Below are 124,436 nucleotides of genomic sequence, written 5' to 3' on the forward strand. Positions count from 1 at the left end.
ACTCCCAACCCTCCAACCGGCGCAGCAGGATACCATGGTCGATGGTATCAAAAGCCGCTGAGAGGTCTAATAGGACCAGGGCAGAGGAATAACCCCTATCCCTGGCCCTCCAGAGATCATCCACCAGTGCGACCAAAGCTGTCTCCAGATTGTATCCGGCCGGAAGCCGGACTGGAACGGGTCTAGATAGACAGCTTCATCCAGGTACTGGGGTAGCTGACATGCCACCACACTCTCAACAACCTTCACCGTGAAGCGAAGATTGGAGACTGGCCGGTAGTTCCCAAAACAGCTGGGTCCAGGAAGGCTTGAGGAGGGGTCTCACCACTGCCTCTTTCAAGGCTGCGGAAAGACCCCTCCCGCAAAGAAGCATTTGTAATCCCTGAGCCAGCCTCGTCACCTCCTGAGTAGCCAGTACTAACCAGGAGGGACACGGATCCAGTAAACATGTGGTGGCGTTCAGCCTACCCAGCAACCTGTCCATGTCCTCGGGAGTCACAGGATCAAATCATCCCAAACCACCTCAACAAGACGGGCCTCAGAACCCTCGCCTGGATCTACCCAATTTTGATCCAATCCGTCCCGAAGCTGAACGATTTTGTCGTATAGATAACTGTTAAACTCCTCGGCACGCCCTTGTAGGGGGTCCTCCCGCCCCTCCTGTTGAAGGAGAGAGCGGGTCACCCAAAACAGGGCGGCCGGGCGGTTATCTGCCGACGCAATGGGGGAGGAACGAGAACGTCAAGAACCCTCATTGCCACTAGGTAGGTCCTACTGTAGGACCTAACTAGTGTCCGGTCAGCCTCAGAGCGGCTGGATCTTCAGGCACTCTCTAGGCGTCTTCTCCGGCGCTTCATCTCCCTCAGCTCCTCGGAGAACCAAGGAGCTGGTTGAGACCGACGCCGGGTCAGAGGCCGCAAAGGCACGACACGGTCCAAAGCTCCAGCCGCAGCCCGTTCCCAGGCCGCAACTAGCTCTTCAGTCGAGTCGTGGGCCAGGTGCTCGGGGAACGGTCCAAGCTCCGTCAGGAACCTCTCTGGGTCCATCAGGCGCCTGGGACGGAACCAGCGCATTGGTTCCGTCTCCCTGCTGTGGTGGGTAGCGTTCAGAAAGTCTAGTCGAAGGAGAAAATGATCTGACCATGACAAAGGTTCAACAACTAAATCATTTAAAACCAGATCATTAGACCACTGGCCAGAGATAAAAATCAGATCTAGGGTACCTCCCCCGACGTGGGTAGGGCCGTCAATTAACTGAATCAGGTCCATGGCCGTCATGGAAGCCATGAACTCCTGAGCTGCCGAAGATGCTACGCCGGCTGAAATTCAGTGGTGGGAAAAGTAAGGCTTTACACAGAGGGAAGAAAAAGCAAATGTGCAGATACAGAAAAGATGGTATCTGGCTGAATAGTAGTAACTGAGTGGGATCTAGGAGTCCTATTGGACAATTGCTCAAATATGAGCCAGTAGGGTGCTGGACCTGCCAAAAAAGCTAATGCAAGTCTTAGGCAGTAGAGGGATAGAATCAAGGTCACGTGAGACTGATTGAGAGCATAGAACTCTGTGGTCCTACGTAGACATTTCCTCCAAACCTGATAAAGAGCCATTGATGGGCTCTCTCCAAGGATGCTTCCCAAATCATCTGTGCAGCTACCTGACAGACGGTCAATTCAGCAGCCCAGATTAGCTTGATCATCCAAAGATCACAGGACATGCTGGCTTCCCCTTTGGCCTCTGCTGGCCTGTCCTTGCTTCCAGATACTCATCTCTCCCTGGATTTGCAGACTTAAGACTTTCATCGCTTGATCAAGAATTTAGGTCTTGAAGCCTCAGCAGGGCTTTTCCAGCCTGGCTTGAAGGAAGGGAGGAAGGGAGGGAGGGAGGGAGGGAGGGAGGGAGGGAGGAAGAAAACTCTATACTACTAACCAGAGCATACAAAACATTTGCTAGACCTATTCTTGAATACAGCTCACCTGTCTGGAACCCATACCACATCTCTGACATTAATACAATTGAACGCATCCAGAAATATTTTACAAGAAGAGTTCTCTGCTCCTCTGAAAACAACAAAATACCTTATACCACCAGACTTGAAATCCTGGGATTAGAAAACTTAGAACTCCGCCGACTCCGACAAGACCTGTGTTTAACACACAGAATCATCTATTGCAATGTCCTTCCTGTTAAAGACTACTTCAGCTTCAATCGCAATAATACAAGAGCAAACAATAGATTCAAATTTAATGTTAACCGCTTCAATCTTGATTGCAGAAAATATGACTTCTGTAACAGAGTTGTTAATGCTTGGAACTCACTACCTGACTCCATAGTCTCTACTCAAAATCCCAAAATCTTCAACCAAAAACTGTCTACTATTGACCTCACCCCATTCCTAAGAGGACTATAAGGGGCGTGCATAAGAGCACAAAAGTGCCTACCATTCCTGTCCTATTGTTCCCTTTCATTATATCAAATTAATATAGTTGTTGCATACTTTTGCTTATATATATGTTTATATGATGTGTTGTTGTTTTATGTCCATGTTGCGTATACTGTTGTGACAAAATTTAAAAAAAAGGCATCTCTTTGGTTTCAGTCTGCCACCTGGTGGCATTAGGAAGAAACACTTTCTTCTGTAAGGAACTATTCTAGCATTAGTTACTTTTGCTCTCTTAAGGCTGTCCCAAAGGTGCTTTTTCAGGAGGCAACTGGACTTCCTTGTTTTTTTTCTTTTGAAGACATTTCACTTCTCATCCAAGAAGCTTCTTCAGCTCTGATAGGATAGTGGGGAATGGAAGGATTTGTATTCCTTCATAAATCCTTGTATTCCCCATTATCCTGTCAGAGCTGTGAAGAAGCTTCTTGGATGAGAAGCGAAATGTCTTGAAAGAAAAAACAAGGAAGTCCAGTTGCCTCCTGAAAAAGCACCTTTGGGACAACCTGGATGACTGAGAATCTACAGACTCTCTAGGGCTGTGTGACCTGGCATCCTAGCACAATGTTGGAGGGGATCTTAGAAGTCCTGTTCAGTCCCTTAAAATTTATTTTTATTTATTTATTTTTCACATTTATATACCGCCCTATCTCCCTAGGGACTCAAGGCGGTTCACAGGCACATAAAAATACATATAAATACGAACTAAAATAACAAATAAAAAACTTATTCCACATAGCCGAATTGTTAAAAACAATATAAATAATAAAACCCATTTAAAACCAGTGAATTTAAAATCTAATCCAGTCCCGCGCAGATGAATAAGTGTGTTTTAAGCTCGCGACGGAAGGTTCGGAGGTCCGGAAGTTGATGGAGTCCTGGGGGGAGTTCGTTCCAGAGGGCGGGAGCCCCCACAGAGAAGGCCCTTCCCCTGGGCGTCGCCAGACGACACTGCCTAGCTGACGGCACCCTGAGGAGTCCCTCTCTGTGAGAGCGCACGGGTCGGTGAGAGGTATTCGGTAGCAGCAGGCGGTCCCGTAAATAACCCGGCCCTATGCCATGGAGCGCTTTAAAGATTGTTACCAAAACCTTGAAGCGCACCCGGAAGGCCACAGGTAGCCAGTGCAGCCTGCGCAGGATAGGTGTCACGTGGGAGCCACGAGGGGCTCCCTCTATCACCCGCGCAGCCGCGTTCTGGACTAACTGAAGCCTCCGGATGCCCCTCAAGGGGAGCCCCATGTAGAGAGCATTGCAGTAATCCAGACGAGACGTCACGAGGGCATGAGTGACCGTGCATAAGGCATCCTGGTCTAGAAAGGGGCGCAACTGGCGCACCAGGCGAACCTGGTGGAAAGCTCTCCTGGAGACGGCCGTCAAATGATCTTCAAAAGACAGCCGTTCATCCAGGAGGACGCCCAGGTTGCGCACCCTCTCCATCGGGGCCAATGACTCGCCCCCAACAGTCAGCCGTGGACTCAGCTGACTGTACCGGGATGCCGGCATCCACAGCCACTCTGTCTTGGAGGGATTGAGCTTGAGCCTGGAGATGGTCTGGAAAGCGCCAGGGCAAGGAAGTCCTGCCTGTTTCATTGGCTGGCAGGCTTTACTCTCCAGACATCTTTCCCTTCGATGTCTCCAATTCCATTTCCCTGCACTTTCAACCTATTGGCAGTGGAGGGTCCCACCATAAGAAGAGGTGATGGGAGAAGGCCCACTGTGGAGGATAAAGTATATGTTAGTTAAGGAAACTAGCAATGTCTAGCTTAGCTTTAGGGTGAGATGATAGCTGTCTTCCGATACTTGAGGGCCTGTCACAGAGAAGTGGGAATCAATTTATTCTCCCAAGAACCGAGAGGGAAGGCCAAGGAGTGAGAGTTAAAGAGAGATCCAACCTCGATCTAAGGAGAAGTTTCCTGACAGTGGCAACAATTAAACCAGGGGACAGCTTTCCTGCTGGAATTGTGGGTGTTCCATCGCTGGAGGTTTTCAAGAATAGAACGAATGACCATTTGACCAGGATGGTAAAATGTTTCAGGGGATTGGACTAGAAGACCTCAGAGGTTCCTTCCAGCTCCATGACTCTATGTTCTGTGTGGATTCTTCCAAGGGACTCACCTGTCCAAGGTGAGGATGATCTCTTGGAGGCTTCTGGCTCTTCTGCTAGGCCTTTGGGAAAGATTGCAGAGCCTCTGATGCTGGGATTATTTATTAGTTATTGCAATATATTTTCTGCTATTGTTGCATTTTTATTATACACATCTACAGACTACTTGACATCGGAGACCTAACTAGATTCCAAGTAGATGAATAAAATCTCTCTTCTGTGAGTTGAAGATACCCCAGATTAGGCTTGTTTTCCAGATCCCTTACATCTTGGCAGCCTTCCTCTAATTGGGGCCATGTTATTCATCTGCTTTTTAGACGGATGCTTTGAGCTGAACATAGTAGCCAAGGCAGGGAGGGCACCTGCTCACGTCCAGAGGAAAATTACTTCCTGGGGTCTGAATTCAACTTTGGTGATCACACACAAATAACATTTTCCCTTTTAGTATTTGTTCATTTTCCTATGATCTTCGAGATCATCACATATTTATGTCTCTCATTTTTCCACCAGTCGCAACTTCTTCCTTTCTCTATTAAATTCTATCCTGTTCATGTCACCTCAATGCTCAACACTGTTAAGTCTCTCCTTTTCCTCCTAAAGTATGATCTATTTCTCTCCTGGTCTTGAAAATCATCCATCAACTCTCCATCCAAGTCATTAATAAAGATGCCCTGGATCCAGGAGAAAATCATGTTGTGCTCCCCTTATTTTTACATGCATCTTCAACATCTTCATGCATGATGTAGATGAGGGGATAGAAAGGGAACTCACCAACTTTGCAGATGGCACCGAGCTGGGGGGAATTGCCAATACTTTAGAAGATAGGCTCAAGATCCCGGAGGATCTCTACAGACTTGAACGCTGGGTCCCGTGCAACAAAATGAAATTCAGTGGTGAAAAAAAGTGAAGTTTTACACTTAGCAAGAAAAGCCAAATGCACAAGTGTAGAATAGATGGTACTTGGCTCAACAGTAGCAAATGTGAGAGAAATTTAGAAGTCTTAGTGAACAATCACTTAAATATGAGCCAGCAGTGTGCTGTAGTTTCCAAAAAGGCCAATGCAATCTTAGAATGCATCAACTGAGGGTCACTATCAAGATCATGGGAAGTGTTAGTATTGTTTATACTGGCTGGTTAGAATACTGTATCCAGATTTTTTTAAAATTTTTTTAAATTTTCTTTTAATACAAACATTCCATCTTATATTAAACAGTGTGTCATCTGAGTATAAAGTTCTTTGTGTCTTAACAATTAAACTTACCACCATATTCATTTCTTACATTCATTCTTATATTAAAATAAGTACCGTATATACTCGAGTATAAGCCGAGTTTTTCAGCACGTTTTTTGTGCTGAAAAACGTCCCCTCGGCTTATACTCGAGTTCACGCCTTCGGAACCCCGCACAGGAGGGGTACCGAACGGACTCCCATGGGAGGGACGGGAGCGGGCCCACGAGGTCTCGCGATTTGTCGCCAGGCCGCCCCCATTCCCGTGTCTGGTGGGCGGACGGCGCAAACTTGGCGGGCTGTGCATTGGCTGGGAAGCCCTGGTGGTGCAGTGTTCCCGTTCGCCTGGCCTCCGTCCTCCGATCTCCTGCGCTGGGAGGCGGCGAGCCGAGAGCAGGCACCGCGACTTTGGCAAGGAGGAAGGTGGGAGGAAGCGGAGCTGCCGGCTGTGGGGGTTGAGGCGTGCAAGAGGAGTGAGCGTGGAAAGGCCTTTTGTGTGTGTGCGTGTGTGCGCCTGTGTGCCCTAGGGAGGAAGCGGAGCTGCCGGCTGTGGGGGTTGAGGGCGGCAAGAGGCGCCTCCTCCTCTTCCTCCACGCCGCTCCTCTTGCACGCCTCAACCCCACCATCCCCACCCTCTCCGCGTGAAGGTCACCTCCTCTTCCAGGCGGCGGCGGCGCTCCGCTCGGCGAGCGCCACAGCCGGCAGCTCCGCTTCCTCCCACCGTCCCAGTCCAGCCGAACGGTGAAAGCGACATGCCGAGCGCCGCTCCGCTTTCACCGCTCGCTGATTGGGACCGCTTGGCTTGGTCCGCGCGGGCGGGGAGCCGCCAGCCTTCTCGGCTGAGGGAGGAGGTTTCAACGGTGAAAGCGCCGGCCGAGAAGGCTGGCGGCGCCCGCCGCCGCGACCTGTTGTTGCCGGTCCCAATCCAGCCGAACGGTGAAAGCGGAGCGCGCCGGCATGTCGCCACCGCTCGCTGGACTGGGACCGTGGGAGGAAGCGGAGCTGCCGGCTGTGGCGCCCGCCGAGCCGAGCCGGAGCCGCCGCCGCCGCCGCCTGGAAGAGGAGGAGGTGACCTTCACGCTGGAGAGGGTGGGGATGGTGGGGTTGAGGCGTGCAAGAGGAGCGAGCGTGGAGGAAGAGGAGGAGGCGCCCTCTTGCACGCCTCAACCCCCACACAGCCGGCAGCTCCGCCTCCCTAGGCACACAGGCGCACACACACGCACACACACAAAAGGCCTTTCCACGCCACTCCTCTTGCACGCCTCAACCCCCACAGCCGGCAGCTCCGCTTCCTCCCACCTTCCTCCTTGCCAAAGTCCGCGGTGCCCGGTTGCTCGCTGGCTCGCCGCCGCCTCCCAGCGCAGGAGATCGGAGGACGGAGGCCAGGCGAACGGAACAGCCCACGCCCGAAGAGGGAAAGGGAGCGAGTGGGTGGGTGGCTGGGACGAGACCCCACCACAAACACACACACACACACGCCCGTGAGACGCCTTGCTTGCATGTCACACACACGCACCGCTGGGGAAAAAAAGGATGGATGGATGGATGGAAGTAAGGAAGGAAGGATGGATTGATGGATGGAGGCGACCGCTTTGAAGCGCAACTCTTCTCCGCAACTAAGGGGGTCAATGTTTTCCCAATCCTAGGGTGTGGGAAACAGTCATTCTTTCTTCCCCTAGTCTCTCCCGAGATCGCACTGCAGCGCCCATCATCCCCAGCCGGCAATCTGAGCTCGTGCCATCGATGTGGTCCTTGAACTTCCCCTCCTTGTTTCTAACCCAGCCTAGGATGGCCGGGCGTGGAGTGTGTGGTGGTGGTAAACGGCCAGGAGAAAGCTGCTCTTTTCGAGAGGTCCTCTTGGAAGGCTGCCTTGGAAAGGGAAAGTGAGGGGCAGAGATTTCTCCTCAAAGGTCCCCTTGGAAGGCTGGGTTGGAAAGGAAAGTGGGAGGGGCAGAGATTTCTTCCTCGGTCCTTCTAGAGTCCTTGAGAAACTGATATCATACAAGGTTAATAAATTATACTCCTCCTCCTCATTGATGAGTTTTTCATCCTGAAATTGATTGAAACATTGTACCATCATATGCTGCCATAGTATAGTGTTAACAACATCTGTAAAGATGATATATGAGCATGACACTAAGTTTTTTCTATATTTCCCCCTTTATTGAAAAACTTCCATCATGCTTCTTTCTGAAAACAAAGGTCATTATAATATACCTCATTATATATTTGATTTGATGATATTTCAGTTAATAAATACCATTTAAGGTGTTAAGCTTCTTTTCTTTTTCAGCAGCAAAGTGAATTACAACTTTAAAGAACTTTATTACTTTATATTCATTTATTTTAAGTATAGATTTTAGATTTTTAAACAAATATGTTTAGAGCTTTTATATCTTTCAAGTTATTCAAATTATCCCCTCAGCAGGTATATAATGGCATCCAATTCCAATATCATGTTGGGGCTTTTGAGCAAGGGAGGAGGAACGTGCGCTGGCATTCCGGGATTTCCCTTTGTTTAGAGCTGGGAATCCTCCTTCCCCCTTTTGCACTCCCTCCCTCCCTCCCTCCCTCTCTCTCTCTCTCACACACACACACACACACACACACACAGACTTCTAAAGTCGATTGGCACAATGAAAGGCAAAGACCACAATTGTTTTAAGAAAGAAGCTTTAGCAGGGAGGGGGGATGGGAGGGTGTTTTAAGTTTTGGCAAACAGCCAGGCCAACTGTATTGGAGAAGGTCACACAACTGGCCTTAACATTTTAGCTGCTGTCTTTTTCCTCACACTTGGGTTTAATGATATTAGAGACCCTTATTGCCCTGCCAAAAAAAAAAAAAGGGCCACCCCAACGTCTATGAAAATTAACCTTCTGCCAAGAGACACTGTGCAGGGTATTTTCACTATTGGTGTGCATACAGGCTTAGATTTGTGCTGGGTTCTTAGTGCTTAGAGCACTGACCTTCAGAGGCACCCTGGTCCCTTGGAAGCTAAAGGAGGACTCATTTTCATGCTTGCAGTTGTATTGTCAATTTCTGTGAGACAATGTTGTTGAAGTAACTCACTCACTCATTCATTCATTCATTCATTCCTTGTGTGTCCAATCACACTTAGCCAATAAAAATTCTATTCTATTCTATTCTATTCATTCATTCATTCATTCATTTATTTTGTCAAATACATATTAAATAATTATATAAATATAAGCATGAATTGAATACATAAAAGGAATACAACTAAAGGGAACATTAGGACAGGGACGGTAGGCACGCTGGTGCTCTTATGCACGCCTTACAGACCTCATAGGAATGGGGTGAGGTCAATACTAGATAGTCTTTGGTTAAGGCTTTGGGGATTTTGGGAAGAGACCACAGAGTCAGGTAGCACATTCCAGGCATTAACAACTCTGTTACTGAAGTCACATTTTCTGCAATCTAGATTGGAGAGGTTCACTTTTAAGTTTGAATCTATTGTGTTCTCGTGTATTGTTGTGGTTGAAGCTGAAGTAGTCATTGATAGGAAGTACATTGTAGCAGATAATTTTATGAGCTATGCTCAGGTCATACCAAAGGCGGCGTAGTTCTAAATTTTCTAAAGCTGGGAATCCTTCTTCCCCCTTTTGCACTTTTATTGTTTTTCATTCAAATAAATATTCATGTTATTTTACTTGGCTCTATCTTTATTTTTTACATTGACCAGTAGCTGCCTCATTTCCCACCCTCGGCTTATACTCGAGTCAATAGTTTTTCCCAGTTTTTGTGGTAAAATTAGGTGCCTCGGCTTATATTCGGATCGGCTTATACTCGAGTATATACGGTAATAATAATACTGATAAAATAACATAAACCTAACATTTCTCTTCTTTACTTATCTATTTTTACAATACATTGCTTTCATATTTATTCTCTAACCATTGATAAAATAATTCCCATATATTATAATAATCTAATTCTTCCTTTTCTTGAATTGCAAGTGTTAATCTGTTCGTTTCTGCACATTCTAATATTTTCTTAATCACTTTTTCATCTATAGGGATCTCTTCGCTTTTCCAATTTTGTGCAAATACAATTCTAGCTGCAGTTATTACATGATTAATCAGATATACAGTTTCTTTACTATAAATTTCCGGAATAATTCCGGTTTTAAATCAATATGTTGTTGTGTCATCTTCTCCAGCCACATACGAATTTTTGCCCAGTATCTTTTTGCTTCCCCACATGTCCACCCAGTGGTGGGTTGCTCCTGGTTCTGTCCGGTTCTTTAGAACCAGTAATAAAAGCGGCGGGAGGCTCTGCCCACCTGCCCAGACATCATAATTGATGATCTGCGCATGCGCAGAAGCGCACATGTCAGAGCGAAGCGAGCGTGCGTATGCGCTCCCACTGCGACCTGGTAGTAAAGGTAAATAGAACCCACCCCTGTTTCCACCACATATGATAATTACAACCCTGGTGTCTGTTGGCATTTCCAACATTTAGTTAATTTATCTTTAAACATTTTGGCCAGTCTTTCTGGTGCTAAGTGCCCTCTGTAAAACATCTTATATAAGTTTTCCTTGTATGCAGCTGACAATGTTAATTTGTAATTCCTATCCCATAGTTGCTGCCATTTATCTAGCTTTATCGTGTGACCAAAGTTTTTTGCCCATGCTATTGTTGTTTCTTTGTCTTCTTCTAATTTAATGCTCAATAAGTAACTGTACATTTTTTTTTATTATTCTCTCTTCTATTCCTGTCAATATCTTATCCAATACTGTCAATTCCATATAAAAACCATAAAGTTTAGCATCTTTTGCATATCTAAATTGTATTTATCAATCCATATCCATATCAATCCCCTGCTTTTCCAATTCACATTTCATTTTAAATTCCTCCTTATCTGACAAGATATCTTTGTATCTAACAATATTTCCCATATTAATAATATTTGGATGTATAAGTGCTTCCATTGTCGAAAGCCAGACAATGGCTTTCAAGTAGTGTTGCTCTCTAATTTCCCCCTCTACCAATAACAAAGCATTTCTTTTTTTTTTTTTAATTGTACACTTTTTTTTTTATTCAAAAGGTTTTACAAAAAAATTTTCCCCCCCTTTCCCCCCCTCCCCCCCCCTGACTTCCCGGAACGAGCACAAGGTATAGTTAAAAATAAAACAAACATATGCTAAAAAAATTTCATCCCAACTTAATTGTACCCCTACAATCATCAATTCCTAACTTCCCCCAAAAGCAATCAAAAATAATACATCATAATCATTCAAAAACAGTCTGATAACTCTTAGTCTGATATCTACGTTGAATATAGTCAATCCATTTTTTCCATTCCTTTAAGTATCTTTCTTGCATATTGTCTTTCAAAAAGGCTGATATCTTCGCCATCTCAGCCAAATTGGCAACTTTCAATATCCATTCTTGTATTGTTGGTACTTCTTTTTTCTTCCAATATTGTCCTATTAGTAATCTTGCTGCAGTTATTAGATTTAAAATCAATTTAGACTCAATTACTGTACAATCCGTAATAATTCCCAACAAGAAAAATTGCGGCAGGAACTTTATCTTCTTTTTCAGAACATTTTGTAAAATCCACCAAATTTTTATCCAAAAGGCCTTTATGTCCTTACAAGTCCACCAAATGTGAAAATATGTAGCGTCATCACAATTACATCTCCAACATTTTGCTTGCATTTCTGGATACATACACGCATTTCTTATATAGTGTCTTTGGAAGTAACCATGTATCTTATTTTTCCCATACCATAAAAAGCATGCCAACCTAATTGCAGATCATGTCCCTCCAATGTCAATAACCTCGTACTTTCTCAATACAATCCATTCCTTCATCCAAGTGAGCGCTGCTGCCTGGTAATATAATTCCCAATTCGGTAGTTCAAACCCTCGCCTTAGGTCTTGTAACATTTTTAGATTAATTCTTGCTTTCCCCCGTTGCCATGTATATTTCATTATTAGCTTATTGAGCTCTTCAAAATATTGGTTCTCCAATTTTATTGGGATTGTTTGGAATAAAAACAATACTCTCGGTAATATGTTCATTTTAATTGTATCTATTCTTCCTATTGGGTGGCGCGGTGGCTCAGTGGCTAGGATGCTGAGCTTGTCGATCGAAAGGTCGGCAGTTCAGCGGTTCGAATCCCTAGTGCTGCGTAACGGGGTGAGCTCCCATTACTTGTCCCAGCTTCTGCCAACCTAGCAGTTTCGAAAGCATGTAAAAAATGCAAGTAGAAAAAATAGGGACCATGCCAGCCACGTGACCACGGAGACGTCTTCGGACAGCGCTGGCTCTTCGGCTTTGAAACGGAGATGAGCACCACCCCCTAGAGTTGGGAACGACTAGCACATATGTGCGAGGGGAACCTTTACCTTTACCTATTCTTCCTATTAACAATACTTGCAGTTTTTTCCATCTATCCAAATCTACCTCAGTTTGGTTTTTTAGCTTGTAGTAGGTGTCTTCCTTAATCATTACACATCTTGCTGTTAATTGTATCCCTAAATATTTTACTTTCTTTGTAATCTGGATATCTAATCTGTCAAATCCCTTTTCTGCTTCTCTGTGATATTTTTCACTAAGATTTTCATTTTGCCCTTATTGATTTTCAGTCCTGCCACCTCACCATATTCTTCTATTCTTTTTAATAACTTTGGTCCTGTTTCTTGTGGATCTTCTAAAATAAATATCAAATCATCTGCGAATGTCTGCAATTTATATTCCTTTTTTTTTATTTCCATATCCTTTATCTCCTTATCCTGTCTTATATTTCTGTTTAATACCTCCAGTGTCAATACAAATAACAATAAACATCCCTGTCTTGTACCCTTCATAATATTAACCTTTTCAGTCATTTACCATCACCCTTGCTGATTGCTTATGGTATATTGTCTTAACCATATGAATAAATTTTTCTCCAAGATCCATAATTTTTAGTTGGATCAACATAAATTGCCAGTTCACATTGTCAAAGGCCTTCTCAGCATCAAGGAAAATCAAAACCATTTGTTTCCCTGTATGCGCTTCATAATATTTTACTTATTTTATTTATTTATTTATTCAATTTGTATACTGCCCTTCTCCCTTCTCCAGTGCAGACCACGCAGGAGAGGTGTCACATGGGAGCCTCGAGGTGCTCCCTCTATCACCCACGCAGCTGCATTCTGGACCAGTTGGAGCTTCCGGGTGCCCTTCAAGGGGAGCCCCATGTAGAGAGCATTGCAATAGTCCAGGCGGGATGTGACGAGAGCATGAGTAACTGTGCAGAGGGAAGCCCGGTCTAGAAAAGGACGCAACTGGCATATCAGGCGAACCTGATAAAAAGCTCCCCTGGCGACGGCCGTCATATGATCTTCTAACGACAGCTGTGCATCCAGGAGAATGCCTAGATTGTGAACCTTCTCCGTGGGGGCCAACGACTCGCCCCCAAAAGTCAGCGATGGGAGCAGCTGGCTGTGCCGGGATGCTGACATCCACAGCCACTCGGTCTTGGAAGGATTGAGTTGGAGCCTGTTTCTCTCCATCCAGACCCGTACAGCCTCCAGACACCGGGACATCACTTCGACGGCCTCATTGGGGTGGTTAGGGGTGGAAATATACAGCTGAGTGTCGTCAGCGTATAAATGACATCTCACCCCAAAACCGCGGATGATCTCACCCAGCGGCTTCATATAGATGTTGAACAGAAGGGGCGAGAGAACCAACCCTTGTGGTACCCCACATAGGAGGCACCTCAGGGCCGATCTCTGCCCTCCTGCCAACACCGTCTGCGACCGGTCAGAGAGGTAGGAGGAGAACCACCGGTAAATGGTGCCCCCCACTCCAAGCCCCTCGAGCTGCCGCAGCAGGATACCATGGTCGATGGTATCAAAAGCCGCTGAGAGATCTAATAGGACTAGGACAGAGGAGCAACCGCTGTCCTGGGCCCTCCAGAGATCATCCACCAACGTGACCAAGGCCGTTTCCGTGCTGTAACCAGGCCGGAAGCCGGACTGGAACGGGTCCAGATAGACAGTTTCATCCAGGTACTGGGGGAACTGTCTTGCCACCATACTCTCAACAACCTTCACCACAAAACGAAGGTTGGAGACAGGACGATAATTTGCCAAAACAGCTGGATCCAGGGAAGGCTTCTTGAGGAGGGGCCTCACCACCTTTCAAGGCGGTAGGGAAGACACCCTCCACCAAAGAAGCGTTGACAATTCCCTGGAGCCAGCCTCGTGTAACCTCCTGGGTGGCCACTACCAGCCAGGAGGGACACGGGTCCAATAAACATGTGGTCATGTGGTTGCATTCAGCCTCCCCAGTATCCTGTCCATGTCCTCAGGAGCCACAGTATCGAACTCCTCCCAGGTGGAAACCCCAAGATTAATCTCCTCTACCCCGCCCGATCCTACCCAATCTAAGTCCAGACCTTCCCGAATCTGAGCGATTTTATCGTGCAGATATTGCCCAAACTCCTCAGCACATCCATGCAAGAGATCCTCCGCTGTTCTCTGATAAAGGAGAGAGCAAGTCACCCCAAACAGGGCGGCTGGGCGGTTATCTGCCGATGCAATGAGAGCGGAAAAATACTCCCGTTTTGCCACTCTCATCGCCACTAGATAGGTCTGAATGTGACACCTTACTAGTGTCCAGTCAGATTCGGAACGGCTGGACCTCCAATTACTCTCTAGGTGTCTTTTCTGGCGCTTCATCTCTCTCAGCTCCTCAGAGTACCAAGGAGCTAGTCGAGATCGGCACCGAGGCCGCAAAGGCACGACGCGATCTAGAGCCCCAGCAGCTGCCCTATCCCAGGCGGCGACTAGCTCTCCAGCCGAGCCGTGGGCTGAATCCTCAGGTAATGGCCCAAGCTCCATTTGGAACCTCTCTGGGTCCATCAGGCGCCTGGGATGGAACCAGCGAACCAGCTCTGGCTCCCTGCGGTGGGGGTTGGCGGTTTGAAAGTCGAGTTGAAGGAGTGAATGGTCTGACCATGACAGGGGTTTAATAACTAAGTCCCCTAACTCCAGATCATTCAACCATTGTCCAGAGACAAAAATCAAGTCCAGAGTGTTTCCCCCGATGTGGGTGGGACCATTTACTAACTGGGTCAGGTCCAAGGCCATCATGGAAGCCATGAACTCCTGAGCCGATATGGATGCTCCACCAACCGACGGCAGGTTGAAGTCCCCCATAACCATAAGTCTGGGGGTTTCAACCGCCATCCCGGCGATCACATCCAGCAGCTCGGGCAGGGTTTCTGTCATGTAGCAAGGAGCCAGGTACATGATCAGTAAACCCATCTGCATCCCCAGGCCCCACTTCATAAAGAGGGACTCACTATCTGTGGTACAGTGTCCTCCCTTGGCTCTAAACTCTCGTTAATAATAACCGCCACCCCCTCACCCCTACCCTGGGCCCTCGGCCGATGGAATGTACGGAAACCCGGTGGGCACATTTCTACCAGGGGAGCCCCCCCTTCCGTGCCCAGCCAGGTCTCCGAGATGCCTATCAGGTCTGCACCCCCCTCCTGTATAAGATCGCAAATGAGGGGGGCTTTATTTACCACGGACCTGGCATTGCACAACATCAGTGAAGGCCCAAACTCTGGGGATTCAAGCCACTTGGGGCACGGGAGAAGTCAGGGGGACCGGAGTTATTCCAGTGTGTTCAAGTTTATTCTCATATTGTCTTTAATTTGTCTCTTAGATAAGAATCCATTTTGATCTGTATGTATAAACTCATTTAAGAATCTCTTTAGTCTTTCTGCTCTAATTGAAGTTGAAGTTGAAGTTATATAGTCCGCATTCAACAGAGAGATCGGCCTGTAATTTTTTATCTGTTGCAAGTCTGCGTCTTATATCTTTTGGTATAACAGTAATACACACCTCCATTCACGAAGTCAGTATTTTTGCTTCTATCAGCAGGTCATTGAATACTTCCAACGTCATATTACTTATAATATTTTGAAGTGTTTTATACAATTCTGCTGGTAGCCGATCTGGACCCAGTATTTTGCCATTCTTTTGCCTTTTGATAGCTTCTGTGAGTTCCATCATTGTTATTCTTTCCTCTAATGCCATTTTAAATGCCTCTGGTATTGTAGGTAATTCAGCTTTTTCCAAATATTGTTTTGTTTTTTCTTCTGAGATTGCCTCTTCCTTATATAATTTTTCATAGTAGTCATGGATCATTCCCCTTTTTCCTTCATTTCTATAATGTAAAATCCCATTCTCATCTATTAATTGGTAAATTAGCTTTTTCTCCTGCTTGTTTGGCTCTCTTAATCTTTTGTGCCAAGTCTTCTTTTTCTATTAAGTTTAGTTTATGTTTTTTTAAGTCCATTTGATTTTTGATGTTCTTTTTTTGTGGATCTTTTTGTAGTTCCATCTCTAGATTCTTACGGTATATTCCTTTTCTAATTGTTTTTGAGTTTGTCTTTTCTTTTTATTCCTCTTTCCCACATACGTTATTGCCAGTCCTCTAATATATGCTTTTGCTGTCTCTCATACATTTTGTAATGATGTTTCTTCTTTTCTATTCTCTTTGAAGAAGAAAGCCAGCTCTCTTTCCATATATTGTATAAAGTCTTTTTCTTTTAAAATTGTTTGGTTCATTGTCCATCTTAGCTTCTTTTTTTGTTCTCTCCATGTAATTTTCATCAGATTATGATCTGCCCATGTGCTTGCTTCTATACTTATTTTTTGCATATTAGGTAGTAGCTCAGTTGATATCCACATCATGCCTATTCTAGACCAAGACATATGTCTATTAGAGTAAAATGTGTATTGATTTTGGTTGCATCCCTTGCCAAGCATCTTGCATACCTAATTCTTCCACCATTTTAAAAAAGATTTTTGGAAGTGTCTTCCTAGCTCTTTTATTTCTTTTTTCAGTTTTATAGTCTAATTATGCAGCCACAATTGCATTGAAATCACTGCATCCAGATATGATCATCACAATACAAAGAAGATGTTGAGACTCTGGAAAGAGTTTGAGGGGCTATCACAAAGAAGAGGGGATCAACCTATTCTCCAAAACACCTGCGGGCAGGACAAGAAATAATGGATGGAAACCGGTGGGGGGTTGCTACCAGTTCGCACTGGATTGGGCCTACTGGTAGCGGTGCTGGCGGGAGGCTCCACCCACCTGCCCGGATGCTTCTGTACATGTGCAGAAGTGCCCCAGGTGCACGCACACACAAGCGAACTGGTAGTGACGTGATTTGGAACCTGCCCCTCATGGAAACTTATCAGAGAAAGAGCCAGCCTAGAACTAAGGAGAAATTCTCTGCCAGTGAGAACAATCAATCAATGGAATGGTCTGCTTCCAGAAGTGGTGGGTGTTGCAACATTGGAAGTTTTTAAGAAGAGACTGGACAACTGTTTGTCCAGAACTCTGCTGACTCCGACAGGACCTATGTTTAACACACAGAATCATCTATTGCAATGTCCTTCCTGTTAAAGACTACTTCAGCTTCAATCACAATAATACAAGAGCAAACAATAGATTCAAACTTAATGTTAACCGCTTCAGTCTTGATTGCAGAAAATATGACTTTTGTAACAGAATTGTTAACACTTGGAACACACTATCTGACTCTGTGGTCTCTTCTCAAACTCCCAAAAGCTTTAACCAAAAACTGTCTACCATTGATCTCACCCCATTCCTAAGAGGTCTGTAAGGGGCGTGCATAAGAGCATAAAAGTGCCTACCGTTCCTGTCCTATTGTTTCCTTTCATTATATATACGCTTATATGTTGTATAGTTGTTTCATGCTTATGCTTATATATACTGTTGTGACAAAATAAAATAAAAAAAATGGTATAGGGTCTCCTGGTTGGGGAGAGGGTTAGACTAGAAAACCTCCCTTCCAACTCTGTTAAAAGAACTGTGGCTGAAGTGCTCTAGACCATAGGGGGAATCCCACAATCTAGGAACAGGTGAGCCTCCAACCACTGTTTTAGTGCTAGAGCAACTTCCTTGGATTTGAAGCACAGAGAGAGCTGCATCTTTGGTGCTCAGGTGACAATGGCTGAACTCTGCCTTTCCATTGTATGAAGCCAAAAGGCAACATTGCTGGGGTCCCCAGGCTCCACGTCCTGCTAGAGCTCATCCAGATGCCCTACTTTTCATGGCATGATGATGATGTCCTGGCCACTTCTAGAGGCTCTGAGCTCCTGTCCTCACCTCTGTTTGTTTCCCAACTAGCTGTTGAGAGAGGGTAAAGCCAGTCTAGGGTGTGAATACATGGAAGCAGTGGGCTCTGCATGCCTCTGGTGCAGAGGGAAGCCTTTGGTGATCATCTGGATGTTGCAACTTTTGCAAAACCAGAACTTCCCATGTACAGCTATTTCCTCTTATTTTTTCCAGAGATGAGAGATCCAGTCCCATGGGTCTCCCAAAAGGTTGAGTTGTATTTGCCAGCCTTCTCCCACATCATGCACAAGCATTTGGCTGAGGCACATCTCTTCTTCATGGAGCTGGAAATCATTTTTTTAAAAAAAGCCCTATGAGCAGTGGTGGGATTCAGCTGGTTCACACAGGTTCAGGCGAACTGATAGTTTACTTTTTGAGCAGTTCGGCAAATCGGCTGTTGGAAGAAATCTCCTTCCAACAGCCTTTTGTTTTTCCTACCTTACAGGGTTAATCCTGTCAGGAAGGCAGGAAGGAGGCGTTCTGGTGTGCCTGTGTGTGTTGTTTCTAGCCTGTTTAAGTGTTTTCCGAAACTGCCTCTGGGTTAAGCCTTGCTACATTGTAACAGCAGTTAAAGGTTCTTGGCAGTATGCTCAGACTTTCTATAGTTGGAGCGGCTTCTTTGGAGGTTTTTTCTCCCGCCCCCTTTGCTGGTACTTTTATTCCGGGGCTTGGGAGAGGGAACTGGTTGGATTAACAGCTATTTACATAAGGGTTGGCATAGCCATAGAAGAAATAGCTGACAGGCAAGATGCAAGCTTGGCACTCTGATTTTTTTTACTGCCTTTCTGTGGGCATGTGATTTTTCCTTAAATCTGGATGATTTCCTTAGGATATCTTGTGAGGTGAGTGAGACCAGCTGGTATCTTTAAGTGGTTCAAATGGATCTAAGGATTGCTTCTCCTGAGTGGGAAAGGGTGCTTTGTCAGTTCACTGTGCACAGGAATCTCTTGTCTATGGGAATTCTACAGTCATCCAGGTCATGGTTGTCCCAAAGGTGCTTTTTTCAAGAGGCAAGTATTTATTTATTTATTTATTTATTCATATTTGTATACCGCCCTATCTCCCGAAGGACTCAGGGCGGAAAGTAGACTTTCTTGGTTTCCAGAAAGTGCAGTTGCCTCTTGAAAAAGCACCTTTGGGACAGGAGTCTCTTGCATTGCTTCGGAGTGGCCAAGGCGCATGATTGCTCACTGATCCTCCTTCCAATTTATTTTGGTTTTCTCTCATGATAATAAGACACTAACATGGCACCCCCCTCTCCTAGAAGAATGAAATATTTTGAGAAATATTAAAAAGGAAGAATATATTTCCCTGGTTGAGAAATGGAAAAACAAGTTTTCTTAGAGGGAGAAAGCAGTCCTCACTTTCCTTAATAGCCCACAACAGATGTCAGCATTTAAGAGATAAAGCAATAGATAGCTTTATTCATGGGCAAAAAATCCTTGCAGCAAGATCTGAACAAAGGCAGAATGGGATTAGCCCTCACTCAAGATCCAAAACAGGAGGAAAGACATTAAAACACAATAGGAATTGCCCAACACCCTTTCAGGACACAAGCCTCTTCATTACATTATCTCAGAGAGATGCGGTTCTGCTTCATCATTAAACCATCTTTCTAATCAGACTCCATATTTCCAGTGTCTTTCTCCCAGCTTGGAACTGAATCAGATGGATATTTCTTCCAACAAAGGCTTGAAGTTTATTTAGATATTTGTGGCATGTACTAATTTTATTGTGATCCTGACTAGCTTGGGAGGACAAAGACTTGAACCTGGGTCCCCTATATACTTTGTTAATTTGTCTCTTTAGCTTGTCTTTTTGTAACCCAAGTATGCCCACCCACTTTCTGGAGACTTTAAATGATCTCTCTGCTAAAGGATTTCACTTTATAAGCAAGAGTTGGCTGCTGATAGTTATCAATGCATTTTAACTATTTTAATTCCTCAAGGTGCTTTGTCAGTTCACTGTGCACAGGAATCTCTTGTCTATGGGAATTCTACAGTCATCCAGGTCATGGTTGTCCCAAAGGGGCTTTTTTCAAGAGGCAAGTATTTATTTATTTATTTATTCATATTTGTATACCGCCTATCTCCCGAAGGACTCAGGGCGGAAAGTAGACTTTCTTGGTTTCCAGAAAGTGCAGTTGCCTCTTGAAAAAGCACCTTTGGGGCAGGAGGCTCTTGCATTGCTTGAGTGGCCAAGGCGCATGATTGCTCACTGATCCTCCTTCCAATTTATTTTGGTTTTCTCTCATGATAATAAGACACTAACATGGCACCCCCCTCTCCTAGAAGAATGAAATATTTTGAGAAATATTAAAAAGGAAGAATATATTTCCCTGGATGAGAAATGGAGAAACATGTTTTCTCAGAGGGAGAAAGCAGCCCCCACCTTTCTTAATAGCCCACAGCAGATGTCAGCATTTAAGAGATAAAGAGATAGATAGCTCTATTCATAGGCAAAAATTCCCTGCAGCATGGTCTGAACAAAGGCAGAATGGGATTAGCCCTCACTCAAGATCCAAAACAGGAGGAAAGACATTAAAACACAATAGGAATTGCCCAACACCCTTTCAGGACACAAGCCTCTTCATTACATTATCTCAGAGAGATGCGGTTCTGCTTCATCATTAAACCATCTTTCTAATCAGACTCCATATTTCCAGTGTCTTTCTCCCAGCTTGGAACTGAATCAGATGGATATTTCTTCCAACAAAGGCTTGAAGTTTATTTAGATATTTGTGGCATGTACTAATTTTATTGTGATCCTGACTAGCTTGGGAGGACAAAGACTTGAACCTGGGTCCCCTATATACTTTGTTAATTTGTCTCTTTAGCTTGTCTTTTTGTAACCCAAGTATGCCCACCCACTTTCTGGAGACTTTAAATGATCTCTCTGCTAAAGGATTTCACTTTATAAGCAAGAGTTGGCTGCTGATAGTTATCAATGCATTTTAACTATTTTAATTCCTCAAGGTGCTTTTTTCAAGAGGCAAGTATTTATTTATTTATTTATTTATTCATATTTGTATACCGCCCTATCTCCCGAAGGACTCAGGGCGGAAAGTAGACTTTCTTGGTTTCCAGAAAGTGCAGTTGCCTCTTGAAAAAGCACCTTTGGGACAGGAGTCTCTTGCATTGCTTCGGAGTGGCCAAGGCGCATGATTGCTCACTGATCCTCCTTCCAATTTATTTTGGTTTTCTCTCATGATAATAAGACACTAACATGGCACCCCCCTCTCCTAGAAGAATGAAATATTTTGAGAAATATTAAAAAGGAAGAATATATTTCCCTGGATGAGAAATGGAGAAACATGTTTTCTCAGAGGGAGAAAGCAGCCCCCACCTTTCTTAATAGCCCACAGCAGATGTCAGCATTTAAGAGATAAAGAGATAGATAGCTCTATTCATAGGCAAAAATTCCCTGCAGCATGGTCTGAACAAAGGCAGAATGGGATTAGCCCTCACTCAAGATCCAAAACAGGAGGAAAGACATTAAAACACAATAGGAATTGCCCAACACCCTTTCAGGACACAAGCCTCTTCATTACATTATCTCAGAGAGATGCGGTTCTGCTTCATCATTAAACCATCTTTCTAATCAGACTCCATATTTCCAGTGTCTTTCTCCCAGCTTGGAACTGAATCAGATGGATATTTCTTCCAACAAAGGCTTGAAGTTTATTTAGATATTTGTGGCATGTACTAATTTTATTGTGATCCTGACTAGCTTGGGAGGACAAAGACTTGAACCTGGGTCCCCTATATACTTTGTTAATTTGTCTCTTTAGCTTGTCTTTTTGTAACCCAAGTATGCCCACCCACTTTCTGGAGACTTTAAATGATCTCTCTGCTAAAGGATTTCACTTTATAAGCAAGAGTTGGCTGCTGATAGTTATCAATGCATTTTAACTATTTTAATTCCTCAAGGTGCTTTGGCACCCTGCATGATTTTTAACTCTGGGTTGTAATTATTGCTGATGAAAAGGAAGGTATTCAGACATAATGATTTAGGTTGTCATTGATCTTCAGTGTGTATTCCCCCATTTCTAATCTAATGAATGGTATTTAGGGCAGCTTTTTTCAAGCAAAGAAGCTTTTTGTATTTTTTTACAGGTAATCCTTGACTTTAGTTCATTTAGTGACCATTCAAAGTTACAGTGGCACTGAAAAAAGTGACTTATAACCGTTTTCCACACTTATGACCGTTGTAGCATCCCCATGGACACAAGAGGCTGGGCAAGACAAAGTGCACCTCGACGTAAGTGATATTGAGTTGGCCACACCCACCCAGTCACATGACCACCCAGCCACGCCTACCCAGTCGGTCATTAGGGCAGAGAATTAGTTGTTAATTTATTTGAATCCCACCACTGCCTACAAATGATTGGTGTGGATAGACTTTTAAAAAACTAAGGTGATTTCAGATCCAGGAAAATAGGAGCAGCTCCTCCAAGGACAGGTCTTCTGGAGCTGCTTTCTCCCAGCCCTGGAAGAGAGGAGACACGCGGGGCCTGCAAGCTGCCCAAAGGAAAAGCGGCTCCTGTTCAGAGGTTGCAAGTTCCTGAGAAGCCCTGCAGTTCCACTTAGCTCCCTTCCTTTCCAGCTGCCTGTCCTTGGGTCTGAAATTGCAGGCATCCCGATCCCAGAGCAGACAAGCCAGATTCTCTCAGGGGATCGGAAGGAAAGGCAGAAAGCCTTGGATCTTGTTTCACTCAACTAGATACCTCCAAATCCCAATCCAGACTCTCTTGTTCAGGTGCCATCGTTGGACCACAGGAGGTCCAATCTGGCAAGAGAAAGGACAATCTGGGCTACCTTAAGTTTAATGAGCCGTGGAACACACACACACACACATTATTTGGGGGAAACTCCCAGCTCAGAGGCAGCAAAGTGGCAGGCTTCTTCCCAGTTCCTTCTAGCTACAGTCACCCAGCTGATCTACTCTCGGGGGACGGACGGATGGACAATGGGACTGTCTTCCTGCTGCCATCATAAACTTGTAGCAAATTGATCAAAAGTAATGAAAATGCTGCCAACTTCATCCCACCACACAGTCAGGTGAGAAGATGGTGGCTGGGTTTCCACTATGGTTGATTGGTGGATGATGGTGGCAGGGAAGGGAAAGGCGGGTGGAGAATGTTGTGGCCCTGAAAACAACGTAGAGGTTGTGACATTCTGTGCAGCTGGAAGATGCCAAAATGTGACCAACCATCACCAAACTGTTGGGCAAAACCTGTTCTTTCTTTTTACAGAAAGAATTATGAAGTATCTAGAAGGATTGTAGGGAAAACAACTTCAATAGGCCAGTTCAATAGCAAAAGAAGTGTTGGTAGAGTCTCCTTCATCCCTTGTGTTGAAGCAGAAAGAAGACGTTTGTTCGCTGGGGGTTCTTCACTGATATGTTAAGTATCTATTAAATTAAAATAAAACATGATTTTTATTTATTTGGATTTTTATGCTGAGCAGGCGGTTGGACTGTATGTCCTAAACTGTCACTTTCAATTCTAGGATTCTATTCACTCTGTTCACTGCTAGAAGCTCCCAGGACCCTTAGCTTACCAGTTTTGGATGTCTCCTGGTGTGTTGTGCTAGGAGTGAGCCAATTCTGTGGGTGGCTGAGTATGGAATTCATCAAGGACTTCCCTGCAACCCCCCCCCCACACACACACACTGGAGGATCGGCTTCTGCTCCTGCTGCTGGGGAGGTTGCCAGAAATAGCAGCCAATCACAGGCAGCCTGAAAGAGATCACAGAAGACCTGCTAGGAAGCTGTGCAAAATTATTCCAGCAGCCCTTTGAACTGCTAAACTACTTTTGGGGAGTATCAGCACTTGGGCTGACAAGGTGATGATTTATGCCAAGGAGGAGCTTCTGCCTGCTCTGTTCCAAATGAATAACTGAATTACAGGAAGGCCTTGACTGACAACCACAACTGACCCCAAGCTTTCTATTGTAAAGCAAACTGTTGATAAGTGAGCCATGCCTCACTTTATGTCCTTTTTGCCATGCTTGTTAAGTGAACTACTGCAGTTGTTAAGCAACTGGGAGGCTGCAGCCATCATAAAGACATGCCAGTTGCCAAGCATCCAAATGTGGAGTATGTGACTACAGGGATGTTGCAATAGTTGTATGTGTGAAAAGCAGTCATAAGTCACTTTTTTCCAATGCTGTTGTAAGTTCAAATGGTCACTAAATGAATATTGTAAGTCAAGGACCACCTGTATAAATTGTGGAGCTGGAAGGGCCAAGAGCATCTAGTCCAACATTTTGATTGTGCAAAAAACAAATTAAAGTATCTTCAGGTAATGGCTATCCACCCTCTTCTTAGAAATCTCCAGAGGTCAATAATTCCACCATTGATGCAGTTTTCACTGTCGGGAAGTTTTTCTTGATGTTCAATTGACATCAGGTGAGTTGCAATTTTTCCTCACAGGACCTGCCTCAAGTCCCTATCATCATCTTTGCACTCTTCTCCAAACTCTCTCCAACATGTCAGTCACCTTCTGGGAATGGGGCACCCAGAACTGCACAGGTGTATATTCTCACCAGCGTGGAGTAGGACAGCCAGGAGTTCACCCATCTTGCATACTCCCTCAGAAGGTGTGTAAAGTCCACCTTCCCTTCGGTTTTCAGAGTGCTCCATTGGAAGGAAGCAGCAACTGAAAAATCCTTGATGGATTTGGCCTCTTTAGCCAGGCTTGGCTTTTTCACCTTTGCCTTCCTGATTTCTTTCCTGCATTTCTAGGCTGAAATTTGTATTTTTTAAAAAAATATATTTTTAATAGTAATTTAATAGTGTAAAAATTACAATGCCACAACAACAAAAACCCATTGGTGGTTATAGGATGAGAGAAGAGTCTACATAGTGTGGTGGGGCTGATTAAAGTGAACCAAAAATAATGAAAACAAAAGGGAAAAACTAGTTAATAAAAAGAAAATTTCTTATTCTTTTTGTGTCCTAACAATGTAGAATTAATTCAGTCTTTAAGCATTTTATTCTGTCCAGACCATATGGAAACGTATTGCCTTCCCTTCTCATTTTTACAACAGAAAGACATTTTGTAAAACAGGTGACAGGCTCGGCTGTTCCTGATCGCCTTCCTTTTCCTGTTTCCCTTCCGGCTCCTTCACCAGCTGCTCCGTCCACAGCAGCTTTTTCACAGGGTTAGGGTTAGGGTTCCCGGCTGGAAAGTGGTGTCCTCTGTAAAGTTTTCAAGGAGGCCCAGCAGGCTCGAGGCTTTTGCCCTGTAGGATTTTTCTGTCTCTTTGCTATTTCTTTTAGCTATTTAAAATTGGCCTTTCAATTTATGAAAATATTTAATTGAACTTGTTTGTTTTTAACCAAGAGTTTTGTTAAAATTAAGAATTATAAGAATGTATATATATTCTCTTGCACCAAAGTTCCCACCTTTTTAATATGGATGGATCTTGACAGACTTGAACACTGGGCCCTATCTAACAAAATGAAATTCAATGTAGATAAAAGTGAAGTCCTACACTTAAGGCAAGAAAAGCTAAAATTATACATATAGACTGGGTGAAACCAGACTTAATGGCAGTGACTGTCAGAGGGATCTTGGCGTCTTAGTGGACAACCAGCTAAATATGAGCCAGCAGTGTGCAGCAGCAGCCAAAAAAGCCAATGCAATCCTAAATTGCATTAACAAAGAGATACAATCAAGATCAAGTAAGGTACTAATACCACTCTTTAAAGCCTTAGTAAGACCACACCTAGAATACTGCGTCCAATTTTGGTATTTGTCAGAGTTTCTTGCAAAATTCAATTCCAGAAGCACACACATTCATTAACTTCTTTATATTCATAATAACACATGAAGTGTATTTACAATACCAACAATGGTTCTTCAGCTCAGATCAGCAGACATGTTCACGCACAGAGTACAGGAGAGAGACCAGTTAGTTTCATTTCATAGTCGGTGGGGATAGCATCCACATCAGCTCGGGAGTTCATGGCTTCCATGACGGCCTTGAACCTGACCCAATTAGTGAACGACCCCACTCACATCGGGGGGAACACTCTGGATTTGATTTTTGTCTCTGGACAGTGGTTGATTGATCTGGAATTAGGGGAGTTAGTTATCAAACCCTTGTCATGGTCAGATCATTCGCTCCTTCAACTAGACTTTCGAACCGCTGACCCCCACCGCAAGGAGACAGAACCGACTCGCTGGTTCCGTCCCAGGCGCCTGATGGACCCTGAAGGGTTCCAGACGGAGCTTGGGCTATTCCCTGAGGATTTAGCCCACGACTCGGCTGAAGCTCTGGTCGCCGCCTGGGATCGGGTGGCGGCTGGCGCCTAGACCGAGTCGTGCCTTTGCGGCCTCTGACCCGGTGCCGATCTCGTTTAGCCCTTGGTACTCCGAGGGGCTGAGGGAAATGAAGCGCGGAAAAGACGCCTAGAGAGTATCTGGAGGGTCAGCCGCTCCGAATCTGACCGGACACTAGTTAGGTCTCAAATTCAGACCTATCTAGTGGCGATGAGGCTGGCAAAATGGGAGTATTTTTCCAACCTCATTGCATCAGCAGATAACCGCCCAGCCGCCCTGTTTAGGGTGACCCGCCGCTCCTCCATCAGGGAGCGGTAGAGGATCCCTTAAAGGGTCGAGCTGAGGAATTTGGACAATATCTGTTTGATAAAATCGCTCAAATTCGGGAAGGGTTGGACACAGACTGGGTGGATCCAGACGGGGTGGAGGAGGCAAGTCTTGATGTTATTATCTGGGATGAGTTTGATCCTGTGACTCCTGAGGACATGGACAGGTTAATGGGGAGATTGAATGCGACCACATGTTTATTGGACCCGTGTCCCTCCTGGTTGTTTTGGCCACCCGGGAGGTGACACGAGGCTGGCTCCAGAAAATTGTGAACGCTTCTTTGATGGAGGGTGTTTTCCCTGCCGCCTTGAAAGAGGCGGTGGTGAGGCCCCTCCTCAAGAAGCCTTCCCTTGACCCAGCTAGTTTAGCAAATTATCGTCCGGTCTCCAACCTTCGCTTTGTGGCAAAGGTTGTCGAGAGTGTGGTTGCACGACAGTTGCCCCAGTACCTGGATGAAACTGTCTATCTTGATCCATTCCAGTCTGGTTTCCGGCCTGGTCACAGCACGGAAACAGCCTTGGTCACGCTAGTTGATGATCTCTTGAGGGCTCGGGACAGAGGTTGTTCCTCTGTCTTGGTCCTATTAGATCTCTCAGCGGCTTTTGATACCTTCGATCATGGTATCCCGCTGCGCCGACTCGAGGGATTTGGAGTGAGGGGCACTGTTCATCGGTGGTTCTCCTCCTACCTCTCCAACCGGTCGCAGACGGGTGTTGATGGGGGGACAGAGATCGACCCCAAGGCGCCTCTTATGTGGGGTGCCGCAAGGGTCGGTTCTCTCGTCTCTTCTGTTCAACATCTATATGAAGCCGCTCGGTGAGATCATCCGTGGTCTTGGGGTGAGTTGTCATCTATACGCTGATGATACTCAGCTCTATATTTCCACCCTAACCACCCCAACGAGGCTGTTGAAATGATGTCCCAGTGCCTGGAGGCCGTGCGGGTTTGGATGGGGAGGAACAGACTCAGACTTAATCCCACCAAGACCGAGTGGCTGTGGATGCGGCGGCCCGGTACAGTCAACTAATTCCATCACTGACCATTGGGGGCGAACTATTGGCCCCCACGGAAAGGGCTCGTAATCTGGGCGTCCTCCTGGATGCACGGCTGTCTTTTGAAGATCATATGATAGCCGTCACCAGGGGAGCTTTTCATCAGGTTCGCCTGATACGCCAGTTACGCCCCTTTCTGGATCGGGCTGCCTTATGCACGGTTGCTCATGCCCTGGTTACATCCCGCCTGGACTACTGTAATGCTCTCTACATGGGGCTCCCCTTGAAGGGTACCCGGAGACTCCAACTGGTCCAGAATGCGGCTGCGCGGGTGATAGAGGGAGCACCTTTTGGCTCCCATGTAACACCCCTCCTGCGTAATCTGCACTGGCTCCCAGTGGTCTTCCGGGTTCACTTCAAGGTACTTGTTATCACCTTTAAAACGCTCCATGGCCTAGGACCGGGATATTTACGGGACCGCCTACTGCCACCATTAGCCTCTCACCGACCAGTGCGCTCTCACAGAGAGGGCCTCCTCCGGATACCGTCAGCTAAACAATGTCGGTTGGCGACCTCTAGGGGGAGGGCCTTCTCTGTGGGGCCTACCTCTGGAACGAGCTTCCTCTGGGGCTTCGTCAACTCCCGATCTCAAGTCCTTCCGCCGTGAGCTGAAGACGCTGCTGTTTCGAAGAGCAGGACTAGCTTGAACGTAGTTTTAAACTTGGGATTTTAAAAAAAAGGGTTTAAATGAGGTTTTAAATTTGTATTTAAAAGTTAGAGCATCAATTGAATTTAACTGTCTATTCTTTTAGCTTTTTATGTATTATATGTTTTTCTGTTGTTTTTGACTGTGAACCGCCCTGAGTCCTTCGGGAGATGGGCGGTATACAAATATAATAAATAATAATAATAATAATTTTCTCTGCACAGACTCAGAAGCTGCAGACTAAGACACGCTCTGGCTCCAGTCAGTCTCAGCTCCCAATTGGCTGACTTAGTTGCTATGCCTGTTCATTGGCTGACCTTGTTACCATGTCTTCCCAGTCATGAATATTCTGACATTCCTCCCTTCATGACTGGAGTAGACATAAAATCAAATTACCTTAATATTCTTCAGATACCTGTATTTGAAGACCCACATTCACATTTCCCTTCAAATATCTGAGAACCCTTTTTCTGTGATACATCCTTTGCAATGAAACAAAGATCAACCACAAATGTTAATAGTTGACAATCCCCACTTTGTAACTTTCCAGTGTATATGCAACCATCAGCCTTGCAACTCTTGAACCCAAGACCCTTCAATGCAGTATCTAGACAGATATTCGAATTCCTGTCTGGCTGCTTCAGCCCATAAATGGCCTTGTTCAATTTTAGGTAATGGCAACACTTCCTTATAGTTCCCTGGTTCATCCCATACATTACATACTTTAACTTTACTAGCAGAATACCTGTCAGGTGGAATCCTCTTGTTCCATCGCTCTGACCTGCGTAGCAATGACTGCTCCTGTGCTTCAACCCTCTGTTGCTTCATATCTTTTTCAGCTTCTCCTCCCTGAATGCTGATACCATCACTAAGTGAGTTACCATTACTAAGTGAGTTACTGTCACTAAGTGGATCACCGTCATTAAGTGGATCGTTCCAAAAAATTGCATCAGTTTGGTTCCAATTTTGCTCTGCAAAGTTTGCAGACCTTGAAATGACTATTCTTTTGCTCCCATCATTAAAGTGATAGCTTTTTGAGCCTGGCTCATAGCCCATAAACCTGAGCTTTCTAGCCTTTGGTTGTCCCTTTCTTCTAACTGCTTTTGGAATATGCACCCACTTCCAAAAACTCTTAAATGTGCCAGAGATGGTTTTCTCCCATATAGCACTGCATATGGGGTATCATTAATGGATGAACTCCACAGCCTATTAATTAAATAATTAGTAGTCAACATGGCTTCACCCCAATATAACTTGCTCAGACCAGAATCCTCCAGCAGTGAGTCCTTCATGGTTTGTGAGACTCCATTTCGCCTCTTAACAACACCATTCTCAGCTGCTGTGTCCATCTGTGTTTTATACCTAACTGTCCCAACCATTGCTGAAAACTTGCTGGCATGAATTCTGAACCTCTGTCAGTTTGCAGCTGACATACCTGCTGTTTATATCTCCTTTCCACAAAGCTTACCCATTGCTTAAATTTCTGTAGCACCTCTATTTTACTCTTTAGTAAATAGCAGAACCCAAACCTGCTGTAGTCATCTACAATGACCAGCACATACTTTGCTCCTCCCAAACTGGCTTGCATTGGCCCAAACAAATCTGTATGTACTAGCTCTAGAGCTCTTGTTGTCTGTCTTGTGCTACTCTTGCTTACTGGGAATGCTTTGGATTTTGATGATTTGTATACTGCACAATCCAAATATGCCTTATATCCCTTTAAAGTTAATCCTTCTGCAAACTCTTGCATTCATTGCAAAACTCTATAGCTAGCATGGCCAAGCTTCTTGTGCAAGAGATGAACACATGAGTCGTGTGGTGCCTCATTTCCAAATGTTTGTGCACAATAAACCTTTTGTCCTTGCAACACATAAAGATTATCCTCTTTTATGCCCTGTGCACATACATTCCCATTTCTCTTTATGAGAAACCTCCCATCTCAAATCCTTGCTTCTCTAAACTAGAGACACTCAGCAAATTATGCTCCATTTCAGGCACACATATCATTAAACCTTGTTTCCAAATATGGAATTTGCACACAGCCCCTTCCAATGACCTTAGCCTTCTGGCCATTTGCCAAGGTTACTGCATTTCCAGTAGCTGAATCCAACCTGTAAAACAATTTAACAATCGTTTGAGTTGCCCCACTGTCAATCAACCATTTGTCTTTGCTATTGCAACAACTAACTTTTGTAACAGTAATTGTCCATCTTGCAATTTTCCTTGCAAACAGTTCCTGTCTTGCAAATAATTTCTTCCTTGCAAACAGCTTTTTCTTTGCAAACAATCTTTCTTTAAATGTGTTCTTTCACCACAAATGAAACACATCCCTTATTGCTGTTCTTTCTGCTTGCAAAGTCTTGGCTGGGTGTAATCTGATATTTTCTGCTGCTACTTATCTCTTTGGAGACATCCAGTCTGTGGAATTTTCCATTTTTCTCTCTCTGCTCCTTGGGCTTCCACCTCAGGAATTCTTCCTTGTGGCTCTTTCTATAATGATGTTTCTGCTTCTCAGCAATCAAACAAGCTTTTAAAGCCTCCAAACACAATTCCTGCTCTGGTTTGCACTCAAACACTGCAGAAACAATGTCTCAAATTTCATCCAGACTGTTTAACACTAGCAGCACCTTCTGGGACTCAGGAAACTGCATTCCACACTATTCTAATTCCACAAACAAAGTTTGCATTTGTACAAAATGCTGTTCCACAGATTCTCCTGGTTGCAAACTGGCTCTGTATAATTTTCTTGATAATTGAACTATATTGCATGCTGACACACTCAGATGCACACTTTTTAATTTCAGCCAGACCTCCTTTGCAGTCTTTAAATCAGCTACATAGAGAAATTGTTCCTCTAAACTCAGGATGAGATAAGCCATTGCTTTATCATGCTGCCTCTGATCTGCAGCAGTAAAAGCCTATAATGGATTTACAGCAATATTCCACAGCTCCTTAGCCTTCAGGAAACATTACATCTTTGCAACCAAAATAATATAGTTCTTCTGTCCCAAACGAGGTTCATCTACAACTATGATATGTCTTGCAGTTGCTGGAGGCAAACCAAACTAAGGTTAGACATTGGGAGGCAAGATATGTGAATATGTCCAGGGGATAAAAAAGAAGAAATTGGTCCATCTAGGTGCTCAGTTCTACCCACTGGGCCCCAGGTGCAGGAAGACAGGCCCTGCAGCTAAGAGAAAAAGGAAAAGAGACTTCCCCTGGGAAGACAAACTCTTGCACGCTTGGCCTCTCCTCCCACAGTTGTTCAGTGGCAACAATACATGCCAATATATGTGGCATGTATTGTGCAGGACTAGCAATGGAACTGCAGTGTAGCACACCTCAAGGTCAGATGACAGGAACTATCCATCAGCAGAAGCCGTTTGACAGTTTGGCAGAAGGATGGAAAGAGGGAAGACCAACCATCAGCAACCCTGCAAATGCAGATCATGCACTCAGCCAGGGGTGGACTAAATTGATGCCCCAGATTACTCTATCCAGAAGTCCAAAGTAGCACCTTTCAGAATCTCCTTCATCTGCTCCAACAATCTGCCATCCCCTGTCTGGTCTCTAAATTTTGGCCCAGAAAAGAATTGTGGGCAGGAAGCGTCTTGGTGTGACACAATAGGAAGTCTCTTATTCAGGGAGAAATGGAGTCTCTTAGTGCCAAAACACCTTTATGGTGCAGTTTACTGGGCTCCATAAAGGTGGTCTGTGCAAAGATAAAATAAGGCTTCTACTTTGATTGTGGTTTGCACAATGGACTTCATCATCCTGTTAGCCATACTTATCAAGGAGAAACCTCTTACCACAAGCGCTGATGCTAGCCTGCCCTCACTCCTAGCAAGGCCCCTTTTGAACTATTGACATGAGGGATGTACAGATTTCTTCCATCTCTGAATAGAATTAATCTTCATGTTTCAATATATATAAAACAGGTCCATCAACTTGTCTTAATTAGAAAAGCTACAGAATACACAGGAACTGCATAGACGCATACTGGAAGTTGGCATTAGCAGCAAATCATATTGGGAGAATATTTATAGCAGTTTTGCATATACAAGAGAAAATCAAGCTGCTTTCCTCCCAAAATCATATTCTCTTGGTAAGTTTAAATATAACATCTCTAGTCCAGAGCCTGCTATGCAGCACTTTTGAAAGGAAGAGAAGGACCCCCCTCTTTCCTCATGCAGCAAACACAGGATAATTAGACTGAAAGAAATGACAGCTGGAATCAAAATTGAGGCCAAATCACTAACAATTTGCCATATGGACAACCCCACCGTTAGCAGAAATTAAAGAAGAACTAGAATCATTCATTTGGCAAGTGGACTATTTAGGCAAAGGTAATGTTAACTGGCTGAACATATTGACAGGTGATGGCAAAAGGTGAGGAGTCAAGAATGAAGAGAAGTAAGATTGGTCTTAAAGAGAAAGGCAATGACGGTTTCAACCAGAACAATGATTAGAATAAAGGAGACTTGATTCAACTCAGGTTCCTCAGCCAGCTGATGCTGGCTGAACTCAGTTCTACCCACTGGGCCCCAGGTGCAGGAAGACAGGCCCTGCAGCTAAGAGAAAAAGGAAAAGAGACTTCCCCTGGGAAGACAAACTCTTGCACGCTTGGCCTCTCCTCCCACAGTTGTTCAGTGGCAACAATACATGCCAATATATGTGGCATGTATTGTGCAGGACTAGCAATGGAACTGCAGTGTAGCACACCTCAAGGTCAGATGACAGGAACTATCCATCAGCAGAAGCCGTTTGACAGTTGGCAGAAGGATGGAAAGAGGGAAGACCAACCATCAGCAACCCTGCAAATGCAGATCGTGCACTCAGCCAGGGGTGGACTAAATTGATGCCCCAGATTACTCTATCCAGAAGTCCAAAGTAGCACCTTTCAGAATCTCCTTCATCTGCTCCAACAATCTGCCATCCCCTGTCTGGTCTCTAAATTTTGGCCCAGAAAAGAATTGTGGGCAGGAAGCGTCTTGGTGTGACACAATAGGAAGTCTCTTATTCAGGGAGAAATGGAGTCTCTTAGTGCCAAAACACCTTTATGGTGCAGTTTACTGGGCTCCATAAAGGTGGTCTGTGCAAAGATAAAATAAGGCTTCTACTTTGATTGTGGTTTGCACAATGGACTTCATCATCCTGTTAGCCATACTTATGAAGGAGAAACCTCTTACCACAAGCGCTGATGCTAGCCTGCCCTCACTCCTAGCAAGGCCCCTTTTGAACTATTGACATGAGGAATGTACAGACACCATTTCCATCTCTGAATAGAATTAATCTTCATGTTTCAATATATATAAAACAGGTCCATCAACTTGTCTTAATTAGAAAAGCTACAGAATACACAGGAACTGCATAGACGCATACTGGAAGTTGGCATTAGCAGCAAATCATATTGGGAGAATATTTATAGCAGTTTTGCATATACAAGAGAAAATCAAGCTGCTTTCCTCCCAAAATCATATTCTCTTGGTAAGTTTAAATATAACATCTCTAGTCCAGAGCCTGCTATGCAGCACTTTTGAAAGGAAGAGCAACGAAGGAAAGGGGGCGAGAGGAAAGCACCCCTCTTTCCTACGTCAAAATGTGCAGCAAACACATTCAAAGGATAATTAGACTGAAAGAAATGACAGCTGGAATCAAAATTGGAGGCCAAATCACTAACAATTTGCCATATGGAGACAACCCCACTTCGTTAGCAGAAATTAAAGAAGAACTAGAATCATTCATTGGAAAATGGCAAGTGGACTATTTAGGCAAAGGTAATGTTAACTCTGGCCTGGCCCATGAACATATTGACAGGTGATGGCAAAAGGTGAGGAGTCAAGAATGAAGGTGGGTAGAGAAGTAAGAAGATTGGTCTTAAAGAGAAAGGCAATGACAGGCTCCGTCCTGAAGAAGGTTTCAACCAGAACAATGATTAGAATAGCTTAAACCAGGGGTCTCCAATCTTGGTCCCTTTAAGACTTGTGGACTTCAACTCCAGAGTTCCTCAGCCAGCTTTGCTGGCTGAGGGACTCTGGGAGTTGAAGTCCACAAGTCTTAAAGGGACCAAGGTTGGAGACCCCTGGCTTAAACCACAGTCCATCCAGTGAAAACTATGGCTCTGAAAAGTGGAGGCTGAGAGGAAAATGTTAGAAAGAAGACAGAAGCATCAGGCCTAGGAAGTGCTGAGTCATGGAGCCACACCCCACAAGATATAAAACCTGCGAGGGCTGCTATGCCTCTTCGTAGCAGGCAAATCAACTGCTTAACTAGAGCTGAAGTACTGTTTGTTCCTGGGTGACTCATCGGCATCAAGGGAGATAACAGAGTTACTTGGCAGACACTCGCTAGTTTGCTGCCAGAGCTGATAGTGCTGGCTAATTAAGCCATCGCTCGGATGGAGGCGAGGCGGGACAGAACAATAACCTTCCTCCAAAAGTTGAATATAGTGATTCAGGATTATGATCAGTTTTTATAATAAATATAGTTTTATATAGACAGCTACACTGGGGAAGTCCCTGGGTGCCTGAAATTAGTTTCTCAAAGAATTTGACTCAATCAGCCAGTCATAAGCCTGGTAGAGGCTCGGCTGGCCCAGAAGCAATGTTTGGGCAGCAACCTCATGGCTTTTTGAGCTGCTCTGGCTGCCGGTGGGATTCAAGGGGCTGCTTATCTCCCATAAAGCCAGCCAGGCTGTTGCAGGACTGCCTCTCCCATCAGTTCTGCTCTGCCCCCCAGAGCTCGTGGGAGGGCACACTGTGGGTCTCCTCTAGCAAACAATGTCCTTTGTTGCCATGCTTCCTCTATGCCTGCCCCATGAACCATTTGTGTGACCCCATTAAAGCACCAAGGCCTGGCTGTTCCACTGGTATTCAGGCCAAGGGCTTAGCAGAACCTTGCTGACTAAATGTTGCTTTTCCAGGTTGGGACTACTGTTTTAACAATACTGGAGTATTTAATAGGGTTGGAGTATGAAATTGTTGGTTCTTCAATCCACCAAGTCACTGGTGGCTCAACAGGCTAATGCAGTCTGTTATTAACAGCAGCTGCCTGCATTTACTGCAGGTTCAAGTCCCACCAGGCCCAAGGTTGACTCAGCCTTCCATCCTTTATAATAATAATAATAATAATAATAATAATAATAATAATAATAAGTTGACTTTGTATATAGTATACAAATGGATGAAGACTATTGCTTGACATGAAAGATTATAATTCTTTAGATTAGAAGGGCGGGATATAAATGCAAAAAAAACCAAAAACCTGTTATGGGACTGGCAGCCATAGAAAGATGTTTGTGCAGTGCAGGGCACATGGCTGCAGAGGCAAAGAAGCTCCTCTAATAGACAGACATTGCCTGAACACGGCAATATTCTTTGGGGTTGGTGGTCTGGCGTACAGTTCATTTGCTCCTCGGCTACCTATTTCACATAGTTATTTCTAGGACAGAGGACAAGGGAGAGAATTCTGGACTCTCCTAATCAGGTTTTCGGATTTATTCATGATATATGTATTCAACCTTTTTCTGTTTTAAGTATTATTTATTTTTGTTTAATGAAGTGGAAAACATTAGCTAAAAAAGTGATTGGCCGCCCTGACAGATAGATTAAAGTTTTGTTCTGTAATCATTAGCTGATATTTTTTATCATATTGTTTATTCATTTGCTTATCCGATTGTTCATATTTATCACTGTATACTATATACAATATTTATTTATGTATTTTCAGGAAATCCATTTATTTATTTATATAGTATTTTTCCAGAGTTCAATTTTTTTAATCGTTTTCTGTACCATGGTTTACTAAATATTCAATTTTAGAAAGATTATCAGGAGTTCTTCTCTGATTAACTATGAGAATTAGGAGGAAAGAAACTTTTTTTTTCTTTTTAATGTTATTTCATACTGTAAGCCTGGAATAGCAGAGTGAGAAAACCTGAAAGCATCTGATCAGTCCTGGCTCTTTTCCTTGCCAGGGGGTTTGAGAGATCTGTTGGGTCCAGAGAAATCCTTTCTTTTCCAGGCCTTCTGTGTCCTTCCAGTCCTCCTGCTAACATGCTTCCAGTCCCAGCAATCTTCCTGGTTTCTAGACAATTCCTGGATGTTACCATGGTGATTCATGACCTAATTAAAGTCACTGGAGTGGTACCCACATTTTCCCATCAAATTCACACCATCTCTCCAACATTCTTCCAGCCTATTTAAAGAAGTCACAATCTGGGTCAGTGGTAAGAAATGGGAGGCATTTACTATCATCCGCCTGCGTGCGCGCACGCACACACAATCCTTTTTAAATAGACCAAGGGCTATGAGATCACAACTCAGTTTGATGTTCATTTATCTTGCTTAGATAGTTTACTATCAAGAAATCAACATCAAGTGGAATCCCATGCGCCCCCCCGCCCTCCATTTTCGATCTGGCTGCCTTACCATTCCCAAAAGTGCCCTCATAATCTCTGAGGTATTTTGAGATAATTCCTCTCTGTGCAGCTCAACAGTACAAAGATGCATAAAACAGGGATACATTGTCTGTGTTGCCTTGTTAAAACCATGTTAAGGTATAGAGCTACCTCCATGAAATTTGAATAGTTTATTTAATGGTGCATAGGAGTTTTCTAGTCATTGGCCATTATTCTCCATGCAGAATAGAAATAAAGGATTGTGTTGTGTGTAGGATAATGTACCATAGAGATGAGCAGATCTGGCAATTTTGTTAAGATGTTTAATTTAATAGCTGGAACAGTTAAAGTGGATAATGGGCCAGAAACACAGCATGGCAGTTGATCGATTGGAGAGTGCAGACTCCTGCATGAGGCAATCTAAATTATGATTGGATGCTGGGTGTAAAGAGGGAGTTTCCCTTTCCCCCCCCCTTTTTTTTCTTCTTCTGTGTGTGCTCTGAATGCTGTTCTGTGATTTACCTGATGATTTACCTCATGATGTAGCAATGTGTCTAATGTAAATAGAGATGTTAAATATATTTATTTATATAAAACTAAAAGTTCGTGTCAGTGTCTCTGACTTCATTTGGGCACCTCCTGTGCAATTTCCTGACAATTTTTCGTGTAGCTCTGCTGAGCTGATGCGCCCCTTCCTCGGTGCCTAGAAGGATAGGCTGCCTCAAGAGATGGCAGACTCTTTTTTGCTGGAGGTGTTTCAAATGAATCTAGATCAAAGCTGGCTGAGGGACTCTGGGAGTTGAAGTCCACAAGCCTTAAAGGGACCAAGGTTGGAGACCCCTGAGCTAGATGGCCCTTTCTCGGGGTTAACAATATGGTGGATTCCTGCACTGGGTAGAGAGGTAAGACGAGATGGTCTTCAAGGTCCCATCCAATACTTACATTCTGTGTTTTATTTTTTAAAAAATCACCTAATCCCAACACTTGGATGGTCAGAAAGCATCTGTTGTGACTCCTGTTGCAGTCTCAATCAACAAGTTAAATCTGTTGGGCTTCCAGTGACGTCACCCTCCTGTTGGGTGCTCTAACAGAGCACTCCGTGTTAGAAGATTGTAAAAGTCAGTGAAACAGAAAATAAATCACTGTTCACTGAGCTTAGCATAATCTCTGGGTGAAAGAGGTTATCAGAATTGTGGAAGAGTGGCAGGTCTGACAGGGGGTTTGCTCTCAAGAGCGAATTTTCCTGGATTTATGACCCCACCGAATTCCACTCCTTCCAACTTCAGCACGCCCCTGTTTTTATCAGGGAAAAGGAGAGGAATGTCGCTTCTGCCCTAGAAGGCTTATTAAATTGATTGATATTCCAAGCAGACGGGAATTTCACAAGCGTTCGAACTTTGATGCAGAATCAGCACGGCAAGTACCGACTCCCTTTTTGAAACTTGAAACCTTTCTTTGTCTTTGATTAATTGACTTTTAAAATGGCGTCTAAAAGTGAAAGTAAAATTTTTAGTACGATGAAGCAGCGTTATTTGTGGATTGTTACAAACGGAGTTTTTATACTGAAAGGAGGAAGGAGAGTTATTAAGTTTGAATTCCTGATTCTTTTGAAGACAGAATGGCAGCTAAACCTTTAAAGCCTTCTGGAAGAAGGATCTGAACCAAGTCTTGAGGAAATATTGAAAGAACAATTAAAACTTTCTGAAGATAGGCAAAAGAGATGATGGAGAATTTTAATGCAAAAATAAGAGAAGATATTCTTATGGCAGTTCAAGGACTGAGTAAAAATTGAAGGATTGGAAGTGGAAATGCAACATATCTCTCAGTCAAATAAGCATTTAGAAGACGAAATGAAAGGTGTTCAGAAAAAAGTGGATCAAAATGAAGATCAGGTTGTGATATTACAATATAAACTTATGGAAGGAGCTCTTAGAATTCGTGGTATGCAGAAGAGCGTGGAGAAGATTTAAGAAAATTATATCAGAAGCACTGGCTGAATTTATTGAAGCGGACCCCAAGAGGTAGCTTACCAAATTGATAAAATATATAGAGTTAATTCTTGGATTGCAAGACAGAGAAAGCTTCCTCGGGACATTGTGGTTTATTTTGTGAAAAGGACTATGAGAAATCAAATTCTGCAAGTTTCATATCAGACAACTTTAAAAATTGGAGAACAGGAGTTGAAGGTGTTGAAAGAGATTCCTTCAAAGATGTTAAGAGACAGGAAGGAATTTGCTTTTTACACAAGAACTTAAAAAACATCAGATTCAATTCAGATGGGAGGTGCCAGTTGGACTGACACTATTCTATCAAGGAAGGAGATATAGAATTGACACTGTTTTAAAGGCAAAGGATTTTCTTTCTACAGTTTTGAAAGTCGAAATAGAAGTGATAGAAAACTTCAAGAGACTCAAGAAGGCGTGGTGACCCAAGAGCCTTTATTGCTGCCAGTATTAGAGGAACCACAAGAGCAAAGGGTGACAAGAGGAGCCCTTAAGCGTAAAGAAGAGCAACAGTCTCAAAGTAAAAGTCAGGATCCCATTATGGAAGCTGTGGGAGGAGCTAGACGGAAGATACCGGAGGAGGGGCTTCCGTTGTCTGCTTCAAAGCTTCAGGAGGCCAGTAATGGCAAATAGAATCTTGTCATGGAATGTTAATGGCTTGAATTCAGCTCAGAAAAGAAGGAAAATATTTCACTACTTGAAACAATTTAAAAATGATGTGATTTGTTTGCAAGAGACACATATAAAATTATCAGACCAAAAATATTTAATTAATTCAAAATTGGGTAACCATTTTGTTGCATCAGCTTTGGAAAAGAAGCATGGAATTGTTGTATATATCAGGAAGGATATACCAGCTAAGCTAATTGAGGCAGATATTCAAGGAAGATTTATTGCTATTGAACTGGTGATAGATGCAAAAGACTTTGTTGATAGGTATTTATGCACCTAATCAGCAACAAGAAAAGTTTTACAAAATGTTACATGAGAGGTTGACCCTCTGGGATTATAGTTCGTTTATTTTATTAGGAGACTGGAATGGAGTAATTGATACAAGAAGGGATAAGAGAACCTCCTCCAAGAAGATACCTATACATGCAAAATTACCAAAATCCTTTTTTGAAATGATGGAAGACTTTGAGTTTAGAGATATATGGAGGTTACGGAATCCAGATGAGAGAGATTTTACCTTTTTCTGATAGGCATCAATCTTTTTCACGCATTGATTTTATTTTAATTTCTAATGACTTGCTTTCTAGGGTGAAGAAAACGAAGATATTTCCGAGGTGTTTAACTGACCATAGCCCAGTATGGATGGAATTATTACAAGGGAAAAAAGGTGGTAGAACATGGAGGTTGAATGAAAATCTGTTTAGATATGAGGATAATGTAACTTATTGTAAGAAACAGTTAAAAGAATTTTTTGATTTTAATATGTACAAAGGGACACCTATAGGAACTGTGTGGGAAGCGAGCAAAGCGTTTATTAGAGGGATATTGATTTACTTGGACAACAGGCAAAGGAATAATAAACAAAGGCAGCGTAGATATTTGGAAGAAGAAATTCAAAGGAAGCAACAGTTATTAATTCAAAACCCACAAGATCATAAACTTAAAGAGGCTATAAAAATATTACAGAGTCAATTTAATATGTTAATGGCAGACCAGGTGGCAACGAATATACAATATGCTAAACATAATACCTTTTGTAATGCAAATAAACCTGGGAGATGGTTGGCATATAATTTAAGGAAGAAACAGAAAGCACGTGTCATACAAAAAATAGAATATAAAGGTAAAGAGATATACCAACAGGATAAAATTAAAAGGCATTCTCAGAATTTTATACTGCACTATATGCAAAAGACAAAATATTGGATAGGGACATTTATGATTATTTGAAAGATTATAAGGTGAATATTCTAACATTAGAACAGAGGGAGGAGCTGAATCGGCCGATAGCTACTGGAGAAATAGTGGAGGCAATTAAACAATTAAAAATGGGGAAAACCCCTGGTACAGATGGTCTTACAGCAACTTATTATAAAAAAACAGGATGAAATATTAGGCCCACTTATTTAATCAGATACAATTAGGAGTGGGAATACCCCCGTCATGGAAAACATCTTTTATTTCACTGATACCAAAAGAGGAGCAAGATTGCTCTAAACCTGGTAACTATAGGCCGATTTCACTTTTAAATAATGATTATAAGATTTTTGTAAAAATAATAGCAAATAGATTAATGTTAGTTTTACAACAAAGAATTCATACTGATCAATCTGGTTTTATAAAAGGGAGGCAGATGAGGAATAATGTTAGACAGATGATTAATATATTGGAATATTTGGAAAAGAAGAATACTTCAGCAGCACTTATTTTTGTGGATGCAGAGAAAGCCTTTGATCGATTGCATTGGGATTTTTTATTTAAATTAATAGAGAAAATGCAATTTGGAGACTGTTTTATTAGAATAATTAAAGCGATTTATGGAGAGCAAACAGCACAGATTATAGTAAATGGTAGTTTGACAGAAGTTATTAAGATTGCGAAGGAACAAGACAGGGATGTCCTTATCACCATTATTGTTTGTTTTGACTCTGGAACCATTATTAGATAAAATACGAGAATTAATGAAAATAGAGGGAATTAAGATTAGACAATATGAGTACAAAGTTAGAGCTTTTGCAGATGATGTAGTGGTTACGTTAATGAATCCTATAAATTCAAGTAGATTTTTGTTGGAAGTAATTGATAAATATGGAAAGGTATCAGGATTTAAAATAAATCAGAAAAAAACAAAAGTGATAATTAAAAATATGTCTATACAACAGAAACAAAAACTAGAGGAAATGACAGGATTTGAGGTAGTAAAAAAGGTTAAATATTTAGGGGTCTATATTAGCTCATCGAACAAGAAACTTTATAAGAATAATTATGACTTGCTATGGCAAAAAGTTCAGAATGATATGAGTGGCTGGAAGAAATTGCAGTTATCCCTATTGGGAAGGATTGCGGCTATTAAAATGAATGTGTTACCTAGATTTTTGTTTCTGTTCCAGATGATACCTATAATTAAAAAGGATAAAAATTTGGAAGATTGGCAGAGTGGGATTAATAAATTTATATGGCAGGGTAAAAAGGCGAGGGTTAAAATGAAAATAATACAGGATTCACGGGAAAGAGGTGGTTTAAGAATGCCTAACTTTAAACTATATTATGAAGCAGTAACCCTTTCAGTAATAAGTGACTGGTTTAACTTAACAGAGGAAAGAATTTTGAATATAGAAGGTTATGACTTGTTATATGGATGGCATGCGTACTTATTTTATGGAAAAAAAGTGGATAGGGCTTTTAAGAATCATGTGTTGAGAAGTGCTCTTTATGGTCTGGAATAAATATTCCTATAAATTAGATTACAAGATTCCTATATGGGCGAGCCCTAGACATGCAATAGAGAATATAAATATAGAACAGAAACAGGAAATGATTACATATAAAGAACTTTTGTATGCTGAAGGAGGTAGATTGCAATTAAAATCATTACAGGTATTAAATGAAGAAGGGAGGAATTATACTTGGTTTCAATATGGGCAAATAAGTGCTAGATGGAAAGAAGATCAAAAAATTGGTATAATGCAAAGGAGGAAAATTTAATAAAGCAAATTAGAAATCAGACCCAGGAGCATATAAAGAGATTGTATAATGTGTTGCTTGAAATAGATTCGAAAAGGATTTGGTAAAGGATTGTATGATAAAATGGGCACAGAATATTCAGGAACCAATAATGTTGGAAACATGGGAGAAAATCTGGGTTAGAAATGTTAAGTTTACACAAGCACAGAATTTAAGGGAAAATTTTTATAAGATGTTTTATAGATGGCACTTAGATCCCAAAAAATTATCATGTATGTATCCTAATATCCAAGCGAAATGTTGGAGGTGTGATTGTGATGATGCTACATATTTTCATATTTGGTGGACTTGCAAGAAAATTAAGGTCTTTTGGATAAGAATTTGGTGGATTATTCAAAATGTACTGAAGAAGAAGATAAAGTTCCTGCCACAATTTTTCCTTTTGGGAATTATAACGGATTGTACAGGGATTGAGACTAAATTGATTTTGAACTTAATAACAGCAGCAAGACTGTTGATTGGACAATACTGGAAGAAAGAAGAGATACCTACAATAGAAGAATGGATATTGAAAGTTATTAATTTGGCTGAGATGGCTAAAATCTCAGCGTTGTTAAAAGACAATACGCAGGAAAGATATTTAATTGAATGGAAAAAATGGATTGATTATCTACAAAACAGATATCAGATTAAGAAATATCAGATTGCCATTGAATAATTAGAAAGTTATTTTATGTAATGGGAGGTTGGGAGACGAAAAGCTTTGGATGTGGTTGTTTGGATTGGAAGGGAAAATTTTATTCTATGTTTGGTTTATGTATAACTTTACCTTGTGATTGACCCGGGAAGCCGGGGTGGGGAGGAGGGGAAAAAGGGGAAAATGTTTTTTTTTTTTTTGTTTTTTGTTTTTTTGGGAGGGAGGGGGAAAAAAGGGGGAAAAATGTTTTTGTTTTTTTATAAAACTCTTTCAATAAATAATAAAAAAAAAACAAGTTAAATCTGTTTTTCCACAGCAAAGCCCCCAGTAAGAAACAAACTGCAATTGGAGCCCCCCTCTGCATTTCTGTTTAGGAATTAGCCTGAACATACCCGCCTTTTAATGTGTTCATGGTTTAATGGTAGATGCGTGAGTGCTAAGATTGCACATAGTTTTAAAATTATGTTCTCGTGATAATTTTATTTTTATAATCCAGACAACCTATTAATGGGATGGGAATACACAGTCAGTGGTGAGGTTGGCTGTCTTCTGCTTTGCCAATGGCGAGGTGAGGCTAGAAAGTGGGCACTCTAAGGGGACTGCCTGCCTACGGGGCAGAGGTGGGTTTCAGCAGGTTCTGACCAGTTCTGGAGAACCGGTAGCAGAAATTTTGAGTAGTTCGGAGAACCGGTAGTTAAAATTCTGACTGGCCCCGCCCCCATATATTCTCTATTCCCATCTAGTCCCAGCTGATCAGGAAGGAATGGGGATTTTGCAGTAACCTTCCCCTGGATTGGGGAGGGAATGGAGATTTTACCCTATCCTTCTCCTGCCACGCCCACCAAGCCACGCCCACCAAGCTGTGCCTCGTCCACCAAGCCACACCCACAGAACCGGTAGTGTAAAAATTTGAAACCCACCACTGCTACGGGGGAATGGAAACTTTCTAAAAGAGCCTGAAGGGAGCCCGCACAGTTGAGCCGATGTGAGCCTGGTAGTTCGGCTGACTTAAATGGGGGCCGGGGGTTTAGGAAGTGGCCTTGATGCCGCGTCTTCCCCTCCTGGGAGACTGAACTGGGCTGAGCTCAGCGGCTGTTCCTGCGGATCTTCTTCTTGCCTGACCCTTGGATAAGAGAGCCGCACTCTTAGCCAGCCCGGCCCCAGCAGGTGGACAGAGCTTTACTCCCCGGACCCTTCCTTTTCACACTGGCCTGACGCAGGGCGGCCGCTGGGCTGGGACGGGATGTCCCCGGGCTTCGCGGGACCCAGGCGAGGACGGCAAACTTCCCCTGCTGGGGGCCTCGGCATTCCCGGCAGCTGCGGCTGATCGAAAAGTCCCGCCAAAGGCGCGGGGAAGGGCAGGGTCCTCCTGACCGACTCCTTGGCGTTGGGAGGCGCCAGAGGGAAGCTAAAAATAAACCTCGGCTCAGGCGCGCCGCCGCGGTTGCCAGGACGGGCTTGGTGCGCCGGCCCCGGTCGGGAGAGCGCCGGTCTCCGGGCTGCTCGGCTGCCACCGCCCCGCCCGGGACCCCCGAGCCCCTCTTGCGGCGGCGCAGGCCGGGAGCGAGGAGGGCGGCGGCGGCGCTCCTTCTCAGCCGGGCTGGCCGGCGGGGCGCGCGCAGCCTCCGAGCGCCGCGGCTCTGCCGCAGTTTGCCGCTGTCCACGGTGCTGAGGGCTGGTCGGAGCGCGGCGGCGGCGCTGTCCGCGGTGCTGGCCGTCCAACCTGCCGCTCAGGTGCCCGCCCTGAACCAGGCGGCGGCGGGCGGGCGGGCGGGCATGCGAGAGGCGGGCCGACGGCGCGAGGGGCTCCGGCCTGCTGGGGCTCTGCTGAGCCGAACGACGTTGCGGTTGCTGCGGCTGTGAGCTTCCACTATGCAGAAGGCGCTGCGCCTGAACGACGGGCACGCCGTCTACCTGGGGCTGCTGGCCAAGAAGGACGGGGCCCGGCGGGGCTACCTCAGCAAGAGGAGCTCTGACAACACCAAATGGCACCCCAAGTGGTTCGCCCTCCTCCAGAACATGCTTTTCTACTTCGAGAACGACTCCAGTTCCCGGCCGGCTGGCCTCTACCTGTTGGAAGGGTGCCTGTGCGACCGAGCACCTTCACCCAAGCCCAAGGATGCCCTGGAGAAGCAGGTGGGATGGGAGCATCTGGGGGGAGCGGGGAGCGCACGAATGGAGAAGCAGAGAGAAGCTGGGGAACTCTGACCAGGCCAGCATCTTTGGGGGTCCTCCTCTGCATAGGGGAGATCATGTTGGGGAGTCTCTCAGCAGCTGCCAGGCGCATTTGCCCCTCCCCCCGCCTCCCCCCCCACCTAAAAAGCAGCATCAGAAGCTGGTCCTCCCCATTTCAGCACCCCAGACTCAAAGGGCAGGAGCTTCCCCTTCCACCCAGAAAATAAGTTACCATAAATGAAACTGCATGTTTCTTTATAAAATTATTAACCTATCCAATTAATTAGTCAGCATACTAAAATATAATGCTCCAAGAGGAGGGTGCTGCAGGAGGAGAGCTCTGTTAGTCTTTGTGGCATAAAAATTAATGAAAGAAAGAGTCTAGTAACATCTTTTCAGATTAAAAGCTTCAATAAAAGCTTATGCATTTTAATAAAATTGGTTAACTGGAAAAAGTGCTACCAGACTTCTCTTGATTTTCTGGAGGGAGGAAAGGGGGAGATTGTGCTCATCTGCAGCCGTTCACACTCACCTTCCTTCAAATCTGCCTCCCCCAGCCCCACCACTCCCTCTCCCGCCCTTAAGCCAGTTCCCCATTGACTTCTCTCTCTCTTGGGGAGGGCTGGAGGCCAGCCCACAGGCCTGAAGTGGCAAAAAGCTGGCAAGCAGCCCAGCTTTGACAGATTTCCTGGGCCCAGAGCCAGTCAGGCTCATCCCAGTCACTCAGGAGTTCCAAACTGTCCCCTGAGCTGCGCTGCAGAGTGAGAGAAACCTCAGCTCCATGCAAGAAATGCACTCCCAGACTCTGTTCCCAGCCCTGCAATTTGGAAGAGGTTTGTGAAGCTCCTTGAAGAACTGACCCTATAAAGGGGTGACACAACAGTTGAGATTCCAGACTGCCCAAGTCAGGTAAATCTATTTCTTAACATGGTGAGAAAAGAACCACATCTGCGTCTTCTAGAGTCAGGTGAAGACTGGGTCACTTGATCTGCTGCTCACACAGCTTGCCTTGAGAGGAACACCAGGGCATCCATTCCCCTGCTGCATGTCTGCTATGCTGATATTTTAGGAACCAAGAGGGAAAAAGTGGGCAAAGGACCTGGCCTGGGCCAGTTTCTAATATTTGCCCATTCTGACCCAAGTGGCCAGCTGCCAGACCACAGGGCAGGAGATGTCTAGGCCAGTGAGGTTCTCAAGAAAGCTCATTGCTTTCTTGGCACCTTCTTCTTCAGGGGTGCTTTGAGTAAACCAACCCAACTGTGAAGTCCCAGATCATCCTTTGCTGCAGATGATTATAATGGACTATCTGTTACTCGGGATTTCTATGGACACAATAGTTTTCCTCATCTTGGTTATTCAAAGCATTTTTCCTGTCTCAGTTCAACACCAAAATAACTGCATTAAATTACAATTAAAGGGCTTCCTGCAAATTTACTATAACAGGATCTTATTCCAATCAGCCTTATTTCTGCTCCATGTATTTGCACATGTTCAGGGGACCATTTCTGAGTCTTCATGATAGGTCATCATCTCAGCTCTGCTTAAGTGTAAGTCATGAGTAGGAAAGCATTGCTACCTTTTAAGCAGTTTCCAAACCCAGTGGATCTCCACCCAAGAATGGTTGCTCCAACACTGGAGGTTTTAAAGAAAAGATTGGACAACCATTTGTCTGAAATGGTACAGGGTCTCCTGGCTTGAGAGGTGGGTTGGACTAGAAGACCTCTGAAGTCCCTTCCAACTTTGTTATTCTGTTAAAAGCCAAAGAACTGCTGCTAGCTGAATAGGCAGGAAGGACTCAGCAATCTCTGGCCCTCCATTTTCTTGCTGCAGAAGCAGACCAGATGCAGAGAGAAAGACTCCAGGTGACTTCTCATTCCCTAAAAATGCATTACAGTTTCTTCCTTTCTCTTATTCTTTAAAAAAAACACCTCTCACCTCACTTTGGCCCTTCTGATGTGGGTACCCTATCTATATGTACTTCCATGCACTTGTGTGCATGTCTCTGCCAATCTATTGGGCAGCAGCACCAGAGGGAGGGGCTGGGGGGTTGGGAGGGAGCTCAGTTCAATTCTGAACACCCTGAGCTGTCTAGTCGCACTGAGAAGGCGGCTGGGAAGCTTGAAATGGCCTCACGGCTTGTCCGGTCTACAAGAGATGATGGACTCATGAGGCATTCCTGGAGTCAGAGCTTTGTTTTCCACTGCCCAGTCCAGAATCAGGAACACATTCCGATATCACACATTTTGCCGCTCAATAGCCACCAGCCAAATGGGGTTTCTGCAGCACCACATATTCAATCATTTCCCTTCCACTCCAGTTTGAAAGCAAAACCATCCCACAGAAAAAGGGCTTTGCTTTCTCTTGGTGGCAAGAATTGCAGACTTTCAAAGGATCAGCAACAACAGGCAATCCCCCGGCTGCTCAGAGCAGGGATTCTGCCTGAAGCCTCCTGGATAAAAAGCCACCCAGCTTGCTGGGTCATCCCTTCCACTTTCAAATGACTTCGAGCAAGGTGATTGTGGCTAACATCCCCTCGGGATTTGTCTTCAAGCCCAGACACTGGAACAGGAGCAGGCAGGCTTTGGCCTATGTGACCTCCTCAGGTACTTCTGGCCTTTTTCCCCTAGGCTGGACAGTCCCTGTGGCTCTACTTAGTTTCCAGCTCCACTCTACTTTGCTGCCCTCTCCTTTCTTTGCCTGCCGGCCATTTGCCCCTCCCCTCCTTGGAGGGGGCCCCTCTGAAATTCAGACAATCAAGTGTGTGCGTGGGGGGGGGTGTTCACCTGTCTATAGTGGTCTTTTTATTTGCTGAAGGATGGAAATTATATTTTTGTTGAAGCAGATTAACATTTTATTTTTGCCAGCCATATCACTGTGATCAGTACAGTTACATCTTTTTTTATGTGAACAATATTTGTCTATCCTGTTCCTGTACCTTTGACCTCTGTTTTCATCCATCAAGCTATTTGCAATTTACCCAGCAGACATTCTACAAGTAGTCTACAACTTATAATCATTCATTTAGTGACCATTTAAAGTTACAATATCAATGAAAAATATGATGACCATTTTTTTATATTTATGACTGTTGCAGCATCCCCATAATCATATGATCAAAAGTTGGATGCTTGGTAAATGACATGTATTTAAGATGGCTGCAGTGTCCCTTCTGACCAAGCAAAGTCAATGGGGGAGCCAGATTCATTTATGTTACTAACCATGTTAGTATGTTACTAACTGAACACTGCACTGGTTCACTTAACAACTGTGGCAAGAAAGGTCGTAAAATGGGGCAAAACTCATTTAGCAACTATCTTGTTTAGAAACAAATTTGGGTGTCAGTTGTGTTGGTAAGTCAAGGACTACCTATGTTTTTATAAATATGAGATAAGGTTAATCAGGCTAGACTCAATAGTTCCATGTATTGTTTTAAATATCCAATAGATCAATTGCTTTATCAGATATTGGTGAATTTCTTTCTCCTTTTTTGAAAGTTTGGGATTAGGGCTAGGGTCTCTATCATCACATTTGCCAAACACCCAGTGATGAGGTGTTTCTTTCAGTGCTCTAAGGCGCAATTTAGCAGGCCCTGGCGTTTTAAAGCATTTTGAGATTTCCTGATTGGATTTCTATCAAGCTGAATTTGCAACCCTGTTTCTTCAACCTAGAAATGCCATCCTCTTCTCACACAGCAGGCTCACTAAAGGGGGCGAATATTCTGCCTTTTCTTTGCTCTCTGTTAGCTTTGTCTGGGCTTCATTGATTTTGATACTGTTTCTTCTTGCCTTGTCAGCAAACCCTGAAGAAACCCCTTTTCTTCTTCTAAGCATCCTTTGCTCCCTTCAGCTCATTCTGAATACCAGAACTTTCTGACAACCGCTCTAAAAATCTGGACCTTTTGGCTGTACTTGTGATTCTTTCTCCAGAACGTGTCCTCTTCTATTCTGCTTCTTTGGCTGTCTTCCCTTTGTTCTCATTTGAATTGTCTGTGCTTTTAGCATCTCCTTTTTGAATATTTTCTGTCCACCTTGTGCTCACCTTCTCATTAAAACCCACTTTCTTGTAGCTATGCTTTCAAGACGAGTTTGATTTCCTTGGTTCCATACCCCACTATTACTGTTGCATCCATTGAGCTTAGTAAGATTTCCTGACTGATTCATTAAATCAATTAAATTCCATACTTTTTCCATAGTTGAATTGTCAGCAATAGATAACTTTTATAAGCACAGCTTTTATTCACTGTTCCGCATACTTTAAACAATGTACTCTCAACAGCACCAACAAGTGCTTTCCCTTGAATTGTACTGTAGATTTTATAGTTCAACTCCTCCTCCTCTTTTTCTAAAACGTCTTTTGAAGTTTCATTTCTTCCTTCTCAGTCGTGAGAGCCATCCTACCAGCTCTCCAAATATGATCTCATTTGATCGTATTTCCCATATTGTGATGGATAATGCCATGAGCTGAGCGAATATTCTTGATTTTCATTGTGTAATATGAAGATATAGTTATATAATTATTCTATCTCCTTTATTTCTGTAGGATAAACATCCTTATTTCAAATTCTTCTGGAGTTTTATCTCCAATCTTGATAGGACAACTTGGAAGTTTTGGATACTCCATCACTGGAAGTTTTCAGAAAGAGGTTGGACAGCCATTTGTCCAGAATGATATAGGGCTGTGATGGTGAACCTATGGCACATGTGCCCAAAGCAGCATGCGAAACCATGTCGCCTGGCACGCACAGTGTTGCTTGTTCCTCTTCTGGGTTTCTGGCACTCATGCGCACGCAATGATCAGCTGGCCTTTGTGCATGTGACAGTGCTGGAAACTGTGCTCTTCCATTTTCTGGTGTGACCATGCACCCCGGCCAGTTGATCAGCATGTGTGCATGCACTGCAGTAACTGGAAGGCATGCGCGCCGGAAACTGGCTCTGACAAGCGTGAACGTGAAATACTCCCTTTTGGGCACTTGGTGCCCCATGCGCACGCTCCCTTTTCAGCACTCCATGTCAAAAATGTTTGCCATCACTGGTATAGGGTCTCCGGCTTGAGTAGGGGCTTGGACTAGAAGATCTTCAAGGTCCCTCCCTATTGTATGTTCTAAGATTCAGTATAAAAGCTTCTGCTCATTCTTTCTCCCCAGCCCTCCACTCCTCCTCTTCCTCCTCTTCCTACAGCCCATTAGTATTTATCCAAGGTTTTTAGTTGGAGTTGTACTTCAAAAGATGAAATTGAAAGTTCTCCTGATTAGGGTCACCACACATATTTTTAACTACTCTGTGTGCCACGCAGCCAATCACTCACAACAATGGCTCCTGAAAACAAACATCTCCCAGTCCATAGCATTTGTCTAACCCATCAGTTTAACTGGCAGTTTCCCTTGTCCTTTCCAGGCCTTGATGAGTGGATGAGAAACCACCTGAAACTCCAGAATATTGATTTCCTTCCAGAATCCACAATGATGCCGTTACGGCTGTTATTGCAGTATCATCTGTCCCATACAGAATAGAATAGCAGAAAGAGAAAATTGACAGTTTGATAAATCTTGGAAATTTTTCTGTCACATTGCTAATCTGGGCTCCTGAGAGACAAATTTGTTTCATGAGTCGTTGGGTTTATTGTCATCTCTCATTTTTATTCCACATTGAAAGGAATCAGCTACTTCCAAGTCTGCCTTTTTGCAGGATGAAGCTGGACTCCCTCTGCCCTTCAGAGGTCCACTCTCCTGACTCCCTTCCTAGGGTCTCTTTCCTCACCTGAAGATTGAGAACCTCTTTTCTTTTTTTTTTTAGTGAGGGTTGGAATTTGATTCTGAATTCCAAGATACAAAATACTTTCTCCCTTTCTCACTTCTGGGGTGTGTGTTTTACAGGCAAACACACACCCCAGACACACGCTCAGGCACATATCAGTTCCTGTTATTATACCTCTTTGAGTTCATCCAGCATGCCTTTGCTCTCCGTTATGACCTGACAGATGGTCACTCACTGTTCCCAGCTGTCTTCTCCTTCAGGCACCAGAGCCTGCGCTTGCTGCAAAGGATTCCTTAGTTGTGCTTAGCAGTTGGAGATGCACAACATCAGTCTTGCAAGTCCCCATGGAGAGTGTCCTTCCTCTATTTTCTCTTGGGCTGAGGAAATAAGGGTTTTCTCAAGGCATAGTCTATTCCCTCTCTAGGAATGCAGAGGAACACCGTTTCCTCCCCCTGGCTCTAGCTCATGTTTCCCACAGCCCTCCTTCCCTCCCACCCCTAAAGGATCTATGCAATATCCTGCATAGGTATAAGCTAACCCTTATGTACAGGCATGACTGCTGGCCTGAAGCTTTACCAAGTAGGTTAAGGTGCTAGTCCTGTGGATCCTTGTTTGGGAAGTGGTCCCCTGTGCAAGCATGGAGACATTTGGAAGTGAGCAAAAACATGCAGTCCTCTGTAATGGTCCACATTCCATCATTTTGGGAATCAGTTCTGATTTAAGATAAGAAAGAACGGCAGATCTTTTGCAGGATAAGGCCCTGCACACATTGGCATAGATGCATGCTGTGGTTTGCTGTCCTTCACATAACCAGCAGTACCAGTGAGAAGAGCTATATTTAGATGAGAAAACTCTCATCGGCTTGGCCTCATCTGCAATGTTTCCAGGGTGCTGCTGAAACTATATCCAGCAAAATGCCCTTGAAGAAGGCAAGCCAGATTTTTTTGGGGGGGGGGAGAATAGAGGTGATTAGAAGCTTCCCAGTGCAAAAGCCTGGCCAGAATCAGGCTGGCTGATCAGCATCATGAAAGCCATTGGCATGACCTGGCACACTTCCAGGTAACTCTGCCATCCTTTGGCATAGCTCTACCCCTTGGCTACCCCCAAACTGCTCAGTGCTGTGTCTGATAGCAGGTGGGGTCAGTGAGAAGAGGCCATGCAAAGCTCCAGCCTCCATTGGGTTGATCTGGGCAGCACTTCTAGGATCAGCAAAGGGTGCCACAATCTGCTCTTCCCTTTTTCTCTTGCACCTCCTTTCTTAGCACAGAACTGGGGAGACCTGGGGAGGGAAAGGCAGAGACGTATCGGGAGCTGTTGAGTGATCCAAGAGCATTATGGAAAAGGAAAGTGGTCCCAAGCCATTAATCAAGCAGAGCAAATGAAATCCAGCTCTGGGACCTTCTGTGATGTCAGCAAGGCAAGAGCAGTGAGCTGTGCTCAGTTATAATGCGGCCATTGTCCTTCCAAGCAGCCCCTTGACCTCTTTTGACAAAGATGCCAACAGCCCTATTCTGCACATTTAGGAGCTCAGGAATGTAGGGTGAGAAGTGCCAGGTGAACAATTGCCCAGAGCAGCCACAGCATGGCAAGAGAGGCCCCTGTGCTCACCACCTGGCAGCCCTGACCACTGTGGGAGTTGGGGGTCACTCTCTGCCTGTCAAGATCTCCTCCCAGGTTGCATTTTGGGGTCTCCTCTGATTAGAGCAGTGGAAGCAGAAGGGGACAGCTAAGTGTTTCCTTACTTGTTTCCCCATTTAATCGATTGGATCTGTGGCCATGCAGAATATTCCGTTTCCTAGGAGACTGTAGAAAGGAGAGCAAATGAACTGCAAGAACTCTTTTGCTGGGCTAGAAGCTTCCCTGATGAAAATTAACACAACAAGAATAAATGCCAAAGGAAGCTAAAAATAGCCTGTCCTGAGTCTGCTCAGCTCCTCAACTCGGCAGCCTGAAACAAACCGGGGCCTCCCCCCTCCGTTTGGCTGAGATGGAACACCGGGGCTTATTCAACAGGCTGACACGTCCATGAAGTCTAGAATTAAAACAATAATTAATATCCAATCAAAGCTATTTATTCTTTATATTTATTAAAGTCTCATAGCATGCGATGTAATCATTTGGTATTCAGTGGCAGAACAAGTCAATAGTTCTTCAACTAATGCATTTTAATGGCACCGGGCATTACCCAGTCATACACCGAAGTAGAGAACAGGCTAAAAGGTGTCCCGGAGATCCAAAGGAGCCGCCTCTAAGTTCCCTTCCAGACCTTCCATTCTGTGGTCCCTGATGCCTATGCAGGAATCTTCTCTGCACTGCAGATACTCCACACATCTCAGGGCAGCCTCTTCCGTGGTGCAAAAGCTCTTAACATCAGGATATTCTTGCTCATGTGCCACCAAAATCTCTTTCCTTGTAGTTTCTGGTCCTCTCACTGAGAACAGCTTTGTGCTCCATCTGGGGTCCTTTGCATGATATCCCTTCAGATACGTCTCTCCCTGAAGTCCTCCATCCTGCAGGCGAGCCCTTCAGTCATTCCTCATAGGTGGCGCCTTCCAAGTCCCTGGTCATCTTGTTTACTTTAATCCAACCTGTGCCAATTGTTCACTGAAAATCCTCCATGACCAATATGGCGTGTAGAGAAAAATTATGACTTCTCTTGATTGGCATGCCCTGTTTTTGTTGATGTAGCTCAGGACTACTTTTGCTGGTTGGTTGGGTGGTTTTCCCAACTACATCAGACTCTTAGCTCATGTTCAGCTTAGGATTCAGCAAGGCACAATATCTTTTCTATACATATTGTTGCCTACTGTGATTTTCCCTAACCTATACCCAGACCCTTGGTCCCCCCCTTTCCCCCCCCATTTCCTGATGAGGGCTCTGAGCTAAAGGTGAGGGTGGGGATGCAATTAGGAAGGCTTAGAAAATCACAAAAGCTGCCTGGCACCTCAGGGGTGAGCCAGAGGCTCAAAGCCTTCAGGATCCAAGGGACAGTATTGGAGGCTGCTTCGGGCTCAGGATGCCTGACAGAGTGACAGACGCTCCCAGGGTCTTCCTCGGTCGCACCTCCCTGCCTCAGAGGCAGACAAAGAGCCTGTTGATGCTGGGAGAAACCCTGTCAGACTTTCTACCCTTTAGACTTCCGGTTGTTCACTGCCAGGCCTAATCCCCAAAATGTGATTCAATTGAGTCCAATCCTTTATTTGCTTACACCTAACAGACAGATTCTTCCACATCAAAGCTGGTGGAGATATCCTGAGAGATTCTAAGGGATGGTTCCCTGAGCCTCCTTCTCCTCCTAACCCCATCCAGCTCAGGACTGTGGTCTCTTCTGCCTCCCCTCTGGGAAGCTGCAGTGCTCCAGCTGAGAGTCCCCACTCTTTCCCCAGGTGTAGATGCCATCGCCTTCAGGTGGGGAGTGTTTCCTCATCTCAAAGGGCCAACATGACTCCTCTTTAAGAGGAAAAGCAATTTTGTAGAAACCATCATAATTTCAGAAGAGGCATGGCTTCCTTTACCCCCAAAGCCAGGACTGGGAATGGCTAGTCCAGTGAAGAGAAGGATCAGGAGACACATGATAGCAGTCTTCCAACATTTGAGGGGCTGCCACTGAGAGGAAGGGGGTCAAGCTATTTTCCAAAGCACCCGAAGGCCAGACAAGGAACAATGGATGGAAACCGGTCAAGGAGAGATTCTTCCTAGAAATAAAGATAAATTTTCTGCCAGAGTAATCAACCAATTGAGCAGAAGTTGCCTTCGGAAGTTGTGGGAGCTTCATCACTGGAGGCTTTCAAGAAGAGACTGGACTGCCATTTGTCAGAAATGGTGTAGGGTCTCCTGCTTGGGCAGAGGGTTGGACTAGATGACCTACAAGGTCCCTTCCAACTCTGTTAATCTGATCTGATCTGAAATTCATCTTGTGTCAGGCCTGGAAGTCACCTTTTGCATTGGATCTTCAGGCCAGCAACATTTTTTACTGTGGGAAACTGGGAGGTGGGATTGTATAGAGCATGGACTATATTATCATAATAACATTCCTTTCTCAGAGAGTCAAGGACATCTTGCCCTGCACCTGGAGGGTTGGAACTGGGAGGCATCTCCAGTTGGGACCATGTGATGGACATTTAGGTGCTGGGCAGGGACTTGGACTTTTCTTTGGGTGGGGAAAACCTGGAAGCTTTCAGATTCGGGTTTTCCCAGATGTGCCAGTATGACATCTCTAATAAAATGGAACTTTGAGGAACTTCAAGCCTTGGAGTCTTCTTTCATTGGGGGTGTTACTTGGAAGTGTGACATCTTGTTGGTTTCTGACCATTGTTGTAGCTTTCAAGATTCCCGTCACTCTTGATGCTGTCCTGCTAATGTCACCGCTGCCACCCAAATGATCTCCCCAAAAGCCCAGAATGATGCCCCCAACTACAAAGAAGGAGGAGGGGTAAAGAAGCAGGGCTGCAGTTAGGACCTCTAGTGGCCTCAGGTGGGGAGCCCCACAATAGGGGCTTGGTCCCTAAAGTGGCAGGAGGGAACTCCAGCTTGGCAGAGCAAATATTTTTTTAAATAGTTTTTATTAAAACTTTTAAACAAGAAGATAAAAACTAACACAAACTAATATAAAGTGAGAAAGAAAAAAGAAAAAGAAAGAAAGAAAAGGAAAAAGTGCAAGAAAAGAAAAAAAATGAAGAAAATTAGAACAATATCTGGTGGCACCAGATATTCTTCACAGCAGTAGTACAATTATATTTATTTATATATATATATATACAGTATTTATATAGTACAATTATATTTTAACCTTTCTCTCTAAAATTATATCTTCTTACACTTTTTTTATAATCTATTCTGTCTGATCATCAAAACCATAAATCACAAAATCATATTTTTCAGGTATGCATTAAAAGTCCATAAGAGGCTTCTAGTCTCAAATATTTTAATATGTTTGAGACATTAATATGTCTCAAATAAATGCAAATGTTGTCTTTTCTCTAATAAAAGAAGTCAATTTAGCCATTTCAGCAAAATTGGCCAATTTCACCAACATTCCTCCATCGTGGGCAGTGTTGAATGCTTCCTTGTCTGTGCCCCACTGCAATAACCACCTTCTGAAATAATCTTCCATGGCTTTTTTCTAGCTTTATCCATTAATCCTAAAATTAAAAAAAAATCTAGCCTCAATTGAATTTCCTCTGTATCAAAGTATGTATTTGAATTCAAATCTTTTTAGCTTTTTTACATGGCATGATAAAATGTCCCTTCATGTTTGCATTTCCAACCTACATTTGAAACACCTTTATACATTCTAGATCATTTCCTTGGCATCATGTACTTATTTTATAAAAAATTAAATCCTTTTAACCACATATTTTCCTATTGATCCAGCCGTATCTTTCAGATAACAATAAATGGGGATATCACTGCCAACAGCTCTCTTGGCAGACCAACCATGACCGTGGGATGCCTGGTGGCTCCAGTTGAGGGAGCTGGTGGGCCTGAGACTAAAGGCTCTGCTTCTTGTGCCAGTTTTAAATATTCCCATTAAGCTGATTATATTTGATTAATCTTATTGTGATTCCGATTTTGAGTGTGTTTATTTTAATGTTATGTTCTATACATTTTATTATTTTAAGCCATCTTGAGCTTTTACGGACAGAAATATGGGGCAGTATAAATGTAATAATAGAGCCACAGTGGCACAGTGGTCAGAATGCAGTACTGCAGGCTACCTCGGCTGAGTAATGGCTCACTCAGTGAGCCAGCAGTTTGGCAGTTCGATTCTCACCGGCTCACTCTTGACTCAGCCTTCTATATTTCTCAGGTTGGTAAAATGAGGTGCCAGATTGTTGGGTGCAATATGCTGACTCTGTAAACTGCTTAGAGATGACTGTGAAAAGCACTGTGAAGCGGTATATAAATCTAGAGCTACTGCTAATAAATAACAATAAGACCATTTCTCTTTATTTTTATAGCATTATTTTACGGTTAACTTCAATCATGAGAACCAGAAAACTCTAGAGCTGAGAACTGAGGATGCCAAGGATTGTGACGAATGGGTAGCAGCTATCAGTCATGCCAGGTAAGGACCTCTGGCAGAAATGCCTCCCTAGGACAGCTCCTGGCAGGCTGAGCCTGAGGGAGGAAGAGGGCTGCCATGCTGTTTCCTGTTATCTGAGGGCTCCCAAATGTGCCGCAGCTCAGTACCAGGCCTTGGCCCAGGTTCGGGTACCCCTGACTTAGAGTGTCTTCCTTGGGTTTTGGAGCCGGACTCCTGAGAAGGGCCAGGCAGACTTCCCTTGGGAAGGGAAGGAGAAGCAGGAGCTACACTTGCCTTCTTCAGATACCAGAATGACCCAGGCACCGTTGGGAGCCCTCTTCTAACTTCTCAAAGGGCAGACCTCTGAATGGTGAGCAGCTTATTGGCAAGGAGAAGCTGGATACAAATGCTTTAATCTGCTTTTGTCAGGACGAGGCGGTTGCACTCGGTGGGTAAATGGCTGCTAAACTCTGGGATCCTGTGGGGAGCCCTTGCCTGCCCATTGTGCCTGTGCGCTTCCACTTCAAAAATGCACAAGAGAGTGCAGAAGGTTATTTTCAGAAGGTTATTTCCAGCATTTGTTCCTATTTTCAAAAGTCATATTCATGGTTATAAATGCAGTATTTAAATTTTCTTCCTCCATTGCGTCTTTGTATACCCTTTCAGCTGATGAAGAATTCTGGGAAACTTAAAAGCTTTGTGGCATGCATCTGACCTGATGTAAATGAGAGTCCTGGAAGTTGAAAAGAGACAGTCAAAACAATTTAGGAATAACTTAAAGAATTCAGGAAGGAAGATTCCATTCCTATACAAAGATTTCCCCCTTAACCATCAGAAGTAAAAACAACAACATAAAAACACTGATGCATTTTTCTTTGTCTCAGGGGCTGTATGCTGCCTGGAATTGGTGCAGGACGAGGAGTGCTTTTTTGTAGCTAATTCCCAGAAGTTTCCAAATTTGGGGACAGTGGGACTGCTGTTTGGTCCTTATTGGAACTGATGTCCCCCCCCCCACTCCCCGTCCTTGTATTGTGACCTTGGGCAGCTGTGAGATACTGCAATCAAAGATAAAATCTCATCCTTGATATTTGCATATTGATTTTATTGTCTTCTCTTAAATATGCTCTTTGCTTTACTGGACTTTAATTAACAATTAAAATAAAGAGGGAATAATGCCACTTCTGTCTCACAAAGAAAGTTTGATGCTGTGGAATCTTTGACTATTACAATGAACAACTTGCCTCCTTTGACAAATATCCAGAAAATTCCTTTGACCCAGTGGTGAAATCCAATTTTTTTTACTACTGGTTCTGTGGGCGTGGCTTGGTGGGTGTGGCGGGCGTGGCTTGGTGGGCACGGCAGGGGAAGGATACTGCAACATCTCCATTCCCATCCCACTCTGGGGCCAGCCAGAGGTGGTTTTTGCCGATTCTCCAAACTACTCAAAATTTCCGCTACCGGTTCTCTGAACTGCTCAAAATTTCCGCTACCGGTTCTCTGAACTGCTCAAAATTTCCACTACCGGTTCTCCAGAACCTGTCAGAACCTGCTGGATTTCATCCCTGCTTTGACCTCAGATTAAAGCTGATCCCACACATGAAAAGTGTATTCTGTCTTAATCTCTTCTAAAATGTAAGAAAAAAGAATATTTCTCCTAAAATTCACCTCTTCCTAGCAAACTATAATTATAAAAAGCAGCATGAAGGAGCAGGACTGAAGCCAGATAAAAATATTGTCTGAGAATAACTATCTACTTTAAATTTGGGGGCCAGTTAAATAGCTCCCTAGAGTGCAGCTGAAGGAGCCATCTGACGGTCTGGCTGAACATGTTTTCTTTGAAAAATCCTGGAGAGCTGAGGAGAAGCCAGGCAACTGAAGGAGGCATTAAAAGGGGGAAATCAGAGAAACCAGGGAGCTACAAATCGGGAAGGCTGCCCAGCTCACCATTTATGAATCCAAGCAACCTAGATCAATAAAAAGCAAAAACATTCCAAATGAAGGAAAAATAATAATGCAATGTTTGGCCTCCTCAGGCAGGCCAGGCTTTTAATAGTCCCTATTCTGGCCGTAGATTATCTCTGGCACCAGATGGTGTGTAAGTGCTATGCTCCTACCGGAAACCGGCTGGGGCAGCACCTGGGTGGACCCCCGAGGCTCAGTTTTTTAGTTTGCTGTAATGCAGCTTTAATCACTCCACTTTCTAGTGAGCTTGTGGATTGCACTATGCTGTGGTTTCCTTGGTTATGGTTAACTGAATAAGCCACATCCTGGCTGAATGCACATACCACAGTAAGTAAAGCCATCCCTGTACTGGCTTTGTGTGATGCATAAACCAGCCTTATTCGTGTCAGATTAGCTGAGCCAATCACCTCTGCGGTACATGCCTATCAGTAGTGGGTTTCAAATCCTGTTGCTACTGGTTCACTCGTGGGCATGGTTACGCTCGCGTGTGATGCTTCTGCACACGCGCAGAGACATATGGGCAGGTGGGCAGAGCCTCGCCGCCATTACCGTTTCTCCTGATGTGGCGAACCAGTAGCAACCCAGCACTGATGCCTATTACCCCACAACGGTCCTGTGCTTTGCTGAGTCCTCCGTGTCATCAGTGGCAGGAATTCAGTGCCAAAATACCAAATAATAATAATAATAATAATAATAATAATAATAATAATAATAATAATAATAATAATAATAATAATAATAATAATAATAATAATAATAATAATATTATTTTAATTTGTATACCGCCTTTTTCCCGAAGGACTCAGGGCAGTTTACAGCCAAAATAAAAATACAGCAATACATACAATATTAAAAACAAACATTAAAAAACTTATTAAATTTGGCCTAATATTAAAATACAAGTAACACTAAAATTAATAAAATATTAAAACCCCATAAAATCAGCTAAAAATTGAAATTAAAATGCAAGCCAGTCCAGCAAGACGAAACAAATAAGTCTTAAGTTCACGGCGAAAGGTCCGAAGGTCAGGTATTTGTCGAAGTCCAGGGGGAAAATTAATGTGACTTTGAGTATTTAAATCAGTAACAAGCTTAATTAACACCCAGTTTGAAAATGATAAAATACAGATACATCAAAGGGGGAACTAGGCCAGAATCTATCCTGCACCCCTTCTGTGATATTGCTGCACACTAGCCGTGGAGGCCGAAGAGAACAATAAAAAGGCATCACACAATGCAGCTTTGCACGCATGAGGGCCAAGGTCCCAGGCAGATGGAACCAAAGCAAAAAGTCTGATCAAGTAGATCAACCTGGATGAAAGACAAACTCGGCCTTTGCCTTCTGGACCTCCTCCCAATCTTTGTTTCTTGAGGTTTCACAGGGCTTCCTGTTGAATTGGTTCACCAGAAGGTTCAGCCTTGACATCCAAAACCACCAAAGAACAGAGAAAATGGGAGAAAACCACAGGAAGTTCCTCTGCAAGGCAACTAACCAGTTCTTCCACCTTGAAGCCAGATCAATGATCAGGCAGCTCAGCTCTGATCCAGGTATTGATGTCAGGCTGATTTGTCTGTGGTTTCCTGGGTCTGTGTTTTTCCTTTTTTGAAGATGGGAACCACATCAGTTCTTTTCCAATCCTCTGGTAGTTCCCCGGTGCTCCAGGATTTTTGAAAGAAGTGGTCCAGTGGTTCTGAGATAACCTTTGCTAGGTCCTTCAGAACTCTGGGATGTAATCCATCAAGTCCCAGTGATTTATATTCATCAAGATCAGACAGGCATTCTCTTACCATTCTCTTGCTGGTTTTAATTTTTATTTCTAGTCTGTCATTTACAGTTATGTTTTTGGTACCTTGGGCTATAATGACTTTTTGCGTAAAGACGGATGCAAAGAATGGGTTAAGAAGCTCTTCTTTCTCTCTTCTGCCTGTTACTTACCTTGCCATCTTCTCCCTTTAATAGACCAATTGTTTCCTTGACATTTTTCTTGTTATTTATATGTTGAAATAAACTTTTTTATTACCGGTATTATTTTTGACTTTTGTTGCAAGTCTTTATTCATTCTGAGCCTTTGCTTTCCTGGCTTGATCTTTGCAGATTCAGGCTATCTGTTGATATTCTGCCTTAGTTATATGTCCCTCTTTCCTTTCCTCCCCCCACCCCCACATCTTTTCTGTCTTTCAGTTTATCAGGGAGATCTTTGTGCATGGAATCATGCTTGTTTCTTCTTGGATTTCTTCTTTTTATTTTTTAGTGGTATTGTGCTGAGATGGGCTTTTATTAACATATTTTTCAGAGTTTCCCATGCTACTAAAGTTGTTTTCCTCTTTAGGATTTTTATCCTAAATGATGGCTGTAGATAATCACAAAAATGCAGGAGCTCCAAAGGGCCACTGACGCCAAGCAATTTCTGGCCAATCTCTGCTTGAATACATCCAACAGAGGGATGTCCATCACTGGGGGAATGGGGCGCAACCAGGCTCCCCTTCGTCCCATGCAGAGTCCTTGGGAACCCTGCATTTTCTTTTTCCCTGAAGTTGTGCAGCCAAATACAGCTCCCACTTTTCCCTGGAAAGGAATGTAAAAACAGACCCATTTTCCTGGAAAGGAAGGTTCTTTCCTACCTACATGCAGTACAAAGCAGGTTTTTTCCTCTGCATGTCCATGACTGTATATCTATATGGGGGAAAGGGTGCGCAACTTGGGTGTTCTCCTGGATGCACGACTGTCGTTTGAAGATCATCTGACGGCCGTCTCCAGGAGAGCCTTTCACCAGGTTTGCCTGGTTCGCCAGTTGCGCCCCTTCCTTGATCGGGATGCCTTATGCATGGTCACTCATGCTCTCGTTACCTCTCGCCTGGATTATTGCAATGCTCTCTACATGGGGCTCCCCTTGAGATGCACTCGGAGGCTTCAGTTGGTCCAGAACGCAGCTGCGCAGGTGATAGAGGGAGTTCCACGTAACTCCCATGTAACACCTCTCCTGCACAGACTGCACTGGCTACCTGTTGCCTTTTGGGTGCATTTCAAGGTTCTGGTTACCACCTTTAAAGCGCTCCATGGCTTGGGACCTGGGTACTTACGGGACCGCCTGCTGTTACCTCATGCCTCCCACCGTCCCGTACACTCTCACAGAGAGGGACTTCTCAGGGTGCCGTCCGCCAAACAATGTCGGCTGGCGGCCCCCAGGGGAAGATCCTTCTCTGTGGGGGCTCCTACTCTTTGGAATGAACTTCCCCCTGGTTTACGCCAAATACCTGACCTTCAGACCTTTCGCCACGAATTGAAAACATATTTGTTTATTCGCGCGGGGCTAGCTTAAACTTTTTAAACTGTTTAGTTTCTAAATTTTAAATTCTGTTTATATTTTAAATTGGGGTTTTTAGATTTTAATCATTTTAATTTTTTGGCCAATTGTGTAATATGTTTTTTAATTCAGTTTTTAATATTGTATATTGTGTATGTTTTTAGCCTGGCTGTACACTGCCCTGAGTCCTTCGGGAGAAGGGCGGTCTAGAAATTCAATAAATAATAATAATAATAATAATAATAATAATAATAATAATAATAATAATAATAATAATAATAATAATAATAATAAGCCATGGCCTGCTTCTTATCCCTCTTCATTTGAGTTTTGCTTCTCAGGTGAAGAATTTTGACCTTGCCTCTGTTACATTTCATTTTGCTGTTTCCATCCAATTTCTCCAACTCTTCAAGGTCAATTTGAATTTTATTTGTTTTCCAAAATATTTGCATTCAGTTTTCTGTTACCTTCAATGGTTTCATCTTGTTGATTAATAAAAATGCTGATGCAGAACTTTATACTTCTCTTCTGTTTAATGAAGAAATGTTAATCACTTGTCCATAAATTCTAATTTTATCCAGACCCATTTAATAATTTACTGATCAAAATATCGTGGGACTTCTAGTGGCGCCGCTTTCTTCTCTGGATGCCTGAAAAGGCGCCCTATGCTGAGGTATCGTAAAAGCCAGCAAAAACAGCTAAAATCAGCTGCTTGCCGGCTTGAAGTACCCTTCCTGGGAGAAAGGGAAGGGAAAGAGCAGCGGAAAAGCAGTAGAACTCCCCAGAGGCTTTGCTTTGTGAAAGTGAAGCCTCGGAGGGTCGAGTCCCGCATAACTCCACTGAGCTCCGAATCCAGCACGCTCCTGAAGTAGCAGAAAAAGAAGAAAGCGACCACCTCTGCTCAAGTGATTTTTCTTTGGATTTCTGGATGCAGACAGAACAAACACAAGTGATCGATCATTGGGATTGCAAGTATTGAACCTGACTTCTACCCTTTAAGAAAAGAAACTTTCTATCGTTTCAATTAGGATTGCTGAAAATGGCATCTGAGAGGAAGTGAAAGTTGGAAGTTGTTTGCATAATCAAGTGGAGAGTGTATTTGTGGATTGTAATAAAGTGGTGGCTCTCCTATATTGAAAGGAAGATAGAAGATAGAAAAAGTTTTTTATTTTATTTTACATCTTTGATTCTGATTTTATAACTGAACTTTAACTTGGAATTTGAAATGGCTTCTAAACCACCTAAGCCTACAACAAGAAGGGGATCTGAAGTGGGTATGGAAGATATGTTTAAAGAACAGACAAAAATATTTGAAGAAAGGTTTAAAGAAGTTATGAATCATATTGAACTGACTAGAGAGGAAATGAAAGAAAATAGTAAAAAAATAAGATGATATTTTGATGGCTTTTCAAGGTTTGGAAAAGAATTTGGAGGTTTTGGAAGAGAAAGTGGAAAAAATTAATCAATCTAATCAGCATTTGGAAAATAAAATGGGACAATTGCAAATAAAAGTGGACAAAAATGAAGATCAGGTGGTGGTGTTACAATACAGGGCGATGGAGGGGGCTTTGAGAATCAGGGGCTTGCAGGAAGTAAAGGATGAGGACCTTAAGAAAATTCTATCAGAAGCTTTGGCTGAAAGGTTAGGATTTGATCTACAAGAGGTTGCTTTTCAAATTGACAAAGTATATAGGGTTAATTCATGGACTGCTAGGGAAAAAAAATTGCCAAGAGACATTGTAGTTTATTTCTTGACAAGAACAATGAGAAATCAAATTCTGCAAGCCACGTATCAGAAAAAGTTGCAAATAGGAGAACAAGAGGTGATGGTTCTGAAAGAGATTCCCCCTAAGATGTTAAAAGACAGGAAAGAGTTTATATTTTTTACACAAGAGCTTAAGAATCATCAGATTCAATTTAGATGGGAGGTTCCAGCTGGTCTCACAGTGTTTTTTCAAGGAAGGAGATATCATACTGAAACTGCGTTGAAAGTGAAAGACTTCCTTTTTAATGTGCTGAAAGTTGATCCCGAAGCAACAGATAAAAGCCCACAAGAGAGTATGGAAGCTGACGTGGCCCCTTTGATGTTATTATCCTAAGAACAGCCACAAGAACAAAGGATGACAAGGGCGGTTACTAAGCGTAAAGAAAAGGAGGATCAACTTCAAAGTAAAAATCAGGATTCTACTACAGAAGCAGAAGCAGTGGGAGGAGCGAGGCCAAAGACAAAGGGGAGTGAGGATCTTCAGCTGATTGCTCAAAAGCTTTGTGAGGCCATTGATGGCAAATAAATTCCTGACTTGGAATGTTAATGGTTTGAATTCAGCGCAGAAAAGAAGAAAAATATTCCATTATTTGAGACAATTTAAAAATGATGTGATTTGTTTACAAGAGACACATATTAAACTATCAGATCAAAAATACATAATAAACTCAAACTTAGGTAAACACTTTGTTGCTTCAGCTTTGGATAAGAAAAATGGTATAGTGGTATATTTGAGAAAAGATATACCAGCTAAATTAATTGAAGCAGATATCCAAGAGAGATATATCGCTATTGAACTTGTATTAGAAGGAAAAAAGGCACTCTTGATTGGTATATATGCACCTAACCAGCAACAAGAAAAATTCTATAGAATGTTGCATGATAAACTGAATCTTTGGGATTATAAATCGTTTATTATACTAGGGGATTGGAATGGTGTAATAGATACTCGAAAAGATAAGAGAATTCTCTCTAAGAAAATCCCTACACATGCAAAGCTGCCCAAATCTTTTTTTGAGATGATGGAAGATTTTAAGTTGAGAGATGTATGGAGAATGTGGAATCTTGAAGATAGAGATTTTACTTTTTTTCTGATAGGCATCAATCTTTTTCACGTATTGACTTTATATTAATCACTAATGATTTGCTTCTTAGGGTGAAGCAAACGAAGATATTTCCAAGGTGCTTATCTGACCATAGTCCAGTATGGTTGGAATTGCAACAAGAAAAAGGTGGTAGAAAATCGTGGAGAACAAATGAAAATTTGTTTAGATATGAAGATAATGTAAATCAATGCAAAAAACAAATGAAAGAATTTTTTGATGATAATTTGAATAGGGGAACATCGATAGAAATGGTTTGGGACGCGAGTAAGGCTTTTATAAGAGGAGTTTTAATAAACAGAGAAGTAAACAACAAAAACAGTGTAGGTATTTAGAAGTGGAAATCCAAAAGAAACAACAATTATTAATACATAATCCACATGATCAAACACTTAAAGATGCAATAAAGATATTACAGAGTCAATTTAATATGATAATGGCAGACCAGGTGGCAACAAACATACAGTATGCTAAACTTAATACTTTTTGTAATGCAAATAGACCTGGTAGGTGGTTAGCATATATGTTAAGGAAAAAACTAAAAGCACGTATTATAGAAAAAATAGAATATAAAGGTAAAGAGAGATATCAACAAGATAAAATTAAAAAAGCTTTTTTAGAATATTATACAAATTTATATGCTAAAGATACAATCTTGAACATGGATATTGATAAATATTTGAAAGAGTACAAGGTTTGTCACTTTAGAACAAAGGGAAGAACTGAATCGGCCTATAACTTCTGAAGAAATTATTTTGACAATAAAACAATTAAAAATGGGAAAAAACCCTGGTACGGATGGACTTACAGCAATTTATTATAAAAATTTACAGAATGAGATAGTAGGTCCACTTAAGGAATTATTTAATCAGATACAATTAGGAGGGGGAATACCCCCACCATGGAGAACTACTTTCATCTCATTGATACCAAAAGAAGAACAGGATTGCTCTAAACCTGGGAATTATAGGCCAATTTCACTTTTGAATAATGATTATAAGATTTTTGCTAAAATAATAGCGAATAGATTGTTAGTTCTGCAACAAAGAATTCATACTGATCAATCTGGATTTATAAAGGGGAGGCAGATGAGGAATAATGTTAGACAGATTGTAAATTTATTGGAATATTTAGAAAAGAACAATCAGATTTCTGCAGCATTTATTTTTTTGGATGCAGAAAAAGCCTTTGATCGACTGCATTGGGAATTTTTATTTAAATTAATAGATAAAATGCAATTTGGAGATTGTTTTATGAGAATAATTAGAACGATTTATGGAGAGCAAACAGCCCAGATAATAGTTAATGGTAGTTTGACAGAAGTTTTTAAGATTGTGAAAGGAACAAGATAGGGGTGCCCCTTATCACCATTATTGTTTATTTTAACTCTGGAGCCATTATTGGATAAAATAAGAGAGGTAAAGGAGATAGAGGGAATTAAAATTAGACGAGTATAAAGTGAGAGCATTTGCTGATGATTTGGTGATTATTTTATCAAATCCTATAAATTCAAATGTATGTTTGTTGGAAATAATTGATCAATATGGAAAAGTTTCAGGGTTTAAAGTAAATCAGAATAAAACAAAAGTGATAACAAAAAATATGACTAGACAAGAGAAAGAAAAATTAGAGGAAACAACAGGATTTGAAATTGTAAAAAAAGTCAAATACCTAGGGCTTTATATTACTTCTTCAAATGTGAAATTGTATAAGAATAACTTTGAGGTATTATGGCAAAAAGTTCAGAAGGAAATGTTCAGTTGGAAAAAATTACAATTATCAGAAAGGGATTTAATAAAGGATTGTATGATAAAATGGGCATAAAATATTCAAGAATCAATATTTTTGGAAACTTGGGAAAAAATTTGGGTTAGACATGTTAAATTTATGCAAGCACAGAATTTGAGGGAAAATTTTTATAAAATGTTTTATAGGTGGCACTTAGACCCTAAGAAATTATCATGTATGTATCCAGATATGCGAAATGTTGGAGATGTAATTGTGATGATGCTACATATTTTCATATTTGGTGGACTTGTAAGAAGGTTAAGGCTTTTTGGATAAGGATCTGGTGGATTATACAAAATGTTTTGAAAAAGAAGAAAATTCCTACCGCAATTTTTCTTATTGGGAATTATTACGGACTGTACAATAATTGAGACTAAGTTGATTTTAAATTTAATAACAGCGGCAAGACTACTGATAGGACAATACTGGAAGAAAAAAGAGTTACCTACAATAGAAGAATGGATATTGAAAGTTGCTAATTTGGCTGAGATGGCTAAAATCTCAGCCTTTTTAAAAAACACCACACAAGAAAAATATCTAACTGAATGGAAAAAATGGATTGAATATATGCAAAATAGATATCAGATTAAGAGATATCAAATTGCTTTTGAATGATCAGGATGTATTTATCTTTGATTTGTATGGGGGAAGTTAGGATTTGAGAAGAAGGGGAGGATTATAATTTGTGTTAGGGAAAATTTAGCGAATGATTGTTTTTTCTTTTGAATTATACCTTGTGTTTGTTCTGGGAAGTGGGGGGGAGGGAGGAGGGTGGTTTTGGAGGGAGGGGGGAGGGGTTGGAGTGGGGGGCAGGGGGGGAAAGGGGATTGAAATTTTTGTAAAACTTTTCAATTAAAAAAAATAAAAATAAAAATATAGTGGACTTGCGGTAGACATAATATTCTGATAGTCTACTAATTAATCTTTTGACTTTCTGTTCTCAGATGTTGGATCTAGTTCTCCAGGTCTCTTTTTTGAAGTTATGGCTGGTATTTGTCCACCTCCAGTTTTCTGGCACTTCAACCGTTTCCCAAAGTTTCTCAAAGGTTCAGTCAAACACGAATTCCCAGAACTTCTTAGGAAGAAATTAATCTCCTCCTCCTAAAAAATTATATTAAAGTCAAAAGAAGTAGTATTTCCACCAGCTTGTTATCAGTCTTATGCTTCAACTTGCTTTTCACAGTGGCAGTTTACAGACAAATCTTTTTCTGTTGGGGAAGATTAAACCAAAATAGGAGTTGAGTAAAAGTAAAGATAAAGATTTCCCCATTTCAGACTCTATGGGGCAGTGCTCATTTCTGTTTCTTAGCTGAGAGAGCCAGCATTGTCTGAAGACCCTTCTGTGGTCATGTGGCTGAGCCCCACAGAATGCTGTTACCTTCCCACGGAAGTGGTACTTACTTGCATTTGCATGCTTTTGAACTGCTAGGTGGGCAGGAGCTGGGGCAAAGAACGGGAACTCACCCCATCTCACAGTACTCGGGTCTTGAACCCTGGCTATCAGTTGACAAGCTCAGCCTCGTTAATCGCTGAGCTATCACACCTTGGATAGAAGTTAAGTATTTACCCTTTTCCCCTCACTTGCTATCATTTTGCTATCATATAGTTCTTTATTCTGATTATCTTAAAAAGACCTTTTCCTATCACTTCATTCTGAGCTTTCACAAATCTCTCGTTTTGGACTGTCTGAATTTTCTGTTCCTTGGCAATTTCTGGAAAGTCCTGATATGCTAATGGATTTGGTCTGCATCTCTTTGTCTCTATTCCAAGTTGTAGCAATGGCTCTTGTCTCCTGGCAGGGCAAAGCTGCTTCCCTTCTGACCTTTAGGGATCCATTCTTCCCTCTCTTGCTTAGCAGTTCAAAGCCTATTTCCTCCATTGTTTCAATCTGATAAATCTTCTGGTCTGAGCTTAAGGATGGCTTAAGGCCCCCATTGCTACAATCTTCTACTTTTCTTCAACTGCTGCCATCAGCAAGGCTCACAAATCAGATGCCTCAAAGGAGCAGAGTTTGTGGCCAATAACAGCGTCAAACTATTGATAGGACAATACTGGAAGAAAAAGAGTTACCTACAATAGAAGAATGGATATTGAAAGTTGCTAATTTGGCTGAGATGGCTAAAATCTCAGCCTTTTAAAAACACCACACAAGAAAAATATCTAACTGAATGGAAAAATGGATTGAATATATGCAAAATAGATATCAGATTGCTTTTGAATGATTAGGATGTATTTATCTTTGATTTGTATGGGGAAGTTAGGATTTGAGAAGAAGGGAGGATTATAATTTGTGTTAGGAAAATTTTTATAAAATGTTTTATAGGTGGCACTTAGACCCTAAGAAATTATCATGTATGTATCCAGATATGCAAGCGAAATGTTGGAGATGTAATTGTGATGATGCTACATATTTTCATATTTGGTGGACTTGTAAGAAGGTTAAGGCTTTTGGATAAGGATCTGGTGGATTATACAAAATGTTTTGAAAAGAAGAAAATTCCTACCGCAATTTTTCTTATTGGGAATTATTACGGACTGTACAATAATTGAGACTAAGTTGATTTTAAATTTAATAACAGCGGCAAGACTACTGATAGGACAATACTGGAAGAAAAAAGAGTTACCTACAATAGAAGAATGGATATTGAAAGGTGCTAATTTGGCTGAGATGGCTAAAATCTCAGCCTTTTAAAAACACCACACAAGAAAAATATCTAACTGAATGGAAAAATGGATTGAATATATGCAAAATAGATATCAGATTAAGAGATATCAGATTAAGAGATATCAGATTAAGAGATATCAGATTAAGAGATATCAGATTAAGAGATATCAGATTAAGAGATATCAGATTAAGAGATATCAGATTAAGAGATATCAGATTAAGAGATATCAAATTGCTTTTGAATGATCAGGATGTATTTATCTTTGATTTGTATGGGGGAAGTTAGGATTTGAGAAGAAGGGGAGGATTATAATTTGTGTTAGGGAAAATTTAGCGAATGATTGTTTTTTCTTTTGAACTATACCTTGTTCAAAGTTGGGGGAGGGAGGAGGAGGTGGTTTTGGAGGGAGGGAGGGGAGGGGAAAGGGATTGAAAATTTTGTAAAAACTGTTTCAATAATAAAAAAAAGACTATTGTGTTATTTCCTGAAATCTTTGGATATATGAGAGTTCAGCAGTATTTTACTCCATGTCTCATTTCTCAAACGATTTCTCAAAGCTATTTCTTAGTGTGAATCTCACACATCTTAGACCTTATTAGTTCAACACCTTAAAGCCACAGGACACGATATTGACTTTAAAAAGACCAGAACTATCGCCAAAACTGAACACTTTAACAACAGAATAATCAGAGAAGCCATCAAGATAGAAAAACGCCCACACAGCATGAACAAATGAGATGATACTTCCGCCAGCCATTTGGAAACCCGCCCTTAGTGACAAACGAGTCCCTAACAAGAGGAATGACACCAGACCCACACTCACGAGGTCCACACAGGATGTCACCACCACACTTCCACCCAGAAAGCAGACCCAAACCCACACTGATGATGAAGCACGACCAAGGACCAGAAGCCAGACTGCAGCTGCATCATTAGCCATTTCAAACCCTCCAATCCATTCATGCAGCAGACTGACACCCAATATGAAGATGTAGCACGACCACAAACAAAAGCCAAACAACAGCAATGCAGCTCACCAGCTCAAATCCTGCAAATCAAACTAATCTGAGCACAACCAAGCCCCACCCAAACAGGACACATATGAATCAGAGGATCCCATCCAATCAGAGCACAGCCCAGCTCCCACCCCATCAGTTCAAACCCCTCTAGCAGTTAAAGGAAGAAACAGCTGCGATCACATTGCTTCTAGAAGCCAAGCTGAAGCCTGAAGATGACGAATGAGACTTTGTCCATTGCTTCAAGACACTTCCAATTTCGTGGCAGAAAACCCGAATAACCAAAGACCTACATACAAACACCATGAAAATCTCAGAATATATATATATATATATAAAGAAAAAGAAAACAAAAACAATAGGACAGGAAAGGTAGGCATTGCTCTATACACGCCTTATGGTTCTCTTTAGGAATGGGGTGAGGTCAATAGTAGAAAATTTTGGTTAAAGCTTTTGGGATTATGGGAAGAGACCACAGAGTCAGGTAACGTGTTCCAAGCACTGATGATTCTGTTACAGAAGTCATATTTTCTGCAATCTAGTTTAAAGCGGTTAACATTAAGTTTAAATCTATTGGTTGCTCTTGTATTATTGCAATTAAAGCTGAAGTAGTCTTTAACAGGAAGGACATTACAGTAGATGATTCTATGAGTTAAACTTAGGTCTTGTCAAAGGCGACGGAGTTCTAAGTTTTCTAAGTCTAGGATTTCAAGTCTGGTGGGATAAGGTATTTTGTTGTTTTCAGAGGAGTGGAGAACTCTTCTTGTAAAATATTTCTGGACACGTTCAATTGTATTGATGTCAGAAATGTGGTATGGGTTCCAGACTGGCAAGCTGTATTCAAGGATTGGCCTAGCAAATGTTTTATATACTCTGGTTAGTAGTATAGTGTTTTTGGAAAAGAAGCTACGCAAGATTAGGTTTACAACTCTTAGAGCCTTTTTTGCTATGTAGTTGCAGTGGGCTTTGACACTTAGATCATTTGATATGAAAACTCCAAGGTCTTTAACAGGATGGGGGTCATCTGTAAGGTAATGTCCACCAAGCATGTACTTAGTGTTCGGGTTCTTTTTTCCAATATGTAAGACTGAGCATTTGCTGATTGAGATTTGGAGTTGCCAAGTTTTAGACCAAGTGGTTAGATGATCAAGGTCTTTTTGAATGGTAGATGTATTGTCGGTGGTGTTAAATAGTTTGACATCGTCAGCAAAGAGAACACAATTACTTGAGATATGGTCACAAAGATCATTTATGTATGGTATGAAGAGTGTTGGTCCACGAACGCTGCCTTGAGAAATGCCACTTCACTTCACTGACTTCCATGAATATAAGGCATAGACCAGGAAGCAAAGAATCATTTTAAATGCAGCTCTAAATATTTTATATTGGCATTGTGGGAAGGGTCCCTTCCCCAGAACAAAATATTCTACAGAATATTATAAGAGGCAAGGTAGAATCTTTCCCCTAAAGGAGGGGAGGAGAAAAAGCTCCTTAACAAAGGCAGAAAACAGCCCCCAGTCTTTCTGCTATAGGAAAACAGCCTCAAGCAGAAGCCTCAAGAGGCTAGGATTTATGAACGGATATTTTATATTGATTCATAAACAAAGGGCAGCCAGCAGCTCTTAATAAGTAGCACAGTAGGCAAGGTGCCAAACTGACAGATTAGCTCAGACAAACAAAACACCTAGGATTTGCATCTCCCCTCTTGCCTGTAGAGCCAGGCATGACCCCTACATGACCCTATGGAATCTGGCAACAGCCATTAAAATATTAAAGGACATATTCTTTTTTTTTATTGAAAAGTTTTACAACAACAATTAAATTTTTCCCTCCTCCTCCTCCTCCTTCCCCTCCTCCAAAACCCCTCCCCGACTTCCCGGAGCAAACACAAGGTATAGTTCAATAAACAAACAGTCATACATTAAATTTTAAAATCTAACACAATTATAATCCTTCTCTCTTACATAACCTGACTTCTTCCATTAAAATCAAAACAACGTCCTTCATTCAAAGGCAATCTGAAATTTCTTAATCTGATATCTATTTTGAATATAATCAATCCAATTCTTCCATTCGTTTAGATATTTTTCTTGAGTACTGTCTTTCAAGAAGGCTGAGATTTTAGCCATCTCAGCCAAATTGGAAACTTTCAATATCCATTCTTCTATTGTGGGTAATTCTTTTTTCTTCCAATATTGTCCAATCAACAGTCTTGCTGCTGTTATTAAGTTCAAAACCAATTTAGTCTCTCTTTTTTTTTTAATTGAAAGAGTTTTAAAAACAAAACAATTTTCCCCTTCCCCTCCTAACCAACAAAACCCCTTCCCCCCCTCCCCTGGCTTCCGGGTCAATCACAAGGTATTGTTATACATAAACCAAACATAGAATAAAATTTTCCCTTCCAATCCAAATAACCACATCCAAAGCTTTTCATCTCCCAACCCCCTCCCCATTACATAAAATAACTTTCTAATTATTCAAAGGCAATCTGATATTTCTTAATCTGATATCTGTTTTGTAGATAATCAATCCAGTTCTTCCATTCATTTAAATATTTTTCTTGAGTACTGTCTTTCAAGAAGGCTGAGATTTTAGCCATCTCAGCCAAATTAATAACTTTCAATATCCATTCTTCTATTGTAGGTATCTCTTCTTTCTTCCAATATTGTCCAATCAACAGTCTTGCTGCTGTTATTAAATTCAGAATCAATTTAGTCTCAATCCCTGGACAATCCGTTATAATTCCCAAAAGGAAAAATTGTGGTAGGAACTTTATCTTCTTCTTCAGTACATTTTGAATAATCCACCAAATTCTTATCCAAAAGACCTTAATTTTCTTGCAAGTCTACCAAATATGAAAATATGTAGCATCATCACAATCACACCTCCAACATTTCGCTTGGATATTAGGATACATACATGATAATTTTTTGGGATCTAAGTGCCATCTATAAAACATCTTATAAAATTTTCCTTAAATTCTGTGCTTGTGTAAACTTAACATTTCTAACCCAAATTTTTCCCATGTTTCCAACATTATTGGTTCCTGAATATTCTGTGCCCATTTTATCATACAATTTTTATTAAATCTCTTTCAGAATCTATTTCAAGCAACACATTATACAATCTCTTTATATGCTCCTGGGTCTGATTTCTAATTTGCTTCATTAAATTTTCCTCCCTTTGCATTATACCAATTTTCTGATCTTCTTTCCATCTAGCACTTATTTGCCCATATTGAAACCAAGTATAATTCCTCCCTTCTTCATTTAATACCTGTAATGATTTTAATTGCAATCTACCTCCTTCAGCATACAAAAGTTCTTTATAAGTAATCATTTCTGTTTCTGTTCTATATTTATATTCTCTATTGCATGCCTAGGGCTCATATAGAATCTTGTATTCTAATTTATAGGAATATTTTTTCCAGACCCGCAAAAGAGCACTTCTCAACACATGATTCTTAAAAGCCCTATCCACTTTTTTTTCATAAAATAAGTACGCATGCCATCCATATAACAAGTCATAACCTTCTATATTCAAAATTCTTTCCTCTGTTAAGTTAAACCAGTCACTTATTACTGAAAGGGCTACTGCTTCATAATATAATTTAAAGTTAGGCATTCTTAAACCACCTCTTTCCCGTGAGTCCTGTATTATTTTCATTTTAACCCTCGCCTTTTTACCCTGCCATATAAATTTGTTAATCCCAATCTGCCAGTCTTCCAAATTTTTATCCTTTTTAATTATTGGTATCATCTGGAACAGAAACAAAAATCTAGGTAACACATTCATTTTAATAGCCGCAATCCTTCCCAATAGGGATAACTGCAATTTCTTCCAGCCACTCATATCATTCTGAACTTTTTGCCATAGCAAGTCATAATTATTCTTATAAACCAAAAACCAATTTAGTCTCAATCACTGTACAGTCTGTTGTTATTCCCAAAAGGAAAAATTGTGGTAGGAACTTTATCTTCTTATTCAGTACATTTTGAATAATCCACCAAATTCTTATCCAAAAGACCTTAATTTTCTTACAAGTCCACCATACATGAAAATATGTAGCATCATTAAAATTAGACAACATGAGTATAAAGTGAGAGCATTTGCTGATGATTTGGTGATTATTTTGTCAAATCCTATAAATTCAAATGTATGTTTGTTGGAAATAATTGATCAATATGGAAAAGTTTCAGGGTTTAAAGTAAATCAGAATAAAACAAAAGTGATAACAAAAAATATGACTAGACAAGAGAAAGAAAAATTAGAGGAAACAACAGGATTTGAAATTGTAAAAAAAGTCAAATACCTAGGGCTTTATATTACTTCTTCAAATGTGAAATTATATAAGAATAACTTTGAGGTATTATGGCAAAAAGTTCAGAAGGAAATGTTCAGTTGGAAAAAATTACAATTATCAGAAAGGGATTTAATAAAGGATTGTATGATAAAATGGGCATAAAATATTCAAGAATCAATATTTTTGGAAACTTGGGAAAAAATTTGGGTTAGACATGTTAAATTTATGCAAGCACAGAATTTGAGGGAAAATTTTTATAAAATGTTTTATAGGTGGCACTTAGACCCTAAGAAATTATCATGTATGTATCCAGATATGCAAGCGAAATGTTGGAGATGTAATTGTGATGATGCTACATATTTTCATATTTGGTGGACTTGTAAGAAGGTTAAGGCTTTTTGGATAAGGATCTGGTGGATTATACAAAATGTTTTGAAAAAGAAGAAAATTCCTACCGCAATTTTTCTTATTGGGAATTATTACGGACTGTACAATAATTGAGACTAAGTTGATTTTAAATTTAATAACAGCGGCAAGACTACTGATAGGACAATACTGGAAGAAAAAAGAGTTACCTACAATAGAAGAATGGATATTGAAAGTTGCTAATTTGGCTGAGATGGCTAAAATCTCAGCCTTTTTAAAAAACACCACACAAGAAAAATATCTAACTGAATGGAAAAAATGGATTGAATATATGCAAAATAGATATCAGATTAAGAGATATCAAATTGCTTTTGAATGATCAGGATGTATTTATCTTTGATTTGTATGGGGGAAGTTAGGATTTGAGAAGAAGGGGAGGATTATAATTTGTGTTAGGGAAAATTTAGCGAATGATTGTTTTTTCTTTTGAATTATACCTTGTGTTTGTTCTGGGAAGTGGGGGAGGGAGGAGGTGGTTTTGGAGGGAGGGGAGGGGTTGGAGTGGGGGGCAGGGGGGGAAAGGGGATTGAAATTTTTTTGTAAAAACTTTTTCAATTAAAAAAAATAAAAATAAAAATATAGTGGACTTGCGGTAGACATAATATTCTGATAGTCTACTAATTAATCTTTTGACTTTCTGTTCTCAGATGTTGGATCTAGTTCTCCAGGTCTCTTTTTTGAAGTTATGGCTGGTATTTGTCCACCTCCAGTTTTCTGGCACTTCAACCGTTTCCCAAAGTTTCTCAAAGGTTCAGTCAAACACGAATTCCCAGAACTTCTTAGGAAGAAATTAATCTCCTCCTCCTAAAAAATTATATTAAAGTCAAAAGAAGTAGTATTTCCACCAGCTTGTTATCAGTCTCATGCTTCAACTTGCTTTTCACAGTGGCAGTTTACAGACAAATCTTTTTCTGTTGGGGAAGATTAAACCAAAATAGGAGTTGAGTAAAAGTAAAGATAAAGATTTCCCCATTTCAGACTCTATGGGGCAGTGCTCATTTCTGTTTCTTAGCTGAGAGAGCCAGCATTGTCTGAAGACCCTTCTGTGGTCATGTGGCTGAGCCCCACAGAATGCTGTTACCTTCCCACGGAAGTGGTACTTACTTGCATTTGCATGCTTTTGAACTGCTAGGTGGGCAGGAGCTGGGGCAAAGAACGGGAACTCACCCCATCTCACAGTACTCGGGTCTTGAACCCTGGCTATCAGTTGACAAGCTCAGCCTCGTTAATCGCTGAGCTATCACACCTTGGATAGAAGTTAAGTATTTACCCTTTTCCCCTCACTTGCTATCATTTTGCTATCATATAGTTCTTTATTCTGATTATCTTAAAAAGACCTTTTCCTATCACTTCATTCTGAGCTTTCACAAATCTCTCGTTTTGGACTGTCTGAATTTTCTGTTCCTTGGCAATTTCTGGAAAGTCCTGATATGCTAATGGATTTGGTCTGCATCTCTTTGTCTCTATTCCAAGTTGTAGCAATGGCTCTTGTCTCCTGGCAGGGCAAAGCTGCTTCCCTTCTGACCTTTAGGGATCCATTCTTCCCTCTCTTGCTTAGCAGTTCAAAGCCTATTTCCTCCATTGTTTCAATCTGATAAATCTTCTGGTCTGAGCTTAAGGATGGCTTAAGGCCCCCATTGCTACAATCTTCTACTTTTCTTCAACTGCTGCCATCAGCAAGGCTCACAAATCAGATGCCTCAAAGGAGCAGAGTTTGTGGCCAACAGCGCAACAGCGTGTACAATGGTACAACAATTTTTGTCAGATTGACTAGAACGATAAGTTATTGCACACATTGACGATACTACTACAATTTTATACATGCTTCAAACAATTTTATACATGCTTCAAAATAATCTAGAATATGCCTAGATTAGCCAAGAATATATTGTCACTTTAAAGTGGTGGATCAGGGGTCTATCCTGGAAACCTGCCAGTTAATTGTACTGATCTCTCAGTTTTCCTCTGTTTCTGCTTGCTGCCTTGTCGTAGTTTGTAGCGGCATCTGCTTATTTACGAGGCCATTCTGCTCTTAGGACACACTTTGCAAACAGCAGCTACTTTGGAATGACTTGTTCACCTCATCTAGCTGAGCAACGGCTCAAAATATTCCTCTTTTCTGGTTGTTCCTCTCTTCTTCCTCCTGTTGCTCTCCCCACCAGGGCTTTCTGACTGTACAAGCATCTGTAAGCAGCCCACAGGCAGGTTGTCTTGGACAACTGGAATGTAGGTTGACCACAGCATGTGCTCAGCCTCTAGGTGTATGAAAATGGCATTTGCAGGAGAAATGCAGTAGAGCACAAAGGGCCATCTGCACCTTCAGATACCTGTGGGGCGTCAATCATCACTACAATTCTTGAATGCTAATTAAACATACAAAGCTGCCTTATACTGATACTCTTACACTATCTCCCCTCCTCCCTCTCTTTCCTTGATCTCTGAGATCCTTTTAACAAGGCTTTTCCCTTCCTTGTGATGAAGTTGAAAAAATAGTTGTGGGGTACCCTTAAGTCTTGCATATTCGATGAGAAATTTCAAAGGAACAGTGGCTGGTGGCAGAAAGTTTTCAGCCACAGCAGAAACCCCTCCTGATGTGTACCCTGGATGGGCCAGACCAGCTGGACTCCCTTAGCCCAATGGCCTTTGAAATGAAACACCGGAAGTGGCATTATTCCAGCCCAGCCCTTCCCTTCTGAGCCCAGCATTGCAGATCCAAACAGGTCTCCAAGATTCAGGCTTGCAAGAGAAAAATGGGGGCCCAACAGGGGACTTTCACGCTGGGGGTGGTTGATGGATCAGCAGTGGTCTATGATTCCATAAAACTTCTTAGTGATAGCAGTTCATCAGTAAGGTTGCTGGAAGTGAACTAGCACATTGAAAATAATTTGCTTTACAGAAACAACCTGTTGGGCCCCCATTTTGTGCAGTGAGGCTGGGGACATCACGAATGCCAGGCCTAAAGGGGTTCAGAGCTGGCAGAAGGAAAGCAACTTTTAACGGCTCTTCTATCTCTGCTGTCTCTGTCACAGTTATGGGACTCTCGCCACAGAGCACGAAGGCTTAATGCAGAAGTACCTCCATTTACTTCAGATTGTGGAGACCGAAAAAACAGTTGCCAAGCAACTCAGGCAACAAATTGAAGATGGAGAAATAGAGACAGAGCGCCTGAAATCAGAGGTATGGAGCCCAGCCTCAAAACGTGCTGCCAGCTGCTCAAAGTGCCAGGGAACTGGGTATTTTGCTATTTTGGGAGCCATTCCGTCATCCCTCCTGCTTCACGTGCAGAGGCCTTAGCCAAATTCCTGCCATCCAGTGGGTTCTTGACGCAGATGATGCAAATGGAGAGCAGATTCTGAACAGGCCCCTCAGGAGGCATTTAGTGGGTCACTAGACTCCATGACGTGGGAACGCAGGTTCCATGACGTGGGCAGGGGACTTCCTGGGTTGAAAGCCATTGTGACCCAATTGGCTTTGATTAAAAAGACCCTCTTGCTGGATCTCCTAACGGTAGACGTGGTATCAGTGGATAGCAAAAACACTGCAGTATTTGTCTGGAAGAGAACAGAGCACAATTCTGGCAGAAGGACAAAGATTGTACATCAAAGGATTTGGGAAAAATCTGGCTCCATAATATCTGGAAATGTCCATTGCTTTTGTTCTGACAGCTTTGATTGTAAAGCCACTTTAAGCCCAGAAGTCCATAGACTCTAGGAAAGTGTGAAAGTTATTTAAAAAGGCCAAGCAAACCATAATCTCAACCTTTTTGATTGATTATGGAGCTTCTGCATTTAAATGTTTGTTGAGCTTCCCTTTGTGCTCTTTGAAGAGCAGATCAAATGGCCCTTTGTATGCATATGCAAATACCGATGATTGCATTGATTGCGTAAGGAGTTGTGTTGTTTTGTTCCCAATTTGTTCAGACAGCTCTAAATAGGCTGCTCTGTGGGCTCCCCCAAAACGCCCCTCTTGCTCTTTCCTGAGGCTGCAGAAGGCCAGGGGAGGGGGCATTCCAGGGGCCAAGCTGGGAAGCATGGGAGCTCTGGGCGAGGTTGGCCTGGACCAACCTCTGTCTCATCTCTGGGATGGGGGCATTGTGGGCTGTCAGAGGCACCCAAGACAAAATGGAGATGACCTCTGCAGTTTTAGTGAGATAGAGAAGACCCCTGTTTAAGCTCTGTGTGTGTGTGAACAAAGAACTGAGCCCATATCCCAACTGGAACACCAGGCCATGGAGTGGTTTATGGAAGCTATTCCATGCACGGGGTTTCTCCTTCACAGCAGATCTGAGCATTTGCTGCCAGGTGGAAAAAGAAGCAGGAAAGTCAAAGTGCAGAATTGCTTCAGCGCCACAAGCAGCTCCGAGGTTTGGTGGCAGCGCTAGATCAACTTCTCTACCCCATTACTTCCTGCTACTGATTTTATTCTGGTTGATTTGAGTACTGTGCTGCTTTCACATTTCCAGATTTTAGGTTTACTTTTTACATTTAACTTTCTGGGTGACCCTTCCAGGAGAAGCAGAAATATTAACAGTAAATAAATTCTTCGCTGATGCCCTGTTTCCATTCCTTTCCTTGCCCAGTCCAGGCTACAAGAGCGATAAGGAGCCGCTTCCTGCTCAGGAAAGTCCCTTAGCTCAACCTGTGTAATTCGTGCTGCACCCTAGGCAAAGCCCATTTCATGCAACCTTCCCCCATCTGGTTTTTCGGCCTGGCCACTGACTGCCCAGTGAAGGCCAGGGTTGAGAATCTTATCCTGATGAGCTTTATTTCCCCTCCCAGAATTCATGATCTGAATGGTAGCAGCTGAACTAGCAGGTTCCTCTGCTTTGCTTTGCTCTGGCTCTGATTTTGCCCTGAACCAATATCTCCCTCGCTGCTTGAAGGATTCTAACTCTTTGGTATCTGATGCACAGAGAAATAGAACCTTTGGCATCTTGCAAGCAGGACTCTTTATTGCTGTAGTAGTTATTAGTTATTTAAGTTAGTAGTTATTAAAAGAGCCATGGTGATGCAGTGGTTGGAATGCAGTATTGCAGGCTAATTCTGCTGACTGCTAGAAGTTCAGTTCTGATCGGCTCAAGGTTGACTCAGCCTTCTGTCCTTCCGAGGTCAGTAAAATGAGGACCCAGATTGTTGGGGGCCAAAGGCTGGCTCTGTAAACCGCTTAGAGAGAGCGGTAAAGCCCTGTGAAGTGGTATATACGTCTAAGTGCTATTGCTATTTATCCCTCCCCTTTCCTGGTTTTGGGCTCACAATTCCTCCTGCACTGTATCATTAAATCACACACCCCTACATTACTAACACCCCTTTTAATAGCTGGTTGGAGGGAACCCATTCTTTCAAAACTATTTTATAAATTAAAATATAAAGCCTGTTTCTGCTTTTCTCTGTCCTACCAGATTGCCGCCTTACTTAAGGACCATGAGCGCATCCAGTCCAACCAGGCTAACATGCCAAATGATGATGACATTGACATCAAGAAGATCAAGAAGGTGAGGAGCCCCTTTTGCCCCCAGCTTCACGGTCCTCCGGTGCAACTCTTGATTTTGAGAGATTGGGCTGGCCTGCTTCAGACAGTTCTCCCTGTCGTTGGTGGAGCCCTGGGAGCTGTGGCCTCCAGCATCTCCCCTGGGAGGAGCACCATGTTTGCTGTGCCACCTGACTTAATTTTCTACTGTTAAGAAACCAATAAACAGAAACTGGCCTGCTGTGCAGCCAGACTAAGGGCTGGCCTCTGGTATCATTTTGATTTGCAAAAATGTTTCATATCATATCAACCAAATAGGTTATTTTCCAGAGAGGAATGTAAGAGGAACATTAAGGACAGCAGCAGGTAATACAGCAGATTATTAATTAATAATATTACTAATAATATCATCATCAACAACAACAACAACAATGAAAAAGACAGCACAAATCTTCCTAGATAAAGAAAAAGCTTTCGATCACCTGCAGTGGCCCTTTTTACTTGTGGTATCCAAGAAAAGAAATCCTGGGCAGTTCATAGCCTGGACTGAAAGTCTGTCTCAATGGCAAATGGCAAAAATTCTGGTGACCAACAGAATCTTTTCCACAAACTTTCCAATAAGGAAAGGTACCAGGCAAGGAGTCCCACTCTCTCCCTTATTATTGATCGTTGCCTTAGAAATATTGGCAGAAAAAATTGGAGGCAACAAATTCTATGGAGAGGAATACAGGTAATTCTCGACTTACTACCACAATTGAGCCCAAAATTTCTGTTGCTAAGTGGGACATTTAAGTGTGTTTTGCTGCATTTCACAATCTTTGTTGCCACAATTGTTAAGTGAGTCACTTCAGTTGTTAAATTAGTAACAAGGTTGTTAAGTGAATCTGGCTTCTCCATTGACTTTGCTTATCAAAAGACTGCAAAAGGAGATAACGTGAGTGTCTTAAATATGAGCCAGTTGCCACACATCTGAATTCTGATCATGTGACCATGGGGATGCTGCAATGGTTGTAAATGTGAAAACAGACATAAATCACTTTTTTCGGTGCCCTTGTCCAGGGGTGGGTTCTGTGGGCGTGGCTTATTTTGTGGGCGTGGCTTGATGGTCATGTGACAGTGGGTGTGGCTTGATGGTCATGTGACTGGGTAGGCGTGGCCAACTCAATGTCTCTCATGTCAAGGCGTACCTCGCCTGGCCCCTCCCCTCCCAGCCATTCCTTGTCACACCCAGCCTCAACATATCTATAGTTCTGCAAAAATGTTGTTCACCTTTTTCCAACTTTATTATCTACATACTATAGATCAGGAGTCTCCAAACTTGGCCACTTTAAGACTTATGGACTTCAACTCCCAGAATTCCTCAGCCAGCTTTGCTGTCTTAAAGTCTTAAAGTGGCCACGGTTAGAGACCTCTGCTATAGATGCACTTTCATGGACCACTGAAAGGAGGAAATGGCTCACATGCTTTGCCCAAGAGTGTGATAGGCAACAGGCTTTTAAGGGGCTGCTAGAAAGAAGGGGGGGGAAAAGTATTTTCCAAAGCACCAGAAGGCAAAACAAGCAGCAATGGATGGAAACTCAACAAAGAGAGAAGCAACCTAAAACTAAGGACAAACTTCCTGACAGTGTGAACCTATATAGGTTTCAGTCATAATTTCACATATAAAATAGCCATTCATGTAATACAACCTGCATATTGTTCAAAACAATCATTAGTATTATGGCTGATGTTTGACAGCAAGCCTAAAATCCCCATTCCCTCCCCACTCCAGGGGAAGGTTATTTTAAAATCCCCATTTCCTCCCCACCCCACTAATCTGTTCTGGGAAGGAATCAAACTCCCCCCTCTTCATTTCCCAAATAAAATATCCCAGATAATTAAGGAATAATCAAGCTGCTAGCAAGGAACCTGCCTGGAATTCCACATTCCTACCAGCTGCATAAAGGAAACTTCGTAAGCAGAGATCATAAAAAGTGGAAGCCGGAAGTTCGGCTCCATTTACAAGCAGGCAGAAAACTCATTCAAGACAGGATACTTCACAATGGAAATTGTCCAAACCTTTTTAGAAACACAAAGCCCATGTTGCACAAACCCCAAAACTTCAAAAACATTGAACCATATAAGAATTCCTCCTCTTATCCAATTTGTTGTTCAGCTGACCCAGAAAAGAGCTTCTAGCCGCTCTGTCAATTTAAAACGACAGCGTTTCTCCCCCCCCCCCTTCTTCTTTGCCAAGCGATCTCCTGGCTGAGAAGCGAGCCGATCAGTTGGGAGACTTCTTGGCTTCTCAATTTAAAGGGACGGTGTCTTGGTTTTTCCCCCCTCTTCTTTGACAAGTGAGTCTTGATTTTTTCCTTCTAGCTGATCAGCTGGGAGTCGCAAGGCAGCAAGAGATTGGGGGCGGGGCCAGGCAGAATTTTTACTACCGGTTCTCCGAACTACTCAAAATGTTTACTACCGGTTCTTGCTAACTGGGGAGAACCGGTAGCAACCCACTACTGCCTTTGTCATCTTGAACGATCACTAAATGAACTGTTGAGGATTACCTGTATAAGCTTAAATGTGGTTCAGATGATGGAGCACTAACCATCACAGAACCATAAACTGCATTAAGACAGTTGATGAAAATAATGCAAGGCTTGGGAGAATCAATGTTTAAAAGCCAAAAATAATTTCAAGACACTGAAAACAAGATTTCCTGTGGAAGGATCTGTCTGCCACATAATAGATTCAGGGAAGGATCTGGGGTTGCACTTGACAGGCAAAAATCTGGAATCTCTTCTCTGGAAACAGGTCCAGAGTTTTCTCCGGGGATGGCTGTGCAGAAGGAAGTGGAAGACCATCATCCAGGATTACATCCGCTCCCCTCACGCCGACAGCATGCGGAAGAGGAACCAGGTTGTCTTCAGCATGTTGGAAGCCGAAGCCGAGTACGTGCAGCAGCTGCACATCCTCGTCAACAACTTCCTGCGCCCGCTGAGGATGGCAGCCAGTTCTAAAAAGCCCCCTATCACCCATGACGACGTCAGCAGCATCTTCCTGAACAGGTGAGTCGGAAGGAATCTGCTAAAGAAAACCATCGCTGTCACTGTGGCTTATAAATGTCATCAGACCACTGGGTGGCTGCCTTCTGGTCGTGCCCTGCCCCGTGATTTTTAAGGCAGGTAAGGGAACCTGGGGAGTGGGAGGGCTTGGCCAGATATGACCAGTGGTGGGATTCAAATTTTTTAACAACCGGTTCTGTGGCGGGGCTTATTTTGGGGTGTGGCTTGGTGGTCATGTGACTGGGTGGGCGTGGCTAGCTGCTCATGTGACCGGGTGGCCCTGGCTATGGGCATAGAAACTACTCAGAGGGCTAAAAAAAGTCATTTCTGACCGGTCCTCGCACTTATAACCATCCTCACATTTATGCCCATTGCAGCATTTTTAACAACCATGTCACTCATTTCACAACTGCTTCTCTTCACCACAGTTACAAGATAGGGTGCAAAATATAAAATGTGAGGACAGTTGTAGGTGTGAGGACCGGTCAAAAGTGTGAGGACAGGTCAAAAATAACTTTTTCAGCCCTCTGAGTAGTTCCTATGCACAAAATGCTGCAACAAGCATAAATGATGACCGGTCATAAGTGTGAGGACTGATCAAAAGTGCGAGAACCTGTGAGAAATCACTTTTTTCAGTCATGTGCATAGGGACTACCCAGAGGACTGAAAAAAGTGATTTCTGACAGGTTCTCGCACTTTTGATCAGTCCTCACACTTATGACCGGTCATCATTTATCCCTGTTGCAGCATATTTAATAACCATGTCACTCATGTCACAACTGCGGTGCTTCATGTGACCGGGCGGGCATGTCCAGGTGGTCATGTGACATAGCTTCTTTGCCCTAATGACTGTTTGCTGCAATGTTCGTAAGTGTGAAAAAACAGTCATAAGTCACTTTTTCAGTGCCATGCTTGTTAAACCAATTACCAGAACAAATCCATTCTCCCTCCCTCTTTCTCTCCATCTCTTTCTCCCCTTTCTCTCTTTCTCTCCTTCATCTCTTTCTCCCTCCCTCTTTCTCTCCTTCATCTTTCTCCCCCCTCTTTCTCTCAATCTTTCTCTCCTTAATCTCTCTTTCTCCCCCCTTTCTCTTCTTCATCTTTCTCCCCTGTCTATCCTTCATCTCTCTTTCTTTCCTTCATCTTTCTCTCCATCTTTCTCTCCTTAATCTCTCTTTCTCTCCTTCATCTCTTCTCTCCTTCATCTTTCTCCCCCCTTTTCTCTTCTTCATCTTTCTCCCCTTCTATCCTTCATCTCTCTTTCTCTCCATCTTTTTCTCCTTAATCTCTCCTTCTCCCTCCCTCCCTTTCTCTCCATCTTTGTCCCCCCCTTTCTCTTCTTCATCTTTCTCCCCCTTCTATCCTTCATCTCTCTTTCTCTCCTTCATCATTTTCTGCCCCCTCTCTTTCTTTCCATCACTCTTTCTCCAGATGGGGTAGGGTAGGCTGGTGCTGCATGGGTGGGAGGCGGCCGCAGGACAGTCCTGCTGGGTGGGCGGCAGGCCAAGGCGATTGACACACGCTTTGCTGCTCACCCAATCCAAGCGCCACGCGGCCACCGACCAAAGCCTGCCTGCATCCAAGCCTCTTGCTAGTCAGCGATTAAAGCTCCTCGCTGGCCACATGGCCAGCAAGGGGCTTGGATCGGGGGGGCAGCAAGGCGTGTGTCACTCGCCTCACTGCCCACCCGAGCCAAGCGCCATGCGGCCGCCGACCAAAGCCTGCCTGCATCCAAGCGTCTCTCTAGCCAGCGATTAAAGCTCCTCGCTGGCCACGTGGCCAGCGAGGAGCTTGGATCGGCTGACTAGCAAGAGGCTTGGATGCAGGCAGGCTTTGGTTGGCGGCCGCATGGCGCTTGGGTTGGGTGGGCAGCGAGACACTTGGATGGAGTCAGACTTCGGTCGGCGGGTTTGTGGCCAGCGAGGTGCTTGGATGGGGGTAAGTCACGGCCAGCAGCCGGGCGGGCGCAGGTCAACCACCTTTCCCAGTCCCGCTTCCCCAGGGCAGTACTCAGCTGTACTTGCCTTCTGCTGCTGGAGCGGTCAGGGCAGTCCGAGATGGGCAGTCCGAGATGGGGAACAGAGTGGTAGGCGGCTGAGCCAGACATTTAACAAGCGGTTTGGGTGTGCTCCCAGGGGGGAGGAGAGTGCGAGCCAGCAATTTTACAAATGGTGCCGCGACACCGGTAAGTAATGGTGGGGAGGGGAGGGGCAAGGGGTGGGGCAAACCGGCAATTTAACAAACGGTTCACCCGAACTGCCTAGAACCGGCTGAATCCCACCACTGGATATGACCCACTCCTGTGCAGCTGTGTCAGGGACTAAGGGAGATAGTGTCTTTCTCAGGAATCTGGGAGCAGGGAATCAAGATTGAGCAGAAAAAGGGGTGGAATCCAATGTCTCTTTGGGAGGGAGGGAGAGAGGGAGGAAGTAGCCACATAACTCTCTTCTGAGGATCTCCAAGGAGTTTTCTCTTAAGGTCTGGGCTTCTACTCTCTCATTCTCATGGTGACAGGATGTGAAATCATGGGTTTGGGTTCAGAAAAGGCAGATTCCACTTGTGCTTCCTAAACAAACAAGCAGTTTGATAGTGGAATCCATGAAGGGGGGGGTGTACTTAAGGGGAGCATTGGCTGCTGCTGAAATTGATCAATAATGTGGATTCCTGCAATGGCTTTGATTGCTCCTTCCAAGGTTACAATTCTGTGATCCTATGGGGAATTGTAAGTGGGGTGGGAAAGAATCAGCTAATCTGTGACACTCGGAGTCTGTTGGCAACACTTTGCTACTCTCCAAAATCACACACACAGGTGATGCTCCCGTGTGATCGGCTGCTCTCCCAGACTTTCAGATTTGGGAATAATTTTCCTTTGATTCAGGAGACCAATGCAGAAAGCTGAGTGAGGAAAAACTCAGCACGCATCTTATCTTCCTCTGCTATGCACTATCCAGCAGCCTGGGGACAACTGACATTTTCTTCCCAGCAAAATGAGTTTTCATAGGTGATAAGCCAAACTCCCCTCCATTGCCAGGTTTTCAGTTCCTAACTTCCTGGCCCTCATTTCTTTCTCTTTTAGTGAAACCATCATGTTTTTACACCAGATCTTCTACCAGGGCTTAAAAGCACGCATCTCTAGCTGGCCAACCTTGGTGCTTGGTGAGTGTCAGGAAATTTGCTGTTTACCCTGTTCGAGATTAAACCAAACCCGAAGGACCTTCATCAAAGTGCATAGGGCCTGGTTTCCAGGCATCCAGAAGGGTGGGTGGGTGGGGTTCCCCATTCCGTTTCCATCTCCCCTCCTCATGGCCAGGCTGCCAATCCAGGCAAACTGAGTATTCTGAGTATCCCCTGGTTTGGGAAGGGAGATTCTTCTGTTGTTCTTTTCATCTCATATTTCCCTCTAAACTTGGGGCTTCCTGCCCCTTTTATGTAGACGGCACTGCTTGGGCTATAAGAATCTACACACACACACAACTGTCTGCCACTACTGTGTTGTTGATTCGCCCTCGACTCAGTCAGGAGCAAGTGATGCTGGCAAGTTCACTGCTCTTCTGGCTGAGTTCCATGGTGCTGCCTGGACTGCACCTGAGCCCGTCTCTGCCAAATGGCACAACCAGATTTTGAATATGTTGCATGCGATAAGCAAAGCGGCTGCCCCCTCCCCACAATTTTCCTGCCTATCACACTATTTCAGCAGGAGTGTATGCGTGGGGGCAGGGGATGGAGCTCCTCCCCCACCCCCACCCGCACCCACTGTAACAGGACTCAAAAAAGGCTCCAAAGAGAGAGAGGATTCATGTTCCATGGGCCATTTTCTTTCAGACTTCTCTCCCTTCCTTTCCTTCCTTTGCTGCTTCCAAATTCAGCATGGCTGGCTGGGAAAGGGGCATTATTCAGTAGTACATTATTGGTGCCAAAATTGGAAGGGGCATCGGGTGATTCTTTTCATGGTTCTCAGGACACTGTAAACACCACCACCCCTTTAGAAAATGATCTGCCCCAGTAGTCCCAGTCTACAGGCGCCTCTTGCATGAGGCTGGCTCAGGGATGCCTGTGCCATCTCTCCCACCAGCACTGAGAAAGAGGGATCTGGATTGGGACGTGTCTGGAGTGGAGCTTCACTTCCTCCACCAGAGCTCTGATTCCAGGGAGAACAAGCCCAGAGGGCAGCTGGGAGGGGATGAGATCTTTGATTGATACTACCACCATCCCACTCATTGGAGCCCTCTGCCCTGCCAAGGAGTTTCCCCCAGCAAGGAGAGACTGCTGCCTGCCTGGGCCTGCCTCCCCCTCCCCCCTCCTGCACCCCCGCCTCACTGCCTGCTTGCCTGCCTTTGCCCGCAGCGGACCTCTTCGACATCCTCCTGCCGATGCTCAACATCTACCAGGAGTTTGTTCGGAACCACCAGTACAGCCTGCAGATCCTGGCCCACTGCAAGCAGAACCGGGATTTCGATAAGCTCTTGAAGCATTACGAGGCCAAGCCTGACTGTGAGGAGCGGACACTGGAGACTTTCCTGACCTACCCCATGTTTCAGGTGAGGCTATGGGGAACCAGTTCAGCTTGGGCACTGACATGATGCGCCCCTGGAGAAAGCCCCATTCAGGGTCCTAGTATGGTGTCCTGGAAATGCCATCCTGAAGGCTGGACACAGATGCCTCAGCACAGTCCTCTGAAGCCTGGAGGGATGGGCAAGCCAAAGCACCAACTCAGTCCCTGGTTCTCTTCTCTCTTGTATCTCCACCAGATCCCCAGATACATCCTGACCCTGCACGAACTGCTGGCCCACACGCCCCACGAGCATGTCGAGAGGAACAGCCTGGACTATGCCAAGTCTAAGTTGGAGGAACTCTCCAGGTCAGAGGGGCTGAGAGCTGCCTTGCGGGAAGGGGGTGGCAGGGCCCCTTGCACCCAGGGCTCCCTCGGCACCCACCACTGAGAGTCCTTTGCAGAGAAAGTCCTCTCCTCCATGTCCTCATTGGCCTCCTTTTCTCACAAGGAAACCGGCAAGAGATTCTGCTTGATAAAACAGCCTCTCCATGAGGCTTTTACGGCATGAAGAGCCATTTGGGTTTCCAGTCAGTGCTCCGAGTCCTGCCGTCCGACTCTGAACCCCACCATACAAAGATCTCCATCACCTTTAAAGAATTCTGAATTTCTCACATTTTTGTATAATTATCACTTTGGGAAAAATAAGCAGCCATCTGCACTTAAGCAGAAACACAGAGTACAGGATGTGTGAAGCAGATAATGACAAGGCAACATATGTTATTTTAGAAATGCAGAGACTTTTCTTCCAAAATGCTTTTCAGGGAGGAAAAATGCTCTCTGGAGAACTTCAGAAGTGCTTATTTTTATCAAGCCCCCATCATCAAAGCTGAAGCTGAAGCTCAGCTCCCTCAAACAGCTGATAGCTCCTGCTTGCCCTTCACCTTCAGTCCCCCCAGAGCGGGCTCTGTGGCTCCCAGGCTTCCCTTTGAGGCAAGTGCCCAGATGAGCTGCCAGCTTTGCTCCCAGGGCCTCTGGGCCGGAGGAATCCCTGGCTCTCCTCCTGCCAATCCTTCAGCTGCACTCTCTCAGCCCTTGGCTTTCTCAGCCAGGGACAGCCGGCAAATCTATGATGGTGGGAATTATTGTTGTTTAGCTGACCCGCTTCCTTTTTTAAACAATTAAATTTTATTAAATATTTATTAAAGATAAATCATTAATTTTATTCAATATTTTTGCTAACTAAAAACAATACAAATTTAAAGAAAAAAGCAAAGTCAAAGATGATAAGTAAATGGGGGGAAAAAGAAAAAAGATACAAAAGAGGTTTCTGATCTTTACAGCAGTTAATGCATTTATATTTCGTCCTCTAAAATTATCCCTTCTTTCCATTTTCTACCCCTTCTGATCATCAACTCCCCAAATTGCAGGTTTTCTTTCAGCAAAAAGTGTTCCATAAAAGATTTGTAAAGATCAAACAAGTCAATTTTGCCATCTCTGCCATCTTCACCACCCTCCCTTAGGTGCATTTCAGAGTCTTCCCATCTTTGGAACAAAATAATCTCGCTGCAGCTGCCATGTATAAAGCCACCTTTTCGAGTTGACCGTCCAGCAAGAAAAACCCTGGTTTCAGGCTGACTGATCTCTTCCCATGCAGGATCATGCACGATGAAGTCAGTGAAACAGAAAATATTCGGAAGAACTTGGCGATCGAGCGAATGATTATGGAAGGCTGCGAAATCCTCCTGGACACCAGCCAGACCTTCGTGAGACAAGGTAGCCCACGAGTCTTCTGGCCACCAGAGCTCCAGAAAGAGCTGGAGATACTCCAGGAAAGGGCAGTCCCAGAGGGAGCCCTGAGGAGGCTCAGCAGTTCCTCTTCCTCAGATAGCCCAGGGGCTTGTCCAGAGAAATTCAAGCCTGGGAAGTTCAGGAAAAGAGTTATTTAAGTGAAAAAGTTGCCTCCATAGGAAGGCCTGACGGCCATTGAGGAATAGCCCGATTCCTTTCATGGGCTACCTGTAACCATGCCCACGGATGAATCCACTGGGAAAAGGCTCCCCAATTTAGAACATGAGGGGTTCTATAGCTAAGTGTCAATTGCTGGGAGGGTCAGCACACTTGCACCAGTGCAGGAAGTTTTCACTCCTGTTCTTCTCAGGTTCCCCCTCCGTCCACCCAGAGCTGCTCTGAAAGCCCTGGGCAGAGGTTTGGGCTGCACAGGGTCCCCACCATGGGCTGCCACCTGACCTGCTGTCTTTAGGTGCTGCTGGAGTGGAGCTGGTTTCCCCAGGGCTGTGACGGCAGTGGCTCTTCTCCCGCAGGGTCCCTCATCCAAGTGCCGATGTCTGAGAAGGGGAAAGTGACGCGTGGACGGCTGGGCTCCCTGTCCCTGAGGAAGGAGGGGGAGAGGCAGTGTTTCCTCTTCTCTAAGCACCTGATCATTTGCACCCGGGGCTCCGGAGGGAAGCTGCACTTGACGAAGGTGAGAGACACAGAGTGTCGAGCAGCAGGTTACTCTAGAATATATTTGGGGTGTGTGTGCATTGGTCTCCAGCCTCCCATACTGAAGGCCACACAATCCTTACAGAAGCTACTGTACAGAATACAGAACCCCCACCCCCTGTCACGACTGGAGGCTGCGCATGGCAGCAGGATGCCAAGTATGCCTGACAGAGAGTGACTGAGCATTTCTCGTGGTGTGGAGGAGACGTAGCAGGAGGGTCAGGGAGCAATGGGGATACGAGAGGCTCTCACGTAAGGCCTCCCCTGTGCTTTCTCCAGAATGGCGGTGTGATTTCACTCATTGACTGCACGCTGGTGGAAGATACGGAAAGCACGGATGAGGACCGTATGTATCTCTGGAACACCCCACCCTCTCACCCGCCCAGCCTGGCACACAGCTCTTCCACCCAGCCCAGCTTAATCTGACCCAACCTCTTCCCCCCCATACCCCCCCTTAAGCTCTTTCCTGGTTCCCTGCTGTCCTCTGCAGCCTTAGCGGCACTGGGGTTCCCTGTCCCCCCACAAGGCCTATGCAGTTATACAGTCTCTCCTCCTCCCTTGACGCTTGAAATGAGCATGCCTGGGAGTAGGGAGTCCAGAGAGAGGCTGCCGCCAGAGAGGCTTCCTGGCTGCCATTCCCCCATATCTATATGGCAGGAAGCCAGGGCGAGTGCAGCAGGCAGCTCTAGGAGAAGATCCACAGCCTTCGCTGGCGTTTCCAACTGCTAAACGAAGGCTTTTAATGGGGTGTCTCACTTCAAAGAAAGCCTCAGTTCATGACACTGGGAGCTGATCTCACAAGCCCAGCACAACCCTGGGGCTGCTGTGGGGAGGAAGGGAACATTTCTCTCCTGCTCCTTTCTTCCAAGCACCAGCTGCCTCATCTGTCCCTCTCAGAATAACAGAGTTGGAAGGGACCTTGGAGGTCTTCTAGTCCAACCCCCTGCTCAAGCAGGAGACCCTAGACCATTCCAGACAAGTAGTTGTTCGTCTTGAAAGCCTCCAGTGATGGAGCACCCACAACTTCTGGAGGCTAGTCATTCCATTGATAAATTGTTCTCACTGTCAGGAAATTTCTCCTTAATTCCAGGTTGCTTCTCTCCTTGATTATTTTCCATCCATTGTTTCTTATCTTGCCTTCTGGTGCTTTGGAAAATAGGTCGATCCCCTCTTCTTTGTGGTAGCCCTCCAAATATTGAAATAGTGCTCTCATGTCTCCCTAGTCCTTCTTTTCACAAGCCTAAAGGTAAAGGTTCCCCTCGCAGATATGTACTAGTTGTTCCCGTCTCTGCTTATCTCCGTTTCAAAGCCAAAGAAGATGTCTCCATGGTCATGTGGCCAGCATGACTCAACGCCAAAGGTGCATGGAACGCTGTTACCTTCCTACCAAAGGTGGTCCCTATTTTTTCTACTTGCATTTTTTATGTGCTTTCGAACTGCTAGGTTGGCAGAAACTGGGACAAGGAACGGGAGTTCAACCCGTTACAAAGCACTAGGGATTCGCACCGCTGAACTGCCAACCTTTCGATTGACAATCACAGGGTCTTAGCCACTGAGCCACTGCATCCATCTTACCTTTCACAAGCCTAGCTGTACCCAATTCCTGCAACTTTCTTCGCGTATTTTAGTCTCCAGTCCCCTAATCATTTTGGTTGCTCTTCTCTGCACTCTTTCCAGACATCAACATCTTTTTCAACATCTTTTTTATATCATGGTGACCAAAATAAAAGCAACATTCCGTGTGGGATTACCACTTCATGTGCTCTTGATTCAACCCCTCTGTTCATACAGGCTAAGATTGCATTGGCTTTTTGATGGCAGCAGCTGGCTCATATTTAAATGATTGTCCACTGGAACCCCAAGATCCTCTCAGTTACTGCTATCACACTCTTGCACTCTTGCACCAGCAGTGAAAGGGTGGCTGCTGTGCATTGAAGGAGCTGCCCTTTCAGTCCTTAAGCAGGTGAAAAGGATTTCGCACCAAAATGAATGACCTGCCACACAAGCTGGAGGCTAAAGGCCCAGCCCAGCTTATTCCCTTCCTTTCACTTACCCCCATGCGTTCTCTTCCCATGACCATCTTCTTAAATTGTTTCTCTCCTTCCTCAAAATAACAACATAAAGGATCTGGGCAAGATACGGAGCACCTTGACTTCAAGATCGTGGTGGAACCTAAAGACAGCGCACCTTATACCATTATCCTGATGGCATCATCCAGGCAAGAAAAGGCTGCATGGACCAGCGACATCAGCCAGGTGAGGAAAGAATAGTTACACCATGAAGAACCAACACTTTCTGTCCAGGCAGGGTTAGGGATGTTAGGATCTGGGGCTCTAGGAAAGTCCTTCACTGTTTTTCAACATGCAAGGCATCCTCTGGACTAAATCAAAGATGAAGAATGATGTTGGAAGAGGAAGTAGTTGCCAAATGAACCAATGCCTACAAGAGACACACACGTCTCCCAAACCAGCAGAGCACAACTGCTTCCCATCCCATCCTTCCTGCTTCCTGAAATCTCTTTTCCCTGTTTCAGTGTGTAGACAACATCCGATGTAATGGCCTCATGATGAACGCCTTTGAAGAAAATTCAAAAGTTTCTGTTCCGCAGATGATCAAGTAAGGAGTGCAGTTGTGTTTGTCTAGAATTGTTGATGGTATTTTTGGTGCAACCCCTAATTTATAAAGGCTTCTTGCCAACAAAGCCATCGATAACACAGGGAGTTGGTACCACAATTTCTTCTGTGTTAATTGCTCTATTTTGAATAGCAAAATGTGGACTCTGCTCCAGAACTATGTGAGGACAGGGCAAAAACTGTGGCGTGTGTATCTTTTCAGGCAACAGAGATGCCCACCAGTGTCTCACTGGCCTGAATCTCAGAGAGGTGGAGAGAAAACTGGATGGAATGTTTTGGCTGGAACCAAAAGTCTTTTAGAATAAGAGACCTGGAAATTACTTGAAATTATATCAATTTCTCTAGCAAGTAAATGCAATTTAAAAGGAAGAAATGAATTAACTATAGCTGGATTGTTATCTGTTACTTAATAATGTTGTAAACCATTTTGGGGTTTACTGTAATAAGAAGTAGCATGGACTCATTTTAAAATGGTGGTTCTGCACCTGGACTGCAAGCCCCGGTATCCCAGCCAGCTTCCTCTCCCGGTATCCCAGCCAGCTTCCTCTCCAACCCTTGGAGGTTCAGGCCAGTGACCATGTCTGGTGCCTGGAAAGCTACAGTCACCACAGGCGAGGCCGCTTGGCTGTACTTCTTCTCTCCATCCCTCTCTGTTCTCCAGGTCAGACACCAGCCTGTACTGTGACGACGTGGACATTCGATTCAGCAAGACCATGAACTCCTGCAAAGTCCTCCAGATCCGCTATGCCAGCGTGGGGCGTCTCCTGGAAAGACTGACAGACCTGAGATTCCTCAGCATTGACTTTCTCAACACCTTCCTGCATTCGTACCGGGTCTTCACCACGGCTATGACTGTGTTGGACAAGCTGATCACCATCTACAAGAAACCGATCAGTGCGATTCCTGCTAGGTGAGTCTTTGGTAGCCACATGGGGGAAGCTCAAAATAGGCAAATGAGGCTGAGAGGAGAAGGAGGTGGGGGAGAGAGAGAGAGAGAGAGAGAGAGAGGAGAGGTTGAAAGATTGAGATCGCTTCCTTCTGGTCTGAGGGACATTTGATAGGCTATCTGGGGCGTCTTGCTTTAGTGGGATGAGAGCTACCAAGGAGCCTCCTGCCTACTGTGATTCTTGAAATATATCAAGCGGGGCATGACCATCTAAAATGCTGGGTAAAATAATTTCCCAAAGAAAGGCAGGTCAAATCCCATGTGAAATAGACCAATAGGATCCCAAAAGTCATGAAAAGCTGCTCACATAAGTGCAGGTTTGCTGGGAGAAATGGAAGCGCCCATGGATGATTTCCCCCCACCCCCAAGGATCGGGGCTGCTTGATGAAACTGCAACTAAAAGCGTCTCATCAGTCCCCCACCCCCGCTTCAGATGGAGCAGAGATATAAAGCGGAGCGTCACCATGCCTGTCCCTTGGTTCCTACCTAAGGTCCTTGGAAGCCCTCTTTCCATCCAAGCCCAGGAGTTCTCCAAAAACTTTACCCAAACCTCCTTCCTGTGGGCAGAAATTCAGCGGGGGTCATCCGGGCCTTTTAAGATGCTTCTTTGTTGCACTGATTTGATTGAGTTTACAGCACCTTGCATGCTTAATAGAAAGACAGAAGGGATAAGTAAGACAATATTCAGAAATCTAGAGACAACCTTTGGCAGAAAAATTCCTCCCAAGCCTGAGAGCAGCAGCCCAGTCTCCTAAGCCCCCAACTTGGTTTGGCAGGAGAGTTAGAGGTTGACCTGGGGGCTTCTTCATGGACCAATCCCACTTTTTGAGCAGTGTCCAGCATTACAGCCTCCATTAGCATGCGGAGCTTTTCATTGCGTGGCTGGTAGTGGCTTGCTCCTTCTGGCCTGGGGAAACATGGAACCTGCCAGCATCATAAAAGCTACAAGTAGTTCTCCATTTACAACCAGGCTGGAATTTCCATCACCAAGCAATGCAGTCATAAAGCAGGACACCGTCTAGTGGTGGCAATCCTGGGATCTCCTGGTTTGTGTTGTTAACTGAATACTATCTAGTCTTGGACCCTCGTTCCTGGCCTTGGTCCTCCCCAGCCTGAGCTTCAGGAAGGCAGGGGCTGCCTCAGCTTCCTCCAGCCGCCAGCCTGCTTGGTCAGCAGCAGGAGCACCAAGATGGCAAAGGTCAACTGGGCCAGCAGGGACCGTGGTGTGTGGGGGGGCTGAAAGGGCATAAATGGGGGGAGAGGCTGGTGGTAGGAGCTGATGGGCCCCTGTGGTCATAAATTGCGGGTGGGCTGCCAAGTGCCTGAATTTTGATCAAGTGACCACAGAGGATACTTGTAGCAGCCATAACTTTGGGGTTGTGAATCCCTCCATTCAGTGCCTCTATAACTTTGACTGGTCACTGAACAAATGGACCACCTGCACTTGGCTGATGAATCCTCCAAGGGTCAGTGCTGCATCCTATTGCAGATCTCTGGGGGTGGGTGGGTTTGGGCCTGATTGAGTCTCACCATCCGGAGATGGGGGGATGAACCGCCACCCCTCAGCTGTTTATTTATTTATTTATTTATTTATTTGATTTTTATACCGCCCTTCTCCCGAAGGACTCAGGGCGGTGTACAGGCAAAAATAAAACAGATAGTACAATATACAATTTAAAATGCAATTAAAAAACTTATTTTAAAATTGGCCTGAAAAGTATACAATGAACTAAAAACCCCATTTAAAATTAGTTAATAAAATTTAAATTTTAATAAAATTCAATTTAAGCCAGCCCCGCGCGAACAAAAAGATGTGTCTTCAGTTCGCGACGGAATGTCCGAAGGTCAGGTATTTGGCGTAAACCCGGGGGAAGTTCGTTCCAGAGTGTGGGAGCCCCCACAGAGAAGGACCTTCCCCTGGGGGCCGCCAGCCGACATTGCTTGGCGGACGGCACCCTGAGAAGTCCCTCTCTGTGAGAGCGTACGGGTCGGTGGGAGACATGTGGAAACAGCAGGCGGTCCCGTAAGTACCCAGGCCCTAAGCCATGGAGCGCTTTAAAGGTAGTAACCAAAACCTTAAAGTGCACTCGAAAGGCCACAGGTAGTCTGCGCAGGAGCGGTGTTATATGGGAGCTACGCGGAGCTCCCTCTATCACCCGCGCAGCTGCATTCTGGACTAACTGAAGCCTCCGAGTGCACTTCAAGGGGAGCCCCATGTAGAGAGCATTACAATAATCCAAGCGAGAGGTAACGAGCGCATGAGTGACCGTGCACAAGGCATCCCGATCAAGGAAGGGGCGCAACTGCCGAACCAGGCGAACCTGGTGGAAGGCCCCCCTGGAGACGGCCGTCAAATGATCTTCAAACGACAGCCGTTCATCCAGGAGGACACCTAAGTTGCGCACCCTATCCTTTGGGGCCAATAACTCGCCTCCAACAGTCAGCCGCGGCTGCGGCTGACTGAATCGGGGTGCCGGCATCCACAGCCACTCTGTCTTGGAGGGATTAAGCGTGAGCCTGTTTCTCCCCATCCAGACCCGTACGGCTTCCACGCATCGGGATAGCACTTCAACAGCTTCATTGGGGTGGCCTGGGGTGGAAAAGTACAGCTGGGTGTCATCAGCGTACAGCTGGTATCTCACCCCAAAGCCACTGATGATCTCACCCAACGGCTTCATATAGATGTTGAACAGAAGGGGCGAGAGAATCGACCCCTGCGGCACCCCACAAGTGAGGTCCCTCGCGGTCGACCTCTGCCCCCCTGTCAACACCGTCTGCGACCGGTCAGAGAGATAGGAGGAGAACCACCGATACACGGTGCCTCCCACTCCCAATCCCCCCAACCGGCGCAGCAAGATACCATGGTCGATGGTATCAAAAGTCGCTGAGAGGTCTAATAGGACCAGGGCAGAGGAATAACCCCTGTCCCTGGCCCTCCAGAGATCATCCACCAATGCGACCAAAGCTGTCTCCGTGCTGTACCCGGGTCGGAAGCCGGACTGGAACGGGTCTAGATAGACTGCTTCATCCAGGTATTGGGGTAGCTGTCGCGCCACAGCACTCTCTACAACCTTCGCAACAAAGCGAAGGTTGGAGACTGGACGATAATTACCCAAAATAGCTGGGTCCAGGGAGGGCTTCTTGAGGAGGGGTCTCACCACCGCCTCTTTCAAGGCGGCAGGGAAAACCCCTTCCAACAAAGAAGCGTTGATAATCCCCTGGAGCCAGCCTCGTGTCACCTCCTGAGTGGCCAGTACCAACCAGGAAGGACACGGGTCCAGTAAACATGTAGTGGCGTGAAGCCTCCCCAACAACCTGTCCACGTCCTCGGGAGCCACAGGGTCAAACTCATCCCAAATGGACTCAACAAGACGTGTCTCCTCTCCCTCGCCTGGATCATCCCAATTTCGGTCCAGACCATCCCGGAGCTGAGCGATTTTATCGTATAGATAACCACTAAACTCCTCGGCACGTCCCTGCAACGGGTCATCCCGCACCTCCTGATGAAGGAGGGAGCGGGTCACCCGAAACAGGGCGGCCGGGCGGTTATCTGCCGACGCAATGAGGGTGGAGGCGTATGAGCGCCTCGCCTCCCTCATTGCCACTAGGTAGGTCCTAGAATAGGACCTAACTAGTGTCCGATCAGCTTCGGAACGACTGGACCTCCAGGTGCTCTCTAGACGTCTTCTCCGGCGTTTCATCTCCCTCAGCCCCTCGGAGAACCAAGGGGCCAGACGAGATCTGCGCCGGGTCAGAGGTCGCAAAGGCACGACACGGTCCAAGGCCCCAGCCGCGGCCCGCTCCCAGGCCGCGACTAGTTCCTCAGTCGTGCCGTGGGCCAGATCCTCAGGGAATGGCCCAAGCTCCGTCAGGAACCTCTCAGGGTCCATCAGGCGCCTGGGACGGAACCACCGTATAGGTTCCGTCTCCCTGCGATGGTGGATGGCGGTTCGGAAGTCTAGTCGAAGGAGAAAATGATCGGACCATGACATCGGTTCTGTTACTAAATCATCTAGTTCCAGATCATTTAACCACTGTCCAGAGATATAAATCAAGTCCAGTGTGCCTCCCCCCATGTGCGTGGGGCCATCATTTACCCGAATCAGGTCCAAGGCCGTCATGGAAGCCTGGAACTCCCGAGCTGCAGTCGATAGCAAGCCAGCCGATGGCAAGTTGAAATCCCTCATGACTATAAGTCTGGGGGTCTCAACCACCACAGAGGCAAGTACCTCCAACAGCTCGGGCAGGGCTGTGGTCACACAGCAAGGAGCCAGGTACGCGATCAAAAAGCCCAACTGATTCCTATGGCCCCACCTCACATAGAGGGATTCACAACCGGCAATCTGAGGAACAGTGGCCTCCCTCGGCTCTAGATCTTCCTTAATGAAAGCTGTTGATCTTCTCCATCCATTCTGTTGATTCACCTGCATATCACGGTAAAAGAAGAGGCCTGGGGAAAGGGGGCCCTTGACCTCACCTTTTTGAACTAGCTCATACTAGTTGCATTTTCTTCTAATGGGATTTGGGTGCTCACACTCTTCTCTCGGGAGATCTTGTGAAATCATGCAGTGTTTGAGGGATTCAGGCAGTTGTGTCATTAAGGGATGCAACGTAGAGGAGGAAAGAGACGCCCTGGTGAAAGCTTTGCCCCTGGATGTCTTCCGCCAGGTCCCTGGAGCTCTTGTTTGCCAGCAGCCAGAACACCAAACTCCTCTACGGAGAGCCCCCCAAGTCTCCACGCGCCAACCGGAAGTTTTCCTCCCCTCCCCCTCTGTCCATCACCAAGTCATCCTCACCAAGCCGGAGGAGGAAGCTGTCCTTGAACATTCCCATCATCACAGGAGGGAAGGCCCTGGAGCTGGCGGCCCTGAGCTGCTCCTCCAACGGTTATGCAAGCATGTATTCCTCCGCCATGTCGCCCTTCAGCAAAACCACCCTGGACATCAACAAGCTTTACGTCTCCGGCAGCTACTCCAATAAGATATCTGACGAGGGAGAAGGGAGCACCGAAAAGGCAGAGGAAGCGCTTCTGAGCAAGACAGGTAAGCACCTTCTGGGGGGAGGAGCAAAAGGCGGTCAGGAGGAGCCCAAAAGGGACAGTTTCAGTTTCTGCCCTCTGACCGTCCAGGAGCCGGAGAGCAACTCCAGGGGTGGGAGCTTTTCTCACATGTCAGGATTCATGGAAAGGTGCTAGGTGGGTGGGTAGATGTGGCAGTGAGAATTCATGCCACCCGCCGCAAATCTCAGGAGACAGGCCAGCCTGGGAAGAGGTTTAGGACCACCTTCTCCAGCGCAGGCCTGGGCATTGCAGGGCTTTGGATTCCTGGTGCTGCTTTCTGCATTGGGTTAATTTCGGATGAGGAGATCGGACAGACCCAAGCGAATGGCTTCTATCCCAAATACCCGGGTGAATCTGCTGCAAGCAGAGAGGGGTTGACAAGTATGGAACCTTCAGCCACTTTGCCTTCAAAGCTTCCTCTTCCTCCTCCTTCTTCCTCCTGTTCCTTCTTCCTCCTTCTCCTCCTTTTCCTCCTCCTCCTCCTCCTCCTCTTCTTCCTCCTCCTCCTTTTCTTCCTCCTCCTCCTTTTCCTCCTCCTCCTCCTCTTCTTCCTCCTCCTCTTCTTCCTTCTTCTCCTCCTCCTCCACCTCTCCTCCTTCTCCTCCTCCACCTCTCCTACTTCCTCCTCTTGCTCCTCCTACAACTTGCCCATCAGGAACATTTGGGAGAAATGTCTAAAGCTGTTGCTGCTTCTTCTGCCAGGCTCCGAAGAGTCTCCCCGAGAAGATTCTGCCTTTGAAACAGCCCAGAGTGAGGATGCAGATGCAGAGGCATCGCCCACCAAGTCTCCAACAACCCCTAAACTGGTCAGAGGCAAGAACTCTTCAGGTAAGCTGCTGTGGGGGAGGGGGAGGGGGGCCAGAGAAGCCGTCTTCACTCTTGGCAGGCAGCCACTCTGGGGCTTTGTAACGGGGAGCCTCTGTGGGTGAGGCTGATCCTGGCCCCCATGGAGGTGGAAAGGGTCAGGGTCAGCCTTTGGGGGCTGCTGTTTTCCCAGACGGGTGGGGCTTCTGATCCTCCCGGGGAAGCCCACTGGAGAGCACGTGCCAGGCAGGATCTGAATTGCCTCCCCCTGTACAGAGTTCCCGTTGTTCTCCTACAACAATGGAGTGGTGATGACTTCTTGCCGAGAGTTGGAGAACAGCCGCAGCAGCGCTCTCTCAGCCGCCTCTGCATTCGCCATTGCCACCGCCGGAGCCAACGAGGGTACCCCGACCAAAGAGAAGTACCGCAGAATGTCGTTGGCCAGCCCAGGTGGGAGAAGAGGAAGGCCCCTCTGGGTTGGGTGGTTCCTCTCTTTCTTGGCCCCGCGATCCTTCCGGGGAACCTTGGAAGGGCCGCTGCCTGTGAGAGGAGGCCGGGCAATGGCTGGAGCCATCTTCCAGGACAGGCCACCAAGTCTCCTCCAGGCCTCTTGCTGATCCTGCCTGGGCCCCATAGAGCCCAAGTCCTGGGTGGGTTTCCAGACTGACTCTCTCTCGCCCTGCAGGCTTCCCTTCTGACCAAAGGAACAGTGACAAAGAGTTTGTGATCAGGAGGGCAGCGACCAACCGGGTGCTCAATGTCCTGAGGCACTGGGTCTCCAAGCATGCCCAGGTACGTGATCGGAGCCCCTGGGGCTGAAGAAGGCTGTGCTTGCCTGACCGCCTGGACCTCACTGGGGCTTGTGGCAAATATCCCTTTGACAGGACTTTGAAAGCAAGGAGGAGCTGAAGTATAAAGTGATCAGCTTTCTGGAGGAAGTGATGCATGACCCAGAACTCTTGACTCAAGAGAGAAAAGCCGCCGGCAACATCATAAGGCAGGTCACGCGGGTCCCAAAAGGCAGAGCTCTCATCTGACTCTCACCACAGATGGGGGTCCTAGTGCAAGGCAGGGAGGGGACTGTGTGGGACCCGGCCTGGCCCCCAAGTGCCGGTTGCCCCAAATGCTGCACTTCATTGGATCGTCAGCTCAGGGCGAGCGGCTGGTCATGTGGCTTGACTGTCTGATGCAAGGGAGAGGGTTTTTGGGACGGCTTCGTCTTCCTTTGCTTTGAGGTGATCTCTGTCCCTGAGGCTCCGGATGAAGAAGCTCAGAGCCAGAGAAACCCAGGCCCTCCCCAGAATAAGCTGAAGCCTCCCAGTTTTTGTCACTGGAAACTCACTGCTGCAATTCTCCATTTCTACTTGCCTGCCAGGACCCTGACCCAGGATGACCCTGGAGACAACCAGATCTCCCTGGAAGAGATTCTGCAAATGGTAATGTTTTCTGGGGTCCCCAAGTGGGTCACAAAGAAGCCTGTGCTACTTTGGTTTGTTTCCTAAACTAGGAGCCAACACTGGGCTCGATAGTCCACAAAGCGAGTCCAGTATTACCAGTGTAACAATGCAATTGTGAAGATTGGCATAAAGTTGAACAGTTATGGATTGTTGTGGGGGTGATGGTCTTCTAGTCGCCTCGAAAGGGAAGGTGAAGTCAGAATGTCAGCAACAGAGGCCTTGGCGTAGCCTGAGCCCAGCAGTAAAATTTGGCCGGATCGATCCAGCTCATGCGAATTGGAAGCGCCGACAGTGGGAGGCTCCTCCCACTCACCAGGACATCATTATGTCCTGTTTTTGACACTCTGCACATGTGCAGAAGGAGTGCGCACATTATGCACATGCACATTCCCGCACGCTCCCATTCCTGAACCGGTATTTATTTATTTATTTATTTATTTATTTATTAAATTTTTATACCGCCCTTCTCCCAAAGGACTCAGGGCGGTGTACAGCCAGAATAAAAACAAAGATATATACAATTTAAAACAACATTTAAAAAGAGCAAATTTTAAAGGCTGATTATTAAAATTTAAGTTAAAAAGTTAAAAATATTAAAACCCAATTAAAATACATCACTAATTATGCCAGTCCCGCTTTAATGAATAAATATGTTTTGAGCTCACGACGGAAGGTCCGAAGATCAGGCACTTGACGCAGGCCGGGGGGAAGTTCGTTCCAGAGCGTCACTGCCCCCACAGAGAAGGCCCTACTCCTGGGGCCCGCCAGCCGACACTGTTTGGCGGACGGCACCCTGAGGAGACCCTCTCTGTGAGAGCGTACGGGTCGATGGGAGGCAAAGGGTAACAGCAGGCGGTCTCGTAAGTACCCGGGTCCTAAGCCATGGAGTGCTTTAAAGATAGTTACCAAAATCTTGAAGCGCACCCGAAAGACCACAGGAAGCCAGTGCAAGCTACGGAGCAGCGATGTCACGTGGGAGCCACGAGCGGCTCCCGTTACTACTCGCGCAGCCGCATTCTGGACTAACTGCAGCCTCCGGGTGCACCTCAAGGGCAGCCCCATGTAGAGAGCATTGCAATAATCCAGCCTAGACGTAACCAGAGTGTGAGTGACCGTGCATAAGGCATCCCGGTCAAGGAAGGGACGCAACTGGCGAACCAGGCGAACCTGGTAAAAGGCCCTCCTTGCGACGGCCGCCAGGTGTTCATCAAAAGACAGCCGTCCATCCAGGAGGACGCCCAAGTTGCGAACCACCTCCTTTGGGGCCACTAACTCGCCCCAGTTAGCGAAGGTAACTGGATTTCACTGCTGCCTGAGCCCCACTAAGGCCCCAAGAGGTCTGATCTTCCCTTCTTAGTACCCTTTGAGTTATAGTTAGACCAATCTGCGACCTCTTGAGCCTCAGCTTGAGGCTGCTTCCTGATAGCAACCCTGTAAGCAGGTCAGAGATTTGAGCAGAAGCACATCTGAGCGGGAATCTGAACTCAATTCAGTCTAAACTGGGCAGCACTACCCTGGCTCTTGTTTGTAATTCTAACTTCAGCAGACAGTTATTTATTTATTTATGTCCTGCCTTCATTATACTCAAGGCATATTCACTGTACTGTCAAACTCATGTCGTCACAATGGCATTACATGACATTCATTAAATCAGGCATGGACATGGCCAGCGCATGATACATCCGGTCCACAGCCCTGCACTATACCTTGCTTCCTCTTTACCGCACAACAATCGGGTGGGATTGTTGGTGGGTTGGGCTGAGAGAGAATGATTGGCTTAGGGTCATCCAACTGGCTTTTATGCCTAAGGTGGACTAGAACTCACTGTCTCCCGGTGATTGGGCTTTCATGGCTAAGGCGGGACCAGCACTCATGGTCTCCCGCTTTCTAGCCTGGCGCCTTAACCACTAGACTAGACTGGTGACCTCCATTGGCCCCAGCATGGGAGGGACAGAGGGACAGAGGGGCTTTGGGGGAGCTTCTCAGGGCCACAAGGGGGGGCATTTGTTTATAACACCCAACTTCCATTCCTATGGAAGGGTGGAGTTGAGAAGATTAAGGAGCATAATGGGTGCCTTAAGGCTTCTCTGCATGGCCCCCAAATGAGGCTATGTCAGCCTATGTTGGAGATGTTCTTAAGAAAAGAACTGGGTTCTTCAGGCCTGCCTGTAAGCCTGGATAAGAAGCAGAGATTTATTGGCATGCATGTGCTCCTCTTGCCCACCCTATGGATCCCATCTGCCAAGCACTGGAGGAAGAGTGCCGGAGAGCCTGGCATCCCTCCTGGGCTGAGCGGCATTTGCCTCTTTGGATTAAGCTCCTCTCCCCTCCAAAAAATGAGTGGTGTGCAATATCTCTGTGTCGATGGGTTGACTTAATGGGAGCAAGAATCTATCCAGGCTCAGGAGGGTTTTAAACTTTTCTGACTTCCTGGATTTGTCCTATGTAGGACAGCCAGGGTTCCATCATAGAAAACAGGAATCTCGAGCAAGGTGTGTCTCTTTTGTGGAGCTCAGTGGTTCTGTTGATGATCTGGCCTTCTTCAGAAGACAAGGAACTGGAAGTGCCATTCTCCTGCCTTGCTTGGGCCTGATGGAGCAGGAGAGTTCCGACTAAGGCCTTGCTCTGAGTCAGCAGCTTCTGGGACTCAAACGCAAGGGAAAGGTCTGGATTCCCTCCTCCGCTTCTCCTTTTCCACCAGGTCCTTGGTGTGGCCTTCTTGACCCCCCTCCAAGGTTCCCTGACTGGGCATGGGTCTCAGCCCTCAGGGAGGTGATCGGGGGCAGGTCAGATGGGCATTTCCCTCCCGCTCCTTCCTGCCCCCATAAACACCTGCTAGTCTGTCAGGTTCAAGGCTGCTGGGAAGAGTCTTTTGGAGTGGAAAGTTCTGGCCACAGCATGCACTTCACCTCTGAATCTGCTCCCCCCTCCATGCTTGCCCCCCACTGAGTATTTGGTGCTGCTTTCTTCATATATGGTCTGGGGTGTTCTGGGAGGTGCAGCCTATGGACTACAGTGTTAGGACACTGCAGTCCCAGCCCTTGGTGGGGTTCCTGGCCTGGGCATGACCCCCTTCCCTCCACAAAAACAAGAAGAGGCTGAGTCCGTCAGGATCCAGCTCACTCTGGCCCAGCAACCTCTGAGAAGGTTCTTTTGCTTCGCCTTCATTTGGGGACCCCCATCCAAGCAGCCCCTTCTTTTCCCATTTTAGGCTATGGGGGCCAAGGCAGAACCCTTTGAAAATCACTCGGCTTTAGAAATAGCTGAGCAACTCACCTTATTGGATCACCTGGTCTTCAAGACGATACCCTATGAGTGAGTACTGAGCCCTTTGACACACATTTGGGAGTGCAGCCAAGATGAAGGATGCAAAATGGCATTCAGCTGGGGGGCATATTCTTGTGGGTGATTTTGCAAATACAGGTCCAAACAAAGATGAAGATGAATGTGTCATAGACACCTGTCACCCCCATCACATCCATGGGGTTTGTGGGAGTAAGTCTGCCTCTCCCCGCATCCACTTGCAAAGACCTTAGAAGGAGACCGCCATTTCCTCAAGAACTTCCTGTGCAGGACAAAGTGGGCCAAGCAGGAAGGAATTCTGGAGAGGGCCCAGCTCATCCTGAGACCTCTTGTTTTCAGAGAATTCTTTGGACAAGGATGGATGAAGGTGGAAAAGAATGAGCGAACACCCTATATCCTGATGAACACAAAGCACTTCAATGACGTGAGTGCCACTGCTGTGGGTCCAAGTCTCAGTGGGGCTTTGCAGGGAGCAGCTCAGAATTCAGGACACAGACTTTGCCCGTTTGCAGAATATGCTGTAACAGGGACTCTCCTTCTTGCTTGTCCAGATCCACCTTATCCTAATGGGGAGAATTGTGCTCCTTTTCCAGGGGAAAATATCTGAGCCTGCTTGTGTGAGAGTTGAAAGGTACTGGGATTCCCATGTCGAACTGCCCAGCAGATCTGCCCAGAAGTTTTAAAAGTCCCTCTTGTTCAGCACTGTTTACAAAGATCCTCCTCCACTGTGGTGGGCAGCTCAGTGCTCTCTTCTGAGGATGGAGAAGAGGCCTGGGAGGGCTGGTCCTTTCCTGGCCAGAGAATTCTTGCTTCCTTTGGAGAGGACAGTGCCACAGGAATCAACCTTTCCTTTTGCGGTGATCCTCAAAAGGCCCCGATAAATTTAGCAATGTTGTGGTTCAGGAGCTCTTTTGAATAACTGCCTGTGAAAATGCTGGGTGACAGTTTGGACAGTTGACATTGACTGAAGAAACACCTTGTCTGTGCTTCATTTTAAGGCATTTACTCTATTACCAGCCTAAGCTAGTTGATCACTCTGGCCCAGGCTTCCCAAGTGACCAAACTTTCCTGATTCCCAGGTTAGAGAACCACAAAACTCTCTTTGCTAGAGGCCTCTGAAGAGAGTTCAGAAGTTTCAGAAGACAGAATAACTGAAAAGAGCTAGGAGGTTTTGTAATCCAATCCCCTGCTCAAGCAAGAGACCCTACCATCCTGGACAAATAGGTTCTTGAGTTTTTTTCCGTTTACGATTTTCACCCATGGAATCCTTCCCAAGCTCTCTTTAAGTTTGTTGAAATCAGCTCTCCTACGGTCTAAGATACTCGTTTGATTTTGTTCTATTGCTTATGCCTGCGTTATATTGAATTCCAATATGACATGGTCAGTCTCCCTCAAAGTTCCTGCAACTTCAACCCCTTCTATCATTCCATCTCTGTTAGCAAGGATTAAGTCCAGGATAGCTGTCCCTCTAGTTCCCTTCTCAACCTTTTGGGTGACAAAATTGTCTACTAGGCTTTTCAGGAACCTGTTTGATCTCCCACTTGGTGCAAAGTTTGTTTCCCAGTTGATGTCAGGGTAGTTAAAGTCCACCCTTACTGTGTGCTTCAAGAACACTTTAGCTAACTAATTAGCAAAAACTTTGTCTATTTTCATTGTTTGGTTAGTTAGTCTGTAAGATCACGACTGTTGTTGAGGAGAAGGCTTCTTTAGGATTCTGGCTAGGGCTGGGGCATGGACCCTGAAATGCACTGCACACCCAGGAGGAGCTTTGCGCACTACTCTGTTGGAGCCCTTGGAGGACCAGGACTGGCATCTTCTCAGTGCCCCACACTCCTTTCTCCAGGAAAGCAGTCTGTTCCTGGGCATGACATTCATTGACTTGGGTTGGGATTTGCAACATCATCAAGAATAACAATATTTAGCTGCCATTTCTAAAAAAAAAAGAAAAATTCTGATATTGAAATTTTAATTATATGTTTGTATATTTGAAGTCTTTTAATCCCCTTTTGTAATGCAAAGCACCTTCAAAGGCAAGTCAAGCACAGTTTACATAACTCCTACTGGAACGCAAGTTCAGGAAATGCTGCTCATAGACTCTTCATATGCCCCCCCCCAAACCAGCCTGTCCCATAGATGTGCTCCTCTCCAAGGCAGCTGCTCTCTGTGAGTCAGAAGCTGCCTTTGACCAGGAGGATTGCTGGCCCCTCCCCTCTACCCTGGCTCTGCAGCCCCCCTCCCCACCCAGTAGAACTTCCTTCCTTCGCTAACTGGAGATGCTGCCTGGGCAAAAGTGCCTTCACTCCTCCTTCGGATTCTAGCCCCGAAAGTCTTTCCTGTTGGTCCAGGATAGGTGTGAAGAAGATATTTTCACAGATCTTTCTTTATTCATGTCAGAAGCACTTACAACTTATGGACATATAACATTCAACACTAATCAAATAAAACAAGTTTTAGAATAGATCATAGAAATATAGCACATGTAAAAAGTGTACATAAATTGGATTAAATCCAAATGCCATTCACCCAGTACTGGACCACGTCAAAAGCACTTTCTCTCGTCTGAAGGATCTTGTCTGTGCAGCAGCAGAGATGGATTGCTCTTCTCCACCTTAAGACACAGGGTCTTCTCTAGGGAAGCCCCATTTCCTTTGATCTTCCTAGCCAGGGGCTCTATTCAGCAATTTCCATGCAGGCCAGGTGGCAGGCAGCTGCATGGTTGTGCCCGGAACTGGGGTTTTCCTTCTGCTGTGGGTAGGGAAGATGAGGGGCAGCCTTGCCCACCAGCGTGTGTTTGAGCTTCCCTCTGCCTCGGTCTCCCCCTTTCTCTTTGGGGGCAAGGGGCTTTTCTTATCATTCGGGGCTGCGCACAAACCCTTCCAGGGGCTGTAATGTCCACCTACTCCTCCCTGATGACCCCTGCAGATCAGCAACCTGATTGCCTCCGAGATCCTCCGCAATGAGGACATGGCTGCCCGGGTGAGCACGATCGAGAAGTGGGTGGCCGTGGCTGACATTTGCCGGTGCCTGCACAACTACAACGCCGTTCTGGAGATCACCTCGGCCTTCAACCGCAGTGCCATCTTCCGCCTCAAGAAGACTTGGATGAAGGTGTCAAAGCCGGTGAGTGCCTCAGGAGCCCCACTGCCAAAGCTGCGCAATTGGGAGAGGGGTGTTGGGAAGGGGCTTGTGCCACAGAGGCCTTTCTATATACACTTGTTCTCCTGTTTTTTCTGGAAATGAGATCCTTTACACACTTCAGGAAGCCTATTCGGAGCCCCTTTGCAGCTTCGGGTTATCATGTCTTTCTTGATACAAAAGCACCGTTTATTTATTTATTTATTTATTTTTATTTATTTATTTTATTAGATTTTTATACTGCCCTTCTCCCGAAGGACTCAGGGCGGTGTACAGCCGAAATAAAATACAGAGTATATACAATTAAAAGAAATTAAAAGAAACTATTAATAAATGGCCGATAATTTAAAAAATTTACAAATGTTTAAAATCTCTAAAACCCCAATTTAAAATCAACTATTTATGCCAGTCCTGCTTGAGTAAATAAGTATGTTTTTAGCTCACGACGGAAGGTCCGAAGATCAGGAACTTGACGTAAGCCAGGGGGGAGTTCGTTCCAGAGCGTCGGTGCTCCCACAGAGAAGGCCCTACCCCTGGGAGCCGCCAGCCGACATTGTTTACCCCACAGGATATGTTTTTAAGGGTGCTGTTTACCATCTGGGGTAACTTCCTGACTTCAAAATTGGTCCCAAAGAGAGAGGTTGCAAGCAGGAAGCAGTCATGTATACAGCTATCCAAGATCTATTCAGCCAAGATCCATCTTCCTCAGCCTGCCTTCAATGGCCCCATCCCTGAGAGTTGTAAAAGCCCTGCATTGCTCATGGCAGCAGCATCTGCCCACAAAGCCCGTACCCAAAAGGAGGGAACTGTTTCTTTGACCTCTAATGAATCTGGTAGCCATTCCATTTCCACCCTTACTTCTTCCACTTCCTGGACTTATTATTTGATTGTGGGTCCTTGGTGCTGTCTTAGCTGGGTTGGTTGCTTGGAGACGTTTCCTTACCTGACTAGGTAACCTCATCAGTGCACATCAATGCTAGGTAGCATCGGATGTTGCTTGATCATCAGGCTGTTCAGGCCCCCCCATGGGCTCAAAGGCGTAGTAGCCCCCCAATGAGTCCTCAACATGTCCATCTAGCAGTTCTGAGACCTCCTTGGAAAGCTCCTTTGGCCCAGGCGCCCTTCCCCCTTTGGCTCCTCTAACTCTTTCCTTTCTTCCTAGACCAAAGCTGTGATCGATAAGCTACAACGGCTGGTGTCTTCGGAAGGACGATTTAAAAACTTGAGAGAAGCTCTGAAAAAGTAAGTTGCCTCTGTTGCTCACACATGTGAGTCAGAGGCGGGAGGCCCTTGCCCAGCCTGGGCAGCTGGTGCGTGGCAGAACTGCCAGGCAGACTCCAGGAGAGGAGAGGAAAGGCAGGCTGTACCCAGCCCTGCCCACGTAGATGGTGCCAAAGCATGTGGCCAGCAGGAGGCTGAGGAGTGTCAGGTAGGGGAGCTCCACCTGCGCCATCGGGTCCCCTGCCCGGCTCCCTTGGCAGGGAGGGGGAGTTGGGAGTTGTGCTCTGACCGAGCAGGGTCCAGTCCGGCGGCGGCAGCAGCTGAGGCAGAGCAGGCCACCTGGGGTGGTCCAGCTCCATCCCAAACAACAGAGGAAGGGAAGGGGGGGCACTTTCTCATAGCTTTGGGTGGGAGCCAAAGTTCTTTTGCCTCGTTTCCAGGAGTTTGGGGAGAGAGACTTTGTTTGGCAAAAGCTTGTAAAAACTATGTTAGGGTTTTAAGCAACAGAGTGTCAGAGTTCCCCACTTAGAAAGGTGGGGAGCCCGGCAGGCCTTTGGCTTTTTGCAGCAATGCTTGGAGCAGGTTTGGGGGGATGCCCAGGGATGTGGGGGTAGCTGGAGGGGCTGCACGGACCTCATCCCTATGCTGGAAGGCAGCAGCAGCAGCAGTGAATGACATCCGTCTGGAGATTCCAGAACGCCTAAGGATTATTTCAGACTCAGGGACTAAAGCAAAATTCTGCAGACAAGCAAATCCTGTGACTTGATTTGCAGCTTAGATGTGACCAAAAATACCTGGATAATGTGGAGCAAACCCCTTGTCCTGGGGCCAATTCTCCTGACTCAGAGAAAATGTGAAGGTGTGATAGTATGTAAATGGGACCAGAGAGACCATTTTTCAGGAGATGGAGGCCATTGATCTTTGGGAAGCAGCTCTGTTGCCTTTGTCTTGCCAGCTGAGTTTCTCTTTTTTGCCTCTCGCAGTTGTGACCCGCCTTGCGTCCCTTACTTGGGCATGTACCTCACGGATCTGGCATTCATTGAAGAGGGCACTCCCAATTACACTGAGGATGGCCTGGTGAACTTCTCCAAAATGAGGATGGTGAGCTCCCTGGCAGGGGCACTGAATCGCCCTCCCACCTCAGCCAGCTGCCTGCCTGACTTTGCCATAACACCCCCGGAATGATGCCAATGCTGTCCTGGCCCGGCCCGGCCCTTCTCCCTGGGACCGCCCGCCTTTTTGGTAACCTTTGGGCACAGGGGCCTCTTTCCTCTCTCCCCGTAGATCTCCCACATCATCCGAGAGATCCGGCAGTTTCAGCAGACGGCCTATAAGATCGAGCATCAGGCCAAGGTAGGAACCTGTGGCAGCTCAGCTCTCTGCTCAAGGAGCGGGTCTGGATGGGGGAGAAAGAACCGCCATTTGGGGGGAACCACTTGGCCTTTGGGTTACTGGGGCACAGCCCCTCCCTGAACTCTTGGGGTAGCATGTCCTGGAAAAGAAACTACCAGGGTGGTGGGGGGGAAGGGGCAGAGTCCTGCTTTAGGCACATGGCTACAACAAGACAAGCCCCCAGCCCAGCCAGCTGCCAGCGAAGTCTCAACTTTCCTGAAAAGAGTGGGGGTGAACGATGTTTCCTCCCCAGTTGGGCTACTTCTCTTCTCCCAACATGCCCAAGGGACCCCTTTCTCAGGCTCCCATTTCCTGCCGCTCAGCTGCTGAAGAGCTGCTGCCAACTGGCACCTTGGAGAGATGCTCTGGGAGAGGCCCTCTTGGCCCAGCCTTGTGCTCTGGCACTGGGGCAGATGCTCCCTGGAGTGCCCAGCCTCTTCTGCCCCGGCTCTTCTCTCTCTTCCAGGTCACTCAGTACCTCCTAGATCAGTCGTTTGTGATGGATGAAGAGGGTCTCTATGATGCCTCTCTGAAGATAGAGCCAAAGCTCCCCACCTAAGAACAAAGCAGCTGCACCCACCAGCCCGGGACACAGGGATGTGTCTTGCCTCTCTTCTGTGTTTCTTGACTTCCTCCCATGGCCTTTCCTCCCCCTCTCCCCCTCCCCCACTCAATCCTTGCACTGTCAACAGCCAGGCTTGGTTTTGATCAAGCCTATTTTCTCCTTTGGTGACTCTTGGGAGCAACTGGACTGGAGGGACTCAGGACACCGACTTGCCCCACTTGCCCTGAAGCCCCAGTTTTCTTGGCTTCTGTACTCTGGCCCTCCTGTAGTGTGGAAAACTCAGCCCCCAACTGAGCTACTCTGGACGTTCTTCAGCTTTTCCAGAGCAGCTTTGACGGTATCCATTTTGCCAGGATTGTTGGGTTCTCTTCATCACCCCAGGCAGGCAGAGAGGCCAGCGGGCCCAGCAGAAGGCACCCACGGTTGGCTTGGAAGGAGCAGCTGGTCCACACCTCCCATCCGTATTGGGAAGACATCTCTTTGGTGGCACAGAACCCCTCCAAAGTTCCTGGAGCTGGTTGGCTTGTGCAAAGAGAGGTCGGGACAACCCCCTGGGCTCTGGGCCTCATATGGCAGGCCCAGAGGTGGGTGGGTGGGGTTAAAGGCCATTTGGACTTCCTGCCTGAGGCCCTGAAAGGGAGAAGCCCTCTGTCCCTTTGAGCAATTCTGCTGCATCCCCCACTTTGGCGCTTCTGTCTGTATGCTTTGTTGTAGACATAGTGACATGTCTTCGTAACATGATGTACAATTAGAGGGGGAAATGGCCAGGTGTTTTTATTACATATACTGTAATCCTGTCTAACCACTTGCTAGCAGGAATATAGTAATGTAGTGCTTATTCTGTGAATATTATCATGTATTTTTTACAGTGTACAGTGTATAAACCCAAGTGAATTTTTGACTAGCAGGCATGCTCTATGGGAACTGAATTCAGAAACCTTTTGCTGTAAGCAATACCCTCTGGTATGAGAATTGTCTTTCAAGACCTGAAATATTTCAACCTGCAGCTTATTTGGAAAAGAAAATTTCCATTTTTTGTAAAAATATATGTTTCCTGATTACCTCTTGCTAATAAATTTATTCTATCTCAGGGTGAACCATGGCTTTGGACATGTGTACGGACCAGCCAGCGGGGCTTGAGAGGCAAGTTTGTAAAAGGAGAAACAGAGAATGGGTGGAAGGGAGAGAGAGTTTTTGCATACCTAGCACAGCCCACTTCAACTGGGAGCCTGGAGGGGAGTTCCGGATACCTCACCATCTGGATGTGAGGCTCTGGGAGAGCCACAGCAGAGCAAACACAGCCCTAGTTTTCCAAAAGGGGGCTACTCATCTCTTTCTGGGAAACTGCAGGTACTTAGCTTAAGACCTACTCTGGCTGGTTTGTGGGATCCCAGGACCCTCACCATCTTTTCAAGTGCAGCCTCCACTTCCACCCCACTCCCAGCCCCAGCAATTCCTCCAAATGGAACTTCTTTGACTCCCCAGGGGGACAGAGCAAACTGGCAACTCAACCACCAGCATGGTAGCCTGTTAGACAACTCTTCTCACAATCGAGAGAAAAACATTCCAAGATAGTCTAGGATTGGACCAGAAATCCCCTATTTTGCAGCCGTAGCACTTCAAAGCCCTCTCAAACCAGGTTCCATAAGGATGAAAATATGGGGAGAATCAATCAATCAGATTAGAGCTGGAAGACCCTGGAGGTCTTCTAGTCCATCCCCTGGCTCAAGCAGGAGACCCTGTACCATTTCACAGAAATGACTGTCCAATGGCAGTCTCTACTTAAAAACCTGCAGTGATGAAGCACCCACAACTTCTGAAGGCAAGCTTCTCCACTGGTTAATTGTCCTCAATGTTAGGGAGTTTCTCCTTAATTCTAGTTGCTTCTCTCCTTGATTAGTTTCCATCCATTGTTTCTTGTCCTGCCTTCTGGTGCTTTGGAGACTAGGTTGGCTCCCTTCTTCTTTGTGGCAGCCTCTCAAATACTAGAATACTGCTTTCATGTCCCTCCTAGCCCTTCTAGCCAAACCCAAATCCTGCAACTGTTCTTCGGATGTTTTATTCTCCAAGCTTTTAATCATCTTAGTTGCTTTTCTTTGCATTTTTTCCAAAATCCCAACATCTTTTTTGTAATGTGGTGACCAAAACTGGATGCGGTATTCCAGATGTGGCCTTACTAAGGCTTTGTAAAGTGGTACTAATGCTTCACGATTTTGATTCTATGCCTGTTTATACAACCCAGGATTGTATTAGCTTTTTTGACTCCTGCCACACATGGCTGACTCATGTTTAAGTGATCGTCCACCCCAAGGTCCCTTTCAGAGTTACTGTTTTTGAGCCAGGTTTCGCCTAATCTGTACTTGTACCTTTGGTTTTTCCTGCTGTAAAACCTTGTTTTTCTCCACATTAAATTTTATGTTGTTGGATAGAGCCCGTTGTTCAAGTCTGTCAAGATCTTTTGGGATCCTGAGCTTGTCTCCTGGGCTGTTGGCTATTCCTGCCAGCTTAGTGTCATCTGCAAATTTGATGCATTCTGTTCACTCATCTAAGTCATTTATGCAGATATTGAAGAGTATTGGGCCTAAGATGGAACCTTGTGGTACCCTATTGCTTACTTCCCTCCATGTAGATGTAGTACCGGTTAGGGACTGCTGATTGAGCACGGTTTGTCAACCAGTTACAAACCCCTCTGGAGGTGATTTTTCTAACTTTTTCAACCTACAAGAAGTAGGTCATGGTACATTTTGTCGAATACCTTGCTGAAGTCTAAATATACTATATCCATAGCATTTCACTGGTCTACTAATTTAGTGACTTTATCAAAGAATTGGTTTGGTATGATCTGTTTTTAACAAACCCATGCAGGCTACTAGTTATAACTCTATTTATTTCTAGATTTTCGCAGTTCTGTTTTTTGATGATCTTTTCCAGTATCTTCCCAGGTATTGATGTTAGGCTGATTGGTTTGTAGTTTCCTGGGTTTGTTTTTCCCCTTTTTTGAAGATGGAAACCACATCAGCTCTTTTCTAATCCTCAGGCAATTCCCCATTGTTCCAGGATTTTTGAAAGATATGAGTTTGAGATAACATCTGCCAGTTGTGTTATCTGCATTTGAGTCCTTTATGGGTCTTGGATATGTTTCTTATATCTCCTACTTTGTAACTGGAATTTTCATCCTTTCCATCACTCTCTACTTCATTACATTTCCCCCCCCTTTATTCCCTTCCTTCTTATGTGATTGGTTATCTAGTGGTTTTTGCTTGGAATTACGATTCTGATGTTCATGAAAATTGCCTCCCCCTCCCCCCCTAAATGGTTTAAAGATGCTGGTTGCAGTCAAGTCAGGTGGAATCTGCATTTTCCAGCTCAACACCACAAAACTATTTCCTTCAGTTCCATCCCTCCCCCCATGACCAGTCTTGCTCCACCCAATTCGATGCCGTAAAGATGTCTTGGGAATGCTGAAGTGTTTGGGATGGTAGAATTTCACATTCAGGGTAAAGGATCTTGAATGCCTGGCATGAACCATTTCCATGTTGATCTGCTTTACTTTAGCTGTCATTCCCCCCTCCCTATTTCCCACACAAAATGCATAGAAATTTATTACCCATTTTTCACCCCTCCCATTCCTCCCTCCCCAATCCTTTGAGGGAAGGATGCCAGCAAGGCACCAAGTTGAAGATGAAACATCTAACATGCCAGCCCGCCCCCCTCCCTTAACAGGGACATGCAGAGAAAAGACGAAAAGGGAAAACCAAGACAACATACAATTAGAGTTATTTTGGTTGGTTAGGATATTGATTATGGAAATGTTTTATGAGCTTGGCTGCTTTAACATGTTTGGTGTCCACCCATTCGATTTTAGAGGGGGGGTCTTTCCATGCCACTACTGGAGTCCGATGTCAATGGGAATCTAGAATGACTGACTTCAAAGTGCTGTTCACCCTCAATCATGAGAGGTTCAGGTGGTGGTCCTGGCTGTAGTGGGGAGGGGATTTCAGGCTTAAGGAGTTTGCAATGAAATATTGGGTAAATCTTTTTTTTAAAACAGTTTTAAACAGTTTTATTAAATTTTTCTTTTACATACCTATTTTATGAACAGAGTGTTGACCGGGTCACATCTTGTAATATAGTTATATATTGATTTTTATAGTTTATCCCAATCTTTCTTTTTGTTTTTTGCAAATATAATTTACATATTTCAGTTTCAGCCATAATATTTTTCCCTACTTCTTTATCTTATCTTAATCTCTTAATACATAATATATAAACAATATCACCATCCACCCTTATTTATTTATTTATTTAAATTTTTATACCGCCCTTCTCCCGAGGGACTCAGGGCGGTTCACAGCCAGATAAAAACAAAACAATACATAAATACAAGATAAAACAATATTTAAAAAACGTATTAAATTTGGCCCAGATTAAAATATATTTAAAACAATAAAACCCACTAAGTAAAATTAAAAACCGAATAAGAAGTCTAAAATTCTATGCCAGTCCTGCGCGGATAAATAAATATGTCTTCAGCTCGTGGCGGAAGGTTCGAAGGTCAGGAAGTTGACGAAGTCCTGGGGGAAGTTTGTTCCAGAGGGTGGGAGCACCCCCAGAGATGGCCCTCCCCCTGGGGGCCACCAGTCGACATTGCTTGGCTGACGGTACCGGGGAGTCCCTCCCTGTGAGAGCGCACGGGTCAATGGGAGGCAAACGGTGGCAGTAGGCGGTCCCGTAAGTAACCTGGTCCTAAGCCATGGAGCGCTTTAAAGGTGGTAACCAACACAGTGCAGTCTGCGCAGGAGTGGTGTTACATGGGAGCTACGAGTGGCTCCTTCTATCACCCACGCAGCTGCATTCTGAACCATCTGGAGTCTTCGGGTGCTCTTCAAGGGGAGCCCCATGTAGAGAGCATTGCAGTAGTCCAAGCGAGAGGTAACAAGAGCATGAGTGACTGTGCATAAGGCATCCCGGTCAAGAAAGGGGCGCAACTGGCGGATCAGGCGAACCTGATAAAAGGGTCTCCTGGAGACGGTCATCAGGTGTTCTTCAAAAGACAACCGTCCAGCCAGGAGAACGCCCAAGTTGCGCACCCTCTCCATCGGGACCAGTGATTCGTCCCCAACAGCCAGCCGCGGTTGCAGCTGACTGTACCGGGGTGCCGGCACCCACAGCCACTCCGTCTTGGAGGGATTGAGCTTGAGCCTGTTTCTCCCCATCCAGACCCGTACAGCTTCCAGACACCGGGACAGCACTTCGACAGCTTCGTTGGGGTGGCCTGGGGTGGAAAAGTACAGCTGCGTATCATCAGCGTACAGTTGGTAACTCACCCCAAAACCACTGATGATCTCACCCAGCAGCTTCATATAGATGTTGGACAGGAGAGGTGAGAGAATCGACCCCTGCGGCACCCCACACGTGAGGCGCTTCGCGGTCGATCTCTGCCCTCCTGCCAACACCGTCTGCGACCGGTCAGAGAGGTAGGAGGAGAACCACCGATAAACGGTGCCTCCCACTCCCAAACTCCCCAACCGGTGCAGCAGGATACCATGGTCGATGGTATCAAAAGCCACTGAGAGGTATAACAGGACTAGGGCAGAGGAATGACCCCTGTCTCGGGCCCTCCAGAGATCAACAACCAACGCGACCAAAGCCGTCTCCGTGCTGTACCCAGGCCGGAAGCCGGACTGGAACGGGTCTAGATAGACAGTTTCATCCAGGTACTGGGGTAACTGGCATGCCACCACACTCTCTACAACCTTCACCACAAAACAAAGGTTGGAGACCGGACGATAATTTCCTAGACCGGACGATAATTTCCTAAAACAGCTGGATCCAGGGAAGGCTTCTTAAGGAGGGGGTCTCACTACCGCCCCTTTCAATTCCTAATTTCTTAGCATAACATCAATTAATTATCTTATTTCTCCATTTATAAAATATATTTCTCAGAATCCCCATCAATATCACTATCCATCCTTATTTCTTACTAGAGCATCAATTATTTTATTTCATCATTTATAACATATTTTTTCAAAATCCCCATCGCACTTTTTATCATTTCAGTTTTGTCTCTTGATTTCAGTTATTTTCATAATTGAACCAAATTGCCATTTCATATTTCATCTGCTGTTCTGTTTTACAATATACATCATCATATTCACTTCTTACATTCACAATTAATATTAATACGGTTCCCTTAGATCTACTAATTTACTTTTATTTTATTTTATTTTATTAATTAATTTAATTTATTTATTACATTATTTCCCTTCCTCCTTTCCACTATTCTTCCCCTTTTAACCACTTTCTCTTGGTCTCTCCAAAATTCCACTTTTTAATAATTTTCTCCTTTCATCCCATTCTCTTAACTTTTTCGTTTTTTATATTTATATTTATTGTGTCTTTTCTCCTGAATCCTTTTGGGTCTATTACTTGCATAATTCTCCCCAAGCGTTTTCCTAATCTTTTTCCATTTCCTTCTCTTCCCTTTGATTGATTCTTCTGGGGAGAATATTCTCCCCTATCCACTTTTTTTTTGCCACTGTAAATCCCAGTGTAATCATCTAACTTTTTACATTCAATTCCTTTTCTTTCAGTATTATGTTCTAGCTTCTCATTTATATTCTTTTTCCTGTTTTGTGTGTTCTAGCCAAATTTCTGACTTTTTGTTGCCCTTTAATAATTCACACGTTTTTAAACATCTAAATTAATTCCTTACACATCCAAGACTCCATATTTTCAATTTAATTTTTTAAAAATATTTTAGCTTATATTCAATTAAGATTTTAAAGTCCATATTTAATGTACCCATATTTAGGGTATGTTAATGTGCCCTTAACTGCTGTGCAGCTTTTATTTACATATGTCCAGCAAAAAACTCACTTTCTTAAACATCTTTGGCTATAATTAATTTATAACATGAGAGATATTCTGAACAGCATGGAAGAATAAAGGTTCTTGGTAAATTGCCTTCTTTTTGGAATTGAGAACAGAAAAAAAATGGTACCTTAAAGGATTTTAATTTAAAAACAAAAAACTTAACTAGATTGATTTAGTTTTTAATGGATAGGGGACAATAATTTTAGAAAACAGAATGATTTTTTACAGATGAAAGTACCTTTGATAATGGTAAAGTTAATTACACAAATAGACCAAAATTTTGTGGGAATGCTGCTAATTTATTATTGGGAAGTAGATAATTGGTAGGTTTTGTGAAATAAAGATAAGGGTGGGACTGTAGCTATAGAGAGTTAGAGACTAAAACATTAAATAATAATAATAATAATAATAATAATAATAATAATAATAATAATAATAATAATAATAATAATAATATAATAATAATGAGAGATATTCTGAACAGCATGGAAGAATAAAGGTTCTTGGTAAATTGCCTTCTTTTTGGAATTGAGAACAGAAAAAAAATGTTACCTTAAAGGATTTTAATTTAAAAACAAAAAACTTAACTAGATTGATTTAGTTTTTAATGGATTATTATTATTATTATTATTATTATTTAAATTTGTATACCGTCCTTCTCCCGAAGGACTCAGGGCGGTGAACAACCAAATAAAATACAAACTCAAACACATAGAATATTAAAAACAACCCTTAAAAAACTTATTCAATTGGCAAAAAAATTTAAAATACAAATTACACCCTATAAAATTACAGAAATTTAAAACCCATTAAATTAAATTAAAATTTTATTAAAATTAAATCAAGACAGATAAAAGCAAAACAAAGAGGAAGTCTGCCTTTTATTTTTACGCTTGTAATTAACATACTTTCAATTTGACAGCCACAAGAAAAATGCAAGATTAGCAGAAGGAATGAGAGATTCATCACCACAAACTACAAATGTGGGTGTTTCAGATTTATTGCAGAAAAAGTTTGAGGAAATTGGCAAGAATTTGCAACAGTTGTCAATAGTTTGGGTGCTTTTAAAAAGGAAATGGAAGAAGGATTAGCAGGAATAAAAAAGGAATATGAAAGAAGTTCATATTCTGAGACTGGAGAATCTATAGGAAGGACAATTGGCTGGAGATCTCTAAAGCAAATCATTGACAAAATGGTAGTCTTGAAATGCAAGACGGGAGTTATAAATAGAGAAACAGAGAAAGATTTGAACAACTTGGCATTACTGGAACTGAGAAACATAATGTTTAAAATTTAGAAGTTTCAAAAGACCAGAGAAAATATTCTAGATATCAGAAAAAATATTGTTAAAACTATGTAAGTTTCTGGATTGGGAGGAAGATGATATTAAAACAAGAGACTGAGAGAAGATTTCTAAGATGAATACATAATTTGCAAAATTAAAAAATGTTCCAAGGAATGTTCTTGTGCACTTTGTCAGGAAGATGTTTTGCAGCATTTCAGCACCAGATTTAGGTTGATAAAACAAAAGGTAATTTGTACTTAAGGAAATTCTAATTAATAATACTAGGAGAAAATTTCAAGTCAGCCTTGAGCCGATCAGGATTGAACTCCTGGCATTGGGCAGTCAGCCTGCAGTACTGCGCCACCACAGCTCTTTAGTATAAATATAAATGTATAAAGGTGTTGCAAATGTATGTAAAAATTAATATTAGATTGAAGCCAGAACTCTTTCCATTTTTGTGCCTATAGTAATCATTTATTAAAATACACACTTAAATCATCTTCCATAGCATTGGAAGCGTTGGCATGGAGGAATAGTGGCAAATCTCACTGACCATTAGGTGTCCTCTCCTTGAAGCGGGCAGGACCTGAGAAGTCAGGCTCACCAGAGCATGATCTGACCATGTTGGGGAGCCACAGAGACTGCCCCAATTCCAAGAGACCACTACCTCATATGGAACCCTGATGACCTGGGAAAGGCCCACAGCTGTCATGGTGGCCATGAACACCTGAGCCCCCTCAGAACCCACTTCCAAGGATAGCTTCCCCCCCTGCCACCAGTGGGGAAGTCCACTGCCAACCCAGTAACGGTATGAAGGTTGTGACCCAACAGGGAGGCTGGTGCCATGGCGTAATACCAGCTGATCCCTGCAGCACAACTATAATGAACAGGGTCTCACAACCCACAACTCGCAGAGGAGTGGTCGTGAAAGGCCCAGAGATTTTGGAGGGCAATGCCATCCCGGCCCCCTTAGGTTTTGTCCACGGTTAAGATTAAACAGGTGAAAAAATACAAAGCAATTTTGGTGAAGATTTAAGCAGGATACAGTCCCCCCTCTTTCTAAACTGAGACTCAAACCCAAATTAAGCCTAAGGCTATAAATAATAAGATAGGCCAAACTAAGGAGCAGGTCAAAAAAGGGGGAAACCGATCCATGGACCTCTCTATACCAGGGTTCACCAACCTTTTGGACCTCAGGGACCACTAAAGTCATAATTTTAAATCCCGTGGACCACTAATATGACTTTAAAAAAATATAAATAGTATTTAGCGCAATATAAAAATGCAAATAACTTTTCTGTGGACCACCAAAATTTTCTCATGGACCACGACCACTGGTTGGCGACCACTGCTCTAGAGCAGGGGTCTCCATCCTTGGCAACTTTAAGACTTGTGGACTTCAACTCCCAGAATTCCTCTGTCAGAAAAGCTGGCTGAGGAATTCTGGGAGTTGCAGTCCACAAGTATTAACGTTGCCAAGGTTGGAGACCCCTGCTCTAGACAGCCCATTCCTACCGCCAAGGCGCAACGAGGATCTGCCGCAGGCCGAGAGGGGAGGCCCTTTGGACGGACCTTTCCAGAGGCGGGAACAACACGGCGGCGTTGTGGCTGGAAAGGAGTTGCCTGGAATGAAGGAAAAAAATAATTGGGATAAACGCGGGAAAGGGGCTCGGCTTGAGAACGGCGGAAGGTGCCGCCAGCGTGGAGGGAAAGGCAGCCGAGCCTCGAAGGAGAGCCGGGGGCGGCACCGCTTTTGGCCTTCAACCGTTAACAGTGATTTTTAAAAAAAAAAAAAGGTTGGAGTTTTGCTGGCCTGACGGAAAAGACAAAACTGCGGAGCCGCCTGACCTGAGAGGCGCCATTGTCGGTGTGTTCAAGGCCCCCCCCCAATGGCGCCTCTTCCTCCTCCTCCTCTTCCTCCCAAGGGAAAGTTGCTGTGGAGTTTTGGAGGGATCGGGGCGGGGGGAGGAGGCGGCATTGCTCTCATCAGCCGGACCCGCCATCTTGAGTGTAAATTTCTCTGAATGGCCGGCGAACGAAGGCCAGGAAGGAGCCAGTTACGAGCGGGAGAGAAAAGCCGGAGCTCGGTTGCGCGTCCCCAAGGGAAGCGGGCCGAGCTTCAAAAACGTTCCTAGGCCGCAAAAGTTTCCCCGATGCGCTATAAAACCCCGCGCTGCATCTGCCGTCTGCGGGGATCCGGCGCCAACTCGGATTTCTGAGGAGGAGGAGGAGGCGGCGGCGGCGGCGGTCCAGGCAGGCAGCCCGGCTTCCCCCGCAGCCCTCCCGGTGTCCGCCTCACCCGAGCGAGGCAAGAGCTGGGCGCCAGGGCAAGGGAGGGGGCTCCGCCCGGGAACAGCTGCCTCGGTCCTGGGCAGGAAGCCGCCTGGGTGGTCCCCAGACGGGTCCGGAGAGGCGGGGGTCTCTCGGGGAAGAGCTCTCCGGGCCCCGCCTGACTCTCTCGCCCCGGCTTCCCGCTATCTTGACTGGCCGCCTCTCCCCGTTTTTCCGCGAAACCGCGCCCATCTCGGGTCCGGGTCCGGCGCCACCGCGACGGCAACCGCAAAGCTTTCGGAGCAGCCCGAAGATCTCGGGGAAAAGGCGGCGGAGTTTTCCGGGCCGAAAGGCTGCAATTGGCGGCGGGCTCCCCGAAGCCCACCGAATGGCCGCCTCCTGCGCCCCCCCCCCGAAAAACCAGCTCGGACTTTAGTTCCGACACCAACACACCAGCATTGTCCTCGTAGACAATCACTGAAATCGGAGCCAGCGGCGCGCCTGCCGCAGCTGCCCAAAAATCCAGTACAGTCCCAGGCTGCATGAACAGAGGGAGAGTGTCAAGGCAAGGAGAAGGGCTAATACCGCTTTGCTGCTGGTGAGACCCCACTTGGGAAGCTATGTCCAGTTTTTGTCGTCATGATTCAAAAAAGATGTTGAGACCCTGAAAAGTGTGCAGAGAAGGGGAACAAAGATGACAACGGGCCTGGAGGCTAACTGGTCTGGCCTCCCTTTCTCTCTCTCCCTCCTTTTTCCTTCCTCCTGATATGGGGGTATCAGAAATTCACAGTTAGGAAAGATAAGGGTTGCCTTCCTTGGAAAATCCAGCCATTTGTGGTGAAATTAAGGTTCTGCTTAATCCCTCTTCTGTTTCAATTTAGGTCCATGAAAAGGCAAGTGAAGCCTTTCGCATCCGTGCTGTGGAGGCTGCCTGTCCGGGCAACGTTCCTAAGCAATCGCACAGAGGTGCAGGCCAGTGACCTTCTCACTGAATTCAATGTTGTTCACCTAAGCTAAAAATTGGGCATGCCCAGATTTTGAACTGCAGAATTCACAGCAAAGCCACCAACTCCTGATGGTCTTTTTGGTTGATAACAGAGGAAAGTAGTCTTGGAAGCACCTTGTCAAGTTCATCGTCTGAGTAAATAAAACAGAACAATGTACCTCCATGTGCAACTGCGGTTTTATCAGTTTTCAGTTAAAATGTAGGCATTATCTGTTGGTGTAACTGTAATGTTATATGTAGCACGTTGTCTATTCATACGGTTTTATTTTTGTTTTCCTAAAATGCATTCTGCACAAAAACCAAAGCTTTCCTGTGAAACTCAGCTATGATTTCTTTTTAAATCTTCGAAACTAGATTATATTAATAAAATATTGAAGCCCGATGGAATTATATGCAAAGAGATCAGCTAGATCTAGAGTATCTCACAGAGTGGATTTGATTTAAATCGCTTTAAATCACGATTTAAATTGTGATTTAAAAAAGGTTTTTAAATCAACTCGATTTAAATCATAATTTTTAAAGAGCAACTGTCATCTCTGTCCCACAGTGGCTCCTCCTCTGACCCGCTGTTGACTCACCGACAGTCCCAATATTGCAGAATATACAACCTCATGCTACATAACTAAGCTCCATTTCATGCTGAATAAACTAAATTATTAATGTATCTTAAATAAAAAACTATCTTTAGATAGATTTTTACTCCAAAAGCATTTTATTAAAATGAATTTGATAAAAATAAATTTTTAATTTTTTTTAAAAAAAACATCCATTTTTATCCACTCTGGTATCTTGTACTGTATATGGGACCCAACTTGTATCATACAGTAGTGTATAAACTCATCCATGGATAAACTGACCCTTGGAGGGGTTATGTCATAATTTCAAATAGTCGCTATGTGAACTGTCATAATTTAAGGATTACCTGTATTTTTGCAAAAATTATGGCATACACTACATTTTGTAAGCGTTTGGACCTGAAAACAATTGGATTTATAATCTCCACTTGGCTGGAACGCTTTTATATCTTACCACATTTATTGCATGCATAGTTGTCTTCACACTAGGTAGCTTATAAGCTAAAGCTATGTTGTCTTGCATTCATAGTCTCAGTCTGGCCCTACTGAGCCTGTGCCCGTCATTCTATGTGTGCTTTAGGATGAACCTGAGGACTGCCCACCATCTCCCCCAAACTTAATTTGTTTGTGCTGTGCTGTTCCAAGAAGGATCCAAGCATATGCAAAGCACCATCAGTCTTGCTTTATGCTACATTTTTGTGCAGCTCCTTGAGGGGCCACAAGTTACCAGGTCTGCTTCAGAGCTTCGTTGGGGGAGTCCAGGGATTGTGGGGGTTGGGTTTCTTGGACATTCTGCAGCTACTTCACAGTCTTCTTCTCCCCTGCTGGATTTTGGAGTGTTTTGCAGAATAGTGTGTGAGGGCTTTTTTTGTTAGCCTCCGAGAGATGCAGTTACACAATTTTTATTCCATCATGAATTTATATCAAGGGTTCCATGGAACAATTTGAAAATGCACTGCTTTAATGTACCAATGTGAGGCTGGAATCTCTTGAGTTCACAATTCTTTTGAAAAACCTTCCTTGTTTTCTGAAACTCTTTTCATTTGTAATATTTATGCAGAAGTTGTGGTTTGTTTCTTGTTCCCTCTAACAACTCCCTAACATTCTTTGTGAAGT

General features: G+C 44.6%; 1 protein-coding gene across 2 annotated transcripts; it reads left to right on the forward strand.

Annotated features, from left to right (window-relative positions):
- Window positions 1–44,873: 44,873 nt before the first annotated feature.
- Window positions 44,874–111,301, forward strand: RASGRF1 (Ras protein specific guanine nucleotide releasing factor 1). Of its 2 annotated transcripts, XM_058156244.1 has the most exons (29): window positions 44,874–45,137; window positions 56,890–56,996; window positions 78,318–78,465; window positions 80,687–80,779; window positions 83,548–83,801; window positions 86,875–86,954; window positions 88,143–88,336; window positions 88,547–88,656; window positions 89,945–90,063; window positions 90,612–90,772; window positions 91,072–91,138; window positions 92,039–92,044; window positions 92,917–93,047; window positions 93,326–93,408; window positions 94,042–94,335; window positions 95,561–95,569; window positions 99,040–99,413; window positions 100,133–100,258; window positions 100,511–100,684; window positions 100,920–101,026; window positions 101,119–101,231; window positions 101,610–101,670; window positions 104,903–105,006; window positions 105,334–105,418; window positions 107,917–108,114; window positions 109,292–109,371; window positions 110,334–110,451; window positions 110,635–110,703; window positions 111,209–111,301. In XM_058156244.1, the coding sequence occupies exons 1-29, from the start codon at window positions 44,874–44,876 to the stop codon at window positions 111,299–111,301; spliced, it is 3,822 nt and encodes a 1,273-aa protein (XP_058012227.1). The 2 variants fall into 2 exon arrangements, with proteins under 2 accessions (XP_058012227.1, XP_058012228.1); XM_058156245.1 differs by lacking the exon at window positions 95,561–95,569 and having other exon boundaries at window positions 94,087–94,335.
- The last annotated feature ends 13,135 nt before the right edge of the window (window positions 111,302–124,436 follow it).

Source organism: Ahaetulla prasina, chromosome 13 (genome assembly GCF_028640845.1).
Source record: "Ahaetulla prasina isolate Xishuangbanna chromosome 13, ASM2864084v1, whole genome shotgun sequence".
Taxonomy (NCBI): domain Eukaryota; kingdom Metazoa; phylum Chordata; class Lepidosauria; order Squamata; family Colubridae; genus Ahaetulla; species Ahaetulla prasina.

What these genes read in the sequence shown, in the direction of transcription:
- RASGRF1 (XM_058156244.1), top strand. Translation starts at nt 44,874, where the DNA reads ATGCAGAAGGCGCTGCGCCTGAACGACGGGCACGCCGTCTACCTGGGG. An exon ending in AGCGCTTCTGAGCAAGACAG is followed by an intron (nt 99,414 to 100,132) that starts GTAAGCACCTTC and finishes TTCTTCTGCCAG; the next exon opens with GCTCCGAAGAGTCTCCCCGA. An exon ending in AATGTCGTTGGCCAGCCCAG is followed by an intron (nt 100,685 to 100,919) that starts GTGGGAGAAGAG and finishes CTCGCCCTGCAG; the next exon opens with GCTTCCCTTCTGACCAAAGG.